The 144,179-nt window shown below is 39.3% G+C and overlaps 1 long non-coding RNA gene across 4 annotated transcripts; it reads right to left on the reverse strand.

Annotated features, from left to right (window-relative positions):
* Positions 1-28,652: 28,652 nt before the first annotated feature.
* Positions 28,653-103,023, reverse strand: LOC120411548. 4 transcript variants are annotated; one of them, XR_005603939.1, is made up of 4 exons: positions 102,928-103,023; positions 70,492-70,584; positions 35,707-36,613; positions 28,653-28,688 (listed from the first exon to the last, which is right to left on the reverse strand). It is a non-coding gene; the product is annotated as an uncharacterized LOC120411548 (long non-coding RNA). The 4 variants fall into 4 exon arrangements; XR_005603937.1 differs by lacking the exon at positions 28,653-28,688 and adding an exon at positions 28,935-30,402; XR_005603938.1 differs by lacking the exons at positions 28,653-28,688; positions 35,707-36,613 and adding an exon at positions 64,484-64,892.
* Positions 103,024-144,179: the final 41,156 nt, after the last annotated feature.

The raw sequence follows: 144,179 nt of genomic DNA on the forward strand, positions 1-144,179 counted from the left end.
TGGTTCTGACATTATCTTTAATTGTGGTCAACTCAGGGAGGAGCCATGTTTTTTTGGGCACACTGAAGTTAAAACAGAATAAAATTTCCATGCTTGGGTATCCTTTAGTCAGGAGTAAGTTATACTAAAATAGTTTTTTGTTATTTTAGATAATTTTGTGCTTTCTAAACCCACCTCCTTAGGATTTTTGAGAGGTTTTGGGTTAATTGAGTCCTTATTTCCATTATTTTTTAAAATTTATTTTTAAACATAGTGTTTTGAGTAGGGATACTTTCAGCACTATATGATTTTTTCTCATTTTAGGGAGAAAAAAATTTTTGACTCTTTTGTAATTGACTGTCTGACTCTTGATCTAACCCCAATGCATCACTACTCTCCTTTTCTTCTGAATAGGGCAAAAAGATGAATTTGAATAAACTGTCAGAGAGACAGTGGGAGAATATTTTTATTCAGTAATATTTTATTCAGTAAAGTTAAGTAAGAACTGCTAAGAGCAAAATGGTGAGTAAGCATTTAAAGAATATGGGCTCAGGTTCTCTCTCATCTACCTGTATTTGGGATGATGGCATGAAGTAGAAGACTGTGCTGAAAAGGAGCTTATGTGCTTGAAAGGATGTTGTAGAGTTTAAATGTTTATTTCCTGAGGACCTCTTTGCTATTGTAGAATTGTACTGGACAAACTTTGTAAAGAATTTCAGCCTGGGGGCATGACTAAATGTTCAAGAGACAAGAGCATTGCTAATACACTTTTTATGTTCCTGTGTAAATAATTTTGTCTAAAACTCACACGTTTCTATATCTTACAGTCTTGTCTGCCAGTGATTTAGAAGAGATAAAAAATAATAAAAGTAAAGGAGAAAGGATGTCATTGTGGCAGGTGATTGATTACAACACTATTCTTCCATTCAGGCTTTTACAGTGAGATTATAAATTATGAAGCAGAAGAACAGGGACAGGGGCAGTTTATGCAGATTGCTGATGGAACAACTCCAGATAGAACATCATAGTAATACTCTATCTAATTCTCTTTCTTTTATATGAAAACATATGTGGAAGTCAAAAGGGGAGATAAATGACATGACTCCGGTCTGGTTGGTGCTTTTCCACTTTTCTGCTTTGTGCTCTTGAGCTGTTCTGTGTTCTTGCGCTATTCTCACAGGGATAACACATCAAAATAATTTGTTCATAGGACAACAAAGGAATTTGTTGCTCTTGCAAGTGTGATAGCTATTGCCAAAATTTGGGTTACCATCATGGCTTGAGTGAAACAGATCCAATATCCAAAATTTTAGCAAATATATTTAGTCTAGTTTAGTTAGGCATATGTGAGTGGAAGAGGACTTACTGAAATTCCCCTGTAACAAGTGAGGAAAACTAGGAGAAAATTTTGAATATACTTCACAAAAATATAAAGAATAGAGAAATTACTAGAGAGATGGAATACCTATGTTACCAACTGGGAATGACACCCTTGCTATACATGAAAAAATAAGGCTATATTGAGGGATTACTTGTGTCACTAAGGTCTGCAAATAAACCTTGAGTTTTGTCTGTCTTACAATGTCAACTATAGCAATATACTCTAGTGTAATTTCAGAATTTTACTATGGTATCTTGTTTTTGATGCATTTTTGCATTTGCTTTGTGCTCTCAAGAGTGAATATTTGAGTGATTATTCAAGTGAGAAGATCATAATGAGTAAAACTTCACACAACTTGAACACAGAAAATGACTCAGAAATTACCCACCTAAATCATCCAGTAAATTACAAAGAAGGAGAAATGTCAAGAAAGTGAGATCATTGCATATTTTGGCAAACTTTTTACTGGTTTCAGACATGCTGGGTGGGTTTTGTTTGTTTGCATGTTTGGTTTTGTTTCTTGGTTTTTTTTGCTCCTTCTGCTTCCCTCTGAAAAGGCTGGTTTTCATTGTGTGTTTTGTGGTTTTCTTTGTTTGTTTTGCTAAAACATCATATATTTTTTCTTAAATAGAACTTATCTAGAACAGATTTCTGGTTCACAAAATTCAGTTCCATGCCAGGGGAAGAAAAACGCAGTCTCTGATGTATTTTGTCCAGCTCCAGTGGCTGTATGGCTCTGGGACCTTTCCACTGGGACAATACCTGGCTGAGTTCTTTGTGTCTGACTAGAGGCTGTGAGCATCCTCTGTAGCTCCATCTACCTGAATTAACCCTAAAATGTTGTACTTCAAAAGTAGTGAAAGCTACAGTTTCCCCCCTTTAAATGAATTTCAGTTTGAACAGGAAGTTGTGAATCATTTATCAAGACAAAGACAGTGGTAGCTCAGGTTTTTTTACCTTTTGAAGGATCAGGGTTTTGGAAGAATTCAGTGTTTGTGACAAAATCTGGAGCCCCACAAGCTTTGCACAGTTATTATTTTTGATGCAAATGACTCCTTTAAATGACTCCAGATTGCAAACACTTTCAGACTTTTTGTCATTTTGTGCCACCAGAATAGGTACATGTGATCTAGTGAGCTGTATGTATGAGAGGCTGTCTCATCTGAGGAAAGATGGATTTAGGTTGAGGGAAGCTTATAGTTGTGCTTCTAGGTTGTAAGAGCTCTTGCTCTGAAGAGTAGTTTTAAAAAGAAGTCTTTTTCTGAATCAAGTCTGCTTTTTCTGTGATGGTAGCTGGTGACTGACCTTCCTGTCCTTATCTTGACCCACGCTTTTTCATAATTTCTCTCCTCTGACCAGCTGAGGAGGGCTGTGGTAAAGCAGATTTGGTGGGCACTTGGTGTCCAGCCAGGGTAAACCCACCATGATCTTAAATCTGTTCAGGAGCTGCAGCTTGTACAGAATTTATTGACCACTTGATAAATAAAACAGGGCGTCTTTCCTGAGAACCATAAATCTGTGATATACAAAAGACCTAGGTCCCCCATACTTCAGAGAATGCCTTTTCCCCATGGTGCTTGGCCATGGTTGCCATCAGTGTGGGCAGCTGCCTGTTCATGGGGTTGGAAAAGGGGACTGTGAGGGGGGACAAGGCCTTACGGATAAGATTACACACCAGATTTTTTGTTTGGTGGAGCAACTTTCCTTCAGAATGGCATTAAAGCCACCATCCTCCTGTTCTGTTCTGTTCACCCGAGCTCAGGCTTAGCCAAAGGAAAAGGTCAAAGAATCTCTTGCTGGAGAAACACGGAGTGGGGGAACAGGGATTGCACTGACTGCATAGAAGGAATTAATTTTCTGTATTCTCTTTTAACCCTTTAAAAAGTCAGGGGTTTTAGTCTGAAGAAACTGTTCTGGTTTAGTCAGGAGGGAAAAGCACTGACAATTTTCATTTTAAGATGCACAAAAAATAAACACATTAAGAAATGCCTTATGGGAGCTTCAAGAGTTCTCTGATGAAGCAAAGGATAGACCAAACTAAAGACAGAAATGCTAGCTTCCCCTGCCTGAAGTCTACTTTCCACTGCTAATAATCTTTCTTTCCTTTTGCTTCTTCAATCTTTCTCAATGTCTTTCTCTTTAAGAAATTTTAGATATTGAAAAATACGTTTATTTTCAGACTGACTAATACTCATTGTTTACTGTCATTGTCAGAGAAAGTGAAAGGGATTGAACAAGCTTGATTTCAGAAAGGACTTCTTGACCCATGAAATACTATTGGTCATGTTACTTACCCCCTTGTCAGATGGTTGGTTTGAGCTGATGTGCAGGTAATAAATTTTAACTCCCAATCCCTGTGGAGATGTATGTCTGAAAGGGTATTTTTAAAGATCAATGGTTCTTGTCTCTATAATAAACGCTGCATATAATTTCATGGTGTGTTCTAGTAAGCCGTATTTCTAATTTTATTATAAATGGACAATCCTCTTGACTACATTGCAATTAAAACAACAGAAAAAAATTAATTTGTAGTAAAAGAATCAATAATTTCAGTAGTCAAAAAGAGGAGTAAAATTAAAAAGAGGGAAAAGATCAAATATAAACTCCAGAGTAGCACAGTTATGATATTTGAAAAGCTTTTATAAGAGAAATAAACTGAGGATCTAAGGGTTAGGATAAGATTGTATTGTGTAGAACACTTTTAAGACCTTTTTTTTTAATTTCTGGGTGTAAATGCTTGTGAAGAAGCCTTTATTTTGTCAAGCAATTTTTGGCCTGAGCCAAAAATTAGATGGAATACAATAATAGAATCATAAAATCATTACATTGGAGAAGACATTTAAGTCATTGAGTCCACCTGTAAATGCAGCATTGCTCAGTCCACCACTAAACCACATCCCTTAGTGCTGAATCCACACATCTTTTAAATACCTCCAGGGAGGTGACTCAAATTCTTTCCTGGGAAGTTTGTTCCAGTGTTGAACCACATTTTCAGTGATAATTTTTTCCCAGTTTCTAACCTAAGCCTCTCCTGATGAAACTTGAGTCTCTTTCCTCTTCTATCATTTGTTACCTGGGAGAAGAGTCTAACTCCTGCCTCTTTGCAGCTTTCTTTCAGGTAATTGTAGGGCTTGATAAGGTCTCAAGATGTTAGAAGAGAAGGACGTTTGGTGTAGTGGTATAATTTCCATGAACTTGATATATGTTAGGCAAAAATAATAGGCCAGTTTCCAAGAAGTCTAATACCTGTGGAAAGTGAAATATAAACATTTAGCAGAGCATGCTGCTTTCTGGCCATACTTGAAACTATATTTTTCCTTTGGGGACTATAACACCAAGTTTGAGATCAAAAAAGATGTGAGGTGCCTGATAACTATAACATCTTCCACACGCACATGTTGACAGGTGCACTTGTCACTCAGGTATGGGTTTAATGGGAAGTTTATGAGACCTGTGACCTATTCACTGTCTTTGTACACCCAACTTAGGACTGTTTTATTGGAATGCACTTCCTCTGGCAGCTATCCAGTTCCTGCCACCCAGCCTACATCTGGCCCCAGTGTAACTTACGCCTGCTTTTTCATCAGGGCCAAATTTAGAAGGAGATTTCCCTGCAGGGTCTGTCAAGAGATTATCAGTTGGTTTAATGAGCAAACCTCAGCAAAAGGTGTCTGTACTGTGCTGTGTAAATTGAGAAACACCTCTGCCTCTGAATTGAAAGGGTTGCACTAAAAAAAACAGACTTCAGTCAACATCTCTGATTCCTTCATCATAATCATTAGTGATATTATTTTTGTTTTTCTTTGAACTAGAATACTGTGTGTTGGTGTATCTTGTAGATTTCAACTGGTTCATGACCACAACTAATAAGACACTTTAAAAATAGTATCAAATGTCCATTTAGAAATGGTGTCCTTCTGTGGAAACATTAATACAGGTTCTCTTTTTGGCACTAAACTCCTTGAAGGAATTTTGGGAAAATCTGACAGGACCAGTACTTTTTTTTCTTAAGATGAATCCTGGTTTCAAAGCAGTATAAAAATTTCCATGAACATGGAATGGCTGATATGCTTCATTTTTTGTTTACATAAATACAATAGTCTAATCTTTAAATTATCTTGTTTGTCTCTGAACATGAAAGGTGTTTTATCAGCCCATCTGCTATATATATATATTTTACATCTCTCTGTCTCTAACTACAGTTAAATTCTCACCTCTTTCGCTGACCTTTTCTAACTGAAATCTATTGAACCAGCTGCAGGCTAGTGACACAAGATGCTATAAATTCCAGGATTGCACCTGGCCTAAATACATATCCTTCTCTCCTGCCCTCTCTATCTTCAGGGACCTGATTGAATTTCTCCTTCAGAGGCAATGTTAATTTTATATTCTGTAGATAACCCTTTTGTGTGCATGTCAGTGTTTGTGTATGCACATGCATGCTGAATTCAAGGCACCTCTCCTTTGCTTATGATTCTCTTCCAATCATATTGCAAAGGGTATATAAAAGATTTCTATATTAAAATACTGTTATTACCTTTTGATGTAATAGCACCGATTAAAAGCACTTGAATATAGCTGAGTTGCAATATACACAGAAAAACTTCATCACTCTTGTGCTGTCTTTAAGGGTAATGATTAATGTACCATTGCAGGATGATATATATGCCCATAGATTACTGTTTGAATTACTGTGCCTACTTTATGCCTTATTGTTTCCAGTGATGTCTGAACATTTCATATAAAGATCAGAGAAGAATTAAAGCCTGTTCTTTTTCTTCCCACAAAGGTTTTAAAAAAAAAAAAAGCAAAAGAAGTAGAAAGATGTTCTTTCTCATATTCAGAAGGAACTGCCTGTGCATCAGTTTCTGCCCATGAAGGGGGACACAAAGGAATTTCAGCCATTCGAGCAGTAAGTCAATTTCATTGGGGGCCCAACTTAAAAGTCTCTATGCAAACCCAGACCACACAGGGAATAAACAAGAGGAGTTAGAGATGTGTGGATGCCTTCAGGGGTATGATCTTAATCTCACTGGCATCACAGAGATGTGGTGTGATGGCTTTTATGGCTGGAGTGTTGGAGTGGAAGCATACAGGCTCCTTAGGAAGGACCAACAAGGAAGGTGAGGAGGCAGTGTTGCCTTCTATGTTAATGACCATCTGGAGTGCATGAAACTGCATTTCGGGATGGCTGAGGAGCTGACTGAGAGCTTATGCATTGTAAGGTCCCAAAAAACTTGCTTGATGAGACTTTTAAAACGACTTCCAGTTGTTCATGTACTCTGAATTAGACTCACAGGAGAAATGCCAACAAGATATTCTCAAGAGGTTAAAACAACAAAATATACTTTACTGGCAATCCTAGACCATCTGAGAACTTTGGCAAAAAGTTTAGTGCAACATTCAATCAACATAAAACACTTCCTTCTCAAAGCATTAACTTAGCCCATTCAACTTAGCAAACTCTAAGCCCATTTGATTTTAAATTACTCAAAAAATCCAAGAAGAGGGAATTAAGAAGAAAGAGAGAAGGGCTGTGTGGTGCAGTTGACACACTGAGGGAAGGGATGCCATCCAGAGCAACTTTGACAGGCTTGAGAGGAGAGCCTGTGAGGACCTTGTGAAGTTCAACCAGGCCAAGTCCTGTATCTGGGTTGGAGCAATTCCAAGCACAGATACGGACTGGGGGAGAATGAATCAAGTGCAGCCCTGGGAAGAAAGGCTTGGGGGTGTTGGTGGACAAGAAACTCGACACATCTTGACAAGGTGCACTTGGAGCCAAGAAAGTCCCTTGTGTCCTGAGTTGCATCAAAATAAGTGTAGCAAATCTAGTGAGAGGATTCTACTGCTCTACTCTGCTCTTGTGAGACCCCACTTGGAGTACTGCATCTGGAGTTCCCAGCAAGTCTGGAGGAGAGCCACTAAAATGATCCAAGGCCTATAGCACCTCTCCTATTAAGGCAGGATGAGAGAACTGGTGTTGTTCAGCCTGGAGAAGAAAAGGTTCCAGGGAGACCTCACAGCAGCTTTCCAGTATGGGAAAGGGGCCTACAGGAGAGGTGGAGAGGGATTTGTTGCATCATCAAGCAGTGACAGGCCAAAGAAAAATGGCCTTAAGCTGAAAGAGGGTAGATTAAATTGAATTTTGGGAAGAAATTCTGTGCTGTGAGGGTGGTGAGGCGCTGGAATAGGTTGCCTGGAGAGGTTGTTGATGCCCCATCCTGGGAAGTGTTCCAGGCCAGGCCAGATGGGGGTGTGAGAAACCTGGTCCACTGTATGGTGTTGTTGCCTATAGCAGGGGGTTGGAACAAGACGTTCTTTATGGTCAGTTCCAATCCAAACCATTGTATAATTGCGTGATAAATCTCTGTGACTGGACTAAATTCAAGTGGGCCACAAGAGCTGGCACAAGTGGCTTCTATTCCTAAGGGAGTAGAGAGGTCACATAAAGAAATATCACCACCACCTCCCTCCAAGATTATTTAGAAATTGTTGTAGAGTAGAAGAGAAAAAACTATTGAACACTTTTGTACTTAGTTTTAAGAAATTATTTCTCATGAAGCAGAGTACAGTTCAAATTTTTTTTCTTATTAATAGCTTTTAATAAGATAGCTGAAAAAATAAGTTGTTGGGGTTTTAGTTTAGTCTTAGTTTTTTCCTGTTAAAGGAATTTTCTCCCATATGCATGTTGCTAGGGGACAAATAGCTGTACTTAAGAAAGAGAAAAAGGGGAGTGGGGCGGGCCTGGCTACTCCTTTGTCTACACCTGGGTGTGGGGGCAGTTCGCTCTGAGCGTCCGGAGAGAGAAGCTGCAGAGAAAGGAGCTGCTGCTTCTTTCTTTTGGCCGTTCTTTCTTTCTGCTGGAAACAACGCCGGGACCCCCAAAAGCCGCTTTCCCTGCCCTGCTGGAGGCCGAGCTGTGGCTGCCCTGCTCCGCTGCTGCTTGGAGTTTTTTTGCTACGCTGTAGCCCTGCTCGCCCTGCCTGCCTGGGCCTCCGTGGGGTTCTCCCATCTGGATACATCTCGCCTGCCACCTGGGATTTGCGTTTGTCCCTGCCACTCCAGCCTGCCGCTCTAGCCTGCCGTTCCAGCCTGCCGTTCCAGCCTGCTGTTCCTGAGAGTCCGGGATCGGCTGCCCAGGGGTTTGTGAAGCCTTTGTTCCATCCTTTTCCCGGGATCCCAGGGCACCGGTGCCGCGTGCTCCCCGAGCTCGCTCCGGAGCGCCCCCTGCAGCCGCGGGGGAACCATCGCACCTGCCCTGCTCACTGGGAGCCGCCAGCGCCCCTGCCGGCTGCGAGCGGAACTGCACCCGAGGGGAAATAGCCTGACAGCCGAGAAGGCTGGGACTGGGTTTGTGTTTGCTGTTACTGCCAGAGTTATTGTTGTTTTGTTTGACTGGTTATATACATATATATATATATATAGTAAAGAACTGTTATTCCTATTTCCCACATCTTTGCCTAAAGGCCCTTGATTTCAAAATATAATAACTTAGAGGGAAAAGGGGTTATATCTGCCACTTCACGGGGGGGCTTCTGCCTTCCTTAGCAGACACCTGTCTTTCAAAACTGAGACATAAGTATAACAAACATTACATTGGCACAAATAAGAGAAAGCCTGTGGAAAAAAATCTGCAATATTTCACAAAAAATATTTCATGCTTTAATTTGAGGAATATTAAAACTTGTGGATATTTATTCAAGAAATAAAGAGTGAGATTTACAATTAAAATAATGATGAAATTTTATGAAGGAATTACAGGGATGTAATTTTCTATCTATGGACATAATTTTAAGATACATATTCATTATAGTCAGGGAGCAAAAATTCTGCTAAGTAACATGTCTGACCAATGAAAACGAGCTCATCTTGACCTTGAGTTCTGAGCCATTAGAGACCCTTGTGGACAGTATTAATTATTAAAAATAATCATAGATGTATTGAGTGAATAATTTTCAAAACCCTTTTCTCACTAGAGCTAGTAATGAAATGAAGTTTCACCCCTGCAGTAAATTCTAGCATATAAGAGATCATTGCCATTTTCTACTGGATCTAAAAGTCAAGAACAATGAGGGAACAGAACAGAGTTTACAAAAAGAGTGGAATAACTGTGATTTCAATGAAACATCTAATTTTATATATTTTTGTTTTCCTTATATTGTCACTTTTAGTGACGCTGTTTAGTATGATACATTAAATTAGAACACTGGAATAAAACATAGAATGTAAATTTCCAAAGACATAAGCTGCAATATGCTCTGTCTTGAATTATTTTGAACATTTTCCTTTCATCTTGATGCAATCAACACTTTTCAATGACACCATAACAACTATATACAATACAGTTTTCTGTTAAGGAAATCTTGTTTTGAAAATTCTCCAGTGGATTTAAAACTTTTTCCTGACAAAGTAGACAATCAGCCAACAGATTCAGTGTTTTGTCTTGTTGACAGTGCTCAGCATTCCATGCGACTCCAGTGCAGCATCTCTTACATGTGGTTGTTTAGTCAGTCTTATCTCAGATACAGCCATTTGTAGAAATGCTGTGTGTTATTTCATTCACTGTGTGATGTAAAAAGAACAACCAAGGACCACGACAAAAGAGATTCGTCAGTTGCCAAAACCTCTGCAAGGCTTTTCCTTTCCCTTTCCATTAGAACTTTCTTCTTCAACTTTCTCCTGAAATTTCAAGTGATTATTCAAGCATGAGAGTGGGCACACACACGGACACATGTATGCATGTATCTGCACACATGCAAACACAAACAGGCCTTTCAGAACGGGAGGGGAATGCTGGTTTAACTTTGCCAATGTAAATCTGTAGATCATTGGATACGAAGATCACAGAAAAAAAAGCCAATCTGCTTAGATATAACTATTAGGATCATGTATGTTTTGAATGGTAGGAAAGAATTAGGACCAAAATTGTCAGACTTATTTGGCCAAGATTTATGGCAGCTTTTTCAAAAAGCAAATAAAACAAGCCACAGGATTTATATCCATATGACTTTCTTTCTTCTGTTTCAATATTTTATAAATGTTACAGGCAAAGTCAACCTTTGGAGACAACAAAATTAAACAATTTTCCCCCTCAAACTTCAGTGAGATCTTCTGTGTTTTGCAGCTACCTTCATCCTTTTATGCTGATTTTTTTTTTTTTTTTTTGTTTTGTTTTGTTTTTTTTTTTTACTGTTTTCTGTAAGTTTTATACACATTTGCTGGTCCATTTACCAAACACGATTATGTTTTTTTCCCACTATTTCATACTGAAAAATATTATGCTTTGGTTTAGATTGTTAGTGCTTCATTATCCATTCCATTGGGTTTTGACTCAAATTGATTTTTAAAACAAACATTTCAGTCAAATCTGCTAGACAGATGAAGAGACATAGCCAGTTTAAACACAGAAATGAAACAGTGAAATAGCAAATTTATTCTTTGGATGCATAAGAGAGAAAATTCCTTTTACTTTTTGTGTCTCTGTAAGTAAATAAGGTTCTCCCCTTTCTTTTAGATTCTTTTTTACCACTAGTAAATTTTACCACTAGAAATATGTCTCCCATTCATATAGTGGCAAGAAGTTTATGTGCATAGTAATAGAGACCTATTAAAATTAATAATAATTGGGAGACCTTGGAACTATGGAACAATGTATGGTCTGCTTGAGCAAAATATGTTATGTACAATGAAAGGAAAATTACAGTATGAGATAACTCAGCCTTCATATTTATTTTCTTATGTCCATTGCTCAGATCCGAATGCCCATCTGTTGTAATCCAAGTTTAGCACTGTTTTACAGTGCCTTTTTCAATGCCAGCAAGCTTTCCCAGCTGGCATAAACCAATAGAAGTGTTTACTTCCTTTTAGGCCTTTGTGTCCCCAGCTTTCAAGGAACCCGTAAGACCTACAGTGGCAAAAACCAAGTTACTTTTGAATCCCTAGAAAGGTCTGGAACTACTTTTATGTTGACAATGAATTATCTATTGTGTCATTGCAGCTGTCACTGTTCTTGTAAGAAGGGATAGTTGTTGGATTTTGTGAGTCAATTCTGCCTTCAGACAAGATATTAAGGTAAAATTTCATGAAGTTCAAGATAAAACAAAAAGGTAAAATATAAATGTGATTCATGGCTCATATTTAGCTAGGGAAAATCCATATTAGTAATGTGTTATGGCTCCAGTTAAATGACCTAAAAATAGCTACAATTTATCCCTAATAGACATTGCAAAAATGACTAATTTTAACATTGCCAGTTATACTCTCTGTCTTCCTAGGAATAACCATTCTTCAAGATGTGTTTCCAATCCCATTGAAGTAGGTCTTTTCAACACTGTTAGGGTTGGGTGTGTTCCCCACAGATTCATTAGATGTCAGAACATGAATGAATGGTTACAGGGAAACTTTTTGTTTTCATTTTCCTTTTAGAGTATTGTACAGTAATCCTTTGAGACAGACATTAATTAAAATAGTTTGATATTCAACTATAACCATGAATTAATAGATAACCTGTGGGGCATACCCGGGAGGGTTGGTCCTTTCAAGAGAAGATGTTAGACTTACTTTGAGGTTTGCCATATCAAATGAATAGAATTACGTAGGATTCAGAGGCTTACTCTCAAATTGCTTTTTAAACAAACCAGATAGAGCAGAAAAAAAACCAGTTTTGTAGTTTTAAATGGGCTATCTTGGATTTTGTGAAGTCCACAAATACAGATGAATAGAAATGAACAGAAAAATCCCAACCATGACCATATCTAGTTTGCTACTTAAAAATGCTCTGTTACTACTTGCAGTTGCATTAGGAAGTTATCAAGAACCTCACATCATTCATGGATGATACATTTTTTTTTTTTTTTTTTTGGTAGTCCAAACTCATTTAGCAGCTATTGAGATTTGTCTCTTTTCCACTCATGCTAATGGATACTTTATGGGCTACTGGGGATTCACAGGGAGACTGGAGAATCACAGGGCTCAGCTAAACAACACAGAGTAGCAGATATCACTTCAAAGTCAATACTGCTTTAAGTCCAGAGTTGAATTAGATTTTTTTCCAGAGGCACTTTCAAAAATATTCCGTTATTCTTTGTGCAGAGCCCTAATGACTCTCAGCTGCCCACATACAGAGCTAATAAGTTCTTGTGTTCTTTGTTAAGCCCATAAGATTGTTGACATATTATGAAGCACCAGAGCTCCTTCCAGTTTAAAATACGACATTGCTCAAAATCCCAGGGTGAATTTTTTTCCTAAATACATAGACTGCTCATTCTGAGCATACACTTACCACACTGACAAGTCAGGTCAACGCCTGAGATGATTGCAATAAAACAATTAGACTCTCCCACGAGAGCTGATTTTCTCTTCAGGACTGCATCTTTTACTGTATACTGCCACAAAGTTTGATACACATGGAAGTTGGAGCTGACAAGATCAGAATACTCCACTTGATGGCAGAATAAGTTTTTTGTGGACTTCAAATATTAGTATTACTTCAAAAATTAGGGTCATTTCTTTATTTGATATTCTGGATTTTACATCTGTGATGGATTTAAAACTTTGGGTACTTGTCCTCAGCCACCCTGAACTTGTAGAGTTTTGCAGCAAAGTGATGAAATTATACATATTCTGATGTCTCTGTCACTTCAGTTTTCACATTACAGTCTCACCTGGACAAGTGGTCCAGTGCAGAATTTTGTGCAATTCTAACAAATTCTGGTAAAGGTGGAGCAAATTTGCCTTGAGACAGCACATGTGGATATGCTATAACAAGCGTTTGGAAAAGTATATTAGTAAGTGACCAAATTATTATTACTGGGAGATATTTGTTGTCAAAAGGATAACTGTGTTCTTAGTTAGGCCTAAAAATATATTTTCATGATTTTATTAAATAATTGTCAAAAAATTGTGCCAAAAACTAACAGGTTGGTAAGAAATTAAATACCTTTTAGGTGGATTTAGGTAAATGGCAAAGGCATGTTTATGCTAAAGCTGAAATGTTCAGTTGCCATTTCAAGAAAGGCAAAGAAGAGGAAAGCTCTGTCTTTTATATTTTTCTCAGTTCCTGTTTCAAGGCTATAAACCTTTTTAAAATAGCTGACAGGAAGATTTCTCTGTTAGTCAGTGTATCAGTTGCACATAAATCTGCAATATAAGCAGAATTTAGAAATGCCATTAGTAAAGCAAATGAGAATGGTAGAGCGAGATCAAGTTACTTAGGAAGCTGAGTCATACTGATACTAAAACTGTGTCTGGTGTGTGGGTGGGAAATATATGGAAAAACTGGAAGTCGTGGCTAACTTTTTTGGTCTGGATGGAAAAAAGTATCCAGAAAAAATTGCAGATAGTGGAAGGAATTGAGTATCCAAGACTTTCAAGCACTAAAGCCATGGAAAATATTTGCTCAGATTTTCTTGTTTTCTATTGATAAGTTTTACACATTATTCTGCACATTTTGAAGCTTTATAACAGACAGTAAGAATCTACAATTGATCTCAAATACATTGTCCAGTTTTACAGTGCAGAGTACATGGTTTCAGTTAACTTTCTTTACCAAGCAACTCATACACATCAGGTTTGGAGAATAAAAAAGGAAAAGGAAGATATAAATGTGGAGACAGATGGGTGACATTATGGGGAGAACACACAATCAAAGTAAAGTAACAGAAAAGAGGTGAGAAAAACCAGAATAAAAATGGAAGTACAGAACAAAAGGTAATTCACAGTTGTTATGCCAGAACCACATCTCAGCAGAACCATTAACACATGAGGGTAAAAATCCTCCTCTCTTTTCTCAACCTTGCCTTGTTTTGATAAAAAACAGCTTTCTGACAAAACACAGGAAAGCTTTTGTTTCCTTTAGTTGGAGGTGTTAACAGAAGCCTTGTTTTGTGCTTGTTGAAAAGTGAAAGTTTTCATTGTTGGCAGCTGCAAAACCACACACTCAAAGAACAAATAAATTTGAAAAATTGTAAGCTGAAGAAATTACGAAGTACAAAAGGCAAAGTAAAATAACCATGTCCCACTCAAATCATTCCTCCTTTGAATCTGCTAGTCTTGTTGATAAGACTTGCTTCTCACCTCTTTCCTCTGAAGAAAGTGATGAAATGGCTAAACTTCATCTTTGAGCCCTAGGTAGAAGTGGCAGAAAGAGAAGGTCCAATGTTATATACAAGTTGGAGAATAATCTGAAAATACATCTCGTTTCTGATGATTGCCTGCTGTGCAAGAAAAATTGCCTAATATGCAAAAGCCAGTCTGTGCAGTAAGGTCATGGTAAAATGCTTCTTAATTCTTGCTTTGTTGGCTTCATGAGACTCTGTTTGGGTCATATGAGACCTTATATGTTTTGGCAAGGTGGATAAAGGGCAGGATGAATTCCTCTCAGTTTTCACATGTAACAAGTAAACTGAAAGTCCTTTAAGTCTTTGGGTTTAAATAAGCCCAGAACATAAGCCTATTTTTCAGGGAGAGATGAACATACGCATTCCGATGTTTTCTGCTGTTATTCAGATTTCTGTGGATAAACATGTAGTTATTAATTCGCATAGTGAATCCCCTTACAACATTGTTTGGCATGTGGTGTATGCATAAATAGTGCTTTTTACAAAAGGGGCTAAGTGGTCAGAATGATCAACACTTTCACTGAATGTAAAAGTGAGAACTGATAAAAATTTGTGAGACAAGATGATTTTCTGTGAAGGTCCCTGCTTAAATTTGCAAGGCAATTGAAGGCTGTACTAGGGAATTCCTCATCAGAGGGACTCTACAAGGCAGATGGCACAAATCTTTCCATGACATGTCTAGATGTGAAATGCTCAAGAGCTGTGCTGCAATTCCTTGGTTTCAATAAGTAAAATTCCAAGAATTAATTGCAGAAAATTTTCATGGCATAACTTAAGAAATGAAATTCAAGGGTTAAAAAAATCATCAGTATTTGTAGAGATTTTCACAGAGGAAAAAAAGAGTTCAGGTTTATTGAACAAAAAAAGTCAATACAAATAATCTTTGCCACTGAAGTCTTGTATTGTCTATCCTAGTGGCACAGCAGATGAGGAGAATGGGAATTAAGAATGAAAGAGTAAGTACATCTTATTGTTTCTAACAGTCAAAGATTGTATTAAAAATAACTAGAAACTCGAGTGTATTTCTATACTCAACTGTAGAGGTTTATTAAAACATACACATAATTCCCCCATTGCGGTGGTTTCACCACATCCAGCAGCCAAGCCCCCCCCAGCTACTCACTCACCCCCCAACAGCGGGATCGAGGAGGGAATCCGAAGGGTAAAAGCCAGAAAACTTGTGGGATGAGATAAAAACACATTAGTAGGGAAAGCAAAAGCCATGCAAACAAGCAAAACAAAACAAGGAATTCATTCACCACATCCCATGGAAGGCAGGTGTTCAGCCATCTCCAGGAGAGCAGGGCCCCATCATGTAGGATGGTGACCTGGGCAGACAAACATCATCACTCCAAATGTGCACCCCTTCCTCCTTCTGCCCCCCACTGTATATACTGAGCATGGTGTCAGAATCTGGAATATCGCTTTCATCACTTGGAGTCAGCTGTCCCAGCTGTGTCTCCTCCCAACCTTCCACACACCCTCAACTTTTTTACCACCATGTTAGTATGAAAAACAGGAAAGGCCTCTGTGTAAGCCCTGCTCAGCAATAACAAAACAATCTGTATATTCTCAACCCTGTGTTCAGCACAAATCTGAAACACAGCCCCATACCAACCACTGTGAAGAAAGTTAACTTTACCCCAGTAAAAACCATCACACCCACATAAATATTTCAACCTGTGGTATCTGTGAATTCTATTTTTGATGATCTGTAACTCAGCTGATGATTCATAGTATGTTATTGTAAGCATAAATTGTGATATAAGAATTTTTGGACATCTGTAAGAGAAGCATATTCTGTGAATGATGACTAATATCTCAGTTCAAGTAAAAAACAGATTATGCCTTTTGGCTGTAATATATAATATAAATAGTTTGATATCACACTAAAGAACTAAATTATGGATGATTTATGTAGAATATATTAATCTTCTGTTACCACCCAAACCCTCAACAAATCTGTATTTAGAAACTAAGATGGAGCTCAAAACATTTATCAATTTTGATAGGAAATTATTCATTAATTATAGCTTTGTTCAGTGTACCATTTTTAGGTCTAAGCTCACCTTGAATAAATATACACATTCCAGCTGAACAGAATCCCATTACAGGTCTTCCCCCCCCTTCTTTTGAATCAGATTTTAGCTGAAGTACACAATTTCCTTCAGTCTAAGTAACAGTATTTTATGCAGAAATTGTGGATGTCTTGCAAGAAGTAAAAGTTTACTTCATTAAAAATTTTCTCCTGGTTCTTTCAGAAACTGTCCATGTTCTCTGAAAGCCTTTGCAGGCCCTTTAGCAAAATGTCTCAAGTATATTTGTTACAGTCCTTTGATTACTTTAGATACTCAGAGAACATGAGTGCAGTGTAAATGGCATCTGCTATATTTAAGAGCCTGTCAGAGTTTCCACAGATACTCTGTGGTGTATCCACTGACATGCTGATGTGTCACTGAAAAACACATCACTTCAGGGCATCGAAACCACCCCAGAATACAGAACGAGCAGGGTGCACAGTTCAAGAAAAAGAGACAAAATATTCACTCAGCAACAGTCGTGTGGTGCAAACTGCTTGGTGGAATTTATTTATCCAAAAATATTGAAGTGATATATGCTCATGATACCAAACTGGAATTTGTTGTAAAAAAGGTATGACATTTTAAAAATTAATTTCTTTTCTTTCACCTAACAACAGTTTTCCTAAATTAATTTAAAGGCAGAATTTCTAGGTTATATCAGGTGCAGACAAATAACCCAAAACAAGTCAATGCACAAACTTCGTTAATTCTTGACCATAATGTGACCTTTCAATGCCCCTAAGTCTAGAAAAAAGAGATTAAGCATCCCATGATTTGTGTTGTATGGGATGGAGTAACCAAAATCTAGTGAAACTGAACTAAAACACAAATAAGTATAGCTTGGTGATTTCAGTGAGAAATTTGCCTAAGAAAATATTTCAAGGGCAGATTCTTCTACCGTGAATGTACAACTAGAAAGCATTTTGATTCTGGTGTACAGTATCCAAAGGAAACATAAGGGAGTTGTTCTATAAAATAATTTTAAATAAAGGTTTTTAATATTAATTGAATAATTACTTTGATAATGACATCTTTATAATTATACTTATTTACTTATAATTTTTACTTGTTTCATAAGTTTTTTACCTCCTTTTTGATGTAAATATTAAAACAATCAGGATTGCTTACTGCTTGTAGAAGAATCTGACGTAAAATCAGGGTCTCCTGCAGGCCAGTCCACAAAGCTTAGCAAAATGGATAATTTGCTTTTCTTCTACTCAATTCTTATCTCCTTCATAATTTTACTATTCCTATTACCATAGTTGTAGTGGGTTGAACCTGAGTTGATGGACAGTCTTTTAGACTAATGATACTTCTCCCAATTTATATATTTAAACCACATGAGAAGGTGGGAATTGTCTTTTGTCCCAGCTCGCCTTATGGAAGATGTCTGGGCTCTGCCAGGCTGGGCTGGGGCCCCTACCCCCTCCCCTTTCCCCAATGCCGTGGCACAGACCCTGGGTCGCTGGGGGGGGAAACTGTTCCAGAGCCTCAGGCAGCTCAGACCAGCCATGGACTGCTCACAGCTCAAACCAGCCATGGACTGCTCACAGCTCAAACCAGCCATGGACTGCCACACAGCTAAACCAGCCATGGACTGCCGCACAGCTAAACCCAGCCATGGACTGCTCACAGCTCAGACCAGCCATGGACTGCCACACAGCTCAAACCAGCCATGGACTGCCACACAGCTAAACCCAGCCATGGACTGCCACACAGCTAAACCCAGCCATGGACTGCCACACAGCTAAACCCAGCCATGGACTGCCACACAGCTCAAACCAGCCATGGACTGCCACACAGCTAAACCCAGCCATGGACTGCTCACAGCTCAAACCAGCCATGGACTGCCACACAGCTAAACCCAGCCATGGACTGCAGCCAGCTAAACCCAGCCATGGACTGCTCACAGCTAAACCCAGCCATGGACTGCCACACAGCTCAAACCAGCCATGGACTGCCACACAGCTAAACCCAGCCATGGACTGCCACACAGCTCAAACCCAGCCATGGAGTGCCACACAGCTAAACCAGCCATGGACTGACACACAGCTATAAATCCATCCGGGGCAGCTTCCTGGGACTGGCGGGTCCCTCTCCCCTCCACACGCAGAGCCGGCAGAGCCAACAGGAGCCGGCGTAGCCTCCTGTCTGCAGCCAGCACACTTTGTGCTGAACTGAAGAAGACACCACGCAGCCAGCAGCACAGAGGGAGCGAGGCTTTCTCCACCATAAAGCCTGAACAAGAATACTCTTCAATTTGACGGCTTCAGAGTCAGAGAGAAGGAGAAAGTGAGTCCCGTGAGACGGAGCTGGAAATGGCGACGGGAGAAAAGAGGGCGGTGCCGCGATTCTCGTGCGTAGCTTAAAAAACCTTCTTGCATGCCGTGGTAAGAAACTGTAATACCACAAACTGTTTGCCTCTTTAATCCATTTGAAGTACATGGGGGGATGGAAAATTCACGTGTGGCCTGTGAAAATTGTTAAGAGTGCCTATGCCAGGCTAGATAGAAGCATTGAGAGGCTTTCAGAGACTTGTGGCGAACAAAGACTTTGTGTTCAGGCCAAAATAAGTCATCCTTAAAAAGATTAATAACCCCATGTGATAGCCTATGTTTGGCAGTGTGAAGGAACTGTGACATTTTCATGGAAGAGATGTTTTACACTACAGCAGATTGTTTCTTTCCGGGAGGGTCTGCTGTTGGTGGCGCTTTGGGAACCATGTGCAGCTGAAGAAAACCCTTTTTCCCTTAAGCATAAGAAAGACTTACCAAGAACTGCAACACTGACTAAAATCCCATGTTCTGTTACCTTTTGTGTGAGTGGGGTAAAAGGAGGAAAGTGCTGGAAAGGGGAGGGGGTTTGCTTTAATTTCTTGTTATTTCTCTTTACTTTTAATTCTATTAGTAATAAAACTCTTTCTGTGTACTGCAACTGTTTAAGTTTTGTGCCTGCTTTGCTTTCTCCTAATTCTTATCTCACAGAAGGAAAGTAAGTAAGTAATAGATATTTTGAACCGAACCACTACACTTAATTGGTGTTTCTGCCCGGTTTCCGAATTGAACCTGCTACAACAGTGAATTGGTAGAAAAAACAATTTTACTTTTTTTGCTTTTTAACGATAGTCTCTGTGCTTTTGAAATGACTGTAAATAAAATGACACCACAGTTTGCTTTTTGTCTTTGGCTGAGTTTAACATGGGGTCATTATGTTGCAATGTTAGGCTTCTTATTTCTTGTTTTTTCTGTGCTATGTACCTATACAATGGCAAAGCTGTACTGGGACAGCAAGATAAAAAAATAATGAGCTGTGTTTAAATTAAAATTTTCAATATATTTCTAATAATTTTTTTAAAATTAATATATTCTCTACCTCTTATGCATCTGTGCATTTTTCTAAAGGTCAAGACTGGTAGGATTGCTGGGAAACAAGGGAGAAAATGCTACCTCTGGGAATTTTACTGGCTTCATGGGATGCAGGATTAAATCATTGACATGAACGATCACTAAATGATGTCTGTTTAAATAAATCAAAGGTGTTAATTATTTGCACAGGATCACTGCATTGGGAAAAGTAGAAAATACAGCAAAATTTCTGTTGTCCTAGGGCTCAATATAGAAGGAAGACTTTTTATGGCTATTAGAAGTATCTTCCTGTTCTAAAATCTTTATACTTTATACTCAATTCTAGAGCTTTGAGTAAGATTTATTTCCTCATTGTAAGGAAGAATTAGTTTCCCCTGACATACTGTTGAACTAAAAACCATGACTCTCTGAGGTGCCCCTTTGTGTTGGTCTGTCATGTCCCATTGGTCAATACCATATTGGAGCAGTTTTTCTGTGCAGTGGTGGGTGTGCTGTCTGTCATGAAATGATGCTGTACCCTGTTCTCTGAGTAAGCAACTTGTACTTAGTTTCACTTCCTTGCACACTGTTTTTTGAAACAGCTGTTAATCATACATTTCTACCTTATATTTGGAGCTGGCATAAATTATGCTTGGTTGGCTTATTCATATACATATCTATATATATATATGTAAATTTTCCTAGTCAGGTCTGTAGACAAACCTTCAGTGGACAGACTTCATGATGTGTCGAGTCATCTCCCACTCCATGATAAAATGCAATTTTATAAGAAACATGTATTCATAGGGGCAATTTGTTTAACTGAAACTTTGACCCAAGTTTTGATGGAATTATTCCAAAACCAGGCACAAGCTTGGCTGAACACATATCTTGGTGAAATTTTTTTTGCTATATGTGTCAGGTTATTCAGCTGACATGTATACGTATTGACAATAGTAACAACTTGAAAAAAACCCCAAGCATTTACTTTTCTTTAATAAAAATACAGCATTGGGACTCAAGAATATTTAATATTTCTGAACTGGAAAGAAATAGATTTAATCAGTTTTTCTGTCTTTTCTTGTAAAATAATTCTTTTGCTTTTAAACAATATGAAAGCTGAGTGAATATTAAGTGAAAGGACCAGAACAGACAAGTATTTTGCTCTAGCTGTCCAAATGAGGAAGTTTGTACTGTTATTGTTCATAGTCTGTGAGGAAATTCTGTAAATTCATCAAGAGGTAGTAAGTCAGTACATAAGGATGGTATCATGACTGAGCTTTATGAAACAAACTCTTTCTTGTGTCACATGTGCTGGAACTATGGAAGCTAGAGGTTATGGTTTCAGTACTGTGTCCTGCATTTCCTGCAATGGGCTGAAGAAATTATAAAGCTAATAAACTCCAAAAGGCCTGTGTATATTAATTCTATTGTGTGTTTCTGCTTGAATTGCTCACAGGTAGTCATGTTTTTATTTCATTTACATATTGCTCATAAAATAATTCCTTTAAATACTTCATCTATGTACAGCTTTTTTTTTTTTCTGATGAGCTCAGATGGAAAATCTCACAGTCCATGTTTATACTGATTTTTCTGTAAATACTCCAGAGACTCTCACAGGTATTTTTCATGGATATCTGTGGAGAAGAAGACTGTTCTCAACTGAAACACATTTGATTTACTCAGAGCACCCCTGATCTAGGGAGTCGTTTATAGTAATTTTTTTGGATGCTTAGTAAGGCATAGATACTGCTGTTAAAATCAGCTATTTACTTTGTAAATAACTATTTTCTTCGTAAGTTGCTGATTTTAACTTTTCCTCAGAAATCTTTATTTGAAACAAAATATTTCAGCTAATAAACTCTTCAGAACATTTTTTGAGCTAGGAAAATTGCATAGGAGCAACAGAAAAAGGTTATGAAAGTTTGATTAAACATGGCACTGTCATTTCATTTCCATCAAGGTCATGCTTTTTTTATTCCAGCATGAGACAAGTCATAATGGCCTGGCTCTCCAAACATAAGGCACAGCAGTACGCACTAGGCAGTGTTACTATTAATATGGTAATTCATATACCTTTGCTTTTGGCTACAATTTTGTGTATAGAGGGAAAATCCTAACTTCAGAAGAAAAGCACTTAAAATTTTTTCATTGATACTGAGCTTGAGGAAGAAATCAAAATATTTACTTACTTAGGAAAAAGAATCGGAATGACTTTTCAGTGGAGAAGTTAGTACTTGGACAAGATTTGGCTTGATATAGACATCTCTAAATTCTGACCTAGAAATTTCCCCAGATGCCCAGAACCTTTGTGGACAACAGTCCTTGGAATAAAGAGAGGGAAAAGCTGCCTATTAAGCAGCCTATGTACTACAGTGGCTGCATCAATCAGAGCACATAGACCATGCCCCTACCTGTAGTGATATAATAATTGCTATACTTGATCTGACAGCTTCGGTTCACGATGACTGCCAGGGAGATGTGCTTCCAATGCTGTGGTGCTATATTGTGTTTAAAAAAAGCTAAAGGTCATGGAAATTAGATAGAGATGAGTATAAAGTCTTAATTTTATGGAATGTTTGTGAGTCTTGGGGTTTTTTTCAGATCCTTGAATAAGTTGGCTGTCAGTCCCGCAGTAGCCAATTTGATCTTACCTGTAGCACACTCAAGTTAGTCCAAAGACCTGAAAGTACAGGCAGGATGGAGTTTAGAATGAGCTGATTATCTGGGTCAGATTATTTCTTTTATTGACGTTCATTTTAGACCAAGTTGTGCCATCTTGCAGTATAAATTTCAATTGGATTTAGTAGTGATGTTTTAGAAACAGAAAGAAGAAAAAGGACTAAGTTTTTTGTAATATGCAAACAATGCTCTTCTCATACAGACGGTGACCCAAACACAAACAGAGGCACACAGATCCATGCATCTGTATGCCTCCTTCTTCCCTTTGGGGATGAATGTTGTGTTTGTTCTGTTCTTTTAGATAACTTTTGACAAGAATGTACGAAAGGGACCTTTCTTTCATCTCAAAAGGCAAACTCACTCAGCAATCTTGTCAGGCAAACTTACTAAACAATCTTGGCTTTAATTGTAAGTTGTACTAGGTCACTAGGGGGTCATTGTGGCCAAACAGCATTTTATAAATGATTATATCGTATTTATAGGGAGACCTAAAGGTTTTGAGACAGCAGCCTCTCTTCTTTCTGGAATGTAAATATTCACCCCAAATGTAAAAAACTGGAATCATAAGAGAATGGGGGTATTGAATATATTTTTTATTTAGCTGAGGACATTTTTATGGAGTGATAAACTTCTTTTCAGCCAAAGGCATATTGTACAGGCAGGCCCTGTTAATGACAAACACTAAACCAAGTGACCTTAGACCCATTAAACCAAGATAATTATCAACTGTAAATCAGTGTCATAATATCAAAACAGACCATTTAATGGATAAAGGACAGAGAGGACAAAAAAAGTTGCAATGGTAAGAGGCTAACATCAGGAAAAAGTCAATAAAATTAATTTAGAAACAAAAAAGCTCTACCTAATGGTTATTTTGTTCCCTCCTTTCACTCTGCATACTTCTGTATCTGAAAAATGTGGCCATTCAATTGCTCTAGATTGTGCAATTTCTCTAAGCAGTTTCATGTCTGTAGTCAGATTGCTTTGTTAGGTCCATTACATTCTGCACTGGTCAGTAAAAGCTCTGACTCATAACCTGTCCAGGTTACTGGAAAGGTTATACTCAACTCTAATAAGCTTTAGAGAAGTAGTTTTTCATTAGGGCTAGTACTCATTTTATTGCTTTGGAAAGTGAGGCCAAAATGGTTAGTGTCTCCCGTGCCTGAGCTGTACAGTTGTTTTCTTTTGTTTCAGTCAGAAGCAGCAAAGGCAATGGAGAGAAAGCAGAAGGGTGCTGCCCATGTAAAGACCACACTGGTTTTTCTCTGCAGTGATGTCTCTCCTCTCTGCATGGCCATTTCTGCTCTTGGCTGCTGCTCCCTGAGATGCGGATGGCTGAGCCGCCAGTGAAAGGGCAACACAGAACCTGTTCCTTCATCTGAGTGAAAAGGGATGATGAAACAAAGTTTGGAACCATGAAGCTTGGCACTAGATGAGATGGAAAGTCCTACAACAGAAAGACATAAGACTGAAAGCCTGGATAGCAACAAGTTGATGGCAGAAACATATGAACTCTGCTGAACCTAATGGGCTTAGGGATGTGGCCCATAAAATGTGCTGGAAAACCTTGGGTTTTTTTCCTGGAAAGACACCTAGATGAAGCTCCAGATTAAAGATTAAAGATTTAATCTTCCCTGATTAACGAAATTTGGTCATGTCCTTTTCTAAAAAAGATCCTTCCCATTTATTATCTTCTCCTCTGAGATCAATGTTCCACAAAATGACACTGAAATGACATTCAGCACAGAAATACTGAGCCTTTCAGTGATTCCATCTTGCTCGGATTCATCAAAGAATTTGTAACAAGGGAGAGTATGGGTTTCCTTCACAGCTTTGTTCCACAGAAATCTTCAGGATCAGACAAGAAATAACATTTCCTTTGCTTAATCACTAAAATCAAGTAAGTATGAGCTCATTTTAAAATCAGTGAGTTTATTTGCTACTGTTAAAATATTTCTAGTTTGCCCAAACTGTTAATGAACCTCTGTTAACCTCTAAACACATTTGAAATGTTCTGTATTTTAATGATAATTTTGAGAGATTTTGTGCAGCTTCTAGTTTTTTGAACAGTTTAATAGTAAAGCAGAACCTATTTTCTACATTATGCAAAGGAAAGACTTTAAAGGCGAAAAGGGTTCACAAGCAAACATTGCCATTGGTGGGAGTTGGAACTTTGCCTTCTTTGATTTTATTTATGCAAATTTTAATTCTGTATTCAAAAGGGAATATGGCAGACTGATAGTGTGAATTCTGCTTTTGAACTTTACACATTAAACTCAAGTGCCCCAAACAACAGACTAGCATGTGCTACTGCTCTCTTCCACAGTGAAAATATGCCTTCATGTCACAACTATAGAGAAGATGTCTCTGCTTTTTTGACAGCCATTGAAAAAATTGTCCTCTCTGATGAATGATTAGGAGCTTAATTTCACAGGAATCATAAAATGGCTTAGGTTGGAAAGGACATTAAAGGTCATCTACTCCAATGCCCATGAAATGACCAGAGACATCTTCCACTAGATCAGATTGTTCAGAACACCATCCAGCCTGACCCTAAATCTTTGCAGGGATGGGAACATCTCCACCTTTATGGACAACCACTTTCTTTGCGCCACCACCCTTATTGTAAAAAATTTCTTCGTTCTCTCTTGTCTGAATTTATCCTCTTTTAGTTTAAAACCATTGCCCTTTGCCCTATTGGTCCTGATAATGAGTGTGTCCCCATCTTTCTTATAAGCCCCCAATAAGTACTGAAAGGCTTTAATAAGGTGTCCCTGGAGCCTTCTCTTCTCCAGGCTAAACAATTTTAACTCTCTCAGCATGTTTTCATAAGAGAGGTGCTCCAGCCCTCTCAGAATTTTTATGGCACTCTTGTTGACTCATTGCAATGGATTGATGTCCTTCCTGTTCTGGGACCCCAGAGTTGGATGCAGTGTTCCAGGTGGGGCCTCCCCAGGGCAGAGCAGAGCTGAGGGGCAGAATCCCCTCCCTCCCCTGCTGCCCACGCTGCTTTGGATGCAGCCCAGGACACATTTGGCTTTCTGGGCTGTGGGTGGGTGCTCATGGCTGGGTCATGTCCAGCCTCTCACCCACCAGCACCCTCAAATCCTCCTGGGCAGGGCTGCTCTCGATGTGTTCATCCCCAGCCTGTGCTGATGCCAGGGGTTGCCCTGACCCAGGTGCGGTGACCTGTACTTGGCATTGTTGTCTGTCATGAGATTCACATGGACCCACTTCTCCAGCTTGTCCAGGTCCTTCTGGATGGTATGCTATCCCTCTGGATGACATCCTGTCCCTCAGGTGTGACAGTTGCACCACTTAATTGGTGTCACCTGCAATCTTGTTGAGTTTGTAGAGCACTTCCATCTGCCCCAATATTCACAGAATCACAGTATTGTGATCACAGAATCACAGAACAGACCTCTCGAGATCATCCAGTCCAGCACCTCCACCAAGGCCGGGTCACCTAGAGCAGGTTACTCAGGAACCATGTCCACGTGGGTTTTTAAATGACTCCAGAAAGGGAGACTCCATGACCTCCCTGAGCAGGCTGTTCCAGTCCTCTGCCACTCACAGTGTAAAGAAGTTCTTCCTCATGTTGATGTGGAACTTCTTCTGGCTTAGGTTATGGCCATTACGTCTTGTCCTGATGCTGGGCACCACTAAATAGAGTTTGGCATGTTCCTCTTGACATCTCTCTTTGAGATATTTATATGCAATAATGAGATATTCTGCAGGGATCTGCTGGGATCAGCCCACCTCAGTTAGATGAGGCAGCTGTCTCTGTAGTACCTGGCTGTCTCTGGTGTAGCTCATTTTTCTCTTCTGTTTCCTTATCCTTTGCAATATGCTGTGTGCCTTTACAAAAAGAGCAGCTCAGTTAAGGAAGGGTGACTGCTCCTGTTAGGCAAACTCAGAAGAGCACCTGAGATGGTTTTATTGAGAGGCAAGTAGGTGGATTTCTGGCAAGGAGATAGAAGCCTGTTGCTTCTACAGAGAGACTGCAGGGAGGAAACAGCTGTCAGCCAGGGTTTGAAGGGTGAGATAAAGACACTAATCAGGAAAGGTACAGTGCTTGATGCAAAGGGTTACACACCACTGCTCTGCCTGGGACCAATGCTTAGAGCAAGTATCTGGGGGGGGTCAGTGGGGTGGTTTATAAACCAATACTTTGCCTCAGCACTGTTGGATTAAGTTGTTCAGGGTTTTGCTTTTTAAAAAGTAAATTTTCCTAGTTTAGAATAGAATAATGCATAGCTCTTTTGAGTCATGAAAACTTTTGCCATTCTTTAGAACTACCTCTCAAACCTGTGTGAGTGGGCTCCCAGCACGAACTCCTTGAAGAAGGGGTACATAGGGGATTACTATTATCATGATTTAGGGGTGTGTTAGATGAGTGTAGGAAAGGCCAGGTAGGGGCTGTGACTCAGGCACTCATACCAGAGTATTCTTACTCAAAGCCTGGCTGGATGCACCTCACTGCACTGTTATCTAGAGGTATCCCTGAGCTCCCCAAAGAAGCATGTTTGAGCCCAGTAGTTCTGCTCTAAGAGAATATATACTTGTTGACAGGTAGACGTGTTGGCACTCAGGATGAGCTTCTACCATCTGAAAAAAAAAGAAAATACACAAAACTTTCAGTGTCTTGTGTTCAGGAGTGTGCTGTCCTTTCAAGGGAAGTGAGGACTGGTGTCACTTCTGTTACATCAGGATGCAGGCTATTAACATTGCAGAGAGCAGTGATGATAAAGGAATCACACATTTTTAATGACTTTTGACCAGTGTTTTTCATTGCTGTTGACTTCCAACTTACCAACAAAGGTATCCCCAGCAAAAGGCTATGGAGAAGTGTGCTTGAAGTCAGACTAGACTTGTTCCCATGGGAGCCCAAAATCAAGTAGGGCCAGAAGTAACTCTGTGATGCTAATGTCTGAAATGAGTGCTGTGTAAGGACTACCATACTACCCAGTTCAGATAGAAAATGGTAGCCTAACTGGAGGAAAAACTTGTCCATTTCAAAGTCGAGGCTACTGCTGCTTGGTTGCTCCCTATAGCTGGTATAGAGGTAAGTTAAAGACAGCTTTGATGCCTTGACACAAGGGATAAATCTCTAAAAATATAGGTGCCTAATCATAGTTACACTCCCTTTCCTGGCCTTCTTTGGTGGCAGTGTGTGGAGGTTATGGCAAAGTGTGGAACTAGAGATATTGATTTTATCTTTCACTGGAAAACAAGGTGAAAAAATTAGTTAGCAGGTTTCGGCTTCCCGGGGTTGCATTCGGGGCTGCGCTCCGCTGCCTCTGCTGCTTCTGGTCACAGCTGCGCTGCTGCTGCCGGGCGTCACGCTCACGTCTTGGCCGGGCCCCCGAGCGACGACTCCCCCGCGCCCTGCTCCAGCGCGCGTTTCGGCTGAGCGCGGCTCCGTTCCACCGCCACCGCCGCCCGCCGCCGCCCCTCTCGGCTGGGCATTCACGGGGCTCGCTCCACCACGCGCTGCTCCCGCCGTGCCTCGCTCCGCCACTGACACTGCGGCTCGCGTGGCTCCGCCCGCGCGCGGGAACTGCCTCGCTGCTGCTCGCAGAGCGCTCGGTGCACGTGGCCTGGGCCGCACGGACCCTGCGCCAGGCTTCCCTTCGCCAGGACACAGCTGACATTGCTCAACAGTCTCGGTAACTAAATAATATTCACGAAAATATTCTTCCATCGGCATATATTTTGACTCAGAAATTAACTGTGTCCAAGCATTCTTCCAAAAGTCTTTGGTAAGAATCAAGTGCCACGAAACGTAGAAAAACTTCTTAAACAACCATGCCAGGAAGCGTTTCGGTTCCTTTTGGGCCTGAATTAAGCTAAAATTTACAAATCATTGTTCAAGAATCTTTTCAAGTTTAAGATAAATGTCCATATGCGGCTCGGAGAGCCACGTGCTTTTCCACAGTTCCTCCATAGTTTAGAGATGGAAGAGCAAAACAAAAACAAGAAGAGAAATCCAGAGTTTACTCACAAATCACAGTCGCTGTCCCCAGGGATCGGTGTCTTGCCAGCATTCTCCAACCATTTGTTGCAGTGGGGATACTGCAACATGTGTATCAGACAACAAGGCCTGTGGAAAAGAATATAAGGACCGATTCTTGGTAGGTATTTTCAGAGAGATGTTTATTTCCCCAGCCGCATGGCTGAAGATCTGCCGAGGAACTGCGGTAATCACGGGACCCGAGGGTCCTTTCCTGCGCAGGGGAACACAAAACAACCAATGGGGAACGAGGCTGACCAGGGAGTAGGGAAACTCCATGTGTCTCTCCCAGGGCCCCTCTCCCAGGGCTCCATGGCAGGGGGGGAGGAACCCCAACAGAGGCCCTGGTGGGAATAAGCACAGGGTGTTCTAAGATCTTATGCTTGTAAGCAGTTTGTTACATGCATTAAATTGCAAGCATCATAATAGTCCACAATGCACTTGGGGAGTCAGGGAAGGATGCTGAAATAAGGGTTGAAATAGGCATGATGTCCTTTAGAAATTATAAATTATATTGCTTCTTAATAGTGTCAATGACACAGTCCTGCACAACTTGGTTTCAGGGGGGGTTGCTGTGTTTTCTTGGCTGCCTGTTGTCCTGTGGTTGTTATTTAGACGGATCACTGTTCTGATGAAGGGCACATGACAATTTTTGCAACCTCCTGATCCTTCTTTTTAACCTGTATTGGGAAGTACTTCAAGCTGAGCAGCATTATGTGGTTTTGGTGTTTGAATATTGTTCTTCTAAAAGATTCTAAAATATTTTTAGTTTGCTGCTAATGTAATTATGGTTTTTCTTCTACGCAGTAAAACCACTAAAATGTAGCATTATGAATCACTACTCCTGTTAATCACTCATTTTACTATTGTCTATAACTTATCCTCCTCCCTCATTGTCTGTTTTTATTATTTTATTTATTTTACTTTATTATATTGTGTTTATTTTATGCCATTTATATAGGTCTTGAAAATGGAAATTGTCAGAAAATACTAGTGAAAAGGGACTTGATGAAAATTCTGATGATGACCTAATCCAGTAAAATGAGGTGGGTAAATGCCACACTAGACAATCTTTAAACTGTAATTTGAGAACCTGTATTAAGTCCTTTAACAGTACTGGTAACTCAGTCCTGCAGAGGCAGGCAGTTGTGGTTTCAGGGGAATAAGGGAATGACATGTAGATGCTTATGTGGATGGGGGATGAAAGAGTGCAATTGACTGAAAAGAATTAGATATTCATGTAGAGAAATAATTTAATTATATTCTATTTCTGTACCAAAAAATCCCAACCCCCAAACATTTTAAAAAAAGCAAATCAGTAATCCTAGCCTGAGTTACTGTTACACCGATCAGAAATTTCCCATACATTTCTTGCTTTTCTTTCAATGCAAAATATATTTCTACCAAAAAGAAGAAAAGTTTGTGTTGTCATTTTAGAAAAGCTGAACATTAAGCACCATGCAGCCGTTCACTCAACCCTCCCTCTATTCCCACCCTGGTGGAATTGGGAGGAGAATTAAAGCAAAGTTTGTATGCTAAGATAAGAAAATTTTAATAATTGAAAATAAAGTAAAATACAATAATAGTGGTAAATAATAATAATGATAATAAAAAGGGAAAACAAGTGATTCACAATTGTTCACTGCCCACCCACAGATGCCAGACTCCCTTTCCCAAATGCAGATAGGCCATGCTCCCAGGTAACTCCCCCCAGTTTATATACTGGGAATGACATTGGATGGTGTGGAATATCTCTTTGGTCAGTTCGGGTCACCTGCCCCAGCTTCTTTTGTGTACCTCCTCACTGGAAGACATGAGACAAGAAAATAATGTCCTTGACTTAGGATAAACATGACTTACCAAAACCACAAAAACATCAATGTTAGGAACACCATTCTAATTCCAATCCAAAACACAGCACTGTAAAACTGAGAAGAAATTAATTCTATCCCAGCAGAAACCAGGAGAGTTTGATATTGTCAAGACTTGTAAATCAGGACAAAGTATTATAATGTTTGGGTTAACTAAGGTGCATCAAAGGTACGTCACATCTTTGAGATTTACAAACCAATCTCTGAAAGACTGAGCTGTGACAACTGTACCAGACTGCGTCCTCTAAAATATCATCAAATGCTTGCACATCTGTGAATTGTCTCTTGCCTTTGGAGGCAGGCAACAAAAGCTTTCTTATGTTCTGAGGTCCAGGTACTACCTCAGCAAAGTTTTCTGTCATTTACTTCTTTATTTTTAGTGAACTAAATCTCACCAGCTGATGGTTCAATTTCATAATGCACTCAGCAAACAATTCACTCTGTTCTTGTTCTTGTTATTTTTTCTCTTTTTCTTCTTCTTTTCTCTCTCTCTCTCTTTCCTTCCCTCCCTCCCTCTTTCTGTCTCTTCCTTTTCTTTCCCTCACTCTTTCTCACTCCTTTTAATGAAAGTCTGATTTGGGAAGTGAAGGCACTCACGCACCCACAAAAAATGTCTTGTTTACAGCAGAAGGGGTGATGCCAATCAATCACTGCCCTGTGGTAACACCAAAAAAAATAATAACTCTACATAGATGAAAATACCTTCATTGTATTTAAATGGTGCCAACTATGGAAATAGTAATCATCCTCCTAATTAGGGAATAAACTGTGAAGATATTTAATGGCTTAAGGTTAACTCAGGAAGCCTGTCATGAAACTGGGACTTGATGTCAAGTTTCCCTAACCCTATGGTGCACAACTTGGAGAAAAATCATGCTCTCTTTCAAAGCCACAATGGGTAGAAACAAAGTGCAAAACAAAGTTACACCATGTCATAGTTTCATCCTGCTGCCTTTCCTTGACAACTTCTTAACAACATTATACAAATTCACAAAACATGATGTTTTTGTTGCCGTGCCTACTTTCTTTGGAGTTTTTGATGAGTGAACATAATTTCTTAATACATTTGCTTGTTTGGGTGCAGACTGACCTTTCCTTAGGTGCAAAATATTGGAAGTGTTTGAACTGACTTTACCTACAAGGAAAGTTCTCAAAAAATTCACTGTGCCCTTGTGTGCTGCACAGAGCCATCACATAATTCTGTCTACTGTACTCCTCTCCCTTGTCTCTGTCCATCTAGTTTTATTCACCATAGCTTACAGGATCATGTGTACTTACCAAACACAAGTTTTTAGCTAACAGGGTGTAGCAAGTGACCAGATCTTTTTCAGGGAGTTTGTTAAATGGAGGAAAAAGTTGTGTGTTTTTTCACATTACAAATACTCTTCAAGCAATAGTAATTTTTTGTACTTGAAGCCCATTCAGTTCAAGATAAACAGCTTGCATTATTTTCCTTTCCTTCACACCCACAGCCTTTGTTTATAGACTGATTGAAAAGTCTGATTGTGTAGAGTCCTGCACTCATATGTCTCTCCTGGCTGCAGAATACACAGAATCAAAGAAGATTAATCCTTTAATTTCTTAACGTTTCAGGAAGGCTCACTTCTCAGGTAAATGAGTGTAACTCTGATAGCTGAATTGCTAAGAATTTAGTGTTTGGTGTACAAATCAGCCCAATTTACCTCTTTCCTCAATGTTTAAATGTATATGGCTACCCACTACTTTGGTGAGTGGTTTTTCTTTTCTAGGCACTAAACACGAATGAGGCACGTTGTGGGTAGTTCCAGTGTTTGGCTTGACAGAAACATTTTTGTTTGATAGCAAAGATGATACAGATAATGTATTTCTAAAACTGCAAAATGGACCTAGAATGTGGAGGCAATCATGCAGAAGAGGAATCTATAAGTCTGCTTCAGAAACTTGGGTAACCTTTATGGAAACCACAATCATATTGCAATTTTTCCTGTGTGTCAAAATGTAGCTATGAGTACTTTATCTTCTTGACAAAATCACCTTTTATAAGTCATTTGTCATCAAAACTGTATGAGTGGTAGTTGATCACCACAAATGACTTTGCCATTAAGACCATAACTTTGGTATTTTTCTTTCCTTTTCAGTATTAAAACTGCTTTGGGAAGCAGTGTAGAGGAAACTGGATGAATCAATAAGTGATTAAACCCAACTTTACAGAGATACGTGCATTTGCAAAAGCTCCATACATTGGTTCCTTTGTTAACTTGAATAATTTTCAACAATGAAGGAAACATTTGTCAGAGTCAGAAAGAAATTACACAATATATTCTAAAATGTGAGCCGCAATGCCTTTGGAAATAGATGCAAAAAAAGCATTATTTCCATAAAGAAATCCTTTGAGGGAATTTTGCACTGTTTTTGTGCTGAGAATGTGGTGTTAAGGGGTAACATACACAAAAAAAGCACATATTTTATCAATTTCTTTTTGGCATTGTAGAAGTATCTAGTTCCATACAAAACTGAAATTGTGCCATACCCAACACCAAAACTACCTGACAGCTTTCCTTTTGTCTGGCCTAAAATTCTACAAGATAATTACACTGCTCTTTCTCTTTGCATTAAGATATATGACTACATTTAGCGTTCTGGTGAAAAGACTATTCCAAGATTTATTTAATCAACAGGAGTAGTCTACATCTAGGTATTTGGATTTGAAACCAAAAGAAACAGGTTCTTTCTCTCTGGAAGAACAAAGAACATAAATATGTTCGATAAACGGATATTGAGTTTCTGCATATTGAGGATCTCTTGGGCTTCCTCCATAAGGACAGTAATCCTAGTGGTGTGAGGATTAGGATTATTAATAGAGTAAGATTTTTTGACATAGTCTGTTTGAATATATGATGACTTCTGAGAACATGGTAATGTAAAAGAGTAAAATTTTTCTTTTCCTCCAAAGTTAGCAGGGATTTTTTAAAAAGATTTTTAATAGAGTCAAGCTCTGTCTGACTGCACATGTGAAGAACTGGGTGTTGACAGAACACCATAAACTGCATAGTTCAGGTAAATACTGTGGTGGATTTCAAAGGCAGAATGGTGAGTCTTGCTATACACTGTGATATACACAACTCTGAAAAGTTGTGTTATAAAGGAAGCACCTGGATTACCTTCTTCACACTGATGGAAATGATGGGGAGTGGATTGCTTTGAATGCTATATATGGATCAATTTGTCTCAATGTCACACTAAAACTTTAGTTTAATTTTTAAACTGTTTCATAAAATTTCTATGTCTGCTTGATGAAAGAAGCAATTCTGGTATGCAAAAGATTTAGGCAAGATTCTAAATGCACTTTTTGAAGCTTGAATGATTAGGCAAACATTAACATTAGAAAATGCGAAATGTTATATATAATCTCAAATTTACCGCATATATTCTCTATGAGGTTTTATTTGTTTATTTGCTTTTTTCTTTTCTTTGTCTATTTCACTGTAAAGTTCATCTCAGTCTGTGTTGACTGGTCATTAAGATCAGTGGGACAATTTATGGAAAGGAATGAGTCTAGAGGTTTAGGTGTTGCAGCTGTATGAGGGAAGGTGCGGGAAGGGAAGGTGTGGGAAGGTGCGGGAAGGGAAGGTGCGGGAAGGTGGCGGGAAAGGTGCGGAAGGGGAAGGGAAGGTGGCGGGAAGGGAAGTGCCGGGAAGGGAAGGAGTGCGGGAAGGGAAGGTGCGGGAAGGGAAGGAAGGGAAGGGAAGGAAGGAAGGGAGGGAAAGGGAAGGGAAGGGAAGGGAAAGGGAAGGGAAGGGAAGGGAAAGGAGGGAAGGGAAGGGAAGGAAGGGAAGGGAAGGGAAGGGAAGGGAAGGGAAGGGAAGGGAAGGGAAGGGAAGTGTGGGAAGGAAGAAGGGGGAAGGGAAGGAAGGGAAGGGTGGGAAGGGAAGGTGGGGAAGGGAAGGTGTGGGAAGGGAAGGGAAGGGAAGGGAAGGGAAGGGAAGGGAAGGGAAGGGAAGGGAAGGGAAGGGAAGGGAAGGGAAGGGAAGGGAAGGGAAGGGAAGGGAAGGGAAGGGAAGGGAAGGGAAGGGAAGGGAAGGTGGGAAGGGAAGGGAAGGTGGGGAAGGGAAGGGAAGGGAAGGGAAGGTGTGGGAAGGGAAGGGAAGGTGTGGAAGGGAAGGAAGGTGTGGAAGGAAGGGAAGGGAGGGAAGGAAGGGAAGGGAAGGGAAGGGAAGGGAAGGGAAGGGAAGGTGTGGAAGGAAGGGAAGGGAAGGGAAGGTGTGGGAAGGGAAGGGAAGGGAAGGGAAGGGAAGGGAAGGGAAGGGAAGGGAAGGTGTGGGAAGGGAAGGGAAGGTGGGAAGGGAAGGGAAGTGTGGGAAGGGAAGGGAAGGGTGGGAAGGGAAGGGAAGGGAAGGGAAGGGTGGGAAGGGAAGGGAAGGGGAAGGGAAGGAAGGGAAGGGAAGGAGGGAAGGGAAGGGAAGGGAAGGGAAGGGAAGGGGGAAGGGAAGAGGGAAGGGAAGGGAAGGGAAGGGAAGGGAAGGTGTGGGAAGGGAAGTGGGGGAAGTGTGGGAAGGGAAGGGAAGGGAAGGGAAGGGAAGGGAAGGGAAGGGAAGGGGGAAGGGAAGGGAAGGGAAGGGAAGGGAAGGGAAGGGAAGGGAAGGGAAGGGAAGGGAAGGGAAGGGAAGGGAAGGGAAGGGAAGGAAGGGAAGGAAGGTGGGGAAGGTGGGGGAAGGGAAGGGAAGGGAAGGGAAGGGAAGGGAAGGGAAGGGAAGGGAAGGGAAGGGAAGGGAAGGGAAGGAAGGGAAGGGAAGGGAAGGAAGGGTGGGGGGAAGGGAAGGAAGGGAAGGTGTGGGAAGGGAAGGTGTGGGAAGGGAAGGGAAGGTGTGGGAAGGGAAGGTGTGGGAAGGGAAGGAAGGAAGGGAAGGGAAGGGAAGGGAAGGGAAGGGAAGGGAAGGGAAGGGAAGGGAAGGGAAGGGAAGGGAAGGGAAGGGAAGGGAAGGGAAGGGAAGGGAAGGGAAGGGAAGGGAAGGGAAGGGAAGGTGTGGGAAGGGAAGGGAAGGGAAGGGAAGGGAAGGGAAGGTCTGTTTCTGTTCGCAGGAATAAGTCTGCCCACCGATTCTTTTTTTCATCATTTCAGAATAAACAGCCTTAGTGGCTATTTGTTGTTTATTGATATTTTTATTTCCAGAGACTACTTCTTTTTTGCCATTACTATTCTTTTGCCTTCTCTTTACCCATGATGCTGGGTCTAAAAAAACAATAATTGTAAAAATTACCTGCTGAGCTGTGCAATATCATCCATTATATTCACTGCAAAAGGTAATTTTTAGTGGTGTGAAAAGTTCCATGGAAACACAGTCCCTGGAAATGGCTTTGACTTTACAGACACACAGAGGATACAAATGCTTCATTCAGAGATGACTTGTTGATCTGTCTCATTAATTGGAATTTGCACTAGTTTATTAAATATGCTGATGAAAACAAGGCAAGTGAAGCTGCATAAAGCACTGCTTATCATGGTACTCCACTGCTGTTGTTCTTACATTAATTCAGTGCTAGAACTGACCCTATCAAGCATTCAATTCTTGTGATCCCAGAGCAAAAAAAGAGTATCTCCAGTGCTTTGTTTGCCTGCTTGAAACTTGCAGTTCATCTCATTTGATCTCAGTGTTAGTCCTGCTGTGGTCAGTTGCTCTCGTCTTTCCTAGTGCCTACAGCAAGGAGCTCTGGTCTCCCTTGCCGCTATATTGAGGCTTTACATTCTTTTCCCACCACTTTTTTTTTCATGATTAATGAAATTAATGCTGTTTTCCCTCTCACCCTTCTCCTGCAGAGTTCAGCAAGACACCAGCCTTGAACTGTTTCTCCCTTTCCTGACTCTCATGTCCTCTATTTCAGGCTGCAGCCTTGATAATGCCTCTTGTCATGGATAAAGTAGCTCTGAACTTTCTGGTTCATTCTCCAGTGCTTCCGCTGTCCTTGTGCTGGGCTGTGTTTGTGTGCTTACTCCTACAGGTCCGCTTAGGCAATTTAAATCCTGGGAGGAAGTAGAGCAGCTTCTGGACGCCCTCGAGCAGTATCATCCCGGGGAACTTCAATGTTTGCGGGAGACCAGGGCACGTTGCATGGTCCCTTCTCCAATGCGCGGGCTGTAGCAAAGAGTGGTGGGTCCATCAATCACTCCTGTCAGGGGGAACATGGTGTATTATCTGTGAGGGAGCCTGGCAATGTGAAACGTTACAGGCAGCGTTACAGCGGGAAACTGGCTTACCAGGTTGTCAGGGTCTTACTCTCTTTGAGTCAGCTGAACAGCAAGCTATTGCTGAGTTTCGCTGGCGAGTTAACCACGAGGTTGCTCACATTCGCTTACAGCTTAAATCCGCAGTAGTGCGTAAAGTTTGCAGAGATGGCCTTAAGATACCACGCCAATGGATGGTGCGTACCCATGAGTGGGAATGCATGTGCCATCGCTTTAGTGCTTGCAGCATCGCTGATAACCGCGCACGCTACCAAACACCACATTAACCACATAGACCACCGAAAAAACATGTGGGTTATCTGGGCTAACCAAATAGGCCAAGAATCTTTTTGCTTATCTTTAGCCACACCTTCGGATCCCTTCCGTACCTGCCTTACCGGGGTCCCATTAACAGAGACCAATAGCCTTAAAGGCTACACCTTTAACTATTCAGAGCCAGAAACCGCACTCTTAGCTTTTTGTAATGCGAGCTACACCACCCTCACCAACGACGGTTTCGACATCCGCTTTTCCAGCTTTGACATTTGCAATGCCCTTAAAATAAAGAAAAACCCTCTAGCTGCCCAAGCATGAGTGATCGCCTTAGGCCTTAATACATCTATGTTTGAGCCACAAGAGCTAGATCTCTTAGGCTCTCAGCCCAGTCCCTATTGTCTTATGTTTAGAGGCAGTCACTTTGACAGCATCTCCAGCCTCCAACGGCCAAATAAAGACAGCACATGGCTGAGCCCTACCACCTCATGGTGCTTTAACATCACAGTGTACTGCAATGGCTCAGTATGGCCAGTTGATAATCCTCCACAAGAACCCAGGGCGTTACCCTTAGGAACTTTCCTCATTTGTGGAGACAGAGCATGGCCAGGAGTGCCTTCTAAACCAATGGGAGGACCGTGTTATTTTGGGAAACTAACAATGTTTGCCCCTAGCATTCAGCAACTACTACACATCACGCACAAACGATCACGATCACGACGAAGCATTCGTCAGTTAGACCCTGATTGCAAAGACAATGTAGAGTTATGGAAACCCCCTGCTGTCTTTTTTGCCTCTCTCCTTGCCCCAGGAACTGCATCAGCACACGCCCTCACTCAGCTTAGAAGGTTAGCATGCTGGACAGGCAAGCAAGCAAATGTCACCTCATACCTGATAGGTGAGCTTATTGCAGACGTGGATAGCTTGAGCCACGCTTTATTGCAAAATCGTGCAGCCATTGATTTTTTACTGCTAGCACAAGGTCACCGGTAAGGCAGATACGGAAGGGATCCGAAGGTGTGGCAAAGATGTAGAAGGAATGTGCTGCTTTAACTTATCAGATCACAGTCAATCCATACACTCCCAGCTCCCATGGCTCACTGAACATACCAAAAAACTCACAGTTCAAGACAGTCCTTTTGATGGATGGTTCCAAGGGACTTTTGGGGGACTCGGAGTTTGGGCCGTAAGCCTCATAAAGGAAGGCCTCAGATGGGTAGGCATTACACTTTTACTATTGCTTGGAGCACGCATTATGTTTTCTTGCTTAGCTAAACGCATAGAACAGTTAACTCAGGGAGTTTTGATCGCTCAAATTAATAAAAATGGGGGAATTGTGGGAAATTGGCTACGTGAGAAAGGGCACATAGACCCTTTGCAGTTTACTGAGCAAGATCTTGCAGAACACCGCACGCATTTTGTGTAACAATTGAAGTTGCAGAATATTGCACGTATCTTGCTCAACAACTGAACCACCATTGAGTTCTTATTGCTGAGCTATGGGTTTTATTGCAGACTTAGCAAGGATAGTCTTTGGCAGCAAAACAATAGATGCCTGTGGTCAGGAAGGCCTGAGAAAAAGGAGAACTGCTGACCACAGAAGGGGAACTAAGGGAGGGGTTAGAAATCAGCTAAGACGATGTGAACCACTTAGAATGTGCCTTTACGAATATGCATGAGCCTATTATTGTTAGTATATAAGAAGCTTTTGTACGATCAATAAATGAATTCCTGCTGATCACTCATATTGAGCGTCTGGGTTTTCCCTCCATCGCGACAGTGCTGCTCTCTATCTCAAACACTGCTGCTGCTGCTGGTCTGCTGTGCTGCTTGCTCTGGATCCAAGAAGTAATTCTTTTATGTTGCATCTCTTTTCCTATTGATTGCCATTTAATTCTTCTGTGTTAATGGAGGTTATTTCCCCCAATTTGTTTCATACGCCTAACTCTTACAGCTTACATGAACTCTTCTTTCTCAGCCCCCCAAACTGCTTATGCCTATTCAACAGCTGAACAGAGCTGGTGTTGATGCTGTGGTTACTCTCCTTCCACTGCAGGCTTTATCCTGATGTCAACGTTCTCCTTTAGTAATTCTCCCATCATAGACACATGGTCACAAGGATTTCAGGAGGCTGAGTTAAATATTTTCTAGAGAAATAACACCAAATCACCAGCAGTCCTTTCTCATCCACAGCCATATGGTCACCATCATTGCTTGTCCTCTCAGCAGCTGCTTCGTCTGCTTCCCTTTTCTGGATCTGCCTGTCAAAAAGGTCCAGTCTGTCTCTATAAAACTGTCTCCCAGTTTTATAGAGGGGCAGACACCCCAGAAACTGCAGTGAAGCAGGGTCTGACTGGGAATGTGTGATGGAAATTAACTTTGGAAATTAAAACACAAAGGAAAGAAGTTTAAGGATATTATGAGTGATAATTACAGAAAAGTTTCCTACAAAAGGAAATTCTTGCTAATTTCAGTCAAATGTATAGCTGTCTTTCAGTTTAGAATTATATATCATACCTCTCATAATAGTCATGCTGAGTCAATTTGTCATGGTATTTAGGCATTGCTTTCTAAAAGCATCTGGGTGTCTTCTTCCCAATACAATTAAAATTCTACTAATGTATCATTTAGCATCTTTTGAATTGCCTGGATACCTTGACAACCTGCCCACCAGATATTAAAAATAATGAATAGTTGTTTCTTTTTTATATTATTTTTGGGGATTTGCTATTTTTTTACGGTGGACAGTTTGCTATAAATACAAGTAACACTTTAATTACTCTTTGAGTAACACTGGTTTATTTACTGCCTTGGAAAATGTCTTAGACACCTAGGAGAAGTATTGCATGTTTATTTTCTTTCTTGCAGGTTTTTAATTTATTTTTTTTTTCAGAATATGAACTTACACTGTAATAAAAACTATCAATATAATATCAGTATAAATATCAACACAGTTTTAAGCTTAATATGTTCTTTCAAAACAAATACCTTCTTAAAAATTTCATTTTGGTTTAACTTGCCAAGAACAGAAGAACAATGGATTTTGCAACAGAAACAATATGGTTTATTGCTCTAAAAAGTGAGTTTGTACAGTCAGTTACTGTACCAAATATATGGAAAGGAGCTTATGGCAATTGAACCATTAAATTTCAGGAAGGAATTGTTACTGTTGGTACATATGTTTAATACCTTGATATTGGAATAATAGCATTGATACTATTGCTGAATTTTCCTGTAGTTCACTGACCTAAATTTCCACATGACAAGATATCCAGAAATATAGTAAATTTGTGACAAGTTAGCCCAATCTGTTATGCTGCCTGACAAATGAGTTTTTTTCTGCATTTGGTATTTACTGTCCAATTATACAAATGAGGAAAGACATAAGTCTAAAGAGAACAAATGAATATATCTGTTTGCTTTGAATAATGGCATAATTCTAACATTTTTGGTTTTACCATGAAATGATTAAGAGATTTTAGTGATAAGTCTGAGATGTCATGTTACCACAGCTGTCCTGATCAAATATGGTAAATTCCTAACTTTATTATGATGTTGGATTGCAGGCCAGAAAGAAAAATTAAATTTCTAATGAATAGTTAGATTACTTTTTGAGGAGATCCTAACTGAAATATTCACTTTCTTTCTCTTCAACCCAATTAAGAAAAACCCACCAGCATTAACTTCTGATAAGATTGCACCTTCTTTTAACTCATTCCTGTGGTTTTGAGGGAAGAGGATGAGGGAATGGGTATTAATGGGAGAATCACATCTTCACCTGATGGGATTTGATTTTGAGTTCCCTGTAATTGGAGGAAATGTGTTAGTGTTTGGTACTTAATAGGATTTGCACCCTACTTTGAAGTTCTTCTCATAATCAGATTTATACTGTTAAGCTTTTTCTGAACAAAAGACTGAAAAATAGTGCAATTTGATCTGTCACTAGGGATAACTTCAAGACAGTTGTGTTTAAAAAGCTAAAACAAATTTAAAGTCAAAGCAACATGGATTTTAGGCCAGATGGTTGCTTTCTGGGATTTTAAAGGGCAGAATGACACATCTGCCTAGGCAAATGATGGTCGTTAGGTAGGATTTTTTCACTTATATTTACATGAAATAAACATCCAGAAAATTGCCAGAATATCAATGTTTCAATTTTGTCATACACATGGCAATACATTTGGCAAAATTATCTTAATTTAGTGGTCAAGCCAAATACTCCTTTAAAATTAAATTTAAATTAAATTAAATTTAAATTGTCTGTTGAAGACAAATGTGAAGACATAAAAGGTAAAAAAAACTTATATTTAAGGCTAGTCAATTGCCTTTGCTCTATAAGGACAATTCTAAAAAAGGGCATGGTTGATTTCGTTTATCCCTACCCTATTCAGTTCCAGAAGAGCATTCTGGCATTGAAGAATCATATAATTATTTGAGTTGCAAAAGACATTTAAGATCATTGAACCAAACCTAGCACCACTAAAACATGTCCCTAAGTACCACATTTACGCCTCTTTTAAATACCGTCAGGGATGGTGACTCAGTCACTTCCCTGGGCAGCCTGTTCCAGTGCTTGACCATCCTTCTGGTGAAGCAATTTTTCCTAATATTCAATTTAAACCTTCCCTTGTGCAACTTGAGGCCATGTCCTCTTGTCCTATCACTTGTTCCTGGGGAGAAAAGACTGACCCTCGCTTCTCTACAACCTCACTTTCAGTCATAAGGTCTCCCCTGAGCCTCCTTTTCTCCAGACTGAACTCCAGCTCCCTCAGCTGCTTCTCATAAGATCTGTGCTCCAGATCCTTCACAGGCACTGTTTCCCTTCTCTGGCCACACTCCAGCACCTCAATTTCCTTCTTGTAGTGAGGGGCCCAGAACTGGACATAGGACTAGGGTGCAGCCTCACCACTGCCAAGTACAGCGGGACAATCAGTGCCCTGGTCCTGCTGGCCACACTATTGCTGGTACAGGCCAGGATGCCATTGGCCTTCTTGGCCACCTGGGCACACACTGGCTTTTGTTCATCCGCTGTCGACCGGTGCCCCTGGTTGTTTTCTGCTGGACCACTGCCCCCGGCCTGCAGATCTGCATGGGCTTTTTATGACCCAAGGGCAGGACCTGGTACTTGGCCATGTTGAATCTCACACAGCTGGCCTCGACCCATGAATCCAGCCTGTCCAGATCCCTCTGAAGAGCCTATGTACCCTCCAGTACATCAGCACTCCCACCCGGCTTGGTGTCATCTGCGAACTTGCTGAGGAGATGCTCAATCCCACTGTCCAGGTTGTTGATAAAGATATTAAACAGGTCTGGCCCCAAAACAGCCCTGGTGAACATTGCAAGGGACTGGCCATCAGCTGCATGTAACTCCATTCACTACATTCTTTGACATATAAAGCTATCCCACCACAAAATTGGAAATTACCCTAATTAAACAAGGACTTAATAAAAAATGTTAGTCTATTCCTTTATGAGGCAGGAGAAGGGCAAATGAAAGAAAGATATATCCTATTCTAATTTTGAAGGTTAATTTGTGAAATCTTTTATATTTGTAATTTCTAAAGCGCTGGTGTAACTGAATGATTTTTGTGAACAAGTATCCTCTATATTCTCTTTGGCTTTCTGACGTCTTTCAGTGTAACTCACGTGCTCTTTAACAATGGGCACAGTTGACTGTATCTACTTAAATATAAAGTGAATCTGTTGCAATGAATACATGACTTAATGTATGTTTTATACATGGAAATCCATGTTTTATGCTGACCAAAAGCCCACTGATGCATACTTAGAATGCAAATTAATTTCAGGAATCTAATATAATACTGTTTTTTAAGATAGTGTTCAATCTTACATGTTGAAGAATTCACTTAAAAAGTAAATTTGAAAACTGTAGAGTACCAAGTGAGAATACAAGAACTAGTTTTATGGACGCTATAAATAATTAACCATTTTCCTCTTTTTTTTCTAACCAGTTTTATTTTCTGAGTCCTACCTGACTTCTAGTTTTAAATGAATTGTAATCTATTCCAAGAGGGCTATTAGTTTATCGAAATCACTCTATAAGTTGAATATAGAATTATAGACTCCCAGGACTGTAGAATAGTTTGGATTGGAAGAGACCTTAAAGATCATCCAGTCCACTGTTCACCAGCATTATTGAAGACTGAGCCAAGAAAATCTCTGAATCACTAGACTTCTGGGTTTTTTTGGTTTGTTTTATTTTCTTTTTAATTTTTTTTTGTGTGTGTTTTTTTGCTTGCTTGGTTGGTTTCTTTGGCTTTTTGTTTTCCTTCTTTTTTGAACATCTTTCCTATGAAGACAGGCCTGGAGAAGAAAAGGGTCCAGGGGTACCTCGTAGCACCTTCCAGTACCTAAAGGGGGCCTACAAGACAGCTGAAGAGGGACTTTTGTCAAGGACAGATAGTGATAGGACAAAAGGGAAAAGCTTTAAACTGAAAGAGGGTGAGTTTAGATCAGATATCAAGAAGAAATTTTTTACAGTGAGTGTGGTGAGACACTTGAAAAGGTTGCCCAGAGAAGTTGTGGATGCCCCATCCCAGAAAGTGTTCAAGACCTGGCTGGATGGAGAGCTCTGAGCAACCTGGTCTAGTGGAAGGTGGCAGAGGGCTTGGAACTAGATGATCTTTAAGGTCCCTTCCCACCCAAGCCACCTATGAATATATGATTCTATGAACTTTCATCCCTCTGTGTCAGGTAATGATCGTCAAAAAGCTCCAAACTTTTCTTTAGAACTCTTCTTGGTATTACCATACTGAAAAAACTCTTCCTGTTGTGAGACAAAAGATTGGCCACTTACAACTCTAATTGAGCTTTGGCCTTTTGTGTCTTCTTCCCATGTATATGATCCACAGCTTTGTCATATTCCTGCAAAGCCTGACCTTGCTTCCAGAGGCCATATAATTTTTCCTCTGGAGCTCTTCAAGGATTGCCCTGTTCAGCAAAGCTGGCCATCAGGCCTGCTTGCTTCACCATCTACACAGGGGAATTCCCTGCTCCTGAGCTTCTCAAAGTCATTTCTTGAAAATTAACCAGTCCTTGTGGACTCCTGAACCCTCAGCTTGTTGCCCACTGGGACCCCCAGGCACCTGGCAGCAAGGCTGCTCCCCAGCTGCACAGGCCCCAGCCTTTACTGGTCTTTGTGGTTCATCCAGTCCAGGTGTTTGTTACTCTGACTTTGGAGGGTTGCCTTCTTTGCCTTTCATTTTCTCTTTCTACCTCTCTTTCTTTCTTGGCTGACTCACTGTTGCCCAAAGATCATGCCCACCACACCAACAGAGCAGTCAGCCTCTGTTGCTTTTGACAATAGACAGCCAGGACAGCTGACCCCAACTGATCCAAGGGATATTCTACACCATGTGGCATCGTGCTCAACATATAAATCCAGGGGAAAAAGAAGGAAGGGGGGACATTAGGAGTTATGGCATTTGGCTTCTAAAGTAACTGTTATGTGTGATAGGGCCCTGCTCTCCTGAAGAGGGATGAACACCTGCCTGCCAAGTGAATGAATTCCTTATCTTGCTTTGCTTGTGTGTGCAGATTTTGCTTTTCCTTTTAAACTGTTTTATCTCAACCCATGAGTTTTCTCACTTTTCCCCTCCAATTCTCTCACCCATCCCAGCTGAGGGGTGTGATCGAGCGGTTGTATGGTGCCTAGTTACCAGCTGAGGTTAAACCACAACACTCCCACCTGTTCTGTCTGGTTACCGATTCCAGCTAACTATCAGATTTGGAGTGAAAATCTGGCAGATGGGTTATTTAAGATTACAAAGATTGTGTTAGGGAGGGGTAAATATGGACATGGATCCTTAAAGAATTTATAGTAGACAGTGTGATGCTACAGAACTCATTTGAATGTGTCTGTAAGGCTTTCTAGTATTTCCCCTCTCAATTTTCCCCATGGAAGAGGAATTCTTAAGTTCTACTCATTCTTTCTCTCTTTAGAAAAAGCAATGGGTGAGTAAAGTTACATTCATACTTCAAGATGAAAATCTCTATCCATTTCCCCTGCAGGTGTATATATTTAAGGTGGATTATGTAGTCATTATCTAGCCTTCTTTACTTCAGCTTTATGAAGAATCTTGGAACACATCTTTGAAATGCTGGACTGACAAGTTTAAAGGTGAAAGTCTTAAAGCTTGCAAAATAATCTGTAAATACTTCATGTGTAACTAAGCTTCTTGTTATATTGTGAGATTAACTCATGTTTTGCATAAATCTTTGAGGGCTCTTAAAGTGCTCTTTGGCCTTACCTCAACAAAGCTATAAGGCACTAGAATTAATTCAAAAGGAACCGAACCTTTATTTAAATACTTTACAGAATAGTGATGTCTTCCAAATCAGTCCAGTCAGTACTTTAAGGTCTCCTTATTCTCATAAAGCCAGAACTGGTCCTTAATGCCCATGGAACTTTACAGACTTACACTTTAGTCATGGGAGAGGCTAACCTTAGAGCATGAATGACACTCAGAGTGCCTTGGAAATACCTTAGCTTTTTTTTTAATGAAACCACTCTACTGCCACTGGCATGCAGCTTGGGTTGTAGTCCTCTGTATGCATAGTTTGAATATATCAGTAGGTTGTCAACTGCTTCTGAGAAAAGCTTTTTCTAAGAAAACAAAACAATTTTTTAGCACAGACCTCCCAGTATATAATTTCTTGGCTTGTACCAGTTTGGCTGGATTTGTTTGTAGCCTGAGCCAGTTTATAGTAGTTTTGAATGAAAGTGCAGTCTCATTCCTGTCACTAAAGAGCTGTATACATCCAGAGACAAAAATTGAACTAAAGACAGTGCCTTGCAGAAAGAAATAGAACTGTTTTCTGCTTCCTTCACAATCTTGCACATGAAATGTGCAACAGTTGCTGAGATGAAGTGTGTCTAATGAGGGTCTGAGGTCCCATCCTGAGGAAATTAACAAATGAAAAGGAAGCTTACTTCAAGAAGCAGTAGGAATATTAGTAATTATATCTCATATAGAATAAATGATATATTTAACTTTTAAAACCTCCGACAGGTTGTGAAGGGGGAAGAAAGTAAACCTTCAACTTTTGTTTCAGGACAGTGAGTTCCATGACAGAAATGAAGAGAGTGTATGTTATGTAAGTAATTCGTGCTCCTTTTCAGCACTAATAGGCTTGCTGCCAGATATTCCAGGCTGCAGTCTGTCATGTCTGATTCCTTAGACTTTTCAAGAAATTGGAGAAATTGCCTTCTGCAGGCTGTCAGTGTCAGGTACCAGCTCACTCACATAGACAAAGCTCAATTAGCTCCTGGAAAAAAACCAGCTTTTAAAATATAGTGACCTGCACTATGAAAGACAGGTAGACAAATGTTACACAAAACCAAAATGTTAATCTGGATAGGAAAGAATACCATGGTAGCTGTGATAGGCTCTTTATTCTGTGTTTCTTAATTTTTTAGTGCTATTGTGATGTAAGGAATTCTTTTAATGGCCAGAGTTAATTGTTCTGATAGCTGCTGTCTGCTATCCTGTAAGCAACTGCCTCCTGGTTTAAAATAGCAGCACATACATTTGGAAGTATGTCCTGGATCAAACCTAAGACTGGAGCCCATTAGGAAAAACATATATAAGTATTTGTCATGTGGTAGTGTGGCTTTTGAGGCACTTAATACATGTTCATTGAAAGAGTCATTAACAGTGATCACTTAAGATCTGTGTTTTCACAGTTTATTCATGAACACACAGGAACAGCTAGGACAACAGGATCTCAACCATAAAAGAGACAGTGAAAGTAAACTGAACATTAAAGAGAAATACAGGAATAAGAAAAGTAGTGTGGCAAAGCACTTGAATAAAAAGAGGAACAGCTTCCATAAAGGTGTCAGGGGACCTTGTTCCCATTGATTTTTAAGACTTTTCAAGGACATGACTTCCGACAGAGTATATTACTGAGTTGCCTTTAAAAATATAGCTCTATGGTCCACAGTTTTGCTACAACAAACAAAAAATCTGCTTTATGAAATTTGGTTTATTTTTACATAATTCATCAATTTTGTCTCCCTCATAAGAAGCTCTGAAAGAGCAACTCTAAAAATCCAGCAAGTGGTTGGCCGGCCAAAGCCCTGGGATTATCTAGGTAATGAACTGAATGATTTGGCTGATTGGAGAAGGCTTATCCATAATTTTGACTCTAGAACATGTTCCAAGATCTGTCGTATTTTGTTCCCCCCACTGGCTGCCTCCCGACTGCAGTTGATTATGTTTTACGTCATCTTTGGTGTGATCTATTCTTGTGTGGCTGTGATATACTGAAAATAACATCAGTTTTTCTTGTTAAAATTTGTGTTAGGAATAAGACAACATGTTATTATGAAATTGTGTGAAAGCATGCCTGTCTTTAATATGTTGATGAAGATAACCAAAAATAAGTAGTGACAAATTATTTTTTCCCCTCTTCAGATTACCTGCCAGTATAATTTCATAGGGCTTTAATACTTGAGGAGTTACATAAAGTTTAATTTGTCAAAGAGAACAGTCACTCCTGCAAGACTAATTCAGGAATTGTGTAAGCTTCTGTCTCAGTTTATTAATGTGATTTAGTTCCATTGGTTTCAAAGAGGTTACATCCCTAAAAATATTTTCAAAGTGTGTGCTTTATTTTTTTAAATATCAATTTATATTCTTAAATAGTCATATATGATTCATCTTCCCATTTTCTGTAATTATTTATACTTCTTCCATGACCTGGCACAATTTACTTACAAATTAAATAAAAGAGACTAACAGTTTAAGAGCTTGATCCCACTGATGAGCAGGTCTCAAGCTTGATTTCAGGGGGAGTTATAGGCTTAAGTAGCTTTTAGGGGCTTGCACTTCTGGGACTTGCCCAAGGTACATTGAATAACATTGGAAAACACAAAGTGAGTAATTTCTTAAATTAAATTGAATTTTGTACTTACTGAAACAAATTTGTACCACCTTTCATGTAAGAAATTCAGACTCAGAAAGAAATGCATTCTTAAAAACCTGAAGTAGTAAACGTGCCTGGACATTTAGGAGAAAAACAAGATGGTAAGAGTGAGTCCAATACGTAGAGAAAATATTTATTTGGGACATAGTAAGACTATGAAATCAGTTTTGTGTTTTTATAATACTGAATTCTTGCTTCTGAAAATCTGGTGTGGAATGCAAGAACAAGAATGAAAATGTTTGAATTCCTGTTTGAACTTAGTTGCCTCAAGTACTGCACTAAATCCACTAAAAATATTAATCACAGAATCACAGAACATGACAAGGTGGGACCCATCAGGATCATCGAGTCCAACTCCTGGTCCTGCATAGGACCATCCCCAAGAGTAACACCATGTGCCTGAGAGCATTGTCCAAACAGTTCTTGAACTCTGTCAGGCTGGTGCTGTGACCACTTCCCTGGGGAGCCTGTGCCAGTGCCCAACCACCTTCTGGGTGAAGAACCTTTTCCTGATATCCAGCCTAAACCTCCCCTGACACAGCTTCAGGCCATTCCCTTGGGTCCTGTCACTGTCACCACAGAGGAGAGATCAGTGCCTGCCTGTCATAGGTTAGCAAGCATAGTCCCGGAAGGGACGTCCTTGCTAAGGGGTGCTTACAGTTTCCTCTGGGAACTGATAGAACCTATCAGCTGGCCAGTTTGGATATGGACAATTCTCTAAGCCACTTAAAGTTGTGATCACCTCTGTGATCCACATTTAAGAACAGGCAAACTCCCCCCCCAAGCTCTCTCTCGTTTCCAGCGCTGGGACAGGTGGCTGTGGGCCCTGTGTGGGGGCCAGCGGGCCCGGCCAGGCCCTGCTTGGGCCAGGCCGGGCCGGGCCACGGCCATCCTGAAGCCATGGACCTGTTCCAGCCATGGAACCCCCCCACTGCCTTGCCGTGGGCAGCTGGAGCGGCTCGGCTCTCCCCCCTCTCCACTGCGATAAGAAAAATTCAACATTCCAGCTGCAAAGCTGCAAGGCCAAGGTGAGATTAACCCTTTTTATTGCTGTGAAGAGCTGAAAACCTGAGGGAAGAGAGAGAGGAGATGCTTAAAGCTGAAAATCTGTTGTGAAGCTATGATATATCAGAGTATCCCGTTGTAATTTCATGAAGATATGGGGGGTGGAGTGTTCAACTCGTAAGCAAAAGCACCTGCGCTGAGATAGGCAGATGCTGACGCAGCTGTAATTTCATGAGAAGTTTGGACAGGGAGAGATGAACCAGATGAGGACTTTTGCTCCAAATGGGAAAGGAGAAAACCTCAGTCCGTAGAGATGAACCAGATGAGGACTTTTGCTCCAAATGGGAAAGGAGAAAACCTCAGTTCCTAGAGATGCTCCCAGAGATAGTCCTAACGATGAAGATGAGGAAGACCCTTTGCTCCCAGGGAAGGAGAAGGGCCTCTGTTTTTGTTTCTGAACGGCTCAACCTTAAAATTGTACCCCAAAAAACTTCAAGAGTGGACCCTCAAAAGCAGTTGTGGGAAAAGCTGCAAGTCGGGGGAAGGGACTCACATGCAGGCAGAGAGACTCCTCTTCCTAAATGGACTGAACAATATTTGGAAGTGGGCGGCTGTCTCGTTGTGATAATGTTTTCATAGCATGAGCAAGAAGAGACTTCTCTTTCTAAATGGACTGAACAAGGTTATTATGGAAGTGATAAACAGACTGAACATCTTAAGGGTTGTCTTTGAACATTGTCAGTGGGAGAAGGGAGGAAGGTGGGGGGAGGAGGAGAGTTCTGAAGGTGGTATAATTATTTTTTTTTTTTTTTTTCTTCTTTTAGGTCTGTTAATAAACTTCTTTATATTCTTTCAAGTTTGGTGCCTGTTTTGCATTTCTCCTAATTCTTATCTCACAGCAGATAAACAGTAATGAGTATTTTGGACCAAACCACTACACTGCCCCTCCTCTTCCCCTCACAAGGAAGTTGCAACTGCAGTGAGGTCTCCCCTCAGTCTCCTCTTCTCCAGGCTGAACAGACCAAGTGACCTCAGCCACTCCTCACACGGCTTCCCCTCAAGGCCCTTCACCATCCTCGTGCCCTCCTTTGGACACTCTCTAACAGCTCAGTGGCTTTTCTGTGTTGTGGCACCCAGACCTGCCCCCAGCACTCGAGGTGAGGCCGCCCCAGTGCAGAGCAGAGCGGGACAATCCCCTCCCTTGCCCGGCTGGTGATGCTGTGCCTGATGCCCCCCAGGACACGGGTGGCCCTCCTGGCTGCCAGGGCACTGCTGACTCATGTTCAACTTGCCAGAGACCAGGATCCCTGACCTCCTTTCTATGGTACCCTTTCCAACATCTCACTCCCCAGTTTGTCTGTACATTCAGGGTTGCCCCATCCCAGGTGCAGAATCCAGCACTTTCCCTTGTTGAACATCATGTGGTTGGTGATTGCCCAGACCCCTAATTTGTTGAGATCTCTCTGAAGGGCCTCCCTGCCTTCCAGGGAGTCGACAGCTCCTCCCAGTTTTGTATCATCTGTGAATTTACTAGTATCTCTTTCAGTCCTGTGTCCAGGTCATTTTAAAGAGGTTGAAGAGCAGGGGGCCAAGGATGGAGCACTGTGGAAGTCCCCTAGTGACAGGTCACCAGTCCGGTGTCACCCCATCCACTGTAATCCTTTGTGCCTGACCTGTGAGCCAGCTGCTTACCCAGCACATGATGCATTTATCCATCTGTGTGCTGGACAGTTTGTCCAGAAGGATATTGGGAGAGAAAGTATCGAAAGCTTAACTGAAATGCAAAAAGATTACATCAGCTGGCTTCCCTTGATCAACTAGCTGAGTTACTTTGTCACTAAAGGAAATCAGATGCCATATTTTGATGGAAAATTGCATATGGATAATCTATTGCCTGTCTTTTGGGAGCTTTCACTTTTTTCTGTCCTGTATTTTACCTGTTAAGATTTTGCCTGCCCAGGCAGCCCTCAGAGGTATGGTTGTGTGGTCTAACCCGTAAAGCCAATGGCAGCTGGCAGCAAAGTTAAACCTCATTGGTTCTTCTGTCTGTAGAGACGTGATAAGGTTAAATCTTTGAATTATCTTTTTCTTTGCCTTGCACAGACCTCTTAACCAAACCTCTTGCTTACTCTCTCCCCTTACTTCTCTTTCTTCTTCAAATTCCATATTGGGGAAAAATGATGGTGGTCAGCCGTACAATCCTGAGGAAGAAGTCCTTGAATGTGGACGTGAAGGTCTTCAGGCAATAATATATGATAAAGTGATTGTAAACAAGCATCAATTACAATTTGAAGATTTGAGTTCCCTTCTTCTAGAAAAAAAATTTGAAGCATCTCTTTTCAAATAAACAATACAGAATACAGTTTTTTGTGTGTCCTGTGCAAATCAGAAAAAATATTGCTTATTTGGGTTAATATTTAGGATTTTACCCAGGAAGACTACATTATCTGTTGCTCCAAAATTGATTTGCCTTAGACATTGTTTACCTGAAAATGTGTAAAATGCCAACATAGTCTTTACTTTCTACTAGTTTTCATAATACTTGTCTTAGCTCAATTTTAGATTTTCAAGAGCTGTGAACTTAAATATCAGTTATTTTATTCTGTTTTTTTACATAAAAAAATTCTTTTAATACCTTTCTAACTCAATATTTCAGACGGATCTTCTGTGCTCAGTTTCTTTCTCAAGTATTAATTATTGCATGTGCTTCTGAATGACAATGTAGTGACCTCTATTTTTTCTTTTCTTTTCATTGTTTGACAGAGTGATGCTAGTCTCCTTAAACTGAGAAGTAGCAGGAAAAAAAATATTATCCTTTATATTCTGCAGGTTTTTTGGAAGACATTCGTTAGTTTGTTGGCTTCCTATACGAGAGCCCATGAGTGTTTTATAGTTCAAAAATGAGTTACTTACTAATTAATTCATAAAACTCTTTCTACTTATATCTACAAGAGAGATGTTTCCATTGTTCTTTAAAAAACATTTTTATTCAATCTATTCTGAAATGGTTTAATTCTGCTTTTTGTGAGATGAAAAAGGTTGTAATATATTCAACATGTATTCAGATAAATTAAAATATAGCTCAAACTTATATTTTTCCTTCTATTCTAGAATTATGCTTCCATATTTTCTTAAATCCTATGTTGTTTTGCTTGAATCCTTTTAAAATCTAAAAACCTGAAAGTACATTCTTTGATCTCTTATATTTCCATTTAAAAACTTTGCAGCCTTGTGTGAAATCCAGCACTTTGCCATTGACTCAGTAAACGCAGACCTCAAGTATATTTATTAGTCTGACATCTGGTATAGTAATGTTCATCAGAGCACATTTTTTTAGAGAGAAAACATTCAATACAGGCATTAGAGAAGTTTTTTAAAGGTCTGTACTTAGGACTGTGACAGGCTGAGATGCTTATAGATAAAAATAATAAAAATAAATTATGGGGTCAGATTACAGTTTTGTGTAGTTAATAAAATTGTTGTTTTCCTGTGAGGAAATGATGTTATTAGCTTGGGACTTTATTGTTTCAGTCCGGTAATGCAAATGAAAATAAATCTATCTAGACTTTTAAAGTAGAAAAGCCCAGAGAGTGTCAAAAAATGCTTCTAAAATTTGATTTATGATTTAGTGTTTGATCATTAAGCTGAGTGCTGTTTAAAACTGTAGTATTCATCAAGTCTGAGATATAACATGTTTCACATGAGTCGGACAATAGCTGTACCTGTATAAAGATAGTCCCTTTACCTTTTGTTCTTTTGACCTTGACACATAGGTTCTTATGACCTTATCCCTTTTCAGTAAAAAGTTAACTGCGGCTGTAAGAACACCACTGGTTTTTTTGTTGAAAAAGGAGAACAAAAATCCCCTCTAAGAGCACATCTGAATTAGAATTAAATCCAAATAAATGTAGTTTAGAAAAAATAGTGCTGACTATACAGTTGTTGCAAGTAGTAAAGCACATTAATAGGTACTAGAGAGTATGCCTCTATCTTTTTCCTACATCTTCCAGTTTTCTGGACAGTTTAAGATCTCTGTTTTTCTGGTCCTGTTGAAACAAAATGTTTATGCATGACAAAATTCTATCTACAAGCCATTAATGACTCTGCAGCTTACACTGAGAACAATGACAACCATAAAATTCAGTTTATTCTCTCTTTTGGAAGAAAGAAATGCAGAAAAGACTGTCTATTGCAGTGTTCCTCTACTTTAAGGTTTGAAATATGCTTTTGGGAAGCTGATCCTGGCTGGAAATACATCTGTAGCAAACAAATAAGGTATTCTTGAATATCAATTAGACTGGACTTTTTGAGACTAGCTAGCATAAAAATATATTCTCACACGCAAAAGTTTCGGAGTAATCTTCTTAACCAGCACATTTTTATGCTGGGCTTCAGTCCAGTTTGAATACTAACACCAGAGTTGTAAGTCTCTTCACTGAAAATATGGGCACATTCTAGAAACGCTGATTCAGCTTATCAACAGCAATGCAGATGTTACTATTCTGACAAAAGGAAGGAAGGAGATTTCAGTCTGTTGTCTGGGAGTCCTGACCACATACACAATGATTTACAGTCAAGCAGACTACCAAACACCTTTCCTAGTAAGGGCACACTTTGCAATCCAACAGTCGCTCCCATAAATGATTCTGCATTATGCCATGGTAACTGCTAGGAGAATATAAACTTTTTCTGATAGAGTAACATTGCAATGCAAGATCAAAATCTAGGAAACTTGTCAACAAAAAAAGAGTGATGGAAAATACAGCTATCAAATGAAAATGCCTGCAAATAATTTTTGCAATGGTTATTTCTATACAATTTTCAGTTTCTTTTTTCCTCTCCTAAGTGAATAGGGTGGTATTGAGGTCATTTTAATATATCAGGAAAGTAGGTGTTGGAAGCTAAAAGTGAAAGTAAGACACTTAGCACAACTGTGACCAGACTTCAAGCTCACACTTTTTTGCCCCTAAGAGGCACTGGCCACTGTGAATATTTTAAACTCAATATATGAGAACAAGCTGCATTGAACTAGGAATATGCTCTTGCTCATTGTATGAAAATTTTACATCTGTAAGAACACAGTGAAAACATACAGCTACTGAGAGTATTCGTGTCTGGGAATTACTGAGCCAGAAATGATGTTGTGTACTTAGAAGCATGCTGGGTATTTCTTTCAATTAATTGTCCAGTAATTTTTGAGCAATTTATGCTTTAGTATTCAAAACATTTTGCAGTGAGGGAAACCATTTCATGCTGGATGCAGGGACATCTTTTTGTTTTGTTTAACCTACCACCAGATGGATTTGACTTAAAAAGTTACCTGTTTAGAAGAGGCTATAAATGCCCCTAAAAGGAGGTATGTAGTGCATCTATCTGTATGCTTAGTTCATGCAGGGGCACAGAGTTAAATAAAATATTTCTTAAGTTATATATTCTTTAGATCATCCTCAGCATTTTAGCTCAGGCTAGAAAGAACAGCTGGCAAAGGTGTAATTTCCTTTGTAAAAGCTTTAATTTGAGCTTGAGTTTAAAAGTTTTGGCTTAAACCCTGTCTTTAGCATTGGGGTCTCTTCCATTTTCCTTTCAAATTTTTTTCTCATCTTTTTTTCCCCTCAATAATTAAAAAAAAAAGTTTAGAATTGAGGCAGGGTTTTTTTTCTTTCAAATGAACATTTTAATTCAAGGAGATACTACATTTCAGTAGCTTTTCTCACATTCTTATTTTCTGCTTTGACATGTAACAGAATGACTGCAGTTTCCTTAGCTGTTTCCTTTTTTTAAATTTTCGTATTTTCTACTTCTATCTGTTTTTCCCACTGGTAGCAGATAAAAGAATGTGTAAGTTTTCTCATTTCTGATTTCTCATAACTTCTGTAGTCAAAGACAATTAGAACCATACATATTATTGTTTCTCTGTTGATGTTTTAACCCCATTTTGCACAACAGTCTGCTACATTAACTTCAATGGACCTAGCACTAGTTTGGAGGATGCTATAAAAAAAGATTACTGGTTCTTATAATACATAACCACATACTGCATTTTACCCATTTTACCCAGAAGTAAACTGGTTTTATTTGTTTGTCCTCTTTTGTAATAACTTTTCTAGTAGTAAGGGTTTTAAAGCTGGGATAAAAGGAAAGGCTTGACTTCTTTTCAGACTGATTTCTAGGAAAGCAGATATGTTTGCCTAGAGGTTTGATTTTTAATGATCCAGTGTGTCTATCTTGGGACCAAGCTGCTAGCTAACAAATAATTTGTTCAGTTCTGTGATTCATCCATATTTCTTCGATTTCTACCAAGCATTACCTCAATTATGTTGAATATAACCACACTTCAAAAGTATCTTCTTGGCCACTGCATGGCTGGTTTAAGAACAGAATTACAGGGATGAACTACAGGAATAATGTGAGTGCTGGAAAAGTCTACTTTACTGCTGAACAGGGACTGCCACAGCCATGATGGTGCCAATAAATTATCTGTGTGAGAAAATTACTGCTCTTTGCAGGACGCAGGAAGTATGAAGAAGATATCAACAGTTCTTCCTATATACCAATGCCAACAAGGCACTTCTGGGTTAAGATATTTGACTACCTTGTATTTTAATATATTAAGATACTCAAACTCATGGTAGTTTCTACCTGAATCTCCTGTACAGAATTCAAACTGAAAAGTATTAACATAGTGCATGTGTGCCAATGTCTAGATATGCATGTGTGTTGAATTCTGTCTGTGTTGTCACAGATAGATTTTTATTGTGTATTTTGAGATTCAGAATAAATTCAGATGCATTAGACTAGTCAGTCTGCATTAGGATAGTCAGATGTAAAATTTTACAGAAAAAAAGATAAATCCTTTTTTTTGAAGAGCCATGAATTTCAGAGAGAAGAGGAAATTGTTCTTCTCTGTATTTTATTATGTTCACATGGTCATTTTCATGTGTCATCTTTTATGGAGTCCCCCAAGAAAGCTTGGAACTTCAAGGCTGTGACACTGGTGTATAAAGGTCACCCCTCTTTGGTCTTACGATTCATAGCATTTTCATGTTTTCTATTTAGATCAGTGTGTTCAGGGACTGATATTTTCACTTACTCAGAGGCAACTGACTTTTAATGACTTTAATTCCAACTGTACTGTGCTGTAGTAAATAAAGGGAATCCAAACTGAGACAAAAATTATCAGTCTACTGATGGGTAAGTGCTAGATTAATTTAAAAATCTATATGTGAATGATCTTACACAAAAAACGTCAAGGGTCAGGTGGCAAGTTTGGGTCTGATACGCAGTCTTCCACCAGAGAAAGAGTGCTGACACATATATAGGATATCATGGGTAAGTCCATAGATACGTTGTCATCCAAAGATATTGAAGGAATTTGTAGCGTCAATATTGTGGTTCTCTTACAGTGTAAGCAAAGGCCCACTGATAAGGAGAGTTATTTTACAGAAAATTAGATTATTTTATGAAGGCAGTGCTGGAAATTAGTAGCATTAGGACTTCTGATAAAATTTCGGCTTTGTTGGATCTATTATCAAATTCTTTCTTGCTGTCATAAGGTTGCAGTAACATTGCACATTGTTGGACTGGCTGTCTATATTGCTAACTGTTGACATGTTACTGCAGTAATTGACTCAGTTCCTCAGGGCTGGAGCTTTAGGATTTATTAATATTAATATATATTTATATATTGTTAAATGTAAATCCATGATTTTTGACAATGTTTGAGAAAATCAGACACTGCTGCAAGTACATTGAATTTTTTTGAAAGTAGGGTTTTCATAATTAATGTTTTTTTGAATGTACCTCAGACATATATAGTTAAGCATGCTGTTTTCAAAATAGAATACGATACATTTGTAGAGGTTGCTGTTACCACTTAACTGCTCTGTACTCTAAATATGTTCTAAATTATATAGCTCCAGCATGCTTATAAATATATTTATTACCTCCTGTAAGAGGTTGATAGGTAGTCCTTGTAAAAGATGGAAACATCTTGGGCTTTGGCTCCTGTTATATCACCTTTTAATATAGGAACATGCTGAGAAATACAAGGCAACAAAGTTTTTTATTATTTACAAGGCTTTGTCAAGCTTGTCCTCTGAGAAACACTTTTATGAAGTTTGTGGATATCATTTATTCAGTCTATTATTAAAGCAGTGTCCTCTTTCTGACAGATGAATCAGCTTCTTATTTCTGTCCATCTTGTAGTGCATTCACTAAATTTGCAGCATCACATCGAGGAATGCTTTCCACCTTGGTGCAAATCAGCAAGTCAGACCCATAACAAACCATAACATAATATGGAAGGTACAACCAAGAAAGTGGTTCTCCACAATTAAGATACCTTTAAAAAAAATTAACCTGGTATAAAAGTATTAATTACTTTTAAAGATATAGGAAATGAAAAATCAGTTGATCAAGGCTGTTTCTTCACTCTCTCTTGGTTCAAGGTTGGGCAGAATTTTGTATTTTTACTATGGAAAGCTATTGAAAACAAGCAACAAGATTATTTTAAACAAATCCAACTGATGATATAAAATTTCCTCTTGTGCTTTTTATTTCATAAGGAAAATCCCCATTCTGCATATTCAATTATGAGCTTTTCCTCAAAATCCTAAAACTGCCTTAACTGGGACTTGTACCTATATTTTTATATTCAGCATCCATTACACAAAATATTTAAACTTAAACTGACAAGGCATGGTGTGGGCCATTTTTACTCTATCTCAACAGGGATTTTGTGGTCACAGTGAAACTCAATTGCAGCTGTTTTAGCATCACAGTACATCCCACATATAATTCTGTTTCTCACAAAAATGTTCAGACGCTGATTTTAAGAGGATCTATAAAAAAAAAAGAGAAAAATATGTGCAACTTGCCATGGGTCTGAGAAAACAGAGGGACACATCCAGAATAGATTTCTTCAGACTAAGGGGGAGCTGCAAGACTTGCAGTTTGAAGTTCATGGCCTTTTTTTTTTGCTACACCTTTATGTTCTGTGTAAAAACATGGTGAAAAACTAATTTGCAATGAGTTCGATGGAGAGTTCCTCCTAGTGGGGTACTTAAATGAGGGTTAACGGACCTTAAGACTTGAAGATAAGGTCCAAGCTGCATCTGAACTCAGATCCTTAAATGTCATGTATCAGCTTTTTAAATATTATTTTTTTCTGAAGAAGTATTTAGGATTTCCCCCATCGGGTTCTCCATTAGTTGCTAAGTTCACTGAGTATTCTGTTGTGGTTATTTTCGTATCAGAAAAGATCATCAGTGCTTTGGGAATCTGAATGTGAGTTTTGGGAATCTGAATGTGAGTCTCCTGGTACAAAAGTCTTGTCTTCAGTCAACTACACTTTGTGGTCCTCACTTCTATAAAATCACCATTTTAGCTTTCAAATGTATTTTTCCTTATGTTTCTTGTGTTGATGAGTTACAAAAACAAAAGATTAGTTCATGTGCTAGTATGAGTTCTTCATTGCAAGACATGACTTTGTGCTGGAGATGCTTACAAATTTTTTTTATGTGTTATTTTAACACAATTTCAATTTTGGTAGTGGAAGGTTGAGAGCTATTTTTTCAAAAGTGAATATTGAAGTCAGCTATTCTAATTGTATTTTTTTCATATGAAAAACTTTCTTGCAAGAAAGAAATGTATTTGCTGTAAGTTATGAAGTGGTGGGAAATCTGTACTGTTGAGATATGACTGATGTTTATTTTGAAATACTTCTCTTTTTCCATTAAGAGCTCATGGTGATATCGCATGTTGCTATAGTTCCATATCTACTGTCTTCCAAAAGCAAAGCATAGTATAGGTATAGTTTACTTGTAGCTTTCCACTTGGTTACCAGCTGGGATTTCAAAAGATCATGGAAGGTTTAGTTGTGAAAACATAACTTAAGATACCTAGGAAATCCCAGTCTGCATCAAATTGTTATACAGCTACATTTTTATTCTTCTGTAGTTAAAGGTCAGCTGTTGCAGAGGACTCAGAGATGAATTTTTTTCCTAAGTTTTCACTGAAGATGCATCTGGTCAGTTCCTTATCTAACTGGAAGCTGAAGTCTTGCAACAATTTGCCCTGTAATATATTTCTGACTTTAACTAGTGTATTCAACGTATGTGTATATTTCCCAAAGGACTTAATTTACTCCCAACAATGAGCAAATTTGTATTTATGTTTCTTGTCCGTTTATGTATATTCCCTCTAACTGTGGGACAGGACGATTCTTTGTGTACCTTTTCAGAGAATATATTGCTAATTATTCCAACCTTGTGAACATTGACATGAGTTTTGTGCAAAATATGAAGTGTTTAGATAATAATGGGGGAAAATACTGGTCTCTAATACAACCATGATAAATTTAGCATGTCTTTGGAATAAATATGGTCAGGTTGACAAGACAGAGTAATGCCCCTGGAGACACTTAAATTCTTTTTAAAAGGGAGATCAAAAATACCCTCAGTTCCTTCAGGCAATAAAAGTGGAGAGGAGAAGAGACTGAATGAGCTTGGTGACCAGATACTGAAGTTTTCTAAGCAGCAACAGAAAAAATTGTAGTGCTGTGAACAAACTTACTAGTCCATTCCTTCAGAACATAAATTTACTACATTTACCACTTGAAGGAAAGAATCCAGAATATTTTTATCTTGCCTCCTTTTCTTCTGCTCTCTTGTCTTCTCCTGCGCTTTCCATATATACAGTGAAATATTTGCAATATAATTCAGCCCATCATAATTTATTTCCTGGAATATGTAGCACCTGGTCAAAGGGAAATTCAAATTGTAGCTTCTCAGCATTGGTAATTTGTGACCGGGGAATGACGTGGGCATGGAGGGCAAGAAGGTGCAGCTGCAGAAGGGGTTGAACTGACCGGACACACGAATGACAGGACAGAAAGACTCTGTAGAGAAGTGAAGTTTGCCTTGGGAATGAGACGTTGCAGTGTTGTCTTGTAACAACTGGTCATGGAGATGAATGCTCAGAGGCCACCATTGGGCAGCAGAGTCTGGCTGGGGAGTGGATCCAATGCCAGGTATACATAAGGAATTGGCTCCTGTCACACCTGTGCAGATTCCATGTTAAACTGGAACTCTACCCAATCATTGTGCACTAAAGCTTTTCTATTTAAGCACAAACATGTGCTGATTTCCTAGCATTGGAATTCAAGTTCTGTCCTTTACTCTTCTTTTATGTTTCTCCAAACATGTTTTTTTTTAACCTTCAGAAAGTATACAGTGGGATTCAAGGTAGCTACAAGCAAACATGAGAAGTTGTAATAAAACAAGAGATGTTAAGAGACAGCCTAAATGTTTATTTTCTGAGTTTAGCCCATAAGGATTTGCAATATTGGATAGGTATTTTTGTTTACTTTTTCTATTTTCTGATGGCAGACCAGCATTATTAGATCTTGTTGATAAGTGGAAAAGATTTCAAAGCTGGATATCTGCCTGTAGCTGTCCTTTTGGAAGCTGTAGTTTCTTTTTAGTGGTCATAGGGTCTGCATTTTTCTCAGAGGCAGTATGAGAGGAAAGATTGACAAGCTGGTTTAATATGCTTTCAGCTAACAATTTTACAGGATCAAGAAATTGTCAGAAGAGACTTGTATAGGTTTAGAGACAGTGTTTTGTGGCTTCTTGAAGTAACAAATAATTATTTTCTTTCTTTTTTTTTTTTTTGACAGCTGTTTTACAGCTTTTGGAGAAGCTGGATAAAAACCTAATGAAGACATTTTCATGTGATGACAGGTTCAAGCATGCTTTATTTTCCAGTTCTTGATTATACAAATTGACTTCACGCAGCAACACAATAAGTAAATTTCATGACATCTTATGGTTCATTGTTTTCTAATGCTCACTATTGTCTTCTGTTAATGGTTTTTTTACCATCTGTGCATTCTGCATGAGGTGACATGGAAAGATAATAAGTATTTTGGAAGCAATTATAAAGTTTATATTGAAGTTTTTGTGCCTATTAAAGGATCTATTCTGTAGAGAAAGGAATTATCATTCCTACAGTGCAAAGAGTTTGGAAATTGGTTATTCATAGTGCTGGTTCTCCATGCAGAAGCTTCATATATGGAAACAGAAGAAAAATATTGCCAAGATTTTGTAAGAGCAGAAATAGCTTATTCTGTCCACCGAAAATTGAAATTATTAATGACTCTTAATATTAAAAGCAAAATCTTATGTTTAATGGCAGAAAAAGCCCTACAAAAAAATCAGAATCCACTTATAATAAACATTTAAGTGAAGTAAACTCTTAGGTGAAAAGAAGGTGTGTTCATGGTTTGTAACAGTCTAATTTATGGTGATAATTTCACTGCATTTTTGCTGGATCTGTCCACTCAACATTTTATTGTGTGTTTGTGTTTTTGTTTAGTTTAGTTTAGTTTGGTTTTGGTTTTGGTTTTTTGTTTTGTTCATTTGTTTGTTTTTGTTCTTGTGGAGGAGTAATGCATTATTATCTCCATTTTACATTTGGGGAAACTGATCTGAGAAACTGCCTTGTGAATTTGGCTGTTTATATGCATGAAGACTTCTGCGCAGCTGTAGAGCATCTGATTTGTCATGCAGTAGAAAAGGCATAACCTTGGTGAATCCTGGTAAAGGAAGCACGGACCCACAACCCTCTTTTTGTTTCTCTCTAAAGTACCTTTTGTTGAGTAGTGACAGCTTGACAAGGGCCTCTTAAAAAGTTTCCCAAGTTTCCCAGGTTGTGGAATCTCACCTTCACTAGCTCCAGCTCCATAAGCATGACCCTTATTGCAAGAAGTGTTCCATACTGTCAATAATGCTTTATTTCTGAAGCTTTTCATTTGGATCTAAGGTAATGATTACCAGAAAATCTTAAAAGACATCATGTGATAGGAAAAAACCCCCCAAACTATGGAAATCTAAAAGGCATAAGAAGAGGGGAAGAAGTAATGAAAACAGTTGTTATATATCATATTTCTGTTCTGGAGAATAAACAATACAATATAGGGAGGATTTCGCTTCTTCATTATTTATTCAAATGCAAAGTTAAGTCACTGTTCCTGTCCAGTTTCTATTGGGCAAAATGCCAGTCTCAGAAAGGCAAGCCCTTAAATTACATTGGCTCCTTCCTTAATCAGCACTTTTAGCTATGATGGTTCCAAAACTTGCAAGTAGGTGTATAGTTTAGTAACTGCCCTCCATCATATCATCTTTCATCATTCTTTTTTCTTCTGGATCAGTGAAAGAAAAACTTGACTAAATGCTGTTGTGAAAGTGACCAGCCATTTGTAAAATACAGCAGGTTAGATGCAGATATTATGCGCCTGGCAAAGTGGACCTAGTAGTCTCCATATTGGCTGATTAGGTAGTTGCTAAGATAAAATTCAGACTGAGACTCATATACCAGTGCAAAATACATGGAAATTGCATAGAAAGATTATCTGTCTCAGACACCAGTCTGGAAGGTAAATATTATAGTGAAGACAAACAAACAAACAATTTCCTTGTATATAGAAAGCCATTAATTTTGGTTTTATAAATACTACTCTAAAGATGTCTGCATGTCTTAAATATAAATTTTGTTCCCTTAACATATTTTAATTTCTTTTACATTACACCCTAATATCTCTACCTAATGCTTATTTCAATAGGATTAAAACGTCTCTTGTTCTTACTCTGTATTTTTGATCAGTTCTTTAATTTCTTCCTACTGTGCTTTTTGTTCAGCAGGTACTGCATGTACGAAAGTACATGGGAAAAAACCTGGCAATAGTTAAGTCTGAGTATGTTCCTACTAGCAGATATAACTTGGTAATGATCTGGAGGGTTTGTGTTTTTTCTAAACAGCTGCAAGCACTAACAACTTGTGCAGAACTTCTGATTTTCTGATTTTAATTACCAAATATTCCACATGTGTCATTGGGCATCAGAAAAATTTTATTAACACGAACAGCAGAATTTTTTATTTTGAGGCCTTTATGAAAGACACTAATAGATGAGGTATTAAAAAAAAAGAAAGAAAGCAAGAAAGCAAAGGCAAGCACAGTGGGATTGGGATTTTAAGTCAAAATCTTCCTGAAGAACCCCTATTTCAGGTTTAATTCAGACCTACATCAGAATAGATAAAGGCGAATGTGAATTTTAAATCACACTTAATCTTCATCGAAATAATTATCTCTTTTAATGAAGTGGTGATTGTGCAGTGGATTTTGAAACCCTATGTGGATAAAACTGATTTTACTTTTTCAGTCTGTTTTTTCTGTCCATTAATAAACCAGGCATAGAAAATATACTTTCTAGAGTAATGTGATGAGCTCATAAATCTTTTAAGATTGATATAACCTGAGATAATGAACACAGGAATTGTTTCTTGTCCTTCTCAATTGTTATTTTGATCCAAGCAGACTATTTCAACCTTTCTTCCTATATCTCACTTTATTTAGCTATTTCTCCCCCCAGGTGTCAAGTACGGCACAGGCCAGATATATTTCACACCTAAACGAGTGGACTAATGGAATGGTATTTACAAGGGAAGGTGTATTATGTACAGGGACTCTGTACTATTATTGACAAGACTATGAATTAAGCTGTGATTTTTTTCTTTTCAATAATTATGAAAATTGGTTTTATTTCCATGCTGTTACAACAGAAAGAAAGAGACTGGTTCTAAATGGCAGTGTACTGTATTGTGAAGCAATTAACTGAGTTATACATTCCTTTCACTCAGGGTAATTTTCTATTAATTGTACTAACTCATAGACACAGTACAATATAAACTGGGGCTCATAAGCACCTCAGCCAGGAGTAGCAGAAAATAAACAACCTCATAATAATGAAAAGAAATCTGTATGGAGTAGGTGGATTAAGAGACAGTAAAATTGTGTGGTGAATGTGCGACTGTAAGAGGGACTGAGACTGAAATGTGAATTTATTTATGTATTGGGTGGATGTTTTCTCTGTGAAAATTCCTAAGTTTTACAGTCCCCTACTCTCAAAACTATTTAGATTTTACTCTAGCTATCAGAAAGTTTTCCTGTTGCCTTTGATTGGGCAGGTACTAAATTATCTTTTTATGTTAGTTTTTCCTTTCCCCTCAGATCCCTCTCCCTCCAGTGAATACAGTTTATGCTCTAGGATAGCTGACTATCTCCTACTGCAATGTTTTATCCACCTGCCTAAAGTTAAATTCTGGCCTTGACTAGGATCACTATACCCATAACATGACGCTGCAGTTAGGCAAGAAGTATAAATAATAGCCAACAGCCATATAACCACCAAACTTAGTAAGGTGGGGCTTTTTTTTTAAAATTTTTATTTGCTTGTTTGTTTGTTGGTTTGGATTTTGTTGTTTTGGGGTTTGTTTGTTTGGGTTTTTTTTGTTTGTTTGTTTGGTTTTTTTGTTTTTTTTTTTTGTTATCTGTAACTGAAAACAAGCAGGAAGATTTTAAGTCCTCAAAGTCGAAAGAACTCTCTTGTTCCCTTCATATCCCACTGGCAACATCCTGTACTTGTCATGCTATGAATTAGGTGTAGACTTAGATCAAAGTTCTTCACAATTTTAAAGGCCTTGAATGTTACCAAAAATTCGGTAAAATAAAAAACTCCGTAACACCAATGTAGTATTAAGAAGCAGGCATTATTTATTCTGCTGGATGCATAGGGGGATAGCTCCTCCCAAAGCCATGCATCCTGAGTACAGGAAAATTTCTGTTTATATACTGTATTTCACATACATATTTATTGATTGTCCCGGACTAAACATACATATTATAATAATTTCCCCCAAATCATTAACATATTTCCCCTCCCCTTTACACCTGCGTTCTTTTGTCCTGGGGGTCTCTCTGGTGGCCGCTGGTGGCTGTGAACCCCAACGTTTCAGGTGACCTGGCTGAGTTGGCAGGACACTGAGCCTGGTGAACTTCCAGTTCTCCTTCTCATACAATGGGCATTGTGAACTTTCCACAGGCCAGTAGTTTTGGAGAACAAGCATCGTGTTAGCTCACTGGTGTAGGCCATTTATCATCTGGTAACATGAACATGTATATTTGATTTGCCTTTTATTTCTAGAAGTACTGAAAGCAATCTAACTACTGTGCAACAAGACAGAAAAGCGAATTTCCCCAGACAAATACCATAGGAGCTAGTGGGAAGTGTCTCTCATGCTTACATTTATGGCCTTATTTATTTGTCTGTATATCACAGAATCACAGAACCACAAAATCGACTAGGTCGGAAAAAATCTTTAAGGTCATCAAGTCCAACCTATGACCTAACACCACCACCTTGTCAACCAGACCATGGCACTGAATGCCATGTCCAGTCTTTTCTTAAACACCCCCAGGAACAGTGACTCCACCACCTCCCTGGGCAGCTCAACCCAATGCCCAGTCACCCTTTCTGTGAAGAATTTCTTCCTAATGTATAGACTAAACCTCCCCTGGTGCAGCTTGTGTCCTCTTGTTCTGTTGCTGGCTGCCTGGGAGAAGAGACCAACCCTCACCTGGCTACACCCTCCTTTCAGGGAGTTGTAGAGACTGATAAGGTCTCCCCTGAGCCTCCTTTTCACCAGGCTAAACAACCCCAGCTGCCTCAGCTGCTCGTCACAGGACTTGTGCTTCAGACCCCTCACCAGCCTTGTTGCCCTTCTCTGGGCTCACTCCAGCACATCAGTGTTCCTCCTGAGCTGGGGGCCCAGAAATGGACACAGAACCCAATGTGTGGCCTCACCAGTGGGAAGTGCCGACTACAGGGGAAAAAACAAAATTCTGCTGATGGCATCAGTCCTCAAGCCACTTATTGATAATATGGGTTTTCCTGTTCATTTCGTCTTTCATCCCTGAACTGAAGGAATTGAGCAGAACACCACCTGTGCTCTTGTCCCATCAATGAACCAACTCGGAGCCTTGAAGCCCATTTTAATTACTCTCCTTATCAACCTCATCACTGCCAGCCTTGATGACCGGCAGTGGGTCATAATAATCACAAGGCTGAATTAGTTCAGCGAGTCTCCTGGTAATATCCCATACTCAGACCACATGGAGGCAGCAGACTTTCCTTGGATGGGTCGGTTGACATACAGGGCCCTCAATTCCCCTCAGAAGGGACTCGCCTACTAAAACCACCCTTCTTTTCTTCTTAATATCTGAGGTTGTGATCTGTCTGACAGATGGAGTGCAACTGGGAGACCCTCCAGACTGATTATTTTCTCTAGTGTCCTCTGCCTGACCGTCTGGATCCAGCCCTTACAAAATAATTTTTCTCCCTTAAATTTGCCTTTCAACACAGTTGTAGAGTTGTCAAAGACATTATTGTAATACAGTTCTATTTCTTAAGTCACAGAGATCTTGTGCTGAAACCTTTGCCAAAAGTTTATGATTGATACTATCACTGAAGCAATTTTTATCCTTTTCTAAACTCTCTATTACTGTGACCTCTTAAGTGAGTTCTTTAGTTAAGAGTTGTATTGTAGTTGCAATGCATGTGAGAAAGCAACTGTATTAAATGTAGATGTCAGCTACTTCTGTTTATTATCTGCACCTGACAAAATTTGGAGGGTTTTCCACCTTCCTGATCTACAGATGGCCCATGCAGTGCTACCAGTAAGTTGTGCTGGAATCAAAGAGCATCATGTGTGTCAGAGAGACTTTGACGTTTTAGAGCTGTCCTTCCTCTGCCTTAAGCTGTCACCTGTCTCAACATTTTTGCTGAGCAGCTAAACCTTCCTTAAATTACGTGTAGGCAAAGTCAAACCTCAGGGTTGCCTGGGTAGGCTCATAATCTTTTTTGTGTCACGATTAATTATCTCTGGAGAAGGGGATATAGAGAGGTTACAGCAGTTATAACAGTTGCTCTACTGTTGCATGAGAGAAGATCACATGATAGTCTTTTCTGGAGTTGGGCCATCAGTATATCAGTTGCTAATTGCTACCAGGTTTTCATTTTTTTCAGTATGGTCTAAGTTCATCTGACTCAGAAAAAAACAACACAGACAGCTAGTGCTTCCTATGCTGTGCACTGAGGAACTGAACTAAAGGTTGATGGACAACCGAAAACTCAAAAGCAGTTCTGATCATAGTCTTCAAATCAGGAGGGGTTGTTCTTTCTTTTAAAATATTTCCATTGAATATTGTGAGATATTTCTACTCAGTTTTTGATTCTTTTTTTCATTCTAGTCAATTTCTGGTTCTGTACAGTTTGAGGAGTTAACAAAAAATGATGTTTTCTTTCTCAAGATTGATCTTTTATTTTATGCCCATAAGTCTTTTCTTTTTTTTCTTTGAGTAAACAATTCTAGTTATTTTTAGTTTTGTTAATGAAGCCCTAAAGAAGATACGGAATTTTTTTTCCTTTTAGACAAAGGAACAGATAAGCAATACAATGGCACTGGAGGTTGGAAAGTGCTACATTTCTGTGCAAAAAACTTCTGGATCTTTTTGTCATATAGCATAATTTAATGCAGTTGCTTGTGATACTTTGGCATTTGTGATGCAAAGCCTGTGTCTTCTAGGATGACACTGTCATGGTTTTAACCCCACCTGGCAATTCAATACTAGGCAGTGGCTCATTCCTTCCCCCCACAGTGGAATGGGAAGGAGAATTAGAAAAAAGTAAAATCTGTGAGTTTGGTCACCAATCTAGTAATGGAAATGCTGTTAAAAAAAAGACCAAACAAGTCACTAAATTCCTAAATGATGAAGAGGGAGATAACAAAAAAAGACAGGAATAAAGTCTAAGAAAGACAAGTGATGCAAAATACAACTGATCACCACCTGTTGGCCAAGTAACAATCAGTCTCTCCTGGCCAGCTCTCCCCAGTTTATATACCGGGCATGACTTTCTATGGTGTGGAACATCCCTTTGGCCAGTTCAGGTCGCCTGTCCTGTGTGGTCCCTAGCAGTTTCTTATGCATCTATTCACTGGCAGAGTATGAGACCCTGGACAGTGCTTGACTCAGGGTAAGCACTGCTTAGCAACAGCCAAACCATCAGTGTGTTAACAACATTATTCTCACACTGAATTCAACCATACCTGCTACTAGGAAGAAAATGAACTCAATCCCTGTGACAACCAGGACAGATGCATTTCATTGGCTGTTCTTTGTTTTATTTTTAAGTCAGGATGGCCTCAGAATATGAAATTTTGAAGGAAATATTTTTTGTCTGTAATAAAGGTTGTTAGCGGTTTAGAAGATAAGATATGACTTTCTAAATTTGTGGACTCTTCTGTGTACCAGACAACAGTAAAGCTAGATACAGTATGTTAAGTATGGACAACATGGATTATTAGAACAAAGGTAACTTATCAAAAATGTGTGGCCATGTGTGCTGTCGCATCATAAAATGAAGACGTTATCATTATCCAATCCTGTCCACACTGCCAGGTCTTGTTTGTGTCCTTAAAAACATACTTCATATCATGATAAAAACAGACTTTCTCTAGTAGCCAACACTGTTTCCCTGATCTGTTCCCTATAGTTAAATCCATTACTGGTCATTTGTAGAGTGACACTGTAACAGACCTTGATCTATGAAGAAAAACCATTCTCTTGGTCTTAGTTACTGCCTCAACTCACTTTACAGCTGCTGTAGAAAAACTGCTTCTATGACAATAATCTGACCTACTGTGAACATTGAGTGGGATGAAACATGCCTTAAAAGTGCCATTTACTTTCTGCAGGCTACAAAAGAGTCTTGACAACTGTCTCGCAGACTTTTTTTACTGAGACACCTTTCTGAATGAGTGGTCTCAGGGATGCTTGTAGGCAGCGGCTTCCATGAACAAGAGCTTTGTGTTAAAGATTGTCCATCTATCTTATTCACCAAACAAGAGTTTTGAATTTAGCTTAATTAATAGGTGATCTTCACCAGCAAGTCCTCACAATGCAAATATATCTCTACCAGGAGCAGGAACACCACCCTAATTTTGTCAAATTTCTCAGTGTACATCTTTGCAAATTTGCCAACTTTATGGTTTTGAACAGATATTATTCTCGCTGCAGAAGTGCAAGCAAAACATGACCTGGCAGAAAACCCTGGAACTATAGATGAAATGAAAGAAAGTGAAACTGGAATACAAAGACTGCAGTATTTTTACAAATCCTGATCATATTCTGGCAAGACTTCTGAAAGTATTTCTGTAGAGGAAGTTATTGGCTCATGTTAGAGCCAGAAGGAAGCAAAGAGGGAGCAATGAAGTCTGCAAGGTAAACAGTGGATTCCAAACAATCAGAATTATCTGTTGTGGGGTTGCTGCACACGGAGAAACCTGGTGGCTGTTGGAGTCAGTGCTGTCACAGCTGATGAAGTAGAAACTTGGAAGTGCTCTGGTCTCTGCAATCTGGTACTACCTGTGTCAATAGGTAAAAATAACCATTATATAAATCCTAGATTTCATAAAAACCTTGTTCATTTGTTTGTGAGTGGTATCAAAGTGGTATCAATACAACTCTTAACTAAAGAACTCACTTAAGAGGTCACAGTAATAGAGAGTTTAGAAAAGGATAAAAATTGCTTCAGTGATAGTATCAATCATAAACTTTTGGCAAAGGTTTCAGCACAAGATCTCTGTGACTTAAGAAATAGAACTTTCAGGGAGGACAGTAGACACTGAAGTAGAATATTTTTAAAAATAAAAATATCACCTATTTTTGCCCTGTCCAGCTTGAAACAGAACAGATAATTTCTTACATACATATCTTTTGATTTAGGTTGTTATGTGAAGTTGGGGGTGGAATTAGAATACTTTGGCATTTATGAGATTTAAACACAAATGTATCTGAGAGATAAGTGAAATTATTTCTACAGTTACCAAGTGGAAAAGTGCCTCTTTCTTTGTGTATATCAATTACTTTGTGGCTAGAAGCCAATTTAGTAATAATTATACGTAAAGTAATGGAGTTACTTTGGGTAAATTCAGAATCTTGTGTGAAACTTTCCCCTATATTATTGTAGTCTTAATGTATGAAATTACATTTTACTGTGTAATGTGTTCATTACATGAAAAGATTTATTTCAGTGATGAATGCCTTATATAAATTTGCGAAATAGAGTACTGAATACAGAGAAGACTTAGTTAAAAGAATTTTATTTTCAATGTTATTTTGTTTTCAGAATTTTTAACTATTTTTTGCATTTTTATTTGTCATTTAGTTATGAAAAAACTAAATATTTTGAATTCTGGAAAAGAAACAGTTGTATAACTCACACTTGTGCTTTTTTTTTTTTTTCTCATCAGTTTTAGGTCACAGGAATTGGATTGTAAATTGCAATGCAGTTATATTTTGTGTGGGTCACCAGAGGCAGTTAATTTTTAGAGAAAACTTCTTAAGGTCCATTTAAGGAGCAAGCATTATTGATTTGACTGGTCTGATCCTGAAAATAAGTAAATTAATTATTTTTATGTTTCTCTTTTTTTCATTAAATTCTGCTTTTCTGCTTCTTGAAATTTCTTTTTTTTTTTTGTGGAAATACCTGTTTTCAAGAGATTTCAAAGATTTAAATTAGATGCAAGGTTTGTAGCTGTGAAGATGGTCAGAATGAATCTGGGGATCGGACCTAATAACTCTGGAAAGATCTCTGCTCTGGGCTGTTCCTATCCTCTGCAGAGGTCACAGATTCCCTACCTCCACAGACGCAGGTCCTGTCCCTACATTGCACCAGTTCAGTTGACTTCTGTAAGGTACAACTTCAGCTTTGATCATCACTGCTGACCAGCACTGTGAAGGACAACAAAAAAGACTTTTTAAAATATTTTAACAGCAAAAGGAGGATCAGAGAGGTAACATTGTTACTTCATGAGGTCAGACAGTTCACAAATCAGGATGTAGACAAGGTAAAGACATCTAACTCCTTCTTCACCTTTGTCTTTGATGCCTGTGATGGGCCCTGGGACCCTGGAAGCCCTGTGCTGGAAGACTGTGAATCTCAGAGAGGATGATAAACTCACAGACACCCCAGAAAGTTTTTGAGACTTGCTGCTCTATTTGGATGTGCACAGACCTTTGGAGCCCAAAGGGATTCATCCCTGGCTACTGAAAGAGAGGGGAGATGGCACCATGGGGCCTGTCTCCATTATTTTTCAACAGTCTGGTAGTCTGGAGAGGTCCCTGTAGATGGTAAACTAACAGGTGGTGTCCCAGTTTTCAAGAAGGGCAAGAAGGATTCCCCTGTTAATTACAGGCCTAGCAGTCCCACTTCAGTATCTTGTAAAATAATGGAGAAGGTTGCTCTGAAAGTTACTGAAAAGCACTTGAGAGGCAACTCAGTCACTGGTCATAGCCAGAATGAGTTCACAGGGGGAAAATCCTCCTTAAACATCTTGATTTCCTTTTAAGACAAGACCAACCATCTAGCTGACTAAAATATGTAAGTAGATGTGAGTTTTTTTCTGAATTTCAGGAGGTTTTGATACTGTCTTTCACAGTAATCTTCTGTACAAAATGTCCAGCAAACAGCTAGTCCGTAATACATTGGGTGACTGCAGCCCTGTCAGTCTAACCTTGTGTACTAGTTTGAAAATAAACCAGTGGGAGGCACCAAGTCAGAATAACAATTTAATGGGGAAATTAAAGAAAAGGAAAAAAAAAGTAAAAGAAAACACTGTCAAACTGACAGAGTCAAGGTACGACCTGACACCCTGTTAGGCAGGGTGGTGGTAGCAGTCTGGTAGAATGGTGGCTGCAGTCCTCTGAAGCAGTGATCCTGTAGTAAAAGAGTCTGCTCTTCCTCAGAAAGTCCAGTGGTGGCTGTGTAGCTCCTGTCCTCTGGAAATCCAGTGGAAGGGTTCTCTCTGGTGTTCAGAGTCTCAGATTATCTCCACGATGGGATGCTTGGTTCCTCCCTCTGGGTGGAGCATCTCACAATGGGGTAATGAGTCATGAGGCCAAGTGTTGATTAGGCTCATTAACAGAAGATAGTCCGGAGGGAGTTATCTCTGAGTCAGGCGGCAGGACAATGATGGGCCATTAACAGCAAGATAGTCTGGGGGGAGGAGGCAAGGAAACACTGCCCCACCTGGTTTCAACAGCTGATGGGGATGGTAATAGAATACACTGCAACCCAGGACACCTTGGTTCCTGGAAAAATTAAGGTCATGCTGGGTACTACTGAAAGAACAATGCAAGCATCAGGCTCAGTCAACTCAGATTCACGAGGAGTAAGTTCTGTTTAACTATTTTGATATCCTTCTACAACAAGGTCACCTGCCTCATGGATGAAGACGGTGGTTGTAATTTTCTGGCTTTTGGTAAGGCTTTTGATGCTGTCTCTCACAGCATCCTTCTGGACAAATTGTCCGCCTATGAAATGACCACCTCTCCAATGAGCTGGATGAAGAACTGATTGAAAGAAAGGGGTAGAGCGATTGCGACCACACGTGGTTGCTGACCTGTCACCAGTGGAGCTCCTCAGGGCTTAATCCTAGGACTGTTACTGTTCACTATTTTCATCAAAGATCAGGATGCAGGAGCTGAACACCCCAATGACAATTATAATGATGATACCAATCTGGAATGTGCTGTTGATTCTCTTGAGGTATGAGAGGCCTAACAGAGGGATTGAGATTGGACTATTGGCAATCATCAGTGGCATGATATTTAAAAAAATCAAAATTCCAGATTCTGCACCTGGGATGGGACAACTCTGGTTATGTGTATAAACTAGGGAATGAGATGATGGAGAGCAGCTCCATGGAAAGGGTCCTGGTCAGTAGCAAGTTGAACATGAGTGAGCAGTGCCCTGGCAGCCAGGCGAGCCACCCGTGTCCTGGGGTGCATCAGGCACAGCATCACCAGCCGGGCAAGGGAGGGGATTGTCCCGCTCTGCTCTGCACTGGGGCGGCCTCACCTCGAGTGCTGGGGGTAGTTCTGGGTGCCACAATATAACAAAGATATTAAGCTCTTAGAGAGTGTCCAGAGAAGGGTAATGAAGATGGTGAAGGGCCTTGAGGGGAAGCCGTATGAGGAACACTGAGGTCACTTGGTCTGTTCAGCCTGGAGAAGAGGAGACTGAGGGGAGACCTCACTGCAGTCCACAAATTCCTCATGAGGGGAAGAGGAGGGGCAGGCACTGATGTCTTCTGTGGTGACCAGTGACAGGATCCAAGGAAATTCTGAAGCTGTGTCAGGGGAAGTTTAGGTTGGGTATCAGGAAAAAGCTTTTCACCCAGGGGTGTTTGGCACTGGAACAGTTCGGACAATGCTTTCAGGCACATGGTGTGATCCTTGCGGTATCCCGCATAGGTCCAGGAGTTGGATTTGATGACCCAGATGGGTGCCTTCCCACTCCACATATTCTGCGATTATGTGATTCGGTACATGAAATGGAGTAACTCTGGACACAAGTATGAACTGGGAGAGGAGTTGCTGGAGGTCAGCCCTTCATTAGGGGTTCTGGCATCCCCGGACAGCAGCAGCCTCACTGTGAGCCAGCCATGTGCCTGGGCAGCTAAGAGGGCAAACTGCATCCTGGGGTGCATCAAACACAGCACAGGCAGATGGTCAAAAGAGGTGATGATCCTTCAGTACTAGGCATTGGTGCCACCTCACCTTGTGAGCTGCGTGCAGTGCTGGGCCCCACCATCTAAGAAGGATGATGTCAATATACTAAAATGCACCCAAACCAAGCTGTTGAAAGGGCTAGAAGGTATGCCCTGTGTCCCCTGGCACCCAAAAGTGCCAACTGTGTCCTGCAGTGCATCACATGCAACAGAGCAATGGGACATGAGGAAGTTAAATGAAGATGTTTCAGAGGTAGTCCAGATTTGACAGCAGGAGAGGGTTCTTCACTGGAAAGGTGGTTGGTCACTGGAGAAGAATTCCCCAGGGAAGTGGTCAGGGCACCAAAGCTGTCAGATTTCAAGGATCATCTGGATGATTCTCATAGTCTTGTGATTTAGTTTTTGGTAGTTCTGATGGTGCAGGGAGTTGGACTTGATAGTCCTTATGGGTGGGGTCCTTCCAACTTGAGAGATTCTATGATTGCATCGTTATATGCTGATGCTGAAACACCAAAGGGGAGGAATACATTTTCCTTATTTTTATTCAATTCCCACGTCCCAATTTCCTTTTCAAGAAATGCCAAATGAGGTGTTTCTTGGGGATTGCAGGCAAAGCTGAGGAAAATGCTATTGAGACACATTTTCCTCTTCTACTTCATGCAAGAAAAATTTGCTCCATTAGGTCTTCAGCCAGCATAAAATCCTACAAATCACCTGTAGCCCAATTGAAGAACAGTGAGATTGGTTTGTCATGGTTGTTTGCCATGATACTCAGGACATTTTCTTTTTGAAATATCACAGTTCAAAGGTTCTATTTATGTTTTTAAAACCAAATTAGAGAAGTTTTTTGATTGTGGAATGGTGTAATCTGGAGTTCAATTTACCAGTTTACCAAGCAAGAACTAGCAGCAAATTGGACCAAAAAGAAGGTAAAAAAAGGATTTTGGACAGGAGGTATTACCTCACTGCTCTGATTTGGCATTGGACAATGTGTTCTCAGACATCCCCCTTACTTAAGGGTGAAAAAAGTTCAGTTTCAAAATGACTTAAGTGTGGAGGCCATAGGATGCTAGGAGAGGGGGAAAAATTAGGAGAGAAATACTATCATACATTGCTAATTATACAAATAAGTGTCATTGCATTCAGAGAAAAGTCAAGCTAAATGAAGCATTGAGATTTGATAAGCATTTTTAAATTAACTTTTTTTTCTTGCTTTTACCAGCTGCTGTCAGAGAAAAGCAAGCCTCAGACAGTTGTTTTTCTATTCACCTAAACCAAATTAAAATTAAACTGAAGGATGTAGCATGGTTGGACTCATTTGAGTGACAAACAGCTTTGTCATAAGTATGAAATGATGTAATGAAGATGAACATTCTATTAAAATAGAACATTGAATGTGGGGAACTACAGCCTTTACATGTTGTTTTTTGACTGATATTTCCTGCTGCTTCCAGTTGGCAAAATGTCCCATGGAGGTCCTGCTGTGAATCAAGAAGCTCTAGAAATAGTGGTAGCTGGAAATGGGGATAGGCATCATTAGTTTAAGTACTTCTTTCTCTAAACCAGTACTCTCTGTAATATTTAATTCTTCCTTTATCCCCAGCTATAGCAGTGGGTGGTGTACAGGAATTCAAAGGTGGGGGTTGTCCTCAATCCTCCATCACAGCAAGGGATGGGCCCAAAACATCTTTGGCAGACAAATAAGCTGCAGTTTAGCTGGGGAGAATAAGGACAGAGAAAGGTGGGTTGTGTGGCCATGGAGGAAATGGGTAGCTTGTTTTGAGACAAGCAGATTGCATCCAAGTGAGAGAGGGAATTAAGAAAGTGGAGAGAGGGACATACCATGGGTTTGTTTCCAAGCACATCAAAAGAAAATCTGCTACAGAGAAACAGTTCTGTTCAGTTCTGTGGAGATGAGGTCAGATTATTTTTTTGGATTTGTTTGTTTGGGGATTTTTGTTTGTTTTGTTTTGGATTTTTTGTTTTGGTTTTGTTTGTTTGGGTTTGTTTTGTTGTTTTGTTTGTTTGGGTTTTTGGTGTCATTGTTTTTTTTTTTTGTCAGCAGCAAAAGCTGTACAGCTTGATGACGGTTTTTTTCATGTTATGAAAACAGACCACATTTTTTAGGACAGATGAAGAAGAGGGGCTGGGAAAGCTCACATGTTCCAGGCAGTTGAAAGAGTAGGGCTGGATACTTCATTGCCACCCCACACTGTTCTGTTAATAGCTGCCTAAATCCAGGACCCTTCCTCTGCAAATCATCTCTAGGTACAGCAGCTACAATTTTGCATATCAAATAAATGGCTTGTCCTTCTCTATATTGAATTATAACTACCTAGCTATACCACTACCTCCTGTGTTTCTCCTTCTAGGCCAAAGTCGTCTCTTCAAATATGTTAATTTAGGAAGTTCACATGAAAATCACCAGTGGGTACAGTCCTCTCCAATTTTGACTGGGCTCAGGACTGTCATCAGATTTGCACTGTGTTTGTACCCTCTAGCCCACACTCCCATGTCAATAATCAGTATGCTGAGCAACAGCAGGCCAAGTTCATCTGCTTCAAGCAGAGCTACTCCAGGGAGGGCTCTGACAGTTTTCAAATCAAGCAATCCATCAGTTTAATCTTCTATTTTTCAAGAACCTTCCCTCACATATTGCATTGCTGAGTGAGGAGTTACAGCTAGTTTCTACAAATCATTCAGACCACTTACTTGGGAAGGTAGGGGAAGCTTGACAGCTGTGACAAAATACTTCTGTGGAAAAAAATGCATGGAGGCTCTAGGACATAGGTGAAAACATCCTTCCAAATGATTGGTGGTTGTCAGCAACCTTAACCTCTTCTCCTAATCCTCTTCTTTTTGCAAGAATTTGAGAGGGAGAAAGCAAAGAGAGTCAAAAAAACCAGACCTTTGCAGTGGCAAAGCTTCACCCTTCTCCTTCCAAGTCAGTGAGTAGGCAATAATCTGCATAACATAATGTAACTAAAGTAACCTCCTATCTTGAGGAATTATTTCTGAGAATGGATCTGCACATTTGCTGGAGACAGGTCATGGTCACTTTGGGGATTTTTATCTGAGTCAAATAAATCCTCACTAACAATCTGAATGCTTCCCTGGCTTTTAAAGCTAGCAAAACAATGAACCTCATCACACTTTGAGGGATGTACTAGGTGTCTGATTGCTATCATTTCACATGAGGTAACTCATAAAAGGCAATTCACAAGAAACTTCTCTTGAGCCCATATTCAAGTAAGTCCCAGTAATCTTGAGAAATATTGGTTGGATAATGATTTCTGTGCCTTGAAATGCACTTTTGGTATAAAATGGTCAAAATTCTAACACTTTACTTTGACATAGTAAGAATCTGGTACTTTTAAAAAGAAAAAAAACTTCATTTCTTGTGGCTTTGATCTTTTTTTTCTATGCGTGCCTCAGGCAATCTGTAGTTGAGACCATCTTGGAATAAGAAAACTGGATGAAAAAACTCACAATGTAATATGTTTTCTCCAGTTATAATCTTCAAAATATTTCTAATATTCATAAGGTGACGTGCATTTGAGAAAACTCTAGTGAAATCCTGTCAAGGTTCTGTAGGAAGCTATATCTCTTTAAATCCCATGGGAATTTCCTTATTTTTCTGTCAGCAGCTACCTTGACCCTCCTTCTTGGTCTGTTGGAAGAATGATGGAAACTGTGATCATGTGTCCTGTCATGGGCTTAACAGCCCATGTCCCTGAACCTGAAGAGTTTAAAGAATTCATGGTTTTCTGGGGTTTGTGAGGTTTGGGTTTTTTCAATATTTGGATGTATTTCATAAGAAGTTTTCTGTAATACTATCATTATCTAATCCATTTGGTATGTCCATGAGACATCAGGATGGGCTTTGCTACTGTCTAATGTTCATTCAGGTATTGATGCAAAAAATTCTGTCACTTATTTAAAGGCCAAGAGTAGAAATACAGGCTCAGGCTTGTCTTGGAGTTATAAGAATTGCAACTGTAAAATCACAGTTCAAGTTGTTCTGACTTGGAGGTACAGACATCTATTTTGTACAGATTTCTCTTAAGAAAGATGTGTAAAAGGAAGACATTTGAACTGGTATTACACAGAAAAACACAGCCAAGGATAATTTTGCATTTCCCAAGTGTGCTACTGAAATGCTTTTTCATTATTGGAAAATTTGGAAAGCATACAGATTTTCAGAAGAAAGCAGAAAATAATCCAACACTTTGTCTTTTATGCCTTTTATCCTTTCTTTCAAACCAGATCACTTCTGCTATAGGAAATCAGGCCATTTTTGGCTGTGTTTTTCTGCAAGGTAAGTCCATACTTACATGTAAGTGCAAAAGATGTTCCTGTGTATTTTGCTGGAAGTACTGAGCACATCTGATATTTGTGTAATTGATGCCCAAAGTGACAAGAATGCACTTTCACCAGACAAATATTTTTAAAAAATCCCATGTTAACATGTATATGTTGATAGCAATGTTGAGGTGTTCCCTTCTTTGTTGAGGCAATGAGCATTACTAAGGGAGCAGGCTTTAGAAAGATGCAATCAATTCATTCACAATTTACATGCTTTCTAACTGAGTACAGAAGTGACTGGAATTGCACATCTATGTTGCATAATCTTCTCAGCATCCTATTCATAGCTGGTTCTTGCTTCAGAGGAACATTATAACACTGTCTTATTGCTCCAGCCTGGCTGAAAGGAAACAGAAAATATCATTGGGGTTTTTTTTCTGACCTGTCACAAGATCTACCCTGACAGATTAAAAGAGAAGTCATGGACTAAACTGAATGCCACTGCAGAAGACAAGACAGGGAATGCATTAATCCATTCAGAATTTTTCATTTATTTATTTTTTCCTGCTCTTTCTCCTACCCATTTTCAACTACCCTGCTATGATGCTGGTGATATAAGCAGAGTGACATGTCCCAGGCACTTCAAAAACCCTATCCAGCTACTTTAGTGCCCAGATGAAACACAGTTATGATTCCACTTTTGCTAGACATCAGATGTACTTTCAGGGGAGGGCTGATGTGTGACTGCTTGTGAGAAGCACAGGGAGAGCCATGGCCCACAACAGAAAGAACTTCCCAGTGAGTATGGCCAGCAGGCAGCTCCTGGTTACAATCCCTTTTGCTGGAATAAAAGCCTTCTTACTAGAGCTCCAGCAAATTTTACATATTTCATGCCATTCACTGCAACAGAAAAAAAAATCAGTAGGCAGGCCGCCACTGAGATGTCTAAAGTGTTATGTGTTTACCAATCTGAACCTTTTCTCTACCTTTTGGACTCTGAGTTTAAGAGAGTCTGTCTGATAAAATGTGCTGCAATAATACCACTGGTAGAATTAAAAGGGATCCCTTTGAAAGAAAGTTGTACACAAAACCAGTAGGATCATGGAAACAAGCACCTAGGGGCCTTATAAGCTGAGCTGGTCCATACAGGAGAACGTGGCATTTTTGATGTTGGTCATCAAACGTGCAATTCATAAGTGTGAAGGAGCATTTTCTATATATCCCTGTGTGTGTGTGTTGTGAATGGAAGAATGGCTTTTACACAGCTAAAAGTTTTACCCAGATTTATGTCATCATTATCTAAAAAGCAAATTTTTCACCATGCCTGAGGACTCAAACTCAGGTTTTGTATTGAAATATGTTCATAAAAGTTCAGGTACTTCTCTTTGTACTTTTCTTTGTATCAGCCTTTCTCTTCTTCAGGCCCTTTTCTGGTAAGTATAATTCAAGCACAGCATATCATGCACAATTTAGGTGACTAAAAAGGGACAACTGCACAGTAATCCTGAAAGAGGCATGGGTTGGGGATTGCTTTGGGATCCAATTGATATAATTTCATGTCTCCAGAAGAGTAGCAATAATCTGAGTGTGCAAAGAAATGTTAGGAATGATAGTTCTTGTTGTCTTACACATTGAAGATAGTATTGTTGGAGCAAAGCTGCACATTCTGCCTTTGCAGCACCACTCAAAACCTTCGAAATTTCCTCTGGGAAGAGACAAACAGTATCATAAGTCTTAGGAAAAATGAAGAAAAACTATGAACAGAGGAAAAAAAGACACTAAAGTGCAAGGTTCTTCCATGCTTTTGCTTGGTTTGCTGAAGAGAACAGATAGATGTGTGGAAACACCCTGCTGAAATGCGTGTCTGTTTTCTCAAAAGTCTGGAAGCAATAGATTTACAGCATACAAATTGCTTCTTACTTGTTTGTCTGAAGCTAAATAGAATTGTAGTCCATCATCATTGGCTACGACCACTCTTATCCACAAAGTACTGTAACAACTATGCTCTGGTGGGATATGAACATGTTGGAGTGAGTTAATAATAACAAATTCCCTGAAAGTAAAATTATAAAAGCCTGAGTTTGTGAATCAGCTTTCATGGCAAACTGGAAACTTTTCATTCCTAGAAAAGTATGTCATTCATGTATTTTTCTCCCTCTTAGTTTAATAACCACTCTTCAGACATGAACTTCTCTGTTAATGTAAGAAAGGCACTTGTCTGAAAATCCAGGTGTTAGCCATCGGTCTGTAAGTACAAACAAAGGCTCTACCTATCTATCTATCTAGATGTGGGGTGTGCCCAGCTGCTGCCCTGGAGGGATCTCTGCTGAGGTTTCGCAATTGCCCAGCAGGACTCCCTGGAAAGGCAACCACTTTTTTGGTCAAGGTGAGAAAAGACAGACCCACAATCCTTTAGGAGACCCTATGCAGATCCTTTGTAACCCATTGGCCTTCACCCACCCCCTGTATCCCTATAAGAGCAAGTCCTCTGCCCCTGTGGGACAGAGAGAGCTCTCATCCCTGGCTCTCCCCTTCGCCAGAGGGGACCCACAATAAAGCTCCCTTCGTGCGGAACCAGCCACATGAGCCTCTTGTCTCTCTCTCCAGTCTGGTTTAGCCTCGAGGCTGTCCTGCAGAGCTGAGCTGGAATCACGAGCTGGTATCACTAAAGAGCTGACAGCTTCTGCAAGGGCTCCTCTGCCAGCAGCTGGGGAAGACACCAGACCTCGGGAAGGCGATTCCTTTCGGGACCATCTCCCCGGACTGGTCACCGCTTCCTGGGTCAGAGCTGCTGACCCCATCTCCAGTTGTAATATCTAGACACACAGATATTTAGATAGATAAAGATAAATATTTAAGCTTAGCAGTTTTTTTGTGCTGTGTCTCTGAACTAGGAGCAGCCCATTTCTTACATTAGTTAGTCTTTTGAAAAACATCTCCTTGTCACACTGGAAATCATTCCTGCAATCTTAATGAGTCTATTTCTTGTTTTCTTCTAGAAAGAATGCAATGGCTAGAGCCTGACATCTGGTCAAACTTTTTACTTGACTTGATCTCTCTGTAGGATTAACATTTGGCATTTGGCAGGAGAAAATCTTTTGACATAGATCTAACTCTCTTCTAGAAGGTGACACCTAGCAGGAGGATGCTGACTTGGGAGACTGATGTTTCTTTTTCAGATATCAGCCGTTCAGAGTTTTTTTTTGTTGTTGTTGGTTGGTTTGTTTGTTTGTTTGTTTTTTCCCACAAAGTAAATCAAATCCACAGTAGAAATTTAATTGTAAGCACAGGGGGCAGAGCATGGCATACCTTGGATTCCAACTTGTGTCTTTTAGTCAACTGCTTCTTTTCCTAGATACTTCCCTCCCACTCCCCCTCAGCCCCCTAATAAATAGGAATTTTCAGTTATATTTTCATATATGTGCTGGAGATCAGATTGTACAAGCTCTCTGTTGCTAAATTAAATACTTGTTTAAAGCCGTCCCACCTGACTAATTTTAGGGGGTTCTTTAGTGCTACACATGCTAATTTTCATATTTAGTATCTCTGTACCTTGACGTCTGTATTGGATTGGCACGGCCTGGTTTTTGGCAGCAGGGGGGACACAAAGATGCCTCCTGTGAGGAAGCTGCTGGAAGCTTCCCACCACGGCTGGCAGAGCCAATGCTGATGGCTCTGAAGGTGGACATGCTGCTGGCCAAAACTGGGCCAGTGGGAGAGGTTGGTAACACCTCTGTGATTACATATCTAAGAAGAAAATCAAAGCAAAATCACAAGATTTTGGATTCCAGCCAGAGAAGAGGAGGAGGTGAGAACACGTGAGGGAAACAAGACGGCAACACCAAGGTCAGTGGAGAAGGAGGGGCAGGAGGTGCTCCAGGAGCCGGAGCCGAGGTTCCTCTGCAGGCCGTGGTGCAGCCCATGGTGAAGCCCGCTGTGCCCCTGGCAGCCCATGGATCCACGGGGGATGCAGAGATCCACCCGCAGCCACGTGGCGAGGTGCCCGTGCCGGAGCGGGTGGATGCCTGGAGGGGGCTGTGATCCAGCGGGAGACCCCGGTGCAGAGAGAGGGCCCTGCTTCCAGGCGGGGAGCAGCCTGGCCTTGGAGGGCTGCACCCCGTGGGAAGAGAGAGCCCCGGCGCTGCAGTTTGGGAGGGCTGTGGGCCCGTGGGAGGGGCTCAGGCTGCAGCAGGGGCGGTGGGGCTGCTGCTCCTGAGAGCGGACCCACGCCAGGGAAGTTCAGGAGAACTGTCTCCCGTGGGAGGGACCCACGGCCTCACAGGGGAAGACTCCTCTCCCGGAGCAGCAGAAGGGAATCTCGGTGATGGACTGACCAAGCCCCCATGCCCTGTCTCCCTGTGATATTGGTGGGAAGGAGGAAGGGGCTGGTGGGGGGAAGGTGTTCTAAGGGCTTAATTTACTTCTCATTATCCTCCTCTGATTCTGTTAGTCATAAATTCACTGTACAGCTTAAGTTGAGCCTGTTTCACCCTTGAAGTGTTTCTCCCGGTCCTTATCTCGCTCATGAAGCATTTGTTAATTTTCTTTCCTTTTCCCTCCTCTGCCCGGCTGTGGCAGGGAAGGGTGAGCGAGCGGCTCTCCTGGGTGCCTGGCGTTGGGCCAGCGTCAAACCACGACAACATCTCACCTTTAGAATAAAGATAATGCTCTGCAGGAAAAAAAATTAATAGAGAAATAGCTTATATAGCTATTATGAGTTGTGTAAGTAATTCTGTCCCGATATTGCACTTTTTTTTTTAAACAGCAACTAGATTCCATATTAATTTTTTTATTATATTACAGAGGTTTTGTTAGTAATTTTTGCACAACTATATTCAATTTATATTGAACCATCACACATCCATTTTTATTAAATTCTGTCCTTTCTACTCTAAAGGACATGAAAATATTTATTGTACTTTTTTCATCCTGCAGCCTTGATTTTCTTATTCTCCTGAACTTTCCATGATCTCTAGACCTTTTATAAGTTTTTTTACATATCCTTGTTCTGAAATCCACCTTTCTTCCCTCTTCCTCAGACTTTCAAAAAAAATTTTTACGCAGCAGGCACTTCTGTATATTTACAGGAAACAGATGATTGGTTTGCTTCTTGCTGCTTGAGCTGTTTTACTACAGTTTCAGTGATACAGCAATTGCTGAGCACTATGGGAGTTGATACTTGTTTCTTCTATATACTTGTTTGTATATCTTCCCCAGCCCTATGCATAAAATATACCAATGTATATTGGTATATACCAACATAAATGTGAATGTCATATGCAAGAACTTAACTCACTCTAAATTTACTAAGATATATTTCCTTTGAAGTTTCTTATATTCTTTTCACAGAAAAATATTAAGTGAAAACTTAAAAAGCAAACTCAGATTCTTTAAGGCACTTCTGAAGTTTGTTTCACAAGTAAACATTTCTTTAAAATTTATGCCTCTTTTCATTTTCCTTTTCTAGAACTTTCGTAACCAATACTTCTTCATTTTTTATGATTTCCCAGTGTGTGACAGAAATAATCAGTGCTGAAGCAGGCTTCAGCATTTAATTGGAAGAAATACTTACTGTTTCATTTTTCAGAGTTCACAAAACCCCAAGACTTTTATCAGCTTATGCAGGTATGCCACGACTTCATCTTTAAAAATACAAATATGCACATTTACTAAACCTTTATTTAGTTCCAAAGGAAAACTTATGTTGATAACTATTCATTTCAGATATGTGTGCAAATAATCAACAAAATTTTTTGTACATATCCTTTTAGTGTTTCCTATAAACTTTAATGCATTGCATTTCTTTAAAATTATTTTCCCCCCTGCATTTAGTACTGTAATCACATTAAGAATTGGCAAAACTCCAGCTAAAGGAACTACAGATCTTTTCCTTCCTTAAGGAAGAGTCCTTAAAATTTAATGGCAATGTAATTTAGCTCCCTTTGAAGGCACAGTTGCAAGTGTTTAGAAAATAACTAAGGTTTTGTTATTTGCTTTGCTTTGTTGATAACATTTCCTTAGAAGCTGGGAAATAAGGACTCTTAACCTAAGAATTTATTTTCATTTGCAAAACATAACTTGCTTTATTTATGTTCTTAATTGTAGTTTAAATTAACATATTTAATTTCCTGGAGCATTTAATAATTCACTAATGTTGCAGAGTCAACAAAAGAAATAAACTGATTTTTCTCCATAGATCTTGTCAGAAAGACCTGTCCTTTCAAGATGAAACCAGTAGATGTGTCTTTTCAGATAAAAATTTGGTACTGAATTTCAAAGTAACTGCTGTAGCAGTTACTGTCACATGTGGCTCCCTTGAAGTCAGTTGAACATCCACAGCCAGTGTGATCTACCTGCGTGCCTCTCATGATGGGACCATGGCTTCTGTTTGTAAAAGATGTTTCTGCCCATCAGCAGTTGGTTTTAAGGCAGTTTTTGGTTTTTGTTTGGAAGAGCTAAGTGCACTGGTAAGCTCAGTGCTCTAATAATAATTTGGTTGAGTGTTTCATTTTCTCCTCCCATTTTACTCAGTTTTGAGTGGGAATGCAACTAAGCATAATGTATATTTATAATTAAAAAAGAAAGTTAGTGGGTTTTTTTAGTCAAATTTAAACTGTTCTTAGAACAGTGGAAGGTAAATGATGACTGTCCTTGGTGAGGACCGAACAGTTTCAGTAATCCTTATTAATTTGCATAAAAACTGATGGGACATTTTCTTCAAAAAAACCCCAAACATTTCTTTTTAATAACTCTAGATCCAGATTTGTCTTAGGATTTATTAATGTGAGTGTTATAAATCATGTAACATGGGGTTTTCTAAAACTGGAGAAAAAAAGAGCTGAATAAAACTTAGGTGTCACATCTGGAAATGTTAAGAACTTTCTGCTGGCTTGCTTTTGAGGTAGGTGAGAGGAAATAAAACTCTAGCTCCAGGGCTCTTCTGCCTCAGGTATGATATATATCATTCTCACATATGTGAGGTAAAATCTGCATTTACCCACCCAGTAACATAGGCATTTACCCACCCCCCAAACGGTGAAATTAGATTCATTAATAATAGCCAGTTTTACTCACTGATTGTCACAGACTAGCATACTGCTGTTGTTTTTCTGAAATATCGAGTACATTTCTAAATGATTGAAGAGCTGTTAAGAACAGATTGTTCTTAATGATAAGTTCTGCAAATTCTTTATTAAGCCAAGTCTAGGCATTAACAGACAGGTTCACTTCAAAGGAACCTCTGTGCTTCACTACAGCTGGAGGGAACCTCACTGGCTTTTCAGTGCACATCGTCCTTTTCTGCTCCAAGCTGAGTGTATTTTTATGCCTTCAGCTGTGCAATAGTGAAGAAGACAGCTATAAGGCTGAAACCACAGGTCTGTTTTCATAAAGTCTTATCAAGTGGCTGAATTTTACAGTTTAGTCTCCGCCCTCAAGTTTGAAGCACTGAGCTTTTGATGGCTCTTATGTGTCTATGGGCATGCTTCAGTGATTATGAAGCTGTCTGTATTTTACTACAGATAAATATAGATAGATTGCTTATTTTTCATTCTGGTCTTCTCAAATGTTCTTTTTCACGGTCCTTTTGCTTTGTTAACTAAAGACTCTGAAGGAACAAACAGGAACTGTTTCTCAACATTTTTTCCATGGTGCTGAAGAGTTCTATAAGTAAAAAAAGTTAATCTAGCCAAATCTGGTTAGATTCTCCTTAAGTACACCTAAAAATCTCAATAAGGCATTATTCAGATACCTTCCTTAGGAATTAGAGGTGATAAGAATAACTAAGTTTAACACTGAAGATTGTGAAAGGGAGTATTCAGTCCTGACATCTAGGTGGATATTTTGCTCAAGACTTCCAACTTCCTAATTTTCTCCTTTCATTTTACCTGAGTAAATGAAAGACAGAAGCTCAAGACAGATTTAAAAATAAAGAAATAAATTTTAAAATTCTGTGCTGTGGTAAAAGGATACTGTTCCTCGGACATTCTCTATCTTTTGTTTATGGCTAAAGCATTGGTCTGATATTCTGGAGAAACTGATATATTAGTCCCAGGTCTCTGCTATCACCTTACAAAAATACTGTGGCCTTTCCTTTCCTTCTCCGTGAAACTATAATCCTACTTCAGACTTGATATTAAAGCATTATCATCTGGTTTGCCTAATTTGATTATCTTCAAGGCATGAGCTGTGTCCTACTCTGTCTGGTGGTAAAAGCATAGAAGCACTCTCATATGGCTGAGCTCCTCAGCCCTGCAATAAGAAAAATGATATGTACCATATACTGAAGGATCACATTTGATTTTTGCCCACAGACAGAGATATTCAGATAAGGCAAGGAAGATGTAATTCCCATTAATTTTTACAATTTAATCTGAAATTCAAAAATTGACAATAATGGCTCCTCTTCAGTTGTCAGGGAGTCAGAATTTAAATGCAACATAACAATTTAAATTATAACATTAACAATGGCAAGGAGGTATCTAGAGAGTTTTCCAGCCCAGCAGAGTGTGGGTGTATCTTGGCCCTTGATTTCAAAGACATACGGTCATGTAGTGAAAATCCCACACCATGCCTACCTGCATATCTTCAAGCACTTTTTAAAATGTGGCACTAAAATGCTCTCTAAGTATCAGTGAGATGTCAGGGTACATTGCTGACAGTACCAGCTCTTCCCTAATACCATGGATGAAGATTTGAGGCAGCTCTTAAACATTGTTGTAAAACTTGTTCTCAGTGTAATAAAGTCCTTGACAAGTGGTTAAACAGGACTTTTGCATGATCTGTGGAAATATTCTGAGTACTTTTGTATGAAAAGTAGGGCAACTGTTTAGGAAGATTGTTGACATTCATAAACATATTCCTTCTGTGAGTGCAATTTTAAAACTGCTGTTATAAAATTCATGACTATAAAAAATAAGTCAATTTAAGGGCTTTCCTCCACATTCTTATGGAACAAAAGTGGTTAGCAATCAAGTTAGTAATTTAGTAATTATTAATTTAGTAAATCTATTAATTTGGTAATAAAATTCTGGATCAAGGTCACACAGAGTAATTAAGAAAGATATTTTCTAGCCTGTAGGCAAGAGAAAAATATCCATCAGAATAAAAAATGATGCAGAATGAAGTTCAAGTACAGGAGAAAATGAAGCATAATTGTTTTCAGCAAAAGAAACAGGTAGCACAATAATTTTAAGCAAAGGAAGCAGGAAGCACTGATGCTTCTTTTGCAGTCACACTCTTCTCTTAGGACACCTGTTAATGAATGGATAGTTGTGAAATTTTTGGTTTACCATAGGGATATGGAGTAACAGAGGCAGATGAGAAGAGTCTTGTAACCAGAAGTTAATTGATTATATGCCATTCTGCAAAAAAAGACATTTATAGGCAACCTCTTGTACAACTCAATGAGTGCTCTAGCCTGAGTAGATAATCTATAAAGCTAGAAGGCATAATATTTTCCTTTATCAGAGGAGATTTCTTACAATAGCCAAGTCTGCATTTTTCCAGTGAAAGTTCATCATGTCAATGCTAGTTTCAAGGACCTTCAGATCTCAAATCAACATATCAAAATTCTGTACAGGAAGAGGATGATTCTTCACTGATCACTCTGAACAATTTAAACTCTGGAGTGCTAAAAGGAGTCTTAGTCTGTCTAGTCCTTCTAGTCTTTCTAGTCCTTCTAGTTCTCTTTCTGACTTAATTTTTTATCAGTTAAGCTTCAGATAGAGTATAGCCCTCCTGTGCTATGCACTGTACCTTTGCATTGGGACTAACTGTAATAAGAAATCTTTAGAATGAATATCTTTTCTCCCTAATTCAACATTACAGGTGAAAATGTATAAAGAAGCCAGTGAGCACTTTCTTTAAAAGAAATGTAAGTTTTTGCACTAGGAGTTGATTCTGTGATGTAGAAGTCTCAGCTGCAGCTTTGCAGATTTTTCTCTGGTGTGATATTGATAACATAAAAGAAACAGAGAGGTTTTACTTATTAATAAAATTTCATGAAGCTTTTGTCTAACTTGGACTGTTTCTGCTTGGCCTTGAAAAGGCACCAAGGTATCTACATATCCTTTTCTAGGAACACAAAAGAAGAAGAAAGTCTCCTTGCTAATAAAATGGGAGCATTGAAACTTCAGATGCAGATCCTGTAATTTCCTCAGTGGTTGAGAATGTCTTAGGATCACAGATGCAGGTGTTTAAAAAACTTTCCTAGTGTGACAACTGTGCTATAAAGGACCTAAATGTGTGTCAAGTAGGGAAGTTCAGGAAGAACATTGAGTACTAAAAAATCTGATCTGCATTCAGGTTTACCAAACTGTGTTTGTTACTAGAACAGCTGTGTTATCAATGTTATATAAGACAAATACATTCTGCACTCATGTCACACCCTTAAGAGAGGTTACAGTAATGAAGAGGTGTAATGAAGAGAAGAGGAAGGGAAGAGGAAGAGAAGAGAAGAGAATGGAATAGTGTATTGACAGTAGTATCTCATGACAAGATTCTGGCAGTGGGGGAGTGGGCTACAGAGATGGTTTCTGTGGGAAGCTGCCGGAAGGTTCCCCCATGTCCCACAGAGTCAAGGCCAGCTGGCTCCAAGCTGAAGTCATTGCTGGCCAAGATCAAATTCATCAGCAACTGTGGTAGCTAGTCTAAGGTAACGTATTAGAGAAGGAAAAAAAATATGCTACTGTGCAGAAGTAATGGCACTCACAGAAGAGAATAGTGAGAATATGTGGGAAGAACAGCTCTGCAGACACCAATGCCGGTGAAGAAGGCGGGGAGGAGGTGCTTCAGGTGCCAGTGCTGAGATTCCCCTTAAGCCCGTGGTGCAGACCATGGTGAGGCAGAATGTGACCCTGCAGCCCATGGGGGTCCATAGTGAAGAAAAGATCCACCTGTGGCCCATGGAAGATCACAGTGGATGCCTGAAAGAAGGCTTTGATCTCTGGGAAGCCCACACTGGAGCAGATTTACTGGTAGGGCTTGTGACCCATGGGGGACCTATGCTGGAGCAGCCTGTTCCTGAAGGACTGCATCCATAGAAAGGGTCCCACACTGGAGCAGCTCATGAAGAACTGTAACACATGGAAGGACTAACATTGGGAAGTTGATGGAAGACTGTAGGGAGCATGCTGGAGCAGGGGAAGGAGTCCTCCCCTTGAGGAAGTAGTAGCAGTGGAAACAACCTGAGATGAACTGACCATAATCCCTTGTCCCTATCTCCCTGTCCTGCTGGAGGGAGGAGGTAGGGAATCATGAATAAAGTTAAGCCTGGGAAGTAGGGATGAGTGGAGAGAGGTATTTTAAAGATTTGTTTTACTTCTCATTATCCTGCTTTGGTTTTGATTGGTAATAAATTCAACTAATTTCCCTAAGTTGAGTCTATTTTGTCCTGGACAGTAATTGGTGCATGATCTCTCACTGTCTCACTGTCTTTATCTCAACTCATAACTTTTTGTTTTATTTTCCTCTCTCCTGTCCAGCTGGGGAGGGGAGTAATAGCATGGCTTTTGTGGGCTTGGGATCCATCCAGGGTCAAGTCACCACAAATGAAATATTCAAGTTGGAAGGGGCCTGCAATAATCATCCATTACAACTGTCCAGTCACTCAGAGTCAACCAAAAGTTAAAGCATGGTATTAAGGGCATTGACCAAATGTCTCTTGAACACCAACAGACATAGATAGGGCTTTGACCACCTCTCTAGATAGTCTCTTCCAGTGTTTGATCACCCTTTCAGTAATGTCCATTACAAACCACCCCTGATACAGCTTTGATCCATTTCTACATGCCCTATTACTGGATCCTAGAGGAAAGATCTCAGCACCTCCCTCTCTACTCCCCTTCCTCAGGAATCTGTGGAGAGCAGTGAGGTCAGCCTCAGCCTCCATTTCTGCAAATGAGACCAGTCCAGGGTCCTCAGACACTCCTTACAGGACACAGTACCCAGCCCTTTCCTCAGCTTTGGTGCCCTCCTCTGGATACAATCAAGGGCCAGCACGTCCTTCTCAAACGGAGTGACCCAGCACAGACACAACAGTCAACTCAGGCCACACCAGTGCTGAATACAGCAGGATAATCTTCTCTCTGACTGCCTGGCTGTGCTGTGTTTGATGCCTCCCAGGACGCAGTTTGCCCTCTTGGCTGCCCCAGGCACACTGCTGGCTCACAGTGATCCTGCTGCCAACCAGCACCCCAGATCCTGTTCTGCAGGGCTGATCTCCAGCCACTCTCCCAGTTTGTACTTGTGTCCAGAGTAAGCCCACCTAAAGTGCAGAATCCCACATTTGGTCTTGCTAAATTCATGCCACTGGTGATTGCTTAATGCTCCAATCTAGCTAGATATCCTGGAAGGTCTCTTGGGAGAGTCAACACCTCACAGTTTGGTGTCATCAGCCAATTTGTGTGTTTCTAGTCCCTATATCCACATCACTGATGAAGACACTGAACAAACTGCCTCTAGAACAGAACTGTGAATCATCACCTTATATTGCCAATTCTTTACATTAGCTTTGTGCGTAGATAGATCATCAGCACTGTCCCATGATCTTATGCACAGACATGCTTTATTTTCATTTAGATCAGCAGGAACACCCAATGCAATGCTTACTTGGACTTTTTGTGTTGTTTAGGAGGAGAGGTTATCAGATTACATTAGAATGGCATAGGGAGATGATGTGTTACTTATAAAATTAACTGTTGCATAGACAAATAAACTGCATTTGAATTAATTTAAAGGTGGGGTAAGTGTACATTAGTTTTATGATCAGTGTGTTTTGTCATATAATTGCAGTACCACTTGCAAACCCCCAGCTGCTCTTATCATAGAAATGGAGTTTCAATATCATACGCTGATCCATCTGCAAGACAAAAAAGCAACATCCTCTCCTAAGACAAAACAAAACAAAAAAGAGCAACAGTGCTATTACCAGGGATCTTTGATAATTTTAGAATTATATTAATGAGCAGAAAGTAATTAGACTACTGATTTGCCCTGGCCAGAGACTGCAGTGATGAAAAGTGTAAATTAAACATGAGGTAAAGAGAGCTCTAAACATCAGTTACAATATCCCCATCTTTTCTTCCTTGTAAGCTATTGTTCTGTCATTTGTGTGTCATTTGGGAGTTAATTAATCAAACAGAATGTGAACTCTCTTTTGTTCTTCACTGTGCTCAGGACCAGGTTGCCCTGTTACTGTAAGGAACCTTCCCAGTGCCTGTCTCTTTGAATAAACAGATGATACAGAACAGAGGATGGCAGCACTGATCTTTTTTGTGAGTGCTGGGGCTGTGTCTATTGTAGGATGCACAGAAGGGATCTGAAATGGTTTCTAACTAATGTTGAATTTGAATATAGAGACTGAGCCTGCAATAGCAGGAAAGACAACCATATGCAGTGCAGGCTGGGCAGTACTGTATTTACTGATGTCTCTGAATAACTTAGATAATCCTGAGATTGCCAAGTCATTATTGAGGGTTTCTGAGGTCTCTGCTGCAGTTTAAGAAGAAAACAAGACACCTGTTATATTAGAAAAGAACACTAGAAAATGATATAAAGGTGTTTATGTCAATATTTATTTATTCATTTACATTTAAAATAAAACAGTGATATCTGTCTAGACCTCTTGGAGCAGTGACAAGCAGTATGATCAGTAAATCTTTGCAGGGCTGAAATTACTTTTTCAGCAGAAACACAGCTACCCTCTTCTCCTTTTGTCATGGCACAAAGCATTACTCTGCTCAACTTACAGGCTACTACAATACTGGAGCTCTAAGTAGATGCTTACATTTTCGCTCCAATGGTTTAATGCTTTTAAAATCCTGGTGCTTACTTCTCTATGAAAATGGTTTTTTGAGGATGTTTATGGTTAGGACTTTTATTAGGCATTGGAGACTTTTGTTTCCATGGTTGTTTGTAAACAAACAATGAACAGAAGAATGACACCAAATTCAAAATACCACAACAATGATGGTACATATATGCTACTTTATGTTTCAGGAGTATTTCAATAATGAGAATTGTGCCAAAAAGGGAAAGAGCTAAAGTTATATGCATTCATAAGAAATGCTAATAATTCTGTAAGGGATTTAAATAAAGGCTTTTAGTAGCATATCTGCTATTTTGAAACCACTTGAATTTGTTAAATAAAAGAAGTCCTTCTCCTCATTAACCTTGTCTTGATTTCTTTCCTCTGGCACTGCCTGTCCAGACATCTCAACACACGTCAGGGATGCAGAAGAAGCATGATCTCTGTTTTAAAGATGAAAAAAATGTGGCACAGAGAGTTTACAGAGACAGATGTTACACTGTTGGTACAACTCTACTCACTTAGTGGAAAAAATAATTCCTGAAATCTGGGGTATTTCAAATGTGCATGCTTTAAAAAGTTAAAATTTGGTGTTCTTAGGTTTTGGTTCTGACTGCTGAAGATCTCTGAATGGATTATGAACTGTTACACTGCAGAAGTCCTAAGTTTTGCCTGGGTCCAGGTTAAAGATGTGCATATTATCCCACAGGATGGTTGTAATTGCTAAAAGTGAAGCGGTACTTGTCACTGTACTTGCTTAGACCAGCTCTCACCTCCGGGTGACCCAGGAGGAAATTGAGACACAAAGTATAAGTGGATGTGTCAGGATTACTTGGGGAAACTGCCCTCAGGATTTACAACACCTGACTCTGAGCCCTGAAGCCTTCCCGAGCATTGGCCTGTGACTGTGTAGATACTCCTGGTCTTTCTTTTTGTCCAAATCTTTCTTATATATGAGCCATCATGGGTGCAAGAGGAAAAACTGTGAAAATTCAGGATAGTTGCAAGAAAATGGTAAGGATTAAAACCTGTTGGGACCCTGTTGCTCCTGCCCAAGATGGGGAAGGAAGTTACCATGAAGCTTTTGCTGACATAGAAGATGTCTCCCTCTGGGCAAGGAAAGATTTTGAACTAGATAATAATATTAGTATTAATATCAACAGTAACAAAACCACCACCAACAACAATAAAATGACAACAACAGCAATAGTAATAATAATAATAGCAGCAGGGCTTTATTAAAAAGAAAAAAGCTTTTGTCAGGTGAATTAAACGTGTGAGCACTAAAGATCTATTGAGCATAGGCAGGGATATAAAAGAAGTCAAAATATTCAGAACAGCTTCCTAACATGCAGCAGTGTTACCATGGCAACAAGAACTTAAACTCCCTCTAGGTGAGGTTGCCCCCTTTTTTGCCTCATTCACTTAGCAAAGTAGTAAAGACAGGGGGCAGTTCTCAGGGATGATAAGTATTGACAGCAAACTCAAAGAATCTCCTGAAATGCTTTGTAAACCTCTGTGATGAACAGTTTTACATCCACACTGAAAAAATATGGAACAACCCTTTTAATGTTTTGCTGAATCTTTAGCAATTTGACATCCTCTGAAAGATGCCATGCCATACAATTTCTAAAGTAATAATTTTCCCTAGATTAGAGATGCATGATAAGGACTTATTAGCTATGCAGCTCTCAGTAGAAGTGAAGGGAATAACTGAAATTTTTTAGATATAAAGCTGTGCAAACACACAGTCTGGTATTTTTATTGTTGACCATTCTATTCTTCTAGACTAGATTTTTGTGCAATATTTATCTTAAAATAGGAAAACCTGTATTGAAACAGTTTATCCGCTAGCAGAGTGAGAGACGTAACACCACACAACCCACAGGAGCTGCCTTTGGCGGTTGTTTCACATCTTGTGCAGTCCACTGATCAACCCTGTCACTTACAGAGGAGCTTAAGAAAACATACCAACAACTACAAATGCTATGTCACAGCTTTTCTACATAAGTATAACTAGGACCAGAAGAACACTTCCAGAAGAGATTCATAGAGAAATCCTCCCTTAGATTACCTCCTGACTCTTGAGATAGGAGGTCTTTTTTAGTGTAATCAGCTGAGGGAATCCATGAAGAAAGAAACTACTTTCTTGACTTAATTGAGATACAAAATTTGACATAAAAAAGACAAGATGACTTACCAATAAGAGGACTCTTACTGACAAGAGGACTGGACCTATAATTTCTCATTAAATTTGTAGCTTTTTACCCTTTCAGACATAAATCAGAGAACTAAAATTTGTTCCAGTTGAGCAGGAAACTATAGAGTCTGCTAAATTCTGGTTCAATTGCAGCAAGCCAGGTAATACGGTGATTTTTCTCCTGAAGTCTAATAGTGTAATTTATTAATTTAGTTGGGAAGTTCCTAACTAATTTCTCTGTGAACCTCTCTGGTGATGAGCAATGCAGAGTTTCATCCTTTGGGGAAGAAAAAGAAGATTACTGTTGAGGAGCACATTCACTGAGGTAGCTTGTGGTGCAGCTGCAGTGGGAGCTGCAGGTTGAGCTCTGGCAAAGAGGCCGTGAAGAGCTGACCCTCGGCACAACAAGGGCCCAGGGACCTGTGGCCCAGCCAGGGGACCGGACACTGAGACACGGCAGGAGCTGATGATCCCAGACCTTCCCACACTCAGACTGGTGAGGGGATAAAAGCCCAGGAGTTCCTTTGTTCTGGGTCCCTCCTCAGAGGCACCAGCTCGAGCTGTTAGTTTGTTATTTAGTTAATTCACCAAGAGGTTCTTGCTCTGGGATGGGAAACCTGGGGTCAATGCAATAAGGAAACCTGGTGTGACTGCATGAGTGTGGGGGGTGTAGCTGGGAAAGGGCCTTGGTCCCAGCTCAGGTGGTGGGAGAGTGACTGCCAGACAGGAAAATTTCCTTAACAGCTGTCATTACGCCCATGTCCAGGTCACAAAGATCCAGAAGAAAAGTAAGTGAACTTAATATTAAAATTTTGGCTAGCTGCCTGGTTAAAAAAAAAAAAAAAATTTTCATTTCATTTAATTTCATTTCTTTAAAAAAACCCCAAAAAATTATTTTATTTATAATATTTATGCCATAAAAAGCTATAACAAAGAAAATTCAAACACATAGTTTCCAGAGCAGAAGGAATTTTGTCCTTCTAACTTAAGGATGTTTCTACAGCATGTGTTTGGTGTGTCTGGTGGTTTTTTGCACAGATTCAGTGTTTATGCACTGTATGGCTTGTTCACACACTTTTGTCTTGGAAAGCGCAACCTGATGCATGGGAAGAGTAGTCTACAGTAGTGTGCTGCTAAAATGAATACTACTAACACTTGTGAGAAAACATGCTTGGAAAGAAGCAAGCTGTCAGGAGACCTTTTATTAATCTGGAAAACTTCTAAGACCTTACTTTAAAGCTCCTTCTCATGGAAATGCACTTTTTGTAACATTAGGAGCAAACACATCCAAATGGTGTTATTTGAAACCTATCTGAAACACTGGTTCTGCATCTTGTGCAAAATGGCAAAAGTATGTAATTAAGAAAAGGAGACCAGGAGACCATGTTATTTAACCTAGGAGGTCAAAGAAGCTGTAGTTTTTCAGGAATACCATCTTCTTGTGGAAATTTCTTTATACTGTAAACACATTTTTTTAATTGTGCAGTTTCAGAAAGACCTTTTCTTACTTGGGCCATTTTTTTCAGGAATGTCAATGGTGATTCGCAGTAATGGACTGATTTAGACTGAGGAGAACCTCAATTAAGTTTTTCAATGTCTCCCATGATGGAGATCCCACAGCCTTTATGTTCAGCTCCAGTCTTTGTTTACCCTGAAGAGTTAGTTCCTTGTATCTATTTACCTATAGCCCCTTATTTCTTGTGCTATAACTTGTGCTTGTTGCTCTTTATCCTTCTGTTCTGTACCTCCAAAAAGTGTGTGGCCAATTTTCTCTGTAACTTACCATATATTAGGTAGTTGAAGTTAATATTTAGATTCCTCAGCAGCTGCCTTATGCAGGTCAGTTATACTGTTCAGTCCCACCTTGTTTGTTGTGTGCTACCAGCCCTGGCTGCCTTAGGGAACCCTCTGCTAGACTCACTTCAGTGTAGCAGTGTCTTTCTGTTTCCTGGGGACATAAAACTGGATGAAGGGCTCCTGATTTGGGCTCACAAGTGCTGTGAAGGTCTGAAGCATACTTTCTTTCATGTTAGTCTGCCTGTGCCTGTCCTTTCTGTCAGCTTTCTTAGTTATAAACATATCATGCTTCATAACCATCATATAAGATTCATGTAGATATACACCTAAAATATGTGGGCAGGCTTTGCTGACTTTTTAAAAAAAGTTCTGTATCACCTGAATGGCAGTAAAAATGTAACAGTTATTTCCAAATATGCCTTCAGATTCCTGCTGACTGACATTCCCTGGTGAACAGGGCAGTGGTGCCATATGGCATTAATACATGACATTCCCTCTGAGACATTTCAGGACCTCTGCATGCTCTTTTGACCTATTGCCCCTATTGTTTCAGGTGGCTTGAAGGCAAGAATGGTGGAGACAGCAAGGCCATGACCTTGCCTTCTGCAAACCAAAGCACATGCTACACAGTGGTAAGAAATATTTTTCCTTGATTCAACCTTAAGTGTGTGTCTTGTCATAGAATATGGGTAGAAAAACTGTATGATTACGTTCTTTCTACTGAAAAACAATGCATACTGAAACTAGTTTAGAACACAGGGAGATTGGTAATTTCAGATTCTCTGGCTGTTGCTAAAAACAGCCTATGGCCTCTAGAGCACGGAGGAGTTAGCTTGCTGGCTCTTGTTATGTCTTGCTAAATTTTCCTTCTTCTGTTGTGCTTTTCTTGGTGAGAAGAGTGTATCAGAGCTGACACCAATATATTGCAGTGTAGATCACTATAGAAATTTCTTCTTTGGGTAGTGGGGATAAAAGGGAAGACAAAAAATTAGTGTAAAATCCCTGTCTTGCTGAGATTCAGGAAAAGTTAACATTCAGAAAATTTCCATTTTGCCATGGCTGGAAATAAGAGGGTTATGTTGCTGGAGCTGCAGTGTAATCTTCTCTTAGAACATACCTTTTAAATCAAAGAAAGTCCTTTATCCTTTTTGTCTTTTGCTTCCTGATATTACCCATAATTAACTTTGCCATATAGTTTTAGATGAGGCCAGAAGTTTTACACTAAAAGAATGCTCATTTCTTCTTATAAGCATGCCAGGGATAATATTTTGACACTATATATGGTGCCACTTTGAAAAACTTGTAGAAAGTTGTAGCAGATGAGGGACCTTTTTCTCCCACAGAGGGCAGTGTTTATTTGCTGAACAATTTATCATTTAGTGTGTGCATTGTTATACAATGTACCCTTTCCACAAGCAAAGAGCAGAAAAGGACACTGCAAATAAGTCCCGTCTTTTTTTCTTTCTATTTTTCATTACTATTGCTGGGGGCATAAATGTCTTTTTAATGAAGATTAAAAAAAAAAAAAAGAAATAAATGTTTTCCATACCACAGAATTTGAGACAATGAAAGAGGAATTCCTTCCTACAGTAAAACTTGCTGCTGGAAATGTACAGACATGTTTAAACCTCCCAAAATTATCATACAACCTTCCTTCCTTTCACATACAGGTACATGGTGTCACCTTTCTCATCAACAAAAACCTTAGTAAATGTTATAGTGTTCTTTACTCAAGTACATGAAGATAGAAACACTTGCCAAGTCTTAAGTTTAGGTGGTTGTGGTCTAGGTAACATAAGTTTAGTCAGTTGCGGCATCTTACAACAAATGAGACTATCAAGTCAATTGCAGGTATGGAATTAGATATCTGGATAACTTGTTAAATATAGCAACACCACTACCCATCCCCCTCACACCCCAAAAATATTGTAGTGAAAAGAAAGCAATAAAGTACAATATTTGCATGATGCATAGACTATTTTCAGAGGTTCTATCTGATCTGGATAAGGTCTAGAGCTAAAGTACTCTCTGAAAGTTTTACTTCAGTGAAATTGCCTAAAACCCCCAAGATCCTCAATGTAAAACAACAGTAGTGACATTTGTGCATGATATTTTATTTGGGGATCAGTTACCAGATGGTAGAACTTTGCTGTATCTTAATATATCTGTTTTCCTTAGCTGCCCATTTATTACAGACTATTCCCTGAAATTTACTTCCTAGTGCTTAAATGAAAGAGTTGATTGAAAAAGGAAAAAATTAACTGCCATGTAGAAACTTGAAAGTAGAAATTGTTTTGCAATTTTGTGCTATTTGAAGCAGAACAGATTTTAATATTTGTACTAATTTTTTTAAAATACAAGAGTAATTTTAATTTTTAACCTCTTTTTAATTTGCTTTCATTTATTATTATTATTGTTGTTGTTGTTATTGTTAGTAGTATTATTATTAGTATTAATTTTGGTATTATGATTATGTATTTTTCAGTCAGGTAACATAAACCAAATGATAGAGAGAGGTGCTCTGTGAATTTTTTTTTTTTTTTCTGTTTCTATATTCTCCACTACTTTTGGTAAGAATAACAAAAACCTTGACCTTGGGGAAAAAATAATAGCTTGGAGACTCTCAGTTCTAAAGGAATAGATATTAATTTTTTTCAATATGTCTTGTAAAAGGTTAGGTATTTCTTTTTCACCTTTTTTAAAAAAAGACAATCAGAAAATTAGTCTTCTAGTTCTCACTCAAGTTCTTCCATGATAAAGATAATTTAATAGGTTACAGAGTGGAAGATAAAAAATATTTTGGTAAGTGGGTGAAAAATCCAGAAGCTAGAGATTTTTTTTGAACACAACTTTAAAAAAATCTAACGGCTAAGGTACTATTTTAGTTGGAAATTCCTTCTCAAATATCAGAAATTACATTAAATAATGATTTTACAAATCACTAAAAATATATTTATCACTAAAAGCTGATATGTGTGAGAAAGAGGAATTATTTTAGTTAAAGCAATCAAAGACAATGAAATAATTTTCAGCAAAGTGCTGATTATATGTGCAGTTTTGTTCACTTCAGTTCCTGATTGTTATGCTAGCTGAAGAGAGAGACCTTGGTGCCATTCTTCAGTCAGAAATGAGGGTTCAAAAAAGGCGAATGCAGGGTCCTGCACCTGGGGAGGAACAGCCCCAGGAACCAGCACAGGCTGGGGGTGACCTGCTGGAAAGCAGCTCTGTGGAGGAGCTGGGGGTCCTGCTGGACAACAAGCTCTCCATGAGCCAGCAGTGCCTTGGTGACCAAGGCCAATGACATCCTGGGGTGCCTTAGGAAGAGCATTGCCAGCAGGTTGAGGGAGGTGATCCTGCCTCTCTACTCAGCCCTGGTAATGCTGCATTTGGAGTGCTGTGTCCAGTTCTGGGTACCTCAGCACAAGACAGACATGGAGCTCCTGGAGCTGGTCCAGCAGAGGGTGACAAAGATGATTGAGGGACTGGAGCATCTCTCTTATGAGGAAAGGCTGAGGGAGCTGGGCCTATTCAGCCTCAAGAAGAGACAACTGGGAGGGGACCTTATCAATATTTTTAAGTATCTAGAAGGAGGGTGTCACAGAATCACAGAAATACTGAGGTTGGAAAGGACCTTTAAGATCATCAAGTTCAACCTTTGACTGACCACCCTTGTCAATTAAAGGGTGCACTTATCCAAGTCATGGGCTGCCAGCTTTTCCAGGAAAATGCCATGGGAGACAGTATCAAATGCTTTGCTTAAGTACACATCCACAGACTTTCCCTCATCCTCAAGGTGGGTCAGTTGGTCATAAAAGGAGATCAGGTTGGTGAAGCAGGACCGGCCTTTTCTAAATCTATGCTGGCTAGGCCAGATCCCTTTGCTGTCCTGTGTGTCTGCTGCATGATCACACTCCAGATGATCTGCTCCATAACCTTCCCCAGCACTGAGGTCAAGGGGATGGAGCCAGGCTCTTCTCAGTGGTGCCAAGCAATGGGACAAGGTACAACAGGCAGAAACTGATATTTCTGAACAGAAGTTCCACCTGAATATGAGGAAGAACTTTACTGTGTGGATGATGGCACACTGGAACAGGTTGCCCAGAGAGGGTGTTGAGTCTCCCTCATTGGAGATATTCACAATCCTGTGCCATGTGCTTTAGGATGACCCTGCTTGAGCAGAGAGGTTGGACCAGATAACTCTCTGTCATGCCTTCCAACCTTACCCATTTTGTGTTTATGTGGTTCCGTGAATGGTGAAATGAAATGCCTGCTTTGATGATACACCCTCTCTGAAAGCTTGTTTTCAGCATAGATCACTTTTCTGTTCTGATTTACAAGTCAGTACCAGATATTATTTCTTTGTCAGAACTGCACAGTTGTGCAGGAATGCAAATGCAGGAAAAGAAAACTTTCTGTCCACAATATTGCCAGACCCTCAGTACCCCAAGTGTTTTTGTTACCTAACAGAGAGTGTCCTCAGAGACAAGTGTAAGGAGCTTTGGGGTTCAGTCTGGACCGGGCGTAGACGAAGACAGTGACGAGATCTCTATAAGCAGATCTTGGGACATGCGGTTTATTGCAAAGGACGTGGGTACAGGGGCACTGCTCAGAGCTGCAGCTGGCAGCTCTGAGCAGGCCCAAGAGAGCAAGAGAGTAAGCGGGTAAGAGAGAGAGAGAGCGAGAGGAAAGAGAGTGAAGAAGAAGTAGTAAGAGTGTGTAAGAGTGGAATGGAATGGAATGCTGAAGTCTTGGTTACAATACAATAAATCATCTTCTGTACTGAATATTCTAATTGTCACTAACCAATCTAATACAAGATACAAATCCTATAGCATTTACATACAGCCTATAAGAGTTCTTATATTACCATAGAGTGTTACATCTTAACTTCTAAAAACTACTCTTTGGACCCCTTCTGCTGAGCTAGTAGGGTCTGCTCTGACCCTTGGACCTGCCTGCTAGCAGAGGGTATTGTTCAGTCAAGAGGGGATTACCTTCAGTCGGCCATACCATTGTTTTCCAGTTGTTCAGTAACTAAGACTTGGTATTTCAAAAGTGGCTTTCATTTTGATGTCGCCTGTAGTTTTCATATTCCCAAAATCTTTTGTCAGGCAATCATATTTATAAGGCTTTCCTGTTTCATCTTCCCCAACAGACAAGTTTTGTGCTGGTCTGTATTTGGAGAGCCCCATTCACAGGGAGCACTCTGGGGAGCTTTTATATTAATTGCCATTCAGCCTTCTGGGTCCTCTGAGGGAAAAAACAATCGACAGTTGTTTGAGTTTGTTTATTCTGGCAAAGGGGAAGCTGCTGATATTTATATTAAGAAAATGTTCCCCCCCAGATCCTTGCTGTTTTGAATGAGCCATCTAAACTTGCCTGCTTGAGTGACAAAATATACTGTAACAGTTGTTCTATAACTTGTTTTGGTGTAATATTAACAGAGAATGATGCTGCTAATAAGTAAGTCTTAAACTTACCACGAGAAATATATCCTGAAACTGAAAGTGTTCCCTGCAGCAAGGAGTTAGTCATATAGATAAATCTACACCCACATGCTTTCCTTCTTTAAAACATACTGTAGAGGTGAAAAAGTCATCAATATTCTTTGTATCATTCAAAGAGTGCAAGCCAGCCCCATGGGGCTTCAGAGTCTCCAATCCCAAGCTGTACTTTTAGGCAATATTATTACAATCTCAGCAGAAAAAATCACATGGAGCAAAAAGATCCTCTTATCTTTCCTGTCTCTGTTTTTTTAACGAAGTTGTTTTAAAATTAAGTATTAGAGAATGTGCCCCTCAAATCTTTATTGTTTTGAATAAGGCATCTAAATTTGCCTGCTTGAGTGACATAACAAAATTCCTCTTAGCATCAGTGGAGTTACTTGATAGCTGTGACTACTTATAATGGGTATTCTGGGACTAATGTACTTTCTCTTACATCTTGAGATTAAAAAAACCTTCTTAACTTGTTGGAAGTTGAAAAAGCACCTGGATTTAGACAAATCATTTGATACAAAGCTTTTAAAGTAAATAATCCCTAAAAATATTATATTCGGTATTTAGCTGTGATCTATGTGTTGCTAAATTCAAAAGTCTCATTTGTGAAAAACACATCAAAAAACACTTTGAAAATTGAGAAGACAAAAGAGGAAACTGTACTGGTCAAATGTCAGCACAGAAGCTGAAGTCTCCACAATATATCCAGACCTACAGCCTAAAGGTACCTGTGGCCATTACATGAAATAAAAACAGTGCTTGGAAAAACACCTCAAAAAACAACAAACCAAATCAAAAACCAAAACAACAAAAAACAAAACAAAAACCTCAAAACAAAACAAAACTACAAGATATGAAAATGAGTCCATTCTAAGAAGCTGCTTCAAAAAACCAAATTCACGATGATGATGACCTTTTAGTGCATCTAAACATCAGCTATAAACCATACAAGAAATAAAGGAAACTTTGGACAAGCTTCCAGCATTTCCACCAATATAATACCACCAATAAACTTTACTATCAACTTCAATTGCCTCAATGAAATGGCCAATAAAAATCTTTTAAAAGGTGTTATCAGTCAAAAGCTTTCCTGATATTGCACCATTGAAAACTCCTTATGATAACCATCTGTAAAAGGTAATTCTATAAACAGCAACAGGAAAAAAAATTAAACCACAACCGAAAAATGAACCCAGAACCCACCCCCAAAAACAGGTCATATGTATTAATGGGAAAAGTTTCATTTCTTGAAGAATAGAAATAAATAAAGTCTGGTTTGGCAAAAAAATAAATAGTGCCTCAAAAAAGCATGCTCATACTGAGTCAAGAAAAAACCCCCACTGTCTAAATAACTGCAGCATCTAGGGACTTTTTTCCAGGAATTTTTAGCCCACATTGTGAGGACCTAGCCTAGGTTGAATACCTCAGGGGATAAGCCAGCTTTAGAAAGGCAGGTATTAAACTAGTAAACACAAAACATAAAATGTATTAAAAAAAGATTTTGTTTGCTATAGTAAAACCAAACTGCCACAGTAAAATGCATCTCAACATTCTGTACTAATACCTGTCTTCCAGTATCAGAGGCAGTGTTTTTCTCTGCTCTTGGGGGCCTTAGAGGATCAACTAGGTTTTAATAATCAGTTTGAACCTACATTACATTACTCATAAGACATTTTGAGGTTCTTCTTTGTAAAGCCAGAGAAGATGTAGCAGTAATTACCACCTCATAATCTTGAAACATTCCTTTAGAGTATCAGTCCTCATTTCAGCAACTAGTAAACATCAGTAAGCATGTCTGTGCCAGAACAAACTCAAAACAGATCAGAGATTTGGTTTGAAGTGCAGTATGAATAACAGAGCCTTTCTTCTCTGGTGATTCTGAGTTGGCACAGGAAGGCAGCTGGGAGAACCACAAACCCATGGCTGAAACACAAAGATTAAACTTATTTCTGTTACCTTGATAACTGGGGGATCCCCGAAGCAGCAGTCGGGAAGGGATGCACAAGCAGAGACGCAGACACCATTAAACTTGGTCCTTGCTAGAGAATCACCAGTCTGCTCTTCACACAGATTTATCAAGGGTTATTTCCAGCTGCAAGGTCACTGGAGCATGTTTTCAATCCTCCTACCAGTTTTCTACTTTTAACCCATTCCTTCCAATATTCCTCCTTTTTTTTTTTTTTTTAAGTATGACAGCATATGCTTCAGTATTTGTGATGCTTTTTTCTTTTACTCCCCAAATTCCCACATTGCCTTTCTTTAGCTTAAACCATTTGCTGAATTTTATTCTGGCTTTAAGAGAACTTCATTCACTTCTCTAACACACTTTTTGATTCTAAAACTCCAAAATGTTTGATCCCATAATGTTACTGAGTATGATTGTTGGTAGAGCTACAAAGAGGAAAAATTCTAATCAATTGAACCATGCCTGGCTAGTCCAGATTGATGATGATGCTCAAGCTTTTGTTCATCTTCTTGATTGATGAGAGAAATGTTATTCCCTGCTTCAGATGTACTTCCTCCCCAGGTACATCCAACTTCATTTTCAGTTGGTAATTTTCACTTTAATTCCTGATTTATCAAGTTTGCACCGTGGTCACAAAAGACTTGCTGAATGATTGAACTGCTCATTCTCTGTCATCTTCAGTCAATGAACTTTGGTTTTGGAAATAATTTTTTCCCAGGATCTTGAATACTGTGTGTCTGAGGTCTCTGAGTTCTTGATGCAACTGCAGGTGAGAGATATCAAGCCTGTAAGATCCTGCTTCCTGCATTTGGATTCTAGTGCACCCACATAGATAGACCTTCACTATCTCCACTATCATTTGCCTGACCCTTGAGTTCCAGGTCCTCATACCTACTACTCTGAATGAGGGCACTTGGGAAGGCAATGGAGGGGTTCTCCTACATCCTTGAGCAGTGACCTGCTTCCATTCCCATCCATCTTTTAGGTCCCTTATGTCTTCCTGATGGCAAGAAGTTCAGATTCTTCTGACTGTTCCTGAGCCTCCATCCTCTGCATTTTTCTCAGGGATGGAAGGGTCTGCACTGGCTGATTTCTCTCACATTCCTTGATAATCTTCAGACTCTCCTCTTCCTCTTTAAGCTCTGCCACCAGCCTGAGCACATCATCCACCTGGTCACACCACACACAGGTGTCATCTCTGCTGCTCTCTGGTACCAAGGCCAGGCTCAAGCACTCCCTGCAGACAGAGACCTGGAAAGCCCCATGATTCTGATGGTGCTCTGTGTGGGTCATCACACTGTTTCTAGAGATGGCTTTTGACCATGTGGAAACCATTGCTGAGTCTGTCCCAGCTGGTAGAAGAAAACAACCATGTGAATTCACCTCAGGAGCTGTGAAGATGACTGTGTCCTCCCACATGCCCTGCCTGAGTGAACTGCAGTGCAAACTGCCTCACCACATCCTCTGTCATGCTGTGTCCTGTTTGCCTGCCCTTTTTGCTACTGCTTTGGTCTCTCTCACACCCTGCAGCCATTTAAATCTCCCGCAAAGCTCCTGGCAAACCTCCTCCCCACCTGAGTAGCTCACAAGGGCTTCCATGTCCTGACAGGGCTCTGGTCTGCTGCTCCGGTGTCCCTGGGCTTGGGAGCCACCCTTTGCAGCTTGATCTATGCTCACTCCCAGACTTACCTCAGTTGCTGCTGTTGCTGCTGCTGCTGCTGCTGCTGCTTCCATCTTAATGATGGACTGCCTCAACAACTGCCAGTCCTGTTGGTCTCTTTCTTCTCCCTTTGCTGCCCTGTCACTCTATCCAGTCACACTTACAAAGAATTACCTAAAGAAGAGAGTTTTTTAAAGCTTCTTCTTTATGGCCTTTTCTGGTTCCCAATTTTAAATCAAGGAAGGAGATTACAGTTCTCAGTCATTGCCATTCAAATACCTCAGTTAAGTACAGTCTCATCTTACTACCAAGCCCTTAGTTTGCTACAGATTTTTTCATCTATTTGTGTGTATCTTGTCTACCAGTAGAAATAACTGGAAAGGTGTTGTGAAACCCTGGAAACTTGTGAGTGATGTGTTCCAAATCTACTCCTTCCCTTGGTCTATATTTTAAGTACAGGAAAAAAACAATGCACTGTGATGGCTTGCTTAAAGGAAAGATGCAATAAACTACCTGTGTAATCTGAATTCCCTCTGTTCTAGGAAATGATGCAGTGTAAGTCAGAAAAGACTTATTCAGAATATATCCAAATATTGTATTGATGTTTCCCTCTGGAGCTCTGAAATCCCAGGTGTTTCATCACATTCTTCTCTTTGAGTTAGGCTTGAAGGTGAATGATGAGGGTAGAATGAATGTATAAAACATTAGTCATGTAAAGAGTGGTGCCACTTCTTCTTTTGGCTGAGATTATAGATGTAAGAAATCGAAAACTAAGAATTACTAAGAAATGGGTAAAGGATGAAAGATGTTATTGGGATCAGCACATTAGTGGAATAGTGAAATTCTGTTATAGTTAACATTTTAAAGCCTTTGATTCCAGGATTTCTAAATTCAAATATTTTAAGCCTTCAGAGGAAGGTTTGTCTGACTCTCTGGTATTTTAATATGTAAAATAAATACTTTTCTCTGTCTTTGTCTTTTGTTGTTTTTTGTAAAAAGTGAATCAATTAAAACATTGTATTTTAGTAAGCAATTAATTTTATATTTGTTTAATAAAAGATATGTCACACCTGCTGCTGAACTTGCATTCTTTAATAATAATGCACATAAATCCTCTGAACACTTTGACTGAATTGTATTAAATGCAGTGATGTACAAGTCACTGTAATGACAGCTGAAATAATGTCTCATATAACAACATCTTTTTATAATAACAATGTCTTGAAGAAAAAGCTTCTATACACTGTCTTTGAACTGTTGGAAGTATTTGCTTACTTTTTGCTGCCATTTTATGATATGTGACTTTTATTAGTGGAGTTTTATTTAGGACTGGATGCTGTGGTTGTTTGCTAGTGGTTATTGCCAATTTTATGGAGAGATTTCTGCAGCCATTAAAATCTAGATGGGGTCACTCACTGCCTTGTCAACTTCATGGTCAAGCCGTTTACCTTCTTCAATGTTCATGCGCCATACAAAGACAATCAAGCCACTTCATGCAAGGATGTTACTTCATGGAAAGAAGTAAGTTACAGAAGTGAATAATGAGCTTGTATGAAGCATACTTCATTCTACAGATAGTTGTCCTTCTGCAGATGTATAAACTAAGTTCATCAAAGACAAATGTTGGAACAGAATGCAGATTTTCAGAGTCCCATTCTCCTACACCACACTACCTTCTTTGCAGTGCTCCAAGACACTTCATGCCATTATAGATACCATGTCATTCCTTTCACATGCACAGCACAGGCTCACTGAGTTATCCTTAGGAATGGATAGGAAAAATCATATTCTGTTTCCCTGCGGTATTTGCAGTGAAAGCTGGTTGCTGACAGAATGTTTCCTTATGAAGCACAAAGTACATGTTTCTCAGTCCTGCTCGCTGCTAGTGTACAGTGGATAACTCAGGACCTTGGGAAGTCTCCAGTCTGACCACTGCCTGGAGCAAGCTCAGCCATGAGGTAAGACCTGGGCTCAGGACTTTATCCTGTGAGGACTGAAAACCTTACCAGGAAGGAGTCAGCTCTCTTCCAGCTGCCCCCAGGGGAAAAAAATCTTCCCTTTATCTCCCATCATCTGACCCTGCTCAGCCTTCTCCACACAGTTTCTCCCAGCTCCACTGACACTGCTGCCAGGCAGGCAGAGCCCCAGTGTTCCTGCCACTGTTGTGTGTGGGTCCTTTTGTCCCTTTCCTCACTCTGTTCTGGCCCATCTCAGTAGGACATCAGGATTAGATGGAGTATTATAATCTTGTTAGCAGCGACTAAGCTCTTTAGAACCTGATGGACTTCGCTAAAAGCATAAGCCTGGAGAACTCATTCTATACTTCTAATTTTCTACATGTTCAAGTAGATAAGTGTATGAATAAGAAGTACACATTTTTCGCAAAGCTGCCCTTCTAATATACCTCTCCCCTCTTTCAAAGTATTCCTCTGTCATAGGTTTCTGTGATTCTCTTAGCATTCCTCTTTTCTCTACTATTTGATTTTACTTCCTGTCTGTTGCTTTCTGCAAGCTCTTTAGTGACAATAGTTTGCTTTCATAAAATGACAAAAACAGTCTCCTCAGAGTCTGCAGTGTTACTAAATCTTCTGTTGTGTTCTTTTCTTTCTCTGCCTCTATCTGGTGGTTCTTTTACTCAGAGTTCAGATTGAAACGCAGAAGATGCAAAGTTTTTCTTCGGACTCGAAGTTTATTATTTCTTATCTATAGTGTAGCTGCACAGAATGTGCCTCTAAGTTAACAAGGTGAAAATGGCCCCAGATTTCTAACTTCCAAGGTATTTTAAAGCCCAAATTACCCAATTATGGAATTCCAACTAATTTATTTTTACTTATAATCCAATAACTAATCATTCGTGTTCTGCACTGCTGGTTTTTTTGAACCAATACCAGATCACCCAGACTTGTGAAGAAGAAGAAAGAGGAAAGAAGAAGAATTAACCTACACCCAAACCCCTCCATCTTGTTACATATATATTACTATATCCTAGAAACCTAAATTTTCTACATCTCTACATATTCCACCCAGTGATATAACAAATTTCTTTTTAATTACACAGCAACAATCTCAGTGCTGTCACACAATTTGGGAAGCCTTTCTCAAGGCCTCAGGTCAAATGCAGTGTGCTTTTGAGGATCACTGCCTGTCAGCACTGAAAGACTGAAATTCTCTGAACCGAGGGTTCCAACACAGTATGATTTAGTTTCTCATCCCTAAATTTATCTTTCTTCATTCCTGTTTGAAAACTACACAATTTAATTTTCAGCGCCACCTCTGAATGCCTGAAGTTTTTTTCTAGTTTTCTAGTTTCAGAGAGCTGAAACATTTTCCTTCTCCGTGAGATATTGTCTTCTATAACCTGTATTGGACTGTTAATGAGAAATCAGACACTGTGAAATGATAAAAAATGTTGAAGAGAGAATGGCATACCTTATTAAGTCCCTAATTTCTTTTCCATTCTAGGGAATTTATCACCTAACTCTTTTATAGGCTTTGAATTGTTAGGGGAAAAGTTGTTAAGTTTCAGCATAAAATCTGAAGGATAAAAAGTTCAACAGTTGAATCTTGTAAAGAGTTCTCAGAAGGAGATGAAAAAAATAGGTGAAAAGATGTTTTCTGGGTCATGCAGAACACCTTATGAAACATTGTGTTTCTGTGCTGGTTTTGGCTGGGGTAGAGCTAATTTTCTTCACAGTGACTAGTGCAGGGCTGTGTTTTGAATTTGTGCTGAACACAGGGTTGATAATATAGGATATTTTTGTCATTGCTGAGTAGGGCTTACACAGAGCCAAGGCCTTTTCTGCTTTTTGTGCTACCGCACTGGTGACGAAGTTGGGAGTGCCTGGGAGGCTGGGAGGAGACACAGCTGGGACAGGTGATCCCAACTGACCAAAGGGATATTCCAGACCATGTGACATCCTGCTCAGTAAACAAAGTGGGGGCCAGGAGGAGGAAGGGGGGACATTTGGAGTGATGATGTTTGTCTGCTCAAAGTCACTATTATAGCTGATAGGGCCCTGCTCTGCTGGAGATGGCTGAACACCTGCCTGCCCGTGGGTAGTAGTGAAAGAATTCCTTGTTTTGCTTTGCCTACATGTCTGGCTTGTGCTATGAAACTCTTTTTGTCTCAAACCATGAGTTTTCTGGCTTTTACCCTTCTGATTCTCTCCCCAGTCCTGCTGGTGGGGGAGTGAGTGAGCAGCTGCTGCGGCTTGGCTGCTGGCTGGGGTGAAATCCTGAAAATTTCATATCAGTTATGATATATCTATTCAGAGAAGTGCAGTTTGTAAGTTTCTTTCTCCAAACTCTGGCCCTCAAAAGCTCCAACTGCAATACCTATATAGATTTCAAGCTGCAAAGGTTCTCAGAAAACGTACAGTAAAGCAATTAAGCATTTCTCACGCATAACAGTTTTGAATAATTTAAAATAAAATAGAGAAAATTAGCAGCTTCTCTTAAAAAAATATGCACACAATAAAGTGTTACGTTTATTCTATTTTTTTTACCACTATTATGATGTTCTTCCAGCTTTATGTGATTTCCTGTAAGATGTCAGACCAAAAGGAAAACAGAATGGAATATTGAGTGACCTAGGGTTTCTTGTATTTCAGATGAATAAAGAGTTGTTTTGGTTGTTTAGGATAGCAGAGTGAGAGATCTGTTACTTTTGAAGGGAACAGCAAAGAAATTGACTAAATTTCTTAGGCCTTTTTATACAGCAACATAAAAGGCACTTTTAATTTTAGGTTTGATACATCAGTTTCTGGATGTGTCTCTTGAACTTTTAAATTGAATTATCCCTAAAAGACAGGTTTCAGCCTTTCAAGATTAAGTACTTGTGCTCGTGGCACGAGCTCTGGCAAGTCTCTGATCAGACACAGTCCAGCTGTGTTACTTCTGTGCGTTGCTGAAGTGACTTTGGCATCAGGAAAGGAGCTGCTGGCTAAGTTAGCTAGCTGGCTTCTCGGCAGAGGGAACACGGCATGAGCCGATGGTATCAGCTCACGTTAGCTCGGAGACAAAGGAAGAGAGAGGCTGTTCGGGTCTGGCTTCTAAGAGGTTTAATGTCAGAAGTTTCGCAACCTGAACAAGCTTGGAAGGGATAGAATGCGATGGCTTGGAAGGGATGGAATGCAATGGGATCCTCCCCGGAGGCTTGTCCTCAGTTTTATAGGGAATTTGAAAACCACGGTGAAAGGGGAAAACAACCAATGAGTTACAAGCCAGGGGGAGGATACAATTTAACAGGAACCACTGGGGGAAACCGAGAGGCGGGAGTTATAACAGAGAACAATGAACAACCAAGTAACCGAGAATTTTCCTGAACCGGGGGAGGCGGCTTGTACCCTGGCACGGCTTAGGCTTGTGAGCCACCCCCTGACCCACCCTCTGAGTCTGCCTCTTGGGGAAACTCGATCCAGGGGATGGGCTGGGATTGATTGGCATCACGCTGCCCCAGCCCCGCAGTGGGCTGGGTCACAGCAACACAAGGTCATGGAATCAAAGACTGGCTTGGGCCGGAAATCATGTTAAAGATCATGCAGTTTCAGCGCCCTGGCCAGGCATGGGCAGGGGCACCTTGCACTGGGTCGGGTTGCTGAGAGCCACACAGCCTGGCTTCAGGGATGGGGCACATCCTAGTTTCAGGGATGGGGCATCCAGGCATCCACAACTTCTCTGGGCAACTTGTGCCAGTGCCTCAGCACCCATACAATGAAGAATTTCTTTCTTATATGCAGTCTAAATGTACTGCTCTGTCAGTTTGAAGTCATTCCTCTTGTCCTATCCTCCCTTGTAAAAAAAAGCCCTCTCTATCTTTCTTGTAGCCCACTTTAGGTACAGGAAGGTGTTGAAGCGTTCTTTTCCCAGACTGAACAACCTCATTTCTTTGAGCTGGTCTTCATAGGACAGCCTGTCTTCATAATTCTGCATGTTATTTTTCTGTCATGGGAGTAAATGTGAACAGTGCAAATTGTTGCTGTGCTAAGTTTAGTTTAGCAAGCTGCAGCTTTCCCAGAGAGCTCAGTGGGGCTGCTTAGGGCAGGGCAGCCATTCTGTCCTCCCATAATCCTTTTTGGACGGCCCCACACTTATGCTCCAGCCAGCTGTCAGCTCTACAACCCAGTGATGGCAAAGGAGGCGAGAAGGGTCTCTCCATTGGGAACCTTTATTGTTTCATGTTGGTCCTCTGGTTCCCAGAGGCAGAGAGACCTCCTGATCCTGGTGCAGGGGGTTTTCTCAGTGGCTCAGGGGTGGTACCTGGGCAGAGTTGGGGTACAGGAACAAACAGGGAGAACCCGAGGGAGTAGCCAGGACTAGGGGCAGGGGAAAGCGGCAGGGGGGGAACAATATGGGATAGGAAAAGCAGTGGGTAAACAGACCACTACAGCAAATAACTAAGCATGTAATTTATTCTACTTGCAAGACGTGGGTTGCAATTCCTATGTCGCAGACATATTTGAAGCACAAACTGGTTTTTCTGGACTAATCTGTCCTGTAGCATGGTCTTTATTGTTTCAGTGGGGGTGCTACAGCAAGCACCATGGGACGAGAGCAGTCAATTTTAGACAGTGGAGGACTTTGCTTTTGATAATGAGGTGAATCCCTGAGCATCATGCCAGTGGGAGTGGGAAAGAGAGGGCTCCATGTATAAGTTTTATAGAGAAAAGACTGCAAAACTAAAAGATCTATCACACTTGAATACTTGAGAAAATAACTTTATCTTTTCAATTGTTCCTCCTACACAATACCTGCAGCTTGTATGAGTCTAGTTTTAGCAAAATTGTATCACAGAGAATCTATTATTCAATGTGTAATTAATGATTTAATAAAATAAATTAATAAAAATACCTACTTATCATAGATAAGCCTTCAGTGCTGAGGACCTGTGTCTTCTGAAGGATTAGAAGACCTTTGAAATTATTTTGATTCCTCCATATAATATTTTTCCCATCTTTTTGTTTGGCCATTATCTCCTATGAAAATAATTGATTTTTTTCTGGCATTTGGCATTCCTTCCCCAAATTGTATATTATAATCTGTTTTCCTTTCCAATTATGTTTTCACCATCTTTCTTCCATTCTACAGGTTTTTTTCTTTGTAGTTGAATGTGGAGGTTGGGAGGGTAAAGATTTTTTGCAGTTTTCCTTGACCTTTTCTGCTCCTGCCTTATAATATTGGCCTGTGTCTTGGGGTGACTTTATGATGTGTATCCCTTATCGCTGCTTATTACAGCTGGCTGTGAGGGGTCAGTGGCTCTGACCCAGGAAGAGGTGACCGGTCTGGGGAGATGGTCCCGAAAGGAATCGCCTTCCCGAGGTCCGGTGTCTTCCCCAGCTGCTGGCTGAGGGGCCCTTGCAGAAGCTGTCAGCTCTTTAGTGATACCAGCTCGTGATTCCAGCTCAGCTCTGCAGGGCAGCCTCCAGGCTAAACCAGACCAGAGAGAGAGACGAGAGGTTCGTGTGGCTGGTTCTGCACGAAGGGAGCTTTATTGTGGGTCCCCTCTGGCGAAGGGGAGAGCCAGGGATGAGAGCTCACTCTGAGAGCCACAGGGGCCATAGGGCTTGCTTTTATAGGGATACAGGGGATCGGTAAAGGACCAATGGGTTACAGAGGATCTGGGATGGGTGAGGACCAATGGGTTACGAAGGATCTGCATAGGGTCTCCTAAAGGATTGTGGGTCTGTCTTTTCTCGTAGTGACCAAAAAAGTGGTTGCCTTTCCAGGGAGTCCTGCTGGGCGATTGTGAAATCTTATCTCAGCAGAGATCCCTCCAGGGCAGGGGCTGGGCATACCCCACAGCTGCTCTATGCCCAGGAATTACCTTTGTGCCTTTCTGTGCCTTTAAACTGAACCTGAGAGGGGGGAGAGGAAAAAAAACCGAGCTAACTTCTCAAAGCAGTTGTTCAAGGACACAGGTACACACTCCTCTGCTTCTAACAGCAGCAAGAGCGGAGGAAGCACCCTGCTTGCTTTTCAGCCAGCTTTTGGCTCCTCTTCTCTGGAGGGAGACGGAGAGTTGAACTTTGTTTTCCTGGGACTTCCATTTTTTCCCTTCTTCTCTTCTGGACTGTTTCAACATCAGAACACATCGGGAATTCTCCACCAAGGCCCTGGAGGTGGGCCCATGACCCAGCTCCGAGGAGGAGGAGAGAGACTACATCTACAGAAGGACTCTGAAGTTTTCCCAGGTTTCTCTCCACAAAGAGAGGTTTCCTTATTTAGCATTATTATCCTTTTCCTGTGTGTTTGTTAAATAAATAGTTTTTATCTCTTTCACTTTCCTCCAAGGAAAATTTCTTTTTTTTCCTGAACCTGGTGGGGGAGGGATGGTTGTAACCTGCCTTCTATCAGAGGATATTTTCCTCCAAATTGGTCCAAACCAGCACAACCTGTAAATATTTCTGATGCTTTTAATACTTCTTTCTGTGTTTTCCTATCTTTGTCATTTGGATTTTTGAATTAATGTCAGCATCTTTCTGGTAATTGTCTTTAGACATTATTTATATGGACTCGAGGACAGATTAAATTCTTGCAACATCTGAGTAGTTGTTTTTGTGTACTATAAATAAGTGTCATGCTGTTCATGCAATTGTGTAAAGGAAAGTGCTTATCATAGGTCTATTAGTACAAACAACCACATGTGTCATACAAACAATTATCTCAATTCTTACCCTGCTTTGTCACAATCCAGGCCTATCATTCACCTCAACTGCAAAAATTGCAATTACGTTCAGTAGTTTTTGGGGTAAACTTTGGAAATTAAGTGGCCACTAGCTGTGGTCTGTGCATCAAGGGACCTGTTGCTGGGATTTGTTGGTGGAACAGATACACATACTCCATAGCACCAAGTGCTGAAGATGGGATGTTGGCAAATGAGCTGGATCAGTCACAATAATACCCGTTTTTAAATGTGATTTAACCTAGAGAGATACAGAGCAGATGTGTAAGGAGCAGTTAGGAGTAGGAAACTTTATTTGACCCAATTACATGACTGTCCTTACTTTTCATAATCTCAAAATTTGGAAGTCCTCTTGCAATTCTAAATTACTGATTACCAGCACAATTTCCTTCCTATCAAATAGTCAAATGAGTCATTGTATTACCATTATGTTAAATATTTTAGAGTGCAGAGTTAGTAGCAAAATGTTCCGTTTGATTATTTGTATCATGTGCTGATCTCATTTTCTGTTATATACTGAATGAAGTTTAGTACATAAAACTAAGGTTGATATTCATTATAATATTATAGTGCTTTTAAATTAATGTTCTTATGTAATTCCTTAAATTTGAAAAGTAAATCACACATACTGTATTTTTTTTAGTGTAAAATTTGTAACTTTTCACCTTAGTAAGACAGAAAATTCAGCATTAAATAACACTTAACTAATTTTGAAAATTGGGCATTTGATTAGTCTCCTTTCTTAGGAAACACAGGGTTGGTTGTAGATGAAAATGATCATGAAAGAACTACCTGTTAATTTATGTTTTTAAGGAAGGTTAGTAAGTTTGGATTATGGACTACTGAGCTTGCATTGTCTGGGCACTGCTCTGGTTAGCTAGGCACAGCACTTGTACCTAGCACAGTGTGCTGCTTCATTAACAAATAAAATTTGAATCACCCCTTCGTGCAAAAGCATCACAGCATTATATTGAGATGTCTGCAGAGTAGAGAGTAATAAAAAACGTGTTTCAAAGCCTTAATAGGAACAGTGCCACATTTCCTCAGATCATTAATTCCTTATCTGGTATGTGCATGCCTCCTAACCAGCCTCTTTTGTTTACTTAACATTCATCAGTTTTAGTCTCTGCACTGCACTCTTGCAGTATGTTCATGCAGATTAAAATTGCTCTGTTTACTGAGTTCCAGGAAAAGCACATATATTTGTTGAGAAAGGGAAAAGAAAATTGCCATATAATTTTTACATTTAGAGCTTGGATTCTGACAGAAATGTAATGAACACAAAATTCATGCCACAGTTGTCAAGGCAGCTGTATTGTCCTCTTGACAATCACAGTTCTGCAAAAGATTTTCTTCTTTGCAAGTGCTCTTTAGCATAAAAATAGTAAAGTTGTGATTGTCAAAATTTATTCAGTATTTATTACATTATTATAGATTGTACGTTTCTCAAATAGCTGTCCCACCACAGGCTTCTCAGATGGCCCAGCAAACAAGTTATTTGCCCATTTTAGTGTGATTTTTATGCTATTAGCATATGCCCACCATGAGCTGCAAACTAATTTTTTTGTGAATAGCTTAACACCTGTTCACAAACAGTGACTTAGAGATTCTGATTGTGAACTGTATGGACTTCAGTGAAACTGCCTCCAGCTGTTTCTAACTTGGTGACATTTGTACTTATTAGAAATAACCTCCAGTTTTGGAGATGAGAGAATTTGAATGACATCAAAATAAGCCAAGTACCAAACTTCTGTACTGATTTTCCAACCTCCTGGATTGTATATCAGGATTGTAAATAGTTTTTTGCGTCATCTGAAGTGTTGATTATGGGTATTTAAGCAATAAGAAAAATGCATCTTAGCACCTATTTTAAATAATAAAATTTCAGAGCAATATTCTAAGTCTAATACTTATAGTCCTCAACAAAGAAATGTTTTTTTCCACCTAACCTTTTTTTTAAATTTTATTTTCTCACTCTCTTTGTTAGTGGTAATGGATTAAAGGTTGCAGAACATCACAACTCATAGCCATTCATAAAAAGGAGAAAGAAAAAGTTGCCGCTTTTGTTAGGATATGATTGACTTGGTAATTTTTACACAGATTTAATGTTGAGCAGGTGTTTTTGAGGTGATTTTAGAGTTACTGTCTTTCTAGACAAACCTCATTAAATTCTTTATTAATTGTTAGTGAATAATCAGAATTATATGAAAGATTACATTAACAGTTAGTTTATGTTCTCCTGGCTCTTAATTACAACTAGTGAGATTATATCTAATGAGAAGACATACCCTTGACATATGAAGAGGCTTTTGTTACCTCTGCTTTGCACATTGAGTCAGAGCTCTGCTGACTATCTCACCTTACTCTTTCATCATTACTGAGGTTAAAGATTGGCTGCTCAGAGAGGCTTCAGGATGTCAGCAATCACCTGTCTATACTCCCACTGAAGGTGAGTATGCAACCACAAGAATTGGAACTAAGAACTGAAATACTCATAAAGAACTGAAATACTCATAAAGAAAAAAACCTGTATTTTTAGATTCATTTGAGGTGAGAACCACTAACTTCCAAACAACATTGTTATGCAACTAAGAACCAGATCAGTTAATCTTTTAAATTATTTGTACTTTCCACAATATTTCATAAATGGACTTATTTTTCTTCTCCCTTTTTCTTTTTTTTTTTTTTCCCCCAGTGGGTATCATGATGTGATTTAGATACCAATATATAAGAGTCTTGAATCTGGCATGACATCTGTCGGGGTCATGTCATGGTCATTATCATAATAAATTCAGTGCTGCAGAATTTGGAGAAGAGAGACATGAATTTAATTTAAAGGGTAGCAAAGAATATATGGAATTTAACTAATGAATCATTTTTTAAGGTATATAATAATAAATTGAACTTTTATTGTGATATAAACATTTAATTATAAAAAATCAGTGAGGGATCAACAAGTTCAAGAAATGTGTCTTGCTTTAGGTAGGAAAACAGTGGCAGAAAAAGTAAAAAAAGTATGACACTTTAACCTCGTAAGATAAAAATGGATTTTTCTGGCATGACATTTATATGCTTTTGTATTGTTTGGTAATAATACTAATACGGAGGGTCGACATTTTTCCAGTTTGAGAGTGTATTACCACTATTGATTAAATGTAACTGTGGAAAAACTAGCATGTTCTGATCATTTCTCATCAAATACTGATTTGTTAGCAAAGTCTTTGTATCTTGACCATCAAACAAATCTCTTCCCACACAATTTGTACAATGGCTGTGTTTTATTAAAAACTGATCTATGGATTTAAGGGGTGATTTTCCATTAATGTATGATTGTCGCTGTAATTATAATGACTTATATCTTGCATGAGTAGATATGTACCCAAACATTAGCATTTAAACTGGATTATCAGTATAATAATAAAATAAATATGATATTTTAAAATAAAAATCTCCTAAAAACCCCAAAACCAAATAAACAAACTCTGCCACTGGTACATCAGCTTTTTTCTCTCTCCATTTTCCTTCTGTCAGCACTTTTTATCTCATTCTCTGGAATGCAACTGACACGGCTTTTTAACATATCCTTCAAAGCTGTCTTGTTACCTTCTACTTTAATGTATAGCCATATGAAAAATCCTTGGTAAGCCATTTTTATGCCTTTAATTTTCCATCACTTCTTCTGCCTTCTGACAGGGTTGAATATTTTGTTCAAGAATTTCTCATTTAATCAAATGTTAATGTTAAAAAAAAAAAAAAGTTTCCTATATTGATGATTCTGTATAACTGGTGTTTGAGCTATTCTGGGTCAAATTCTACCACCACCACAAATCCAAACCATCTCTGTCAAGGTCATGATATGCACTTTATTCTCTTCCTGATCTTCTCTTCCTGAATGGAGCCTTTTCATGCTTTTGAAGTGGAGGTGTGCGGTTTACCTGGCCTCATTTTAAGGGTCTGTGTACCAGCCCTGATTACACATAATGCCTAATAGGGCTTAGATATCTGTTTTGAAATGGAAATCTATTTACAGGCTTGTGACAGCCTTTCTAGAATAAGTGTGGTAGCAACAGAGTAACAAAGTTTTTTCTATTCAGCAAGAAGAAAATCAAAGAGGGTTTCTTCCAGCTTTTGGTTATCTGAATTCTGTAATGGATTAAATCTTGTCCACTTCTTCAAATGTCTGAAAAGCTTAAGAAGGTAAAACTCATTATTACTTATCTCCATTTTCAGGGCTGGTGCTTGCATTCTCTGCTCTGAGAACATATTTCTAAAGACCATTTTATCCTCTGGACTCACTCTCCCTCCCTCTTTCCTTTTTGTAAGTATGGCACCTACTTGTTAGAAGAGAGGCAAGACACTGCTTCCACCAACAGTCTTGAATACTTTTCTTTCCTTAAAAGACAGGTCAGTAGATACAGGCCAGTGATGATATAAGTGAGTGTGCACTAAACACACAAGAAACCTCTCCCCTTTCCAGACAAGGCAGCATTATCCTTACATCAGTCCAAGACCTTGACCTGACATCCAGCTCCTTTCAGGACACTGTGTATAAACCTTGTTTAGGTCCATGTTCTGGGAGTAATTTTTAGTTAATTCCCAAGCGCGTGCTCTGTTTTGCCCAAAACAGGGGTGGTCAAGTTCTCTGAGCATGCAAAGGGTTCGTTGACTCTGTTATGTCCCAGTAGAGGAGGGCAGGGCTGTGGCAGAAACTGCTGCCAGGTTTGGGCAACTGAACAACTTGCTTCCCAGTCCCATTTTACTACAATCTGTAAGTGGCTGTGCAGCTGGATATTTGTCTAAGCAGGCACTTGTAAAGTACTTGCTTTAGGACTGGGTTTTCAGGTGAGTGATTATTCAGTTCTATATGACTTGGGTAAGCATGTTTACCAGAGGAACATAAAACTCTATTCATGTTGGTTGAGGGGGAACAATAGGTCTCAGATCTGGAACTCACAATGTTTGTTTCACAGAGCTGGTGTTTATATCCATCCCTTTTATCCCATTTTTCAAAATGGACATGTGTCTGATGAAAACCAGATATGGATCAATCTCAAGGGACAGTATGTCTGAAGATATTAAAAAAATCACAAAAATATCCGATTTAAATTTCTGTGGTTTACATATTATTCAAAGGAGGGAAGAAAAGATGAAGTTGTAAACTAGTTCTACTGTTGCTGCTACATTGCAGATGCATGAGTTATGAATTAGATTAGATAAGCATATCTCATTGCATTGGCAGAGAAGGAAATACCCCAGAAGGGGAAAAAGCCCCCAACATTATTTCATGTTATACTGAATTTCTAAATGGTACTTATAATCCCTTCAAGCTCATCCAGTGCTGCCAGTGAAGGTATTAGACATCAAAACTGAGTAAAACCTTTATTTATTCACCTGTGATATCAAATGAGGTGAGCATTGAAACTTATTGAAATATTAGTAGATGTGTTCTCAGGCAGTGTGATATGTATATACATAAAAGTGCAGGTACTAGCTCACAATTTCACATTCAGATGCCTGCCCTGTTCTAATACTGCACTGATTCCACTAAGACCTCCTTTTTATGTAGATATTTCTCAGCATGGGAAGCAAAATATGCAGACTACAGGAACCTAAATAAATATATATATGCATATATAACCATATTAGGAAGGATATGACACCTTGAATTTTCAAGACAGTGGTAAAATTAATTTCTAAATTAGCTCTAAATGGTCCAGTATGAGGAATTAGCTCACCCAGAACATTTTGACATGCTTAGCAACTGACTGACCATTAGTACTGTACAGAACCTCTGCTGCTCACCAGACTAAAAGGTCTTTTATGCATTTCAAAATGACAAGCTTTCATAGGTAGCAGATTTCATGAAGTCCACCTAAAAGGCAAAATTAAGACAGGCAGACAACAATATGTGGATGGTTTTCATTCTACTTACATGTATGTTTCCCCTAATATTTGCCTAAGGCATCTCTTCCTTATGTTCTTCAGAAGATTTCAGAGGTTTCTGACATTTTCTGTTAAGAAAAAAAGCTATATGTGGACTTTCCTCACTGGAAAATTTCTCTTTCTTTTGGTAAAGCAAATATGTTGTATTCTGCAAACTTTATATTGGCCTATGAAGACAGTATTTTATATTCTATGAAAAATAATTGACAACAATTCATGTTGAAATATATGTGTTTGATCATTAAAAAAAATGGACTGTTTTCAAGATTCCAGCTGATATTTGCGGCATATGACTCAGGATTTTCATCAGTAGAAAGTACTAGTCAGTGTAAATTATAAGTGCCTGGTATTGTATTATGATGAATCAGACAATACAGCAAGTTGAAAAGGTGGACTGCAGTGATTTCCAGCAGGAGGAATTCAGTGATGGTAACTTAGACCAGTTGGTGACTGGGTTCATAGGTTTAATGTATCTGTTTTTATTTCCCATCTCAGCTCGGGGTTTGTTTTACTAAGCACCAGCTGAAATCACACTGCGCATACATGAAGAGGTTTATACATATATATATATATATAATATTGCAGAGAGTGGACTAAAAGATACAAAGAGATTTAACACTGAGGCAGGAATGTAGATCAGTACTTATTACATCTCTTTCAATATTTTTGCTGGAGTTTGAAGAACTTAGAAGTGAATGTAGGGTACTAGTTCTTTGAACAGTATTATCGATCAAGCTGCATCAAACAAGACATTGATGTTGTTGTTTAAAAATGGGGAAATTGAGGCACAAAGAAGACATAACTGGGGGGCATCAAGGAAACAAAGACCAGAAAGGTATTCAGTTAGAATGTAGTTATCCAAGTTTTATTTTAAACTAGGGAAGTCCTTTGCTCTTAACCATACAATCTGCCCTTACTCACATGGCACATGACTTCATTGAGAAAAGATTTGGAAAAAGTCATTTAGCTGAGTTGATAACACGTAGGATGGCTTAACATATAAAGTAAAATTAAAATTACATTTTATGGCACTAATGTAAGCTACTTTTCAGGAATTTGCCACTGACCTAGGATTTCAGGTATTTCAGCAGTTTTTCTAAAAAATTCCAAGAAATTGCATGAGGCCATTTAGCTTTGGTTCTGCCAAGTGCTGCCAATCTCTCAATTCAATTGCCAATTCAATTAAAATGATGTTGAGATGAAGAGAAGCTGGCAGTGTGGGAGACAGAAATGGCACTAGCTGTGCTAAAAAGCAGGTTCTTAAAATTCTAAGAGTAGTTATCTGTGGTTGAAAATCTGAGTTTCAGAATGCACAGATTTTTGTTCTGCCTGCTGATGATCAAGCAAGTTTTGTACCTGGGTAAAATAAGCAGGATATTGAGGTACCATTGTTGGCTATGCTTAGGTTATTGCCCATTTCTGTTGGATGTCTGTGGTTAAATAAATAAAAAAGAAAAATCCCTCTTTTGTGTAGGTGAGCCTGTTTGTGCTTAAAAATACATATTAATGAAACTACCTTCCTCAAAACCAAACAGTAAACATAAATAAATAGCTTCAAGATCTCACCAGCTGCTGATGTTGCCAAAGGGAAAAGGAATTATATTCACTCTAGCTGAGCACAGGATTATGCCCTGAATAAATCACCTTTCAAACTCTCAGTTTTTTCTGACATGACTGTCAGGAAAAACAGAGAAAAACTTTTAAAGAAAAAATTAACTTGCGCTTACCCTTTGACAACAGTGTGCATTACAGTGATTGAACTTCATTAAGAGAATTGTTTGCCAGTCCTATTTGTCTTTCTTTTGACAGCTCTGGCATAAATATTTAATTTAATTTATGTTCCAAATTAAAAAAATGTCTCTATAAAGACTGAGCAGTACATGCCCACTATGAAAAAAATGATGTTTATATATTGCTGTGCCATTCACAGTGAAACATCTCTGTATGAAAGCTGACTGCTCCCTTATAGCCTGCAGTTTAACTCTTTCCTAGGCGGGCTGAAGGAGAAAGCCTGGAGAGTTGGAAAAACGCACTGAGAGTGAGATGCCTATCACTGAAAATTTTTCTTCAGGCAAGGATGCTTTTCTTGTTTTTAACATAATATTTCTCTACATTTGCCACATTGTCTCAAAAGCAGACAGAAAAAAGATCTTTTCCTGTCTATAGTTGGGGTTAATGTATCTCTTATAGAAGACCAGGGATGGCAGTGAATTTCATGAATAGTTCATGCAGCTAGATGTGTCAGGGTACCTGAGTCCCAGGAGCAGTAACTAAATACCCATTTTTTAATGAGTTTTCTTGTACATAATCACATTGGATTTATGCCATTTTGTCCCAAATAGCACTGGAATCTGCAACCACATTTTCTATTTATTTCATTTTTAAAAAATTCATAATATGAAATTCTGCAATTCAAATCCTGTATAACCCTGAGTTCTGTATGTGTACAGGACTTTATCCACACATACAGGTTTTCTGTCAATTTTCTTTTAACATTTTAAATGAAATAATACTTTTCATTTATAATGAGTGTTCTTTGTGACAGATAGCAACATGAACCTGAGGCACCAGAAGAATGATGATTCAGTAGCCCTGACAATGAGGATGCTGTAGAAATGGTTTTACTTCAAAAACCTGGAGATATCCTTTCATGACCTGAAAGAAGCCTACAAGAAAGGTGGAAGGAGACTATTTACAAGTACGTGAAGTGACAGGACAAGAGGAAATATCTTCAAAGTGAAAGATTAGATATTAGGAAAAAAATTATTTACTGTGAGGGTGGTGAGACACTGGAACAGGTTGCCTAGAGATGTGGATGCCCCATCACTGGAAGGCCAGTTTGGATGTAGCTCTGAGCCAACTGGTCAAGTGGAAGGTGTCCCTTCCCATGGCAGGGGAGTTGAAACAAGATGATCCAATCCAGGCCATTCTATGATCCTGTGATCTTTCCTAGGTTGCACTGGATTTGATACCTCTAAGATTTGTGAGTCAATGTGCACTTCTGAACACAGAAAGTGGAATACTAGGCCAAATTGTTTTACAACCTAGATGTTCTCATTTAGTGAGACACCTCAACACTAGAAATAAATGCTAAGTCATCTGAGTTGAACACTCTGAAGATTTTGCTCTGACCTTACTGTACTGCTAAAAAGATGACAATAGAGAAAATACATGTTTTCAAAAGTGAGAATCAATGCAATGCACAATTCCAGTTGGTTTCTTAATTGTCCTCAAGTGCCCAAGAGACATGTGTTCACAACTTGTTATTTTTAGTAATTAAAGAAATCAACAACATATTATTTTCACAAATAGCACCTATTTATAGGTTTTATTTCTAAGATCCTTCCTTAATATGCTGCTTAAGGTTTTTACTTGAGGCTAAACGAAAGCATTTTCCTATTTGTACAGAAAAAGATGTCACAGAGGAATCTTTTGTACCCAAAAGAGCTAATCAACTGGCAGTTTCCCATTGACATACAATAATCTTCACATGATAATTTTAATGGGTATAAAGCATGCAGGGTAATTAAAAACAGACTTTTGTCTGTTGCAGACAATAAATTCTCTCATCCGGATTAGTACTAGTGTTTATTTTCAGTTTAAATTGAGTTTAACTGTAAAGTTTTATAGTCTGAAAATTCCTAACTTTTTTTTTTAATTACCTTGTGCATATTTGATGTCGATTCAACAGTCATCTGGTGGCTTGGGGTCCTAACTCTTTCATACAGGAAACTTACAATGAAGTTAAAACTGTAGTAATTCATCACAGTGAAAGGACTTCCTTTTTCTCCCTTTTTCTTCTGCTGCAGGCTCATTATTGCAGATCTGGGATATCCCTCAAACATTGCGTTAAATTAGATTGGAACCATTAAAATACTGAGACTGGATTCCAGGTGGGATGTGTCTATGCTTTCATGCCTATGAGAGAGAGAGGAATTGATTCAATGAAATAAGAGTGTAAAAATACTTATTAAAGTTCTTTTAGTTTCCTTTGACAATTAATACAGTATTAAAAAGGTAAGAAGGGAAAGATTCCCCCAAATTTTTTTTTCTGGGTAATATTACTGAAGACTTGAAGCATGCGTACATTTCCTCCCATGTGTGGTGGTAGGCTATGGACATATCCATATGTAGGAAATGTGGTATATTTTCAACACTAATGACATCCGTGGGGAGATAATGTGCAGCATCTTGTAAATCTGCATTAACACTGAAAGCGTTGAGCAGTTTTGTTTACAGCTCTATTGTTTTTAGAATAATCTCTGGCTGATGACACCTTGCTGAAGTCCCACTTAGAGTAGAAGTTTTCAAGTGTCTAATAATATGGATGATTATATTATCTTCGCTTAGATTAATTTAAGATAATCATAAATCCTATCAGCTCATTCATCTGAGATCTTAACCACACAGTAAAAGTAATTTTTTCTAAGGGCATGACTGACTTGATTTTCTCTGTAGGACCAGCTTGTTTCATGACCTTTTTTGTATGAGTCAGCTGTCAGTAAGGCCACTGTTGCATTCCTGTGACCACAAGAAGCTTCATTCTGCACTAAAAAGAGTTACCCTAAATATATTCCTGATCTTATTTAAAAAAGTGGCAAAATCATACTATCTTCACACTTGAGCTGCTCTGCAAGGCAGTTATAGCACTTTTAAAGTGTGTTCTTTGTTGTTGGTTTTTGTGCACCTCTTGTCTCTAAGTTAAATCTTTTCCAGAGGGAATGTGCATTGTTGCTTTAGTGCTATCACTGTGTCTGGTGCTAATAACTTTTCTTCTACAGCTACGACAGTGGCCCATCCTCTGGCAGGGTTTTCTATTCCTACACTTAGTTCTCCATTTATAGTGTAGGAGTGAAAGCCTGTTAAGCAGTTTCATTACTGTCTTATTGTGTATAAAAAATGTGGTATTGAATTAACACTTTGAAGTACGTGGGAAGTATTCAAATACATGCACACATCTGCTGTGAGGATTAATTATATGGCTTTGTTTAAGTTAAATAATTTTTTTAATCCTTCTATAGTTTGTTTTCTTATGTCTTACAAATTTATTTCATGTCTGTCCACTTCTTCACTACAGTTCTCTTCTGCTTTCTATTTCTGTCACAACTTTGATGTCTAACATATGCTTAGATTCAATGAGGAGTTGAATTTCTTTCCCTTTTTTCTCTCTTATGTCTGCATAGATTAGCAGTTTATTTTGATGAGGTTTTGGATTTGGCCTCATTTCTTCTTCTCTGCAAGACGTTTCACTGAGTACAGTTTTTTCCTATTTCCTACTTCTTTCCTCTATCCAAATAACATTTAACCTATAGATCAACATCAAAATTAACAGAGTGGTAGATGTCTTAAGAATAACGGAGTTTTTATATATTTTGTGAAAACAGGTGTTCAGGAATTTCTGAAAAGCCATGAAAATAAGAGCAGTTAGGGGTGGAAAGCTGGGAACAGCTGCAATAGAGACCCAAGTCTTGTTGAACCCTGGAGGTTGTGTCCGTCTGAATGTTTCAAGCTAAGATAAAAAATGTGTAGGAGCAGATTCTGTCGCCTTAAGCAACTTTACAACATGCACAATGCTGTTGTGGAAAAGAGCATAATTGACCCATGTTTGCAACAGAGGGCTGTGGTTAACTTTCAAGATGCCAAGCTTTGCCTTCTACCTAGTTCAGGGTTATCCTCCAGTTGGATAACTATAAACTGAAGCATCAACCTGTGCTTTCCTGCTATGGCTTTTTTCCAGATCTCTCAGGGTTGTGTCACTAAGGGCCTAGGCCTGGTACTTTATTTTGCTTTCTATGAATAGCCATCCTAGAGAAAAAAAGGGCAAGATAAATATTTTTGCAGTAGCTTATGTTTCTGAGAAGTGTTTTATGTTATTTGGAATTTTCCTTCAAGGTCAGCAGCCATTTGTGTTATTGCAGGATGGTTAGGGGGTCAGGCAAATTGCATTAATAGAATTAAAACAGGAAGTGATGCCAAGACGTGACTTTCTCCAAGTGCATCGATATCACTGGTGATTGAGTCTGAGTTGTACTCAAGAGTCATGGGAGGTCATATAATATATACTGAATAGTAAGGGACCTATCAAGATTATCAAAGTCCAACTCCTGGCCCTTCACAGGACACCCCAAGATTCACACCATGTGCCTGAGAGCACTGTCCAAATGCTTCTTGAACTCTGTCAGGCTGATGCTGTGATCTCTTCCCTTGGGAGCCTGTTCTAGTGCCCAGTAATCCACAGGGGCAAGAGCTTTTTCTTGATATCCAACCTAAACCTCCCTCGACTCAGCTTCATGCTGTTTCTTCATGTCCTGTCACTGTCACCGCAGAGGAGAGATCAGTGCCTGCCCCTCCTCTTCCCCTCACAAGGAAGTTGCACTGCAGTGAGGTCTCCCCTCAGTCTCCTCTTCTCCAGGCTGAACAGACCAAGTGACCTCAGCCACTCCTCCTAAGTCTGAGGAGTAGTCCGGTTCATTCAGTTACAGTGTCATTTATTGTTAAGATTCATGGGTCAGGGGGAGGCAGTATTTGTTAGGAGAGCATATGTACTATGTAAGGATTAGAAAGTCCATACAAATTAATTCAGAGACTACATATTGATGCTTAAGAGACTTACAAATCACTTTCTTGTGGACTTAGCATTATTAGTGATTGAATAGTGGTTATTACATGATTTATGGATGTGAAAGATAAATCCATTTAAATTAGGTGAATTGCCAAATGAATCTGTATGTTTGAAGAAATATCCTCTGCTTGTAGTAACAGTGCCAATTTATATCACTTTAAAATCTGGTTTAAAAAAAAAAAAGTATTATTTTATTTTATCCTCTACAATCTCCAAGCTGGTACAAGTGCATATTTTTAAACTTACCATAAAATATTTTTAGCTTTCTATTGCAATAAGGTAGACACATCATGTATCTTTAGAAACCAGGGTTGGACAAAACAATTTCCAAAGTAACTTTCATTCTAGTGGTTTACTTAGCAGGGTAGGGGTGTTTGGTAATCAAGACCACCACATGTTGCTAAAGTTAACACTTGGATTAAGAAGTGACATGAGGCAAGAGTGCTCCTCAAATCCCACTTAAGTCGTTGTTGTAAGAAGCTAAAGAGACTTGAAAGGCTCAGAATCCTTCTGCTTCCTTCTTACCTGGAGACAAGTTTGACTTTATGTGAAAAATGGAAGAATTGTCCTTCAGTTATGAAACTTAACTAAAAACACCTCAATAGTAATGAAAAAGCAGTAAGAGCCATACCAAAAAATTTCACACTGAAGCAAACGTGATGCCAGTGACTTGTTTCATCAATGACTACTTCCTACAGAATTATTGTTTACCTTGTAAAGTCAAATAAAGAATCATTATGCAATTGATGCTTGGCTTTTCCATTCAGTTTACACTCTAACCGAAATGCTTTCACTTAGTATCTCAATATCATAGAAAACAATGTTTTGTCTGCTAAAAGTGGTGAGCCAACCAACGTATTTCTTTTGTGTTGAAGCGTAGAACAAAACTAGGTAACTTCTTCCTTTTCCCTTCTTCTCTTTCTCTTGTTCGCAACCACTGCTCAGGATGGCATCTTCTGGTGAACACAGTGCACATTTCTCATAAAGCCTTCCTGTGTGAGATCCCCTGCATAGCAATCTGTCTGGGGACATCCTTCCCAATGAATTTAAAGTCTGCCCAGTGTCCTGGGTTGCAGTGTATTCTATTACCATCCCCATCAGCTGTTGAAATCAGGTGGGGCAGTGTTTCCTTGCCTCCTCCCCCCAGACTATCTTTCTGTTAATTGCCCATCATTGTCCTGCCGCATGACTCAGAGATAACTCCCTCCGGACTATCTTCTGTTAATGAGCCTAATCAACACTTGGCCTCATGACTCATTACCCCATTGTGAGATGCTCCACCCAGAGGGAGGAACCAAGCATCCCATCGTGGAGATAATCTGAGACTCTGAACACCAGAGAGAACCCTTCCACTGGATTTCCAGAGGACAGGAGCTACACAGCCACCACTGGACCTTCTGAGGAAGAGCAGACCCCTTTTTTTTCCTACAGGATCACTGCTTCAGAGGACTGCAGCCACCATTCTACCAGACTGCTACCACCACCCTGCCTAACAGGGACTCAGGTCGTATCTTGACTCTGTCAGTTTGAACCAGTGTTTTCTTTTAGTTTTTTTTCCTTTTCTTTAATTTCCCCATTAAATTGTTATTCTGACTTGGTGCCTCCCACTGGTTTGTTTTCAAACTAGTATGTAATTCTAGTACACCCAGTTTAAACAAACTGAAGGATGGACATTTGCAGGAAGTTGTTTCAGGAAAAAATTACTTGATGATATTGACCTTACAGAACCTAATCTGTTGTGTATGTTAATTTCTCTCAGGGATTTGTTTAGTGCAGTATTTTAATTTTTATATTAAATGTGCTTGGTATAGAACAGGCAATAAGTATGACTAAAATATGACTGGGAACTTTGGGAATTTTTGTTACTGACACGTGCTGTGTTGAGATAGACATATTATTAGGAATGACGACTTGACTCCCTCTAGTCCATGCAGGTAGGATGTTGCAGTACGAGACAGTGCTTTGCAACTTAGATTTCATAGACTTGCTCAGGGTCATTGTATAACAATAAGACACTTTTCAGCAATTTCCACTCAGAGTTTTTGGTTGTATCTAATGTATGCTACCTGAAGAATTAATGAATTTTTTATTTTGTGAGATAAGGAGTCTACAGGGAAAAAAAAAATCTTTTTTTCTTGTTCCTTATGCAGGGTTTCCCCTCACAAGTCTTCTCTTCCTTATGTGAAAAAAAAACCTGTCGGCTGCTTAGAAAACTTTTGGAATCTGTTTAAATGTCTTTAGATTTGCAAACTGTGCTCCATAGCATGTTAGAAATTGTCAGGGAAATAAATTCTCCTACTCGAATAGAGTGGGGGAAGAACTGAAAGGATGCAGACATCCCGTGGCAATGGAAACACCCTGGAGCTTATAGCAGAGAAGCACTGAACTGGGTGAGCAGGCTGAGCCACAATTGGTTCCCCAGCACCTCTCTATCTTCTCTATCTTCTTTAGATAACTACTGCCCTTTAGCAATGTGCACAGCACTGCTGGGAAAGTTGGGTAGAAATGCCAGCAAAACCTGGAGAAGAGATTATAAATACAATGTCAGAGAACACCTAAAAAAACTTGACATCCGGAAGTCCGTGGGCCTTGACAGGATGCATCCATGAGTGCTGAGAGATCTGGTGGACACCATTGTGAGGCCGCTTAAAATCATCTTATAAAGGTCTTGGTGACCAGGAGAAGTGCTTCAGGAGAGAAAGCAAATGTCACCCATGTCTTCAAAACAGGCAAGAAGGAGGACCCAGGCAACTTCACCACAGTCCCTGGAAAGGGGAGGGTGCACCTCATTCTGGAGGCCATCTCTGCTCACATGGAAGATGAGAAAGTGATCAGCATGGATGCACTAAATGGGGTAAAGGCCTGAGCAACCTGATCTGATTCCATGGCTGAGCCTGTTCTGGGCAGGGGGTGTGCATGAAGACCCCCTGATGCTGACATTGACCTGGATTGTCCTGCCATGCCAAATGGGTTGGCAAGTCAGTATTTCACAATCATAAAACAGTCAATGATTCTATAGCAATCTTAACTACTGAAGCATTTGCTTAATTCTGTGCATTTCAGTAAGGCAAATGAAAAGCTGGTGAATGTTAGAGTTATGCAATAATATCAGATAATTAAGGGAGAGGGGAAGAAGCGTGGTGATAAAAGCTATTAATTTCCATCTAATAGGCTAGTTGCTTATCTTTTTAGATCCCTTCCCCCAAGAGTTTCTGGAGTGAGATAAGAGAATACTATGAAAAAATAATGATGGTAATTGGATATAGTAATTACTTATAAAGAGGAAGGAAAGAGGAAGGATTCTGGCACAAGAAAAATTCCAGTAACAATTCTCCACAGGCAGAAAATAATTTGTTTGAGTTCATAATTAATAGATTTGTTAGAAAAGTACTTAAAATTTGAAATATTGTGAGTAGACCTCTTTCCAGATGGATTAAGATTAATGGGTTCTCCAGCAGCATATGAAACATTATTGCTCAGTGGAGAGAATTAGTTGCACCTAGATTTGTCTCAATTTTTTCTTCTTTACTCTCTTCCTTCCCTTGCTCCTATGGCTTCAGGGGAGAGGCTGAGGAGAATGAAGACAAAAGAAAAGAATGCTTCTAATTTCACCATGGAGTGGAGTCCTTTATCTAAAAGGCATCCAAGCAGTCAAGACTAAATGAGATGGGCAATGTGAGGCTATTTACTGCACAGGAGTACAAAGGGAGGGAAGGTGATATTACGTACAAAACAACTAAGTTTATACACAACTAAGTATATACAGAGCAGTTCAGAGATAGTAGCATATCCAAACCAGGATACTTAAAAATCAATTAATACTTTTATGTTGTAGATTCAGTACTGGGACAAGGGAGGAGAAATAATTTGTGATGTCAAAGAAATAGGGGTGAACAGCTTATTCTCAGTTTAGTATTAACAGTTTCTTCACTGAAAACATGGAAAGGCATTTGGAAAATTTCTACAATTCAAGTCAAGAGAGAAGTAACTCAATAATGACCACTCGTAACCACGAGCAGTGAAAATGCATCCTTTTAAGACAAAACAAGCATCAGAAATCCCAATTATCCAGCTTTTTAATTTTGTATTTCAGTTCTGAGAGAGCAGGGGCGACATGACAATCTTATTTGAAGTATCTCTGACAAAAGGAAAAAAGCAAATTAAAACTATTCGTGGTGGGCAAAACAGGGTGATTTTGAAAATGTCTTTCAATAAAAGAAAAGCAGCTGCATTTGTGCCAACAGTTTTGGAATTTTTATCAACATGTGACCCTTCCAGTTCCCTAGAGAAGGCAAACTCACACCAGTGAGATAAAAGGAGCTTGCTGATTGTTTCCAGATTCCTGAGAAGGCTGTAGGAGAGCTGCATAATTTTACCTTAAGCAAAGGCACTCAGATTTCTTTTTTTTGCATATGCATACTGAACAGTATTTTCCCCTCCATGTTCTCCTTTATCATTTCCCTCTCATTTTTAGTTGTAAAAATCTTAAACTGAGTAGAATTCAACTTTCTGTATTTTTCCCCTTAGACAGAAGTCTGTTTCTCATGGAGGTCTATACCAAAACTTCATAAGAAAAGGCATACATATTGGGAAAATTATGCTTTTTGCCAATTACATGTTTTAAACTTTACAGTTAGGGCTAGCCTCTAATTTCTGATTCCTACTTTTTCTTGACTTAGCATGTCTCTAGATCTTTTTGAATGGAACAACATTTTTAAATAACATCATTGTGTGGTAAAAAAGTCTCAGAAATTCAAAAATCATTCACCCACATGCTATAGTTTTGAGTTTTGTCAGCCCTTCATTGGGCAGTTTGTTGGGCAGTGTGGCCTATTCACACATTTTGATGACTCCCAAACTTCATTTCTGGGCTTTTCTAGACATCCCAGTGTATTATGTCTAAAATGTAGAGGAAATGACACATACAGAACATTCAGAGTTCATCAGGGGATTCACTTTAGGTTGCACTTGTCACCAACCAAGGTTGGAATGAATGAGTTCTAGGATTCAGTTTAGTAAGGGAGATTAAGCAGGAAGTGTTCTATGGACAGCTTCATTAATGGATTTATGTTGGAGAAATTAAAATTATTCTTTCAATTATATCTAAAGATTTAGAATAGTCAGGAGATGTGGATTGAAAGATGAAATGAATTTCAGTCACCTGTGTGATGCTTGGACTCTATTTTTCTCAGATTTAGACACTGTTTAGGACACCCTAAAACTGACCTTCATTGGTATAAGCTGCTCCCAGGATTCCACTGTGACTCAGCATATTAGTAGACTGTTTAGGCTAGTAGGCAGCCTAAAACAGATAAGGGAAAAAGCTGACTGGCTGAGCTGGCAATGGACTTAGCTCATAATTCACCCAAAGAGGAAGAAAAAACTCCTTGTGTCTTACCTAAAAGAAATGGTCAGAAAAATTTAGTGCCCTTTTAGACACATTTGAATATTTTAAAATTTTTTTTGAAGCATTAATTTTACTGGTTTTTTTCCCAACCCAAACCAGTCTATGATTTGGGAAGTTGATTTTTTTTAAGTAATGTAGAAATGATTCTAAGACATGCCAGTTCTATAAAACAGCTGTAATTTTACATCTGTCAGTTCAGATTTTGTTCCCCTTAAGGAATATTTCCTTATGTTATTAATTTTTGTTTCACAAACTCTAGAAACAGAAGGAAGAGGAAAATGCTTGGGTATTTCCTAGCTCACTGTTTTTTGCATTTTAGCCTTATTTTCACGAGCCAAGTGTGACCCAAGGCAAGTTTTATACCTGTATAGATTATGTGTATACTTTTTCTCAAATTCTCATAACTGAAGCTTGTAGCTGATAAAATAAAGAAATTTGAGAGACTTGCATAGTGTTTTAAATAAGCTAAGTCACTATTTGGTAAGATTATGGGTCACTAAGTTGCTGGGGAAAAAAAAGGAAAAAGGAAAGGAAAAGAAGAGAGAAGGAAAGAAGAGAGAAGGAGTCTGGGACACCAACACTGTCCCCATCGAGTAGAATAAGTTGTGACTACTAGCAGGCTTCTATCCAAACAGAGCTTACAAACTTTTGATGAAGGAGCTTCTCTGAGTTCCAAATTAGGTATCCCACCTGTGGAGAAAAATGCATGCCTTAAAGCTGAGAAGTTTAAGGTGTGATTTTTCCAGAGAGTGTAATTTATATAACTTGACTTCTGAGAAATCATATAGGTTAAATAACTAATCAGTACATGCAGTATTTTTATGGAAGGGTAATAATGAGGAATACTTCTATTTAGGTTGCTGCCTTTCTGAAAGTCTTGAGATACCTTCTCTCACACAGAATACAGATCAGGAGGAGCTTTCTTTTTAAGGTCCATACTGAAAACTTATTTTCTGATTGTTATATTGCACAGAATTCACCCTACTGCAAGAGCCTGAAAGACCAAATTCACCAGGCCAGGATTTTAATGTGTATTGTACTGTCCTGCCTTCTTCTAGGGCAGTGGAATTTACAGAAATCTGATGCCTTCAGACGTGGAACAATGCCTTACTTTCTCCATCTCTAACTTGGGAATATTTTGCTCTGACTTTTACAGTTTTAATGAACTTTTCAGTTAACAATAAATAATAGACAAAAATAAACACATTTATTCTATAAAATGGTTTATATCCTAAACCTGCACTCATAAAAATTTATTCTGACTGCCTAATTTTCCTGATAAGAGAAATCAGATTAATCTATGCAAAAGTTTCTATCTTAATCCTCACAAAACTTCAGGCTGTCCTATTACATCCAAGGTAGCACAACACTAATATATTGAGCTTAAAATTAGAGTGAAAAAGAGAAGCATAAACCATTACAGGAGCTTTTAAAATTTGTTGTGGCTTGTTTGTGACTGTTTTTTTCCAAACCGTCAGTCCCTGGTTGACTAGCACAATTCAAGTGCATCTTAACTGTTGACGTCTTGAGGTGAGCATTCCAGCTCTGGAGGCCCAAGGCCACACAGAAAAAGAGCCTCCAAGAGCTACATTTTCTATCTCCCTGTTCCTGGTATGTATCTCAATTCCCAGAATGTGCAATGTAACATTTCTTGCAATTCTGGTTCTAGCACTGCTATGGAGTCACAGAGATTGTCTTCTTTCCCATGGCCATCAGTGCTGAAATTAGGACTAAATCTGATGCTGGATTCATACTACTCGGTTCTTAAAACTTCTAAGCCCAAAGATTTTTAACTGAATTAAAATTCTCCATCATTCCTTCTACTAGGTGAAATATAACAATCTACGTGGCTTTCAGAATTCTAATTTTAACTGGAAGATATTTTGTCAAAATATGTTCAAACAATTTTCAAGGTGCATGGGACAAATTTTAATAAGTTCATTTAATGAATCCAAATGAATAAATTAAGGTGTGGCCCAGTTAAGATCAACTGTCAGTGTAACAATTAATGCTGTGGTGTATTTCCAGGATGACTTCATGTCCTCATGGTGAATCCTTTAAAATGACCACTTTGTGATGGTGAACACCTGCAATTTTAACAGAGGAGTGGGTGCCTAATTTCCAAAACTCATTCTAGAATAAGTCAGAAATAATAAGAGTTCATTAGAACTGATATATCAAGGCTGGAAGACCATTTTCTATGTGGCCTGCTGAGAAAACTGTCTGAGTAGAGAACAAAATACATTCATTGAGTTATTGGACAATAAGGAAATATACACTCAGTAAAATCTGAATTTCATGTCAAGATTTACACTGTAATTTTTAAATTTATTTTTGATTTTCCATTAACAAATAAGCAATAAGCAATTCCAAAAACAAATAAGATTTTTATTGAATCAGAGTTTTGAGAATTAGCTTTTAATCATATTTTCCCTACTAAATATCTCACCATTTCCCTGTCTTACTGCCACGCTCTCTTCCTAGTCAAAGCAAGAGGAACAAAGTTCACTTTTTTGAAAGAATCTTTTTGTAAGGCATCACACCAAAGACAAACTGATCTACACAAGTCATGTAAGGCAGGACTGAGCTTAGAGCTTTCAATTTTTTGGTCTAATAGTTATTCCTTACTTGCAGTTAAGTTGGATGTCAGAAATCAAACATTACTTTGAGGACGAGATGGATTACTGACAGGGAGCTTGCTGTGCTTACCCTGTTACTAAGCACTGATATTTAAGCTGGTTTTTTTTTTTTACTTGCTTTAACATTTTTCAGAATCAGAAAAACAATGTAATAGATTGTCTCTCCGCCTAGCTCTTCAGCTGTGTTTGTTTTGCTGACTGCCGTAAAGAGTCAACAGGGTTTAAATCCCTGAAAGATTCAGAGAGAAATGCTCTTAACATTTATTAATTTTCCAGCCATTCTTTACCAAGGGAATACATCTTTAAAGAAACCATACGATTTTGGGGTTATTTTTGTATCTATTCTTTTCTGTATCTGACTGATACTGTTGAATTTCTATTAAAGTAAAATGAACTCAGCTCATTTACACCGTTGGAGGACCTGACCTGAACACCAGTAGCTTGTTATTTTTTAACATAGAACTTCTATACAAAATTGTGTGAGCTGAAAGGTGGGGAACTAATCCCTTTTTATTTCTTTTATGATGGATTGATGCAACAAGGGAGCAAAGCAAGAAGCAGTAGCTCCCGTTCTGTGAGACGTCAGGGGAGTACTATATATCCTGTACAGAATACTTGTAATGTTAAAGTCATTTGGCTATCTTGTAAGAAAATAGAATGTTTTTTGTCCTGCATTTACTAAACAATGTGGATTTGTACTATGTGACTGTAAAGTACTGTGAAACAAGTACTTGCTTAACAACAGTGTAAAGCAAGAGTTGGAGTTGCAGCTATCTCCACGCTCTATTACTGAAATTAGTGTGCTTTCCCTCTTCTCAGGCTCTTGCTCTGCTGTCCAGGTTGGACATCTCCTCTCACTGTGCACTTTTCCTGGTTTAACTTAACATTATAAATGTACATATTCATGTGTAAATTACTACATGGGAGCATGACTCCTTTCTGTGTCTGTTATTATGCCACATATATCAGTGAAATTTGTAGCAAATCTTTCTGGGGGAAACAAGTGGACAATCAGGATCACTAGTGACCATATTTTACTTGCTGAAGAGAATATAATTTGTAAATGGGCCCATAGTATGTACTATGAATGTCTGGCTCTTGGACAAGAACAGTAGCCTTTCATTGAAATGAAGGGTTAAGAAGAAAAATAAAGAGACATCGTGGTTAATATTAATGCATCCTTTCCCCTTTTGACGACACAGGCTGTAAATTTGTATGTATACATGCATACAAATAGAATGAAGTATCTACTAAACTAGTAAAGCTATTTTAGCTTATCTGACACTTATACCAATACATCTTTACATTATTTCTCTTGGGAAATAAAAGCTTGACTTTGGTACTAGATGGCAGCTTCTCAGCAGGGTGGGTTGGAGGTCTGCCTTCCATTGTTACATAGTGGCTAATGGAGCATAAGTATTGCCCTTCTGCTAGGAGTTTTTGATATCCATTTATCCTGAGGGATGTATTACTTGGATTTGAAGTGCAGACATTTGTCCTCTGAAAAAGAGTCTCATAAATCTCAGATTAAACAATAATATATTGATACACTGATATAGTTACCTAGTACATCAGTCATCTTTTTCAGTAACATGACTATGCTATAAACCTGAATTTCTCTTTGCTAAATTTTTTGCTCTCTTTGTCCCATCCTAGGACAGTTCAGGCTGTCAGGGACTTAAGGATATCTCCAATTCAGCACCCGTTTGCAGCAGCAGATTCTGCTGACATGTCAGGCCAGGTTACCCAGGACTTTATCCCATATGGGCTTGAAACTGTTCAAGGATGGAGAGTGGGGTTTCCTGATAAACCCGCTTGTCTGACTGAGTATGGGATAGCTCATTCTTATCCTTGGAGGACTTTGACTTTAAAGCCCTGCCAGCCTCCCTGAGCTCAGGGGCCCTTCAGAACTACCTCCCTGGGATCCAATAAACCAACTTCCTGAGCAAGCCAAACTTTTTTCTGAAAACTCTTGTCTTTGCTACTTGCTTTTACTTTACCTTACTGTACACAAAAAGTCAGCTTTACTTCTATCGATTCAGGACTTTGATAATGTATTTCTGTTCCAAGTCAATATGGCATTTTTGTGTTAAACAAACACATACATACATATGCAAAGTTCTGCTTTCCCCTCCAGTGTCAAGCTCTCAGCCTCCTCAAGCAACTGCTGAGACCAGGCAGGTCAACCAGAGCCTGTAGGACCCTTAAGCAAACTGCTCTAAAATGCTTCTCTCTCTCTCTCTCTTTTTTTTTTTTTTTTGGTAACGAAGGAAAAGTAATTGTTGAAACCTTGAGCAATCTCATCCTCAGGATTTGTGAGAAGAGAGATGCTTTCATGAGTAGAGTCCTCTTCCCAGTGTTTGAAAATGGTCTCCTTGTGTCTGGAGTGTATGTTTTCTTTTTTTCTGCTCTCCTTCATTTCTCAGGTAGCAGTTCTCTCTGTAATAAGAGCATTGTAATAGGTGCCCAGTTTGAATATTCTACTAGTGGAAAAAACAAATTTGCATTAAAAATTGCTTAAGTATGCAATAGATAAAGCAAATATCTTTAATAATGATATACAGAGATGAAAACTCCTGTGTATTAGGGTTTTGTCACTTAGGTAAATAATACAGCCTTACAAGTTTCGGTGAATTTTTTTTTTTTTTCTGAGAAAACCATGGGATTAAATAAAAAATCCAGTCTTTGAATGACATTCTGGAAATGGCACATACTGAAAATGCCAAGAAGGGTTGTGGTTTTTGGTTTTTTTTTTCATGGAAACTGACAGTGTCTCTTACTTGCTTCATTGAAAATGTGAATTATTTTGAGATATTGCATTAAAGATAGGATAGCACTGCAAACAATACAATTTGTCAGCTTTGCTGACTTTAATGAAAGGTTAGAAAAGTTTTTGTACTTAACTCACACACATTAACAAAATACCAGAACCTGTTTAGGAGTGTAAAAACCATCAATGTTACTTTCTAAATAGATGATGAAACTCCTCCTTAACAAAAGCCTATCCATTAATTTCATTATTCTAGTAGTTAAGAATAGTGGGTTAAGTGTTATTTTTCTGTGGAATATTGATCAAGTCTCATATTTTCTTTGCTTGGGACTCTGTTAGCAAAACTGGAGAGGCTACAGCTTCATGGGCAGAGCTGAACATTAGTAAGGAAGATGGAAGATGTGCTCATAGTCTGACCCAGGCTTTAAGGTCCAAAGCAGTTGGTGATGATGAATTATCTAGTATCATTAATGAACAATTTAACAAAATCTGTAAGCTGGTGATTGATGTAATTGTGGAATAATTTGTGGGCTATATCTAATGTGCTGTTACAAAGTCTAGAAGTGAATGCATGTACTGCACTGTGGATAAGCATGGTGTCAACACACCTCTGAGTTGAAGAGCTGTGATCAACAGTACAGTCATAATGGTTGTTAACTGGGGTGAAGGTACCACTGCCCAAAGTATCAGCTGAATTGGAAGAAAAAGTTTGTTCTAAGAGCCTAAGCAGTAGCAGGGTGGAAAATATACAAAAATATGGTAGTCCTGAACTAGTACTACTGCATGGGAAACCAGAAGGTGTGTGAGATAAATGGCTATACCATTACAAAAGCATCACGTGTTAAAATACAAAATCAAAATAGAAGTAGTCATCATGATTAAAAAAGATAAACCCTCAGAGAGACGTGCAATATAGCAGGCGAGCCCATCATTAAGAATGTCCTGGAGTAAAGCAGACAGGGATGTTGAAGCAGAAAACTGGAGTAGGATTTTGTCTTCTGTTTCCTCTCATGAACTCCTAAGGCGGTAATGCAAACTTTGATCTGTGTTACTTCTGTCATCTTCTGAAGAAACACAACAGTGAACCAAAGGTATTTTTAAGATGTATTCGGGTTTGCAAGACTGGTGCATGTAGACCCCATTTAACAAGGGTAATGAACAAAAAGCCTTGTAGTAATAGAAATAGACCTGTTGGTACAAGAAGGGACAGTGCCATGGCTGAGTGAGACCCAAGAGGCTTGGGTAATGTGGGCTGAAGAGGCAGAAGCTGCCTTGCATATTCAGCAGAGAAAATCTGGACAGGTCATTTTCCTCTTCTAACCCAAGAGATACCTTCACTGTGAAAAAGATTGTTAAAGACAAATTAAATGACAAATGTCATCAAAATTGAGAGATAATCTGTTCTGCTGGTTTCTGTTCCAAATACACATGGTTACTTTGGGACTCTAAGACCAGCCAGCACCTCTTTCTTCTTTGTTTTTATTGCCTTACCTCATAATAAGGAGTAGAGTTTTAAAGTATGGCCTTTACTGCTAAAAATTAATATTTCGTATACCTTGCCTAAATTTTTCTAAAGTTTCTAGAAATCTACCACAGGTGTGTTCCTAGTGGGACTTAAATACTGTTCCATATTAAATTGCCTCATGGGTGATTCCTCTGCTTTTCAAAACATCTTCCATTTCAAATTGTTTAACAGCTCAGCTCAGGATGCCAGAGATTTCTAGACAGAGGAGAAATACACTTTTTTCAAGGGTAAAGGTTTTAGTTGCCTAACTAAAAATTGTCAAGTTTGACCACTACAGAATGTATGTTTTGGTAGCATTCTTCCAGTATGCATTAATTTTCCATGTAGAATACACCTCTAAGGATTGCTAACCATGAAAATGAGGCCAGCTGAGTCCAACAGTTGACAGAACTCAATAACAGGAATAATAAGGAGAAGAGAACAGATTTGAAAGCCCCCAAAAGAAGCCAAGTTTTCATTCCCTACCTTTGTTGAGATCATGAATTGCTTTTAGATATTTTAATAATCACGCAGTCTAGCTGGTAGCCATCTGAAGAATCCATGCAGTAGCTTATTCAAGTTGCTGTTTTTCTTTCACTCTCTTATTTCTTTCTTTTCTAAAAATTAAAAAAAAAAATTGTGAATGGTAGAGAAGGAAGTGCCTGATTCCTCTTTAGTACATATATTGCTGCTTACTTATAATTCTTAATTCTATTTGTTTTGCTTTTTGTGACATCTTGTTATGACTGCAAATAAATTCTGTTTCTGAAATGGTATATGAGCATTTTGTGGCTGTTGGCAGAGATCCTCAGAGCAAACTTATAAGGAATTTAGAGGTTGTTTGCATACCCAAGACTGAAAAGCTGAGGGTTAAACATAGTGAATAGCCCACATGAGGATCTTGCTTCAGCAGGGACAGACAGAAAGCGGTCTCCATATACGTCTATGTATTATCCGTGAGTAATAAACCAGCAAAAAAGTGATTAACTATGATAGTAATTTTATTCAGCTGATTCGTATTCATGTTATATTAATTATATGATCTATATTTTAATATATAATATATATTATTTATAATAATGTAATATTAATTACAATATTTTGTTTCTGTTAGCAATCTTAAAATGTAGATAATCAGGTTTACAATGTTCCCTTTGGTACTAAAAATTAAAAACCCAATTGTGCTTTGTGCTAAGATGTTTTGTGGTTTCTGAAACAACTAAATTCTTTTTAAGGAAAAAAATGGGTGGGTTTTTCTAGTGGCAAGTGTAGTTCTTTAAAGTAAGTTTTGGATAAATGAAAATAAGGTACAGCTGCGAACATGAAGCTCTTTCCTATTTTCATCTCAGATTACAGAAACGGAGATGGTGCAATTGTGTTTACAGCAAAATGCTTGAATTTCCCTTATTGTGATAGAAGCAACATTATTTGAATGTCTCTGGCCTACTGTTCAAGTGAAGACTCTGTGGAGGATTCTAGTTTCACAAATGGACACAGCTCTACCTAGCACAAATTCAAAAGATTGTTTTTCATCATTGTGTACTGACAGGAAGATCAGACAACACCTTCAGATAGAGCTGCATGGGCAATTCTTGTCTACGCACAAGAATTCTTGATTCTGCTGACACATATATTTGACCCTTCTCGGAATTTTATTTTCTTGTAGATAGATATTAGTTGATGTGAGACACACCATGGGCTCAAATTCAACAAAAATACCCTACAGCTCAGTGGTCAATGGCTCATATTTGATGGACATCAGTGACAAGTAGTATACCTCAGGGTCCATATTAGGTCCAGTTTTATTTAATATCTTCATTAAAAAGGTAGATGAAGGGATCTACTGCACCCTCTGCAAATTTTGAGATGACCCCAAGCTGAGTGGTGCTATTGGCACTCTTGAAGGATGGGGTGGCACCCAGAGGGTGCCACACCTGGGTCGGGGCAACCCTTGCTATCAACACTGAGTGGGGATGAAGAGATTGAGAGCAGCACTGTGAGAAGGACTTGGGGATGCTGGTGGATGAGAGGCTGGATGTGATCCAGCAATGTGTACTTACAGCCCAGAAAGCCAGTTTTAACCTTGGCTGCATCCAAAGGGGGAAAGGAACAAAATGGGGAGAGGGACAGAACCAGGCTGGCCAGTGACTGGAATGGGATGGTGTGCCAAAGCTTGAGAAAGCAAGCATTAGTGGGATTTCTCAATCTGCTCCATGAGGTGTCAGCTACAACGAACCACATGTGAAATGTGTGGTTCTATGCCATAAGGAACAAAGAAGAAGAGTTTGAAGCTTTGGATCAGTTCCAGAAATTTGACATCATTGGCATAAGTGAAATCCGGTGGGATGAGTCCTGTGACTGGAGTACCCTGTTGGATGGTTACAGGCTCTTCAAGAAGAATAGGCAGGGCAAATGAGGTAGGGGGTGGCACGGTACATAATGGAAGCCTTGAATGTATGGAGCTCGTAGTTGGTGATGACATGGTTGAGACCCTCTGGGTAAGGATTAAGTGCCAAACAAAAAATGTGGATGTCATTGTGGGAATCTAGACCACCCAGCCGGGATGATGACGCTGATGAAACATTCCTTGAGGAACTAAGACACACCTCTAAATCATCAGTCCTTGTTCTTATGGAAAACTTCTATTTGCTGGATGTTAACCGGGATCACTATACAGCTGGAAGAAACAGATCCAGAAGATTCCTAAAACACATAGATGACTACTTCATTATGCAGTTACCAAGAAAGCGGACTTGATTTATAGCCCTCGTTGTTTATTTCTTGTTAATAGAGATGGTGTAATGAATGAAGTCATCGGTGGCTGTCTTGGCCACAGCAAACATGAAGCAACTGAGTTTAAAATCTCTGTTGACAGGAGAAAAAGTGCCAGGAAGACTCCAACACTGGACCTGAGGAGAGCAGATTTCAGGCTCCTTGGGAAACTAACGGGTAAGGTCCACTGCGAAAATGCTTTTGGAAGTGTTGGGGTCCATCAGTGCTGGTCACTTCTCAAGCACCACCTCCTAACCGCATAGGAGCAGGCAATTCCAAAATGTTGGAAGTTGAGCAGATGAAACAGAAATCCAGCTTGGCTGATCAGGAATCTTTTTTTGGCAGTAAGGCAAAAAATGAAGCTGTATCCTCAGTGAAAGTAAGGTCAGGTGATATGGGAGGAATACAGACCTTCTGCTGTCCATTGTAGGGAAAAATTCGTGGAGCCAAAGCTCTGTTGGAACTGAAGCTGACCAGAACTGTGGGGGACAATAAAGAGATTCTTTAAATATGTTAATGACAAAAGGCAGTTCATAAATTTCATCAGGTCATTATAGGATAAGGATGGTTACCCTACAAACAGGGACACAGACAAGACAGAGGTGTTTAAATGCTTTCTTTGTCTGCCCTCAGCACCAATTATGGACTAAGGAGGTCCCAGCACCCTGAGCTGGAGGACCATGGCTGTGAGAGTGATGAAATCCCAGTTGACCCTGATGCTGTGAGGGATCTGCTGCTGTCTAGATACCTGTAAATCAGTGGGACTTGATTGTATTTATACAAGGGCACTCAATGAACTGGCAGATGTAATCTCAAGGACTCTCTTGAGGTTTGAGCATTATTGGGAATCTAGAGAGATCCCAGCTGACTGAAAGATGACTAAGGTTGCCCAGATTTTCAAAAAGGCCAAGAACTGCAGACCTGTCAGTCTCACTTAAGTGCTTGGTAAAGTTATGGAGAAGATTATCCTAGAAGGTATTGGAAAACACTTGAATGACTGTGCAGTCATTGGTCACAGCCAGCATGGCTTCATGAGGGGAAAGCCCTGTTTGCCAAACCTGATTTCCTTTGATGATGGGATAACCCACTCAGATGATCAAGGAAAGCCAGCTGATGTAATCTTTCTGGATTTCAGTAAAGCTTTTGATACTCACAGGATCTCCTAGACAAAGTGTTCAACACACGGCTGTATAAATCCATCATGTGATGAGCGAGCACCTGGCTCATGTTTGGGTTTAGGTTGGATATCCCACGAAGCTGCTCACTCATTCCCTTTGCTCCTGGTGGGATGGAGAGGAGAATCAAAATAGAAGGTAAAAAGCAAGTGTTGAGATAAGAACTGCTTACGAACCAAAATAAAATAAAGCATAATCATCATCGTAAGAAAATGAGAGAGAAGAATAAACCAAAGAAAGATGTGATGCACAATACAATTGCTCTCCATTAACTGGCCAATGCCCTGCTGGTCTCCAAGCAGCAATCCACAGTTCCTGGCCAATCCCCCCCAGTTTATACACAGGGTATGATGTGGAATCTCTCTTTGGCCAGTTCAGGTCAGCTGCACCCCAGTTTCTTGTGCCTGTCCCTTGGCAGGGCATGGAACACTGAATAGTCCTTCATTTAGAGTAAACACTGCTTGTCAACAACTAAAGTATCAGTGTGTTATCAATATTATTCCCATACTGAATCCAAAACACAGGACTGTACCTGCTACTAGAAAGAAAATTAACTCTATCCTAACGAAAACCAGGACAAGTCAAAAATAATGCAAGATTTTATTTTCTCAGTAAGGATAAGATTTTACTTAGTACCATCACTTTCTACATGGTGAAAATAAAAGTAATGGATGAAAATTCTGCATTATGAGAGATTTGAACTCTCACAGGTTTGTGGAAGAGGGTTTAGAGACTTCCCTTTCCTAGCGGGCAGGGTTAAAGGCGGTCAAGACTGTACATGTAGCAGCATTAATTATCCTAATTCTCCGCAATTTCCCAAGTTTTCTGTTCCATTTTTGGCTTCTGGAAAGAAAGTATAAAATGCTCCTGCCCTCTCTTTTCAGTATTTTAATTTCATACAGCACTGCTTCTTTCCCCTGCTGTCTGGCAATGTTTGTTTAATATCTTAGTTTGTTCAGTGGCAAGCTTTGTCAGGATGGGAATCTCACTCAGTCTCTCACAGTGATAACAACTAGGACTACCTATGATCATGCATTTCTTCAGCTTTATTAATATGCTATGAGTTTTTTTTTATTTTTCCCCATTTTAAGTTCCTCTGAGACTTACTGACTGGCATAACTCAAAAATGCTGTTTTTAAAATAGCAAAGGCAGTTCCAGAAAGCCAAAATAAACTCCCAATCTCCATCAAAACCTAGCCAAAACCAAAACAATCTCTTTTTTTTCTTTTTTTTTTTTAATCTGGGCAATGCATGTAAGCCCTCTTTTCCATAAAACATTTATGGTTGACGTTTTTTCAAGGACTGTGTCATTTTTCCGTACTCACTGCCTTGTGTTTCAGAACAATACAAGAAAGAGAAAGAATTTGTACATAATTCCTGGAGCTTGAAAAAAACTGCCTTGGTGGTGAAAGCATATCCAGGAGATACCAGGGAAGTGCTAGCAGCAGCAGTTTCAGGGGTGTTGGTCAGAAGAAAATATTACTTTAACCTTTTGAAGCTCTTCTGTAGCTGCTGAAACTCTTCAAGCACATTACAAAAGAAGTAGGACTTGTTGTTGGCTCTAATCTAAACAAGGGCAAAAGGTGCAATAGGGGTATGTTTTTAGAGTTCAGATTATAAAGTTGTTTCTCATACTACACTTTAGATTCTGGGCACGGTGATAGTTCTCCTGAGCTTCCTATCAAACAACAGGCATTTGGCCTGCAGATGAGAAAAAGGGACATCTACCCTCCAAGATGTGAATGACTTTTTCAGGAAAATGCAGAAAAGTCACTCCTTGGCTATGTTTGCTTTGCAGATGGAGGAGCCCCACCACCCTGCAGCTCTGGGATGAGTTCAGCTGCAGTGCTAGGAGCTCAGCAGTGATTTTGCAGGCTCTTTTCTTTTGGGAAAGCAAGTACTCTTCCCTCTCACAGGTGGAAACATCTTCATCAGGATGGGAAGGAGCCAGAACCCAAAGTCACAACCGCTTCTGCAGCCAGAAAACACTTCCAGGTGCATCCATGTGCTCTTAGGTGTCGGGGTCCCTCCCCCTGCCATGGAGCCCTGGGAGAGGGGCCCTGGGCAGGA

Source organism: Corvus cornix, chromosome Z (genome assembly GCF_000738735.6).
Source record: "Corvus cornix cornix isolate S_Up_H32 chromosome Z, ASM73873v5, whole genome shotgun sequence".
In the NCBI taxonomy this organism is placed as follows: Eukaryota; Metazoa; Chordata; class Aves; order Passeriformes; family Corvidae; genus Corvus; species Corvus cornix.